Source organism: Nesoenas mayeri (genome assembly GCF_963082525.1).
Source record: "Nesoenas mayeri genome assembly, chromosome: 5".
NCBI classification, from domain to species: domain Eukaryota; kingdom Metazoa; phylum Chordata; class Aves; order Columbiformes; family Columbidae; genus Nesoenas; species Nesoenas mayeri.
In genome coordinates, this window is record NC_137548.1 from 40,274,007 (window position 1) to 40,381,287 (window position 107,281).

A 107,281-nucleotide genomic window follows, 5' to 3' on the forward strand; every position below is an offset into this window, starting at 1 on the left:
ATTTTCTAGAAAGGAATCCCTGGGCTGAGGGGGGCTTCAGTGTTCCCCCCAAACATCACAGCGGGTAAAAAATAAATTGCTCTTCATTCTGCTGACTCAGTTGAGGTGCTCTAATAGGCTGCAGGAAGCAGGGAGGAGACTGCCTAATGAGTGGAAATAATAAAGGGGTGGGGCAGGAGAGCCTCGTCATAAAATCCCTATTCCTCCACCCCTAATCTGCATGAGGAGTTCCTGTCAGCTGTACAACTTGGTGTCTTTTGACATTGGACTCATATGCAACTGGGGCTGCAATGGGATCAAATTTCAGTTCAAATGAGGTAAGAAAAAGAAGCCGAGAGCAAGAATAAAGTGGGTGAAATTGTCTCATATTTCAGTTCCATTGATTACAATGGAGACCAAGGTGTTTAAGGTGTATGGGGAATCCATGGAAAGCAAATTTGCTGTTTGTCAGATCTCATGGTTGCATGGATAGTTTTCCTAATCTAGCCTTTTATGGAACCTTGTGGTATGTCTGCATTTTCAAGCTATGTTTTAAGGCTAACAACATTACTTTTTGTGCTTGCTTAAAAAAACCAAAGCCAAACAAAAACTGTATGTCAAGGAAATAAGAAGCTGGCACAGGGTTGTGATTGTTTTGATGATTGGTAAAACACATAATAAGGGTAGTTAATGAGCATAGCTCTAAGTATGGTTTTGAATGTGAGATGTTTTTAAAAGTCAGCCTAAAATAAGAGTTTAACATGTAGCTTAGTTTTCTTAACTTTGCCTTGTGTTGTTTTTCCTAGACTATTACGGGCACCACAGCACCAGCGGTGAGCACGGTAGGTGGTAATTAGCTGGCCCTTCATTAAATGCTGTTTAGTGCTGAATGTAGGTAGATCACAAGAAAAAAATCTTAGGAATTCAATGGCTCGAGGGAAAACTGTACTGCAATATTTATTGAACACTGAAAAGTTGAGCTGTGACTTCAGCTCTGTAGATGAAATATTGCCTTGGCTTTCGGTAAACTGTAAATAGTCTGGTCTCTGTCGGTGTCTGATGTTTATGGTGTGAGTAGGTGTTGCACTGTATCTGGGCTGGTTTTTACTTCATGAGTATTAATTTTTTAATTCCTCCCTTTTTGTGTTTCGACATCTTTGGATGAAATACCCATTTGTCTTTTATGTTATTCCTTCACAAGAAGACTGTGTGTAAGCGAATCTTGCAGTTGTTCTTAGTGCTTTAGTAGTCCTTGCAGTCTTTCTTTGTGCTGTAACGACTGCCATAGAGCTTGCAATTCTCTGTGTAACACGGTGTTTAAAAACACAGTGTCAGAACAGGTAGCACTGTGGAATAAATGTGTTGCGTTCGGTCTCCTGACAAGCCCAATCTCATTAGCCCAGTAGGAGTGGGAGCAGTGCCCAAAGTTCTCTGAACAAGGTTTTGTAAAAGTTGAACTGAGGATGAATACTTTGCACAGGCACGTGAAAACTCCCTGGGCAATTAGCAGACCTTCACGTTAACAGGTATTAGCATAAAGGAAAACAGATAAGCTGTTGTGAGCCAGGGAATGGGAACAATGGCAGTGGCAACAGCATGGGGCTACGGGTTTGGAGTTGCCAGTATCTGTTGCAGCTCTCTGGGAATCCACAGTTGGTAGATGGGCTCTGGCTTCTGCTTCAGTTGTGTGGGGATTTCCCAGCCTGGTTTGTTTTGGGCTTTGGTTCCACATGGGGTATTGCAGTGATACACAGATCCTCTGAAAAGGTGGTATGTTTAGTCTGCCTCAGGAAGGTTTGCTGTTGTTGAAAGTATCTGATGCCTGACTGTGCCTGAGAGCCACTTGCCTTCTCTATTCAAAGTGAAATGCTATGGTAAAGCAAAGACTTTGCAGAGTTTATTAAAAAAGTTGCTTTAAAAATAATGTTTATGTTTCTGTGTATAGTCTCACAGCCCCAAGGAAGTATGCTAGGATCATAAAAATTGTTACTTTTAATCCTGTAAACTTAACCTGTGTTTAGAGGATTAAGGTGTTTTTATCCTTAGTGCTTTATACATTGTTAGTAGATCTCTAGGTATGAGACCTCTACAGTTCAGTGGCTTTAATTTTGCCTCTTGTTTTTAGGATATTTAGGGTAGCAGAACTGACATGAATATAGTACATATAATTTAGAGTAGGACCCAAAACTTACTCTTTCTGCCCTGACTCTTCGAGGCTCATAGAGGCAAAAATCAGGAAGGAACCTGAGGTTGGTTTGGTTTAGGTGTTGGTTTTTTTTTCCTTTTTTTTTAATTGAATATTATTATTTATGATAATAAATATAAAACTATAATATATCTTGAGTTATATTTTGTTACTCAATGGCTCAGTTAAGGAAACTAGTTTTCATTATCAGAGGCAGTTTGAGTAGAAACCATGGGATGTATGAGATTGAAACTTGAGTGTCCATATAAATTAAAGAGAACATGTAAGATACTTGCTGAGAAAATGTTGGTAGTGCCCTTAAGCTGGCAGACAAAAAAGTAATACTTTTTAGATTACTCAAATTACTATATCATATTAAAATAATATAGGCTAGCATGGTCTTGAGAAAAAGCCACACTGAACTGTGTGCTGCATTTTCAGAGGTGCTGAGGCTTTTGTTGGTGATGACAAGGGCCTGCTTCTCTTTTAAGATTTTAATTTATTATAACATGTGAGTCCAGCTGTGGAGCAGCAAACAGGAAGAGAAGAAACATCACCTGAAAATGGCAGTCTGAAGTCACACAAATTTTACGTAGCTCTTAGAAAGAAACAGACATTGAGTCACTGCTGCTCCGTTTGTTTTTATTCTGGAAAACCCTGGTGACTTCTGCTGACTTAGTAAGACCCAGCTATTGGGTGTTTTAAAATGGGTGAAATAAATACAAAACATGTAGTATAAGGAAAAGTGTTTCTTATGTATATGACCTTGCCTAGAGGTGGTAGACATAGTAATGTAATGAAATCCTGCCTGCCTTGAGGCTCCAAAACTCTTTGAAGTTAAAAGGTGCTACATACCTGACCCAGGTCAGAAACAAGGTAATGATCTGTGTTTTTAAATCCTGACACTCTTTCTGACAGGGCTGAGTGTTTTCCTTGTTGGTCTTCATAGTTTTTAAAGTAGTAGCGAGATTTCTATTCCTTTTTAAAGAGAAAGCTCAGAGAGGTGTGCTCTGCTTCAAATAGATCTGAGGCTGCTTTGCTTTGGTATTTGCTTTCTCTCTTGATATAAATTGGGAATGTTGTATGTGTTTCACTCCTCAAGAAAAAAAAAATCTATAAAAGACTTTTGTAGAAGTGTAAACTTGGAATTTACTGAAACAGAGCCGTTTTAGAGCCTAGTTATGTAACTTTTATTCATACGGATGAGGATTCACTTATGCGAACACTCCCATTGACTTCCCTGGGAACAGATATGTAAGGATTGCACAAGTGTGCCACAGCACTTAATTGAACTTTTATCTGACGTAAGACAGTGTGACCAAGTCTTGCATTTGCAATCTCACATATGTAAGTAGTTTCAACAGTGATTATTAAAATACCTGGCTTGTGTTTCCGGTTTATGAGTTAACAATCATGTCTCAGACGAAATAAATACAGAAGCTGAAAGTCGAAGTGTGTATAATAACTGACCTCAGTGTCTTCTGGCCTCAGAACTTACGCAGCCTGTGATACTGTCACATTAAAGGGAAATAAGTGGATGTCATTGCCCATTACTAGCATATCCAGCTTAAGATATGCCACTCATTAGTTTTCCTGTGTGACTTTGAGCAAGTTGCTGACAGCTAAAACTGACAGAGCGTTCAGGCATCTAGAAGTTAGGAACTATAAGGTCCGACTTCGAGATCACTAGTGTGGGAAAGGACTTTAGAACCCAGAGTGACACACTGAGGATTAATTCAATAAGTTTGGAGAGCTGGATACACCAAAATGGGAATTGTAACACCTGAGCAGGAAACTGCATAAGTAGGTACATCCAGCTACCAGGGACATCTGAGCACAGGAGCACCCTTCTTAGATCCTATCACTGTGTGCCACTTAAGACTGCAGTGAGATACACGAAGCAGAGGTCTAGATGCTTCTTTTCAAAGAGTTGAGCAAAGGTTATTCCTTTAAAATGATGTCTAGACTAGTGGTTATAGCACTTCCCTGGCATGGGGAGCTTCTGCTCAAGTCTGTTCTTCTGTATTCAAGGCATGCAAGCCTCATCCTTCCTCAGTAAAGATAATCCCCACTTCTTCTGCCAAAATAGCACTGCTGAGGACAAAACCATTTAGAATTTATTGCATGGGAAACAGGGAACAAGTATAAAGGTAGCAAACATGTCAGTAGATTTGGCAAGGACAGACAAGCATTGTCTGTTGATCCCTATGGCTAGGAGTGCTTCTGTGTTTTACTCAGTTCTACCTAATGCATACAGAAAAGCAGTTCTGGCAGTTGGATTATATAGTCTGCGTATGATGTCTTTTGGTTGTTTTTCACTGGAGACAGTAATATATGCATTCCCCTCATCCCCTAAAGAACTAGTTTTTTTTTTTCTTTCAAGATATGTCGGTATGTCTGTTTAAGTTCTCCTTTATGGCCATGCTTGGGATAATGGAGCAGGTAGAGATGTGAAATAGTCTTTGAGACAAGCTGTAATGTCCCATGACTGACAATTTAAGTGTTTGTGAACTGTGGACAATAAAACTGTTCCCTGTGCTAGACTCTGGACAGGTTATAATAATGGAGAAAAAATGTGCCCATATCAGTGACTATTCCAACCTTCCTGCTGCTGTCTCACTGACCTTCAACTCTGCATCTTCAGGCCCCTTGCTGATCCAAAGGGAAGTGCAAGATGATATATGCCAGGGATTACCCAGACTGTTTCTTAGAGGTTGTTCTTAATCTCTGCTGCATTTTCAGAGGTGCTGAGGTTTTTGTTGGTGATGACAAGGGCCTGCTTCATTACACTGTGTTAGCGCCCAGTGTCACATCATGGTTCCAGTTGCTTAATGTTTTGCTAAAACATGGAGAAACATTTCATGACAAGCCTTGTGCTACAGCTGGAAAGATAAATGGTCTGGCAAAATGTATAGTATGTATGAAGGAAATAGTAGCAAGGTACATTATATTAGTTAGCATCAGTACATTGTTTTTACTTTTGCTGCTTGTGGTTAATACAGGTACTTCAGATACAAAGTAAGAAAACCCATGTATTTGTGTTAGGACTCTGTGTTAACTCTACTAGGGTACAGTATTACTATGAATGCAGGAGTGAGAGGATTTATGAGTTAGTATCTGTTCTGGGAAGCTGGTACGGATAGAAAGATTTGACAAGTTTTTGAGCACAAACCACATGTTTCTGTTCTAAACCGGAACCGATAGTCTCAAAACTAAATACCAATTTTAAGCAAGTGTCGAGAGAGTTTTGGTTTTAAAAGGGAAGATGGTGCCTATGAAACAGAAGTTAGTGTGGAAGAGAAAAGAAATATGTTAAGTAGTTATTTCCAACGTGAAATAGGGGAAGAGTTAATTTCATAGAATCATAGAATACCAGCTTGGAAGGGACCTCAAAGATCATCTAGTTCAACCTTTCTTGCAAAAGCACAGTCTAGAGAAGATGGCCCAGCACCCTGTCCAGCTGAATGTTAAAAGTGTTGGCGAATCCACCATTTCCCTGGGGAGACTATTACAATGGATGATTGTTCTCATCATGAAAAATCAGAATCTCCCCAGGAGTAACTTATACCCATTACCCCTTGTCTTTTCCATGTGACTCTTCGTAAAAAGGGAGTCTCCATCTTCTTTGTAACCACCCTTTAAATACTGGAACATGGTGATGAGGTCTCCCCTCATCCCTCTTTTCTCAAGGCTGAACAAATGCAATTCTCTCAGCCTTTCCTCATTTGGTGGCTTCCCAGTCCTTTGAGTATCTTTGTGGCCCTTCTCTGGACCCTCTCCAGCCTGTCCACATCTTTCGTGAAGAAACCGAACACAATATATCCAGGTGTGGCCTGACAAGTGTTGAGCAGAGTGAGATAATGACTTCTTTGTCTCTGCTGGTGTTGCCCTTGTTGATGCAACCCAGTATCCTGTTGTCTGTCTTTGCTGCAGCAGCACACTATTCACTCATATGGAACTTGTTTGCCAGGACACCTGGAGTCCTTTTCCACAGAGCTGCTTCCCATAAAAGTAGATCCCAGCCTGGCTGGGTAGATTCTCACCCTGTGAAATACGAAGACATGAGCCATGGTAGCTATGAAGTATTACAGAATTAATATTTCTGAGCCCAAGGTGTCTGATATCTAGCAGAGTTTTGAGTTAATTCCTAAGATCATGTCTGAAAAGTGTTTTGTAGCTTAATGCTGGTGATCAGAGATGAAGATCAGTCTTTGCAAGATGTATTTTGTCACTGGCAGCTGCATTTTTTGCCTTTTAGGCTGTGCGTGGTAGCTTGTGCTGGTGCAGCAGCTTTGCTGGTGCATGGTGGTTGCTTAGCTCTGTTTGCACAGCTACTGTGGCAGTGTTTGATGTCCCAGAGGCAGCCTGCTCTGTTGCAGGCAGTGGTGATAAAAGGCGAGGACACCGATGCGTGTACTGTAGGGGTGTTTAATGTGATAATAATGGAGTGGTGTTAAAAAGAAGTGGTCTTTATCAAATCAAGCTCTCAGCACCTGTTCTCACCTCAAACGTGTTTTTGAAATCTGTTGTTTCTCTTTCAGACCTGAAAAGGGTTCTGTGCAAAAAATTTGCGTATTTTTTTCCAGCTGCTGCATTTGGTTTGATAAATGTTATTGGCTCAACCTTAAAAACCTTGTTTTATCTACATCCTTAAAACTTCAAGCTTGCAGCAGTCTGTAATTCTGTAACTATAGACTATAATATTAATTTAAATTTTATTTTATTTTATTTTTTTAATTGTCATGCAGAGACCAGTATCTCCTTTCAACTTGCTCACTGTAAAAATACTAAGAGTGAGGAATGCCCGGAAAGCAGACTTGCGTGAGTATTTCTGCTATTGTTGGAAGTTTCTTGTAATTCTTTAAAGTAAAGAAAATATTTGATCAATGTTATTCTTGAATTGTATTGGAATAAAAATACATGTTGCTGTGAGTTTACAATAATTATTTTTATTGTGATGGTGAAGTGTTGCTTTCTGCTCTTAAATATAAGGAGAATAACTCAAGCAAGGTGATGCATTTGATCTTTTGCTTTCATACCTCACTGTATGAGATGTATTTCCTACGCTTGTGACATCAGACTTAGCTGCTGATCAGAGGGCTGCTGTTTAAATGATGAAAATTCTTGTACTTTTGAGTAAGAAACCTATTTGCTACAGAATTTCTGTACAGAAGAGAGGAGAGGACTGGTGATGCAGTAGTAGGGAAAACTATGAATATAACAGAAGTACAAGCAAAAACATTCTTCTGCAAAATTTATAAATATGCAAGAAAAGATGATAAAATCCGGTGTGTCTGGAAATGTGTTTAACCTAGACAATGGAGCAATTTAAAAGTCAGAAAAACTTAGAGTACTACTGTGAGAGATTTAAAGGGGTTTAAGTGGGGGATAGTAAGGGGAAGCAAGAAAAGGATATCTAGAACAGAGGCTGGAAGATAAAAATGTCATAGTCAGATCGCAGGAGTTCATAATGAGAAGAGACCAAGACAGAATAAATCTCTGCAGTAGGGGAGTGTACAGAGTCTGGTAATACTCAGCTGTGCAAGCCCTGTAATGATTCACCTTCTCTGCCTCTGCAGACTGGTGGGCATCAGCTTGTTGAACCAGTGTGGCAGCAAATGTGAAAAAGAAAATCTTTGGTGGAAGAAAGAATCTTGAACAGATGGAAAGAATAGTTTGTTCACTGTCCAGATGTGACACTGGCTCACCCAGGGGAGGGACTGGTTTAACGCTGAATTTTAGAATTTCCAATTAATTGAGGAGCTTCCTCACAGCTTCTGTTCCACAGATGTGGGTCCTCTTTAGTCCAGTCTCATGGGTGCAGTGGGGCTTGTCCAGGTGCCTTTCAAAACACAGTTCTGTCACTGGGGATGTTTGAATGGTGAAATGTCTATGTAAAGAAGTTGGAAAGGCAAGAAAGAAAAAGGCAAAGTAAAGACGAAGAGAATAAGAAAATTCAAATTGAAAGACTACAAGAATAAATTGGAATAAAGCTACAAGAAAGACTACAAGAATAAAGCTTTTCCTCTTTGTTGTAAAACAAAGAGGAAAAGCTCACAATATTTTCACCAAAATCTTGCTGAACTTGGCTCAAAATTAAATTTCTTTTGGCACACTCAGAATTTTGTGCAGCATATCATAGTTTCTAAGGAAACAAGATGTAAATTTCAGTTAATCTATTATATATTTTGATTTTTCAACTAATGTAATGGGTCAAGAGTAGAGGGAGAACCTCTATCTTCTTATCTGAGGTTGAATTTAGTGGTTTCTGGCAGGAAGAATGTGGTTGGAACACATGGAAGTGGTGCTTAACAACAGTAATTTTGAATGAATGATGATTATCAGGTAACAAATGCCTACTGCACTTGAGGTATCCTGGGTTACTCTTGCATCTTCCACAATGTCATACTACTGCGCTTATTTATGTTTTCCTTTTATTTTTTCAGCTTTAAGAAATCTGCTGTGTTTTACTGTGTGCTTTGTTTACTGTTTATGTCTTAATATTTCTTAGTCTAGAAATGACAGTTGATCAAACTACTTTGTTTACTGTGTCATTTTGGAAAAGGAATTTGATTCATTAGACAAAGTGAGGGCACTGTAAAAGATGTAAAGTTCTATGTTTTTCAGAGGTTAAGTATCTATTTTAATGTGCAGAAACACACACTTTGTGGGTTTAGAGTAGACTTTTTATTTAACGAAACCCAGATGTTCAAATGCCTACGTAGTGACTTGCATCAACCAAATAACGCGATCTGACCAGGCAGTCACTGCAATTGCGTCTGCAAACCCACATGCACAATTCTGTGTGCATTTGTGTGCTCCAGCAGATTGCCTGCTTATGCTTCAATTCACTGTGGTTGTCCTTCTCAGGAATTATTTGCTCACAGTTGCTCCTTGCCACAGTGAATCGTACAGTCTTTCTTCATGAAGTCTGTTAGCATGTCTGCCTTATCGTATTGCCTTACTTCCTGGAGTTCTGGTCTCAAGAACAGATGAATACCATATCTTTACGCCCTTGAGACGCCCTGAATTCAGAACTTGGGCTTCCCAAGGCTTTGTTTAAAGTGTATCTGGAAGAGAGATTTAAAAACTTTTCAGCAAGAATATTTACTCAGCAGAAAATTAATTTTCTGAGGAAACTCAAATTACTGTGGAAAAAAAATCGGTTTTTGTTAGTAATGGGAAGGATATGTCAGGCAGGCTTTACCTTTACAGAGGCATTAAAAAGGCATTTAAAAATCCAAACATTTCAGTTAGTTTTCCTCAAAACATCAGTATTTTCAACTATGAGAAAGTACCTCTTTTCTACCTATTTGTAATGGTAACAGTATGCTTCTTGTTACAATTCTGAGTTATTATTTATTTCCTCCTTTATCTTCCCTGTTTTTCTCATTAAACCTTGGTGTTTCCTACTCCAATGGTATCCTTTCATATTTTCTTGCTGGTGAAGAGTTTGTGCTTAATTTATTTAAGTGGATCTTTCTTCTTGGCCTTTGTCTCTCACATTCCTATTTAACAGTGGAAAATAAATATACTTTAAAAGTCTTTCTCCCTACTGTTGTTCCAGAGAAAAATAATTTTAATAGATTCGAGTACAGGCTTGAAAATCTAGACTGTGTTTTGGACCCTGCCACTGACTGCATTATGGGATCTTGGGGAAGTAATTCAAGTTTTCTCAATTTACTTATTTGCTTAACCCTTATGTCATCACTGTGAAGTAAATCATCAGTGTCTCTCAAGCCCTTCCAAAATGGAAGCTCTAACATTAATCAATATTGAACATTTACATTTTCATCTGCCTACACTTGTGCCTCTGCCAAATGCCAAATGTGGAAACACTTTCCTTCCTGCAGTCATTAGTGAGGTTTTGCTGATAGTGATAGCATGGTTTGCTACATTATAAAAGCACAACTTAGGAAAAATACACTTAGTAGAAAAACCTAAATCTGTAGTTGCTACTGAAAGATAAAAAGGAAATACACAAAGATGATTGTACTATTATGAGATAATAGCACTGTTACGGGTTTTAAGCATGATGCAGGGATTGACTAGGGGTTGAATTATTTGACTTTTTCTGACTCACAAGGTTGCATTAAGAACCAGATGACTTGTTGAACATTGCTTATGTGAAATAGGGAGGATATATGTTGCATTATATGTGTGAGAGAAAGGCTGTCGGTGCCTGTATCAAGCGCCTGCAAGTTTCACTCCCAGGCAGTTCTCCCTTTAAACATGGTGGGGATCAGAATATGGAAGGATATGATGGTACTTATGGTTTCCTTCCCCAGATTTGAGCGTTGGCAAGATTTTTCTAGTCTGCAGAGAGAGTGGTAGGAAGGGATAGGGTGAATTGTAACTTAATCCTGGTGCTGAGACGAATTTTTCTTTCCAAAAGACTTGCTGAGAAAGGCAGAGCTCCTAAAAATTTAATCAGCGAATGAACATTAAATTGGCACATTTTGATTTGTGATAAGGAAATAAAACTTTTCAGCTTTGGTGGGGGAGCACTTTACTTTTTGGCAAAAAAACCCTGTCATTCTTCATTGAAGCTAGCAGTTTGATAAAGGTTTTCAACTACTTAAGGTACCAAATCTGGGAAGGAAATGCTAGAAAACAAGTCTCTCTGTAGCCCAGATTGAAGGTTGTGAGGTGCGTTGCCTGAGTGACAGGGGAATCATCCTAGAGCTGATGTATGTTAGGCAGAGAGAATATACTGGTAGATATTATCATGTTTTGGCAACATTACCTTGCCTCAGTCATTTGGATAGTCATGAATATAAAGCTAAATGCAGCATGGATAGGTGTGCTTCCACTGCATGTGGAGTAGAGTGCTATTTCAAATGCAACTTTATGTTGGGAATGAGCATGGCAAATGTGTGGGGATGTTTCTGTTTTGCCTTGAGTGATTCATTGTAGGAAGAAATCCCCTACTGTGTTACCTATCCCTTATTACAGTTAAACATGCAAAGTGCAATGATTCTTTCTCTGTATATGTTATCACTCTGCTCATCTTCTTTTTATACAGTCACCCTTTCAGATTGTTACGTGACACTGTGGCTGCCTACTGCTTCAACTGAGAAGGTTCGGACCAGAACCATCAAGAACAGCAAAAACCCCGTGTGGAATGAAGCTTTCTGCTATAAGGTTGACCGCCGAATCAAGGTAGTGAAAATAAACGGTTTTCACCATTCACTGTGTGAAGATAGTCAATAGATTATGCAGAACTATGATAAACCAATAAATATATATCTCATTTCCAAATACTGGTGGTCTTAAAGATTCCTCAGAAAAACCTCTGTTGCGTACATCCTCCTTGGTATTGGTCGGTTCCAGCTTGTTTTTACTTAAACGTTTGCTATACTGATGAGTAGCAATTAAATGCCCTGCATAGTATGGCCTTTGCTATCCTATTCCCGATCTTGACACATACAAGTGAAAGCCAAGATAAAGATCACATTAAAATAACAGTAAGATCAGTTAGTTCTAGATATGACGGAAAAGAAATCCTTTAAACATTCTTTCTGTACTTGTGCCAGTTTTATACACATGGAGCCAAAGGCCATAAAATAAATGTAGAAATATTTAATACAGTTATTTATCACAAATTCATGAATGCTCTGTATTACCTGCCTGTTTTGTTTCGTTTCCCCAGGCAGACAGCCTGCCTCTTTGTGTATGTACTGTTATCAGTAATGTGAAGCCTAATATTCCCAAATCTCTTTTCCTATTGTGTTTCTCCTTTTTCCTTCTTCCCCTAAAACTGGAGGGAGGAGGCAGGAAAATCTCAAGACGAGAGCTTACAGAGCTCTTAAATGTAGAAGTAACTCCATTATATCCTTAACTTCTTTTTGCAGAATGTGCTGGAACTGAAGGTCTGTGATGAGGACACGATGTCTAGGGATGACGAACTCTGCACAGTTCTTTTTGACATAGATAAACTCACTGTAGGACGTACTGTTCGAGTGAAGTTTCAGCTGAATCCACAGGTGAGCAATGGAACTGGTGAGAACAAAAGTAAATTCTTTCCTTCCATCTAAATATATCTTTTTACAGTGTTTCCTTATAGGAAAAAAATCTACTTAAACTGTCATCTAGGATGAAATCAGTTAGAACTAACTACCCAGTGCCTTAATTCTGAATAGTTCTGGCATCTTTGTTGGTTCTCAACATGAGTTCTGAATTTTAGCCACTTTAAACTGTAATAATATTAAAGCAGCTGATTAGTTTTGTTTTGAGAATTAAAATCTGAAAAAAGGGCTGTTTCAGCAGAATAGCAGTTCCTACATCTTTATGCTCATATGGCTCTTAGATTTCAAAAAACTAGTTTCAGCAACTGTTTTTTGAATATCTTAAAATTCAATATCCTCCGTTGGCACCATAGTTTGGTTGTTGTTGTTGGTTTTTTTCCAAATTATTCATAAGTTTTGGTAATTTTCCTAAGTGTTATTCTAAAGAAATATTTTACAAATTATGTGTAACTGGTATGATGAAAGCTATGAAGAAAAATAAGTAATATACCTTTTTCTTTTCCCTCTCTCTTCAGACACGTGAGGAGCTGGAGGTGGAGTTCACATTGCAGAACACGTGAGTAGAGTTCTAAATTCTATATAAACTGTTGTATTCAGCATAAAAATAGTCTGGTTCATATGTGACAGTGCTTCTTAAAGCTAGTCTCTGAAAGAAATACCTAGAAGTTTTCATTCAAGTATAATAAATTGGAATTTCAGAAGAGATGTTTTTAGACTTTAAATATCTGAAAATGTAATTTTACCATTTGGCTGTTGCCTCCTGAGCGTCAACTTCCTCCTGTTCCTTTTGTCGTTGGATCAATACATGAGGAACTATGAGGACAACTGCAGCACTGAGGAAGTTTTGACCCTTAGAAGAAAGATCGCCAAGCCTAAATGTCTTATGTTGCCCCTTCTTGGAGAATCTGACTTTTCAAATCCACAGCACTATAAAATGCTCTCCTCTAAGCTGATCTGTTTAGCTAATCTGACTACACGTGTGAAGCTGTGATAGACTTGAGTATCGGTTCCAGCAGAGAAAGGAACTATATGTTCCATGTAAAGAAAGGAGCAAGGAGCACTGTGGAAAGCTGGGAACTGGGGAACCAGGAAAACTGGAGGAGCAGCGGTAGCTTCACTTGGTGAGCTTGGAAGATGTTGTTGGAATTTGACTGTTTAAGGGATATGTTTGCTTCAGGTAATTCATGCTGTGGAGAAATCTGGAAGCCTATCGCTCTAACAGGACCATGGGTATTCTAGTCTTTTTCCATAATATGCTTAATGACTGAGGAAGTTACTTGAAAATATTTCTGTTAACAATTTGATTAATATTATTGGACTGGAAGTGCTGTTAAAGCAACCTTGGAGAAGTGATGGTACTGCTGAGACCTTCCCAAGGTGCTTGGAGCACTTCAAGAGCCCTAGCAGTATAGTATGTTAGTATGTTGGTGGAGAGTTTGAATAACATGTTTATTCCTGACGGAAGGGGAAATTGGGACTTGCTGGAGAAAGGGCAGTAGCTCAGTATTATGAATGGAGAAGATCTCCCAGTGTTTACAAGTAAAAAAACAACAACAACAAAAAGAACACCTAAAAACCAAAAAAACAGAGACAAAGGAGTTCCAGAATGTCCTATTGCAAACCATGGAAACTCACCAAGGAGGTTTGTTTGTGGTATACTGTGCACCAAAACTGGGAGAATGCCTGGTAATAAAGACAAATGGTTTTTGTTACAGCTTAGGAGTGTCACAAAATCAGTAACAATAATGGGGAAGGGAGCCCCAGTAGACCTCCCACATTCCCTGTCTACAGTCTTCCTTTCTCTGCAAGTTAGAAGCTGGCTTGTGGTGTTGGTACGTAGAATCATACTCTAGATAATCCTGTCTTCTGATGAGGGGGATTCAGGCAGGTTGTCTGGCATTGATGTTGTGCATGAGTGGGTTTGCTTGTGGGTATGGAGGCTGGAATTCATCTTTGAGCACTGACTCTGTGTCAAACTTTTCTCTTGGACCTTTCAACTAGTTGGATTTTTGTGGAGACACATGCAATAGATGAAAGTCAGGAATTTTGTCATTTCTGCAGGTGCTGTCTGAGTAGGAATTGTACTGGTTGGAAAGAGATGGTTGGGACTGGACAAATAAAAAGGAACCTGGGAAGTGCCAAAGAAGAGGTTTTAAAAAGAATCACAGTTGTGGCTTACTTGCTACAGCAAGAACATATCTGATCCACTTTTGCATTCTTAGTGTGGTACCTGGGTGACCAATGTAATAGTTGTGGCCTGAAGAGCTCCATACGCAAAGGGTAGAAATTGCTGCATCATAAGTGAGTCAGGGAGTCAATGTCCCTGTGAGGTCCCAGACGGCCTGAGAAAAGGGAAGACACCACTCTGGGAAAATGGATTTCTTGTCAGAAGATGGATTTACATTTCCCCAACTATTCCTCATTTGCATTTCTTGCATATGTGTGGTGGTCAATGCTGTTCTTCCCATCAGTTGAGCCTGGAATAAAGGTGTAAACACATCTGAATTGATTAAATATTGCTAGCATACTGAAAGGTTGGGTTTTTTTTTACCCCTCAACATAAAAAAGTATGATATCGGGAGTAATTGATGAAAGGGTTTGTGCACTAGAACTTGAGACAGTGGGTTGCATTACCTGTGATAAACTGAAGAGCCCTGAAAGATCTGGAAGACTGAACTGAAGCAGCTGAGATGGGTCACCAGAAAACTATGAACAAAACCAACCTCTCCTGTATTGAACAATCTCACCAGGTTTTGACAAGGGTTTTTGGTATTGCTGGATGGGAGAAATATTGGCAGGATTAGAGATAATTTTCAGAGGAAGGGCCAACCATAGTGCTAACAAGAGGTACAATTAACCATGCAGGACAATTCCTACAAATCTGGTATTGTGATGGGAACAATGAGAACATACTTTTTTGGGGGAGAAATATGGCAGTTTATCTCTGGAATTAATAACTATTCCCACCAGCACATTTTGTCTGACGCTAACTGAAATAGTTTTTCATTCCTTCCTCATCTTCATTCCAGACTTCACCAATTGCAAGATTTACTGTATTAGCCTGTTCTTCTTTCCAGCATTTCACATGAATAATATAACACATGAACTGTAACCCCAGGCCAAGAAAGTTTCCTGGGTCACACCTATGATAGTGGCTTTGTTACTTCTATTTTTGCTTGCCTATTGACCTCACTGCAAAACGTGTTTTGTGTTACTTTTACCAAAGAACATTGTAAAAATTTCCTCATGATACACTGGTGGGCTGTATGAAATTGGTTCCCACATTCACTCCCACTATCTTTTATTTAAAATGGAAGAATATCTTCATTTTGGTGGCTTGATTTCCAAAACTGCAAGACAAATACCCTCTCTAGTTTTGCCTCATTCTTACGTCTCTCCCGAAGTACCTGAAAATGCTCACCTCTCTGCTGCCATGACCTATGGCAGACACTGAGAGCCAAGCATTTGATCATAAGGACACAGAGAGGAAGGCATGCTCCTTCCTTCTTTTCACCAATAACTGAGCCAAGGGATTGCAAATGCCTGCCCAATGGTTTATGGGCCCATAACACGAGCCCAGCTGGCGTGAGAGCTGCTGCCCTAGAGCAGCAGTGACTGAAAAGGTAAGGTCGTTGTACACAGGTTGCTGATTTGCATACTTTAGTGCTTTTATGTTATTTTCTGGTGATCACAAAAAGTAACATTGGCTTTCTCCCTTGTATTTCCCCTGGTAGGGTCCAGCGAGACCACGAGCCCCTACGAGTTGATACAGGGACGGAGTCCCGCTGGACTAGGTGGCTTCGCTCACTCAACATCCCCCTCCCCTCTGACTTCTACTGAAGCCCAATCCTGATATTGAGCGGCCACAAAGAGACTTCTGATGAACTAGGAGGTACTTCAAGTTTCCAAGGAGAGGTCTAAGGGCCCCAGCATATTTTTGGGTCTGCTGATCTTCTTTTTGGCCTCTTTCTGTCTTTCAGATGTCCCAAGTTGAGGAAGTACATCACAAAAACTCTTAGAAGAACGAAGGACCACTCTTACACAACCTTTCATCTCATCTCCCTCTCCCTTTTCTTTTTTCTCAAATGTGAAAGACAATTCTTAAAACAAAGCCCACTTAAAACAAATAAATGTAAATAGGTGTACAAAAATGTGTATAAAAGTTAATATTTAATTATTGAAATATGGCAAAAGCATGATTTTTAGAAAAATAAAAGTCTTTTTTTTCTTTCTGTAGTTCTGCTGTGTTATTTTGAGAAATTTCCCCCATGTGTGGGAGGACCAGCAGATCAGGCTAGCAGTTTGACTTGGGCACTGCTGAGGAAACTGTGAGCAGGCTGAATCTCCATCCATTGGGCGCCAAATGTACTGTTTGTATTTGTGTCTGTGGCAGGAAGTGACAGGGCCTCAAAGGGCACCGAAGGCAAAAGTTTTAAATCAAGAAATATGACAAACAAACAATCTTTGGGACTATTACAGTTTTCTTTATTTAAATAGTACTGTCCTCCATGCTTCTCTTGGGTTGTTAGAATGGTCAGAAGAGTAGCCTGAGCTATGTGGAAGCTACTAAAAGAAGGGGAAACTGGATCTGACCTGACAGAATTAAAATATTGTACATAGGTGTCAAAAAAACCAGATTTTTCTGGTGAAATGGAACACAGTAGTCGACTCCAAATGCGAACTGCAGTGGGAGAATCTGTGTGACTGTAACTTCCCATACAATATTGTCCATTTCATTATAAGCCAGGCATGATCTAAAATGGAGAAGACAGCAGTTTGATGCATACCAGGTGTTGAGAAGTGAGCCCCAGGCTCACAGAGTCCAGTGTAGTCTTAGGTACCTTCAAAAGACTTTTAGTGGAGAATGATGCCCAGGGTCTCTGTTCCTGGCTTCCCCAGCCACAGGCCATGATATGCTTCCAATTCTCATAGTAAAACTGAGGTCTATATTGAAAAAGGCCACCAATCACAAACTGTGATGGAGAGGACAAGAGTGTTAATAAGTGTAACAAGGGGTCTCTAATAGCAGTTCGGTTGTTAGGGAAATTACCAGCTAGTCCTGAGATGTGGATGTTACTCAGTGCTTCAAAGATAGGCAAAATATTCAAAGGTCTCTGCAAACCTGAATAATAAGAGCTCTTCTGCACCCAGCACAGCTGTGTCTCTAGCCATAGCTGATCTCCAAAGCTTCAGAGTAAGGGGAGTGCCTTTGCTCTTTGTGGATCACCAGGTTAAAAACTCCCAAAAGTAAAAACATCTGTCTTACGCTGTGGCAAGCAGAAACCTTGAAATTCAGGATGTGAAAGCTGGAAATGCAGTGTGGAGAGTAACCAAGTGACAGCAGCTGGACTTCCTTACAGTAGTGACTGCAGAGGTGACACCTCAAGAGGGACTTCTTGGTTGTCAGAGCTCAATGCCTGTGTTGTCCTGGTTCTTCCCCAGGAGCCTTCCAAGCTGTTCCATCCAACAGTGCAGGTTCTTCCACCCTGTTTGAAGGTCATGCCTTGGACCTCCTAACTATCAGTCTACCTTTATACTTTGCTGACACCAATGCCTCAAATAATACTACACTGTACTGGATATTTGCCTCCAAGAAGAGACATTGTTTCCTGCCTTTCCATCTTAATTTCACCAAGCTATGTAGGCTGAGATCTTTAGCTATCCACCATGCTGTTTCTCTGCTTCTCTTACTTTATTTAATGAAGTATTTGAGAGTAGTGACACCATATGTTGTGTAATGTTACAACTATTTGAGTACAAAATAGTAATTAAGTGCAAAAAGTTTTGTCTGAAGCAACACCTGAGTGGTACTTCAACACTTTTCCCTGCATGCAGATCGAAACACTGAGTATTTTTGCCCATTCCTGAGCAATGTTCTTTGAACTCTTTAAAATATGCTTAAAAAAAAAAAAAATCCCACAAAATTCCTAAGTAAAATACTTTTTTTCCAATGTATATACTGTGTTGTTGATGTGGTTTTTTTGTTGTTTGTTGTTGTTGTTGTTGTTTGTTTGTTTGTTGTTTGTTTTTGTTTTTTGCGGGGGTGAGGGGACGGGTCAGATAATTAGAAACATGTCTACCCATGTTGTGATATGTTAAAATCTCATGTGCATTTTGGAAATCACTTTGTTGAAGTAAGTACAATTTCTTCCGCTGTTATGGTAATCTTTGGAAAATCATGGAAATCTGGGCAAGTGTATTAGTTTTTCAAATACAAAACCTTGGGTCAAACTGCATAATGATCAAGATAATAAAGATAAATGTAACAGCCTCCAGGTCTCCTCAAACTCAGTATGCCATGTATCAGAATTCATTACAGGGTTTACTAAAGTAAGTATGAAAAACCACAGGACTAAAAGGTCAGCTTCATATTCTGTTGTGGGTGGACTGGAGAACTTGTAACTCAGCTCACCATGTATAACTATGCCTGATAAAAGCTTTGAAGTATTTTTAAGTGAGAATGTTAAAGTCAGAAATTTCAAAGTTGATAGGGGCCAAATAAGTAATGTGTTAACTCAGAGGCTTAAATATTTACCTGAGTTGTCCCACTCATGGCATTATATTTTCTGTTTTATTTTTCAGACTGGACTATCCTGATAGCATCATTACTAATGGAGTACTAGTGGTAATGTATATTCTTACAATCTTTCCTGTGCCTGCATAACAAGTGTTCGTCTTTTTAACTCTGGAAACTTTGAGCTGTGTTCCAAAGCCAGTGCTATCAGCCACACTGTCCCACTGAGAAGAGGGATCTGTTGTTGGCACTAAGGATCCCTGTTCTTCCATCATTCCAGTGTGATGCCCCATTCTGCAAAGGCATGATGTGGGGCTACTGCCAGGATACCTGTGCCACCACTTTCTTCTATGAACTTGAATTTCCTACCCATTATTTCCACAGTACATCCAGAACTATCAGAGGTTAATGAAAAAAACAATGAAACGCTTACAAGAAGAGTCTCATATTTCAATGCACCTATTATTTTGAATGTCTCATCTTCTTTACTTAACTGTCTCTCCAAGTTCAAGCAGCTCATGAGTTGTTCCTCTTTACTTCAAAACTTAGAAAAACCACCATCACTATTTAATAGATAATGATTGTGTTGCTCGTTGATCAATCAGAGTGCTTGGTTGAGAACAGTATAAATCACTCGCAATGTCATTTACACTTTCCTCAATCGTCATTTGTCCTCTCTTGCTACAGGCACGTGACGTTTACTGTTTGGAGGTTAGAGTGGACACAGGGAAGCTGAAGCAGCAATCCACAAGTGAGGTTATTGCTTCATTAACCTATTGTTTTTGTGTCATGATTCAGCGGTTATAACAAATGTTGAAAAATTAATAATCTGTTGTGCTTGTTAGTCTAGCTGTGTCACATAATGCTTAGTTTCACCATGTCCCACATTACAGAAAGATTGTATCTATTGAAATTCGAGTTAGTCAAGTATTTAGTTCTGAGGCAAATCTTAAATTGATGAAAAAATAGAGCCATATATACTAGAATTAAAAAATTGGAAAAATTATAATAGCTCTCTCTGTTTATTTCTTGTTCAAAATGAAAATTTATCTTATTTTAAAATTATAAATCTTATAATTAAATTAATATGCAGAAATCTTATCCTGTACATTTAATTTGGGTTTGAGTGTGTACAAAGTTTCTGCACATTCAGTGTTCTGAAGGAGATTTTTTTGTTTGTTTGCATAAGCAAAAATAATAAACTTATGCTCTTAAGTTTAAATGTAAAATTGTATTGAAGTGGTCTGCACAAAATGCAAACCACCACCAAATTAGGACTTTGCCTGTAAAATGTAGGTCTAGTAAATATATCAGGACTCTTCACTAGTTTTTAAATTAATTCAAATAAATAGTAGCTTCTGCAAAGCTGCTCATGGGGCTAGTCTCAAAAAAATCAAGGCTGTTTTAAGACAATACATGAATGGAATATTGACCTTTATGAATAAAATTTGTAGCAATGGCTGTGTTGCATTATAGGAAGTTTCGAACTGAAATGTAACATGGGATGGAAAGGTTAGTGACCTAAAATGATACGCCTCTTGGCCCTGATCTTGCAGAAGAACGGCATGCTTAGTAAATGTAAAGGCTTTTCCTTGCAAGGAGCACAGCCCAGGGCTTGACAGGTTTGGTTTTTCAATTTTGGTGACATGAGGGCACATGTCAAGTAGTCTGCTTGACTTTTGGATTTTTATCATTTTAGTATAATAGCAGACACAGGATACAGTAAAATGTACACAATGAACCAAAACATACTCTCTTATTCAGTGTGAATAATCCAAAATGCCTTTAAACTCATGCTCCTGTAAATCTAAATCTTGGTTTTATTTATTCATGGATAGCACCTACCAAGTAGCACTCTACAGTATTTTAAAAACATGTGATTTCTGTATATTAATGATTTATATAGACACACCCAGATGGTTTATATCAGTTTTCGATCTGTTTCTGCCACCCAAAATCTACTTAATCATCGTGGTGTAAGGAAAATCAGAGGAGAACAGGATTTTATTTACTAATTATGTATGTTTACTTGAAATATTTAAAATCCTCTTTGTTCCCTGCCTCTATGTTCAGGTCACAAGCTTACGTTTACAGTGAAAGGATCCCATGAAGGAAGCCAGACAATTTCGCTGGACTCTGAGCCCAGCCTTAGGATCATCGTATTTCACTGTGTCATAAATGACCACACAAGACTGGATATCACTTTATCAGAAGAGGTATGTTCCCCTTCTGAACGTTGTCATTAACCTCAATGAAATTAGAAGAAGAAATTAATGTAACCAGTGAACTGAACTAGCCCTCTTAGTAAGAGAAGTTCTAGACATGACTAACCTTTCATGTGTGCATCCCTCCCATTTTTTGTATTGTTTCAGCTGGTAGATGAAATAGAGAATTCCAGGGTCCTTTCTTTTCCTCTGAATTCACTCCCTTTGCAGAAGGAGATAATAGTAGAAGAGGTGAGTGCTCTCAGCCTTTCAGAACAAATATTTTCAAAATGTGCTTAATATTGTCCTGCCAGAAATAAAGTTACTAATTGAACAAAAATCACTCCATAAAATTGTACAGCTATTTATTGAAAATGTTAAAAAAAATTAAGACCATCATATTCACTTTTATGGAAACAGGTGTTAATAATTATGATAATATGAAAATAACTGCAAACCTGCATCCAAAAATTAGAATTAAGGAGTTTCAAAGAGCAAAAATTACTGTCATATGCACATACATTTCAAAATTTCTTTTTGGGTATTGAGGTAATTCTGGAACAACTAGCAGTTTAAAACAAACAAACCAAAACCAAACAAAAACACAAAAGCCACACACACACACACACAAAAGATTAAAAGCCCCCCCGCAACAAAGCCACCACCATTACCAAAATAAGCCCACAACCCAGAATAGGAGCTTAATTCAGATCTTAACTTGTCTAAATATTGATATTGAGAAGAATTTTGTATGTAATTTTTTTTTTAAAGGTGACTTGTCTCATTCCTGTTATTCCTTCTAAGCGTGCACACTGTGAGCTGGTGTGGTGTAACATGCAAGCTCATGGCACACGAACTGCCCCAAACAGACGGGTTTATTAGATATGAGAGAATTGGATTCCAAGCAGGGAGTGAGACTTTGGTTAATTGTACCAAAATAATGTTCTTAGCCATATAAATTACTATTTGAGAACCTCTTCTCTTACTGAATGAGCCTTGCCTGAGCTTGAAGGAAAGAAATGTTTTAAAATTTGTTTGTAATTAGCTTTATTTTCTGGATTTCTAGGATCAGTCCTTTCACTTGTGCTTGACAGCAAGAAAATGGTAAGATAGCCTCTTTTTCTCCTGTCATCCAGGATTACTGTGAACTAGTTATCTAGGTTTTTTTCTATGGTAGGTGGAGAGATGAACACATACCACGTGAGTGCTTTGTCCTATACTCACGTGGTGCCTGAGGTAAGTGCAAGTCTGTGGCCCTTACAGGATCTTGCAGTTCCATATGAGTTTATGAGCCTTGGTAGGTTTCTTCAGAGTAAATAAACCTATTTTATTACTGTTGTTCTTAGACACGACTAAAACTGCACTACTCAGATATTAATTTATTGCCCATTTATGCCAGTAGTCAGATCTGTGTAATGACTGAAAAAAACTCTGTTCCTCTTTAAATTTGAAAAGTCACCAAGACAAACATAATGTGTAATGTGTAAAATTGAAGACAAAAAGGTTTTATGGTACAGCTAAAAACTTCATATGGTTCACAGCATCCTTACTCTTGGGTGATATGCAGAAGGAAAGCAAGGTAGATTTATAGAGCATGGGAGCAGTTTGTGTAAAAGGAATACAGAGCTTAGGAAGAAGAGCTACCTGCTCAGTCTCAACCTGTAACAAAATGTATTGAAATATAAATCCAGCAGATACAGATTTACAGAGCAAGTGAGCAAGAGAAAATTTAGTCTACCACTAAAAAACATTGCTTTTATAAGTAAGTTCAACCAATTGACCTTATTCTGTTTTCAAAAATTAAACTGTGATATACCAAATTTGCTGGAGAACAGAGGTTACTAATATTGACCATTGAAACATTTGTGTTTGTGAAATACTGGTGAAAGTAACGTTCAGGATAGTTTGCAGCCACCAGAGGGTGATGTGACCCAGAAGATTTAGTGAATATTGAGTGCTTTTCTCAATAACAAGTGTATTTGTGTTTTTGGAGGCACAAAACATCAGTTGCCATTTGATTGGCCTTGTACCTTTTTTTTTTTTTCCTGCATTTTTTTTTTTGCTTGTGTCACATTTCTCAAGGGGGAAAATTCAGTGTGTTTGCCCATGTGGAAAAAATGATGGATATTCTTACATATTTGTAGGATGAAGCTTGCAAATGCTTATCTAGAAATCTGTTCAGCATGCAGGTGAAAGGCTGGATTTCACAGGACAGAAGCTGAACAGGGGGTGATGCTGCAGGACTTGATCTGCAGTTGAAGGTCCACCACAGAGCTGATTAGGACCTCCATTTTAAACACTGTTAGTGAGCTGTCAAAGCCTGAGAACAGGTGACGGTGGTATCACTTGAGTTTTCGCGGATATCATGGTCACAAAAAGGGATGGATACAGAAAAGATCACTTCTGGAAGTACCCCTTTTGGTGATCTTTCCCTGTCTTGTGTGTCTTGTCTTTGTGCTCGTGTTCACAAGGAATCTAAAGCACCTTGGAAACTCCTCTTCCTCCTCATTACTACGCCTTGCTGACAATACAAATGCTCTTTTTTTATTCTGTTCCTTGATCAATATGCATACTTGGAAATGGCTTGTTTTACAGATGATTTGTGGAGTTTACTGATGACCTGCCCTCCGGGTCTTGAGATCAGCTATAAATGACCTGTGCATTGATTTTTTCCATTATCTATTCCAGCTCAGGAGACCTGGATGTGCGCTTGGGGTTTAGCCTGTGCAAGGAAGAGCAGGACTTCCTGCGGAAAAGGAAGAAATATGTTGCTGCTGCTCTGAAAAAGATTCTTCATTTGGAGGAGGATCTGAAAGAGCATGAGGCAAGCCAGTACAGTCCCTGGTAGCAAGGCCTCTCTGGGGATTGGGGTCTGGCTCGCAAATTGTAACCACAAATGAAAAAACAGCTTAATTAACCTTGCTGTTCTTGGGCAGGCCTGACCACCTAAGGCATGAGAAGAAGTAGCTGATTCATACAGCAGAGCAGGAAAGGCAGGATAATGACTTTATAGCCCGAAAACCTTCTCAACAGCTCCTCAGTTCAACCCATTCCTGTGGGTCTCAGGAGGAAAATTTATAGTGGGTGATACGGAACAGCTGGGAGATGGTGCCTGAGAAATAGTGTACCTTAACTCAGTAACAGAGGCAAGGTGGTGGTCATGGCATTCGTAAAGGATTTTGAGGGCAGGGAGCACAAATTTTCACACAGATATCTGAATAAAAATACTTCAGGTGGCTTCTGTAGCAGCAAAAGTGTATTGTTGGTAAAACTGGCTACTAGAATAAAACTGTCAAGCTGGAAGAGTGAATATTACAACATTGTTGAGTTGTATAGATGAAATAGCTGATTAAAACTGTTGTTTTATCACTGTAGCCCCTGCTTCTGCCTCCATAATTCAGTCACAAGTTTTGTAACTGCTTATGCCTAGCTGGGTTGTTGAAAGTCAGAAAAGTATAAACATACAAACAGCAAGAATCCTCTTTAGCTGACAACTAAAAGAAATAGTGCCGTGGGTAGGGTACAGATTAAAAAAAAAAATGGATTTCAGAGAAGAAAATAATGTAGGAAATAAAGTTTTCAAGAAAGCTGGAAAGAACATTTTTACATAGCTGTCTAAGAGTTTCCTGACCCGTAGAGAAGCGGTTGAAGTGGTAAGACCAAAGCTGTTTATTGAAAAGGTCTAAGTACTCTGGCTCTCCTATTCATGTATTTAACTTCAAAATTGTGAAAATAATCCCCTGTACCTTGTTAGCTGACTTACATTTAAGCTAAAAATAGATACAAATAAACATTTTTGATAGAGCCTGTAAGGATCGACAGAACCGAAGATGCTAACAGAAGCAGAGGGTGTACTAGATCAGGAAAAGACTAAGAGAAGAATAGTCTGCCTTATATTTGGACCTTGGAGAACGGGGAGCCCTATCGATGATTGTGCTTCAGGACATAAAGTAATTAGTGGCCTGAGGCCAGGAGGGCTTCAGCTATTGTGTGGTCTGGCTGATCACAGGGTGCTGTGCATTCTTCTGAGGCACTGGTCATTGTTAAAAGCAGGATCACAGATCCCTAATCTGCTCTGGCATGGTAAATGCTGTATTTTCTATGACAGTTTCTAATAATACACTTTGAGAAGAATTCCAAGGTGATGAGGTTTATTTCCAATTATATAACAAGTAGACAGCTTCCTGCCCACCCAATCAGAGCAGGTAAGACAGAAGCCTTCCCTCTCCCATTAGTCAGGTGGTGGCAACAGAAGCCTTTTAATACATCCTTTTTCCACAAAGTAACCTCACTGCTTGTATCAGCACCTGTAACCTGTTATCTGATTTCTGCAGTAAGAAGGATTGCTTGTCTCTAACACATGCGTGGCTTTCACTCCTGCCTTGCCGTGTTGGACAGGTGCCAGTGGTGGCCATCACGACAACTGGAGGAGGGACGAGATCACTGACAGCGATGTATGGCAGCCTGCTGGGTCTCCAGAAACTCAACCTGTTAGACTGCATTTCCTACATCGGTGGTTTATCGGGTACCACATGGTGAGAATGACCCAAACAAGGCTCATGTTTCCACTCTCTTTGCTTAATACTGTTGACTATTTGTATAGCACCATCAGCTTACATGGCACTTAGTAGATCAAAAGCATTTCCATTTTCCCCACAATGTCCTCTATGTCCACCAAGAGCAAAGAAACAAAACATACTGAATAAGAGTTCAATTGTGACTTACGTCAGCTGCTTTTGTCACCACATTGAGAGTCCATGCCTGATATTTTCATGTAAATGCTCTATTACCTTTTCATATTTTATCAATTATACCTCAGACTGAATGCAACGAATCTGTCATTAGACTGGAAATTGAAGAAAGATGGGAAGAAGAATTTATGCCTGCCATTTGCTGGTTATTCTGACTTCCATTTTGGATTTAGAGTGCATCTCCCTCTGGTAAAAGGTGTATTTGGGGCTAGTGGAATTAATACTATTGCAGACAGTCCAACAAATGATGCCAAGTTACTGACCTTGGAGAAACTATGGCTATGTTTGCTCATTATAAAGTGCTCTCTCCCAGTGGGCACATGACAGATAATGTCATATTTAATATATCTTAGATACTTAATAATGTGGATTCCAGGTATCTCCACTCCTCTACACCTGATTGGATGTAGAGATAGGTTTTGTTTTTTTTTCCACTGAATTGTGTTTCAACCCTTTAGATAAGTCCAAACCTTAGTGGCAGGTTTGTCTAAGTATTTGCCGAAATCCTCTTAAGTTCTCTGTATGTATGCAGAGATCTGAGTGTATCTGTCTGTGTTATGATTTTAAGGAGACCAGTAAGAGTGTTTGTACTGGGACATGCCCATGACCCAAGTACTGCCCAGTTCTCTTGCTGGTAGGACCCAGTAGCAGATACCAGCAACAAATATGAGACTAGAGGAAACTAGTAGTGACTACTCCCTAGAATACTTCCCACCTTCCAAGCAGTGGATTTTCTGAGAACTTGTGGAGTCTTTGTATTCGATAGCTTTGGGTGTTGTGTTTGTGTTTATTTGTTGTTGTTGTTGTTGTTTTTTTTTTTTCCTTGCTTGCGTTTCTCAGATAATTTTTGAGCACACGTAAATGTTTGGAGGTTTTGTTTGCTCTAGAGAGTATTTCAAGTGTGTTCAATTTTCAGTTGTGAACCCCATAAGAACTGAGAAACAGGCAAACAGGTTGCACAAAAGTTTTCTGAGGCCAAACCACAGCATTACTTCTCTTGCATTATTTTCTTCTGATGTTTCTTCAGGACAATGGCAAACCTATATGAAGATGCTAATTGGTCACAAAAATATCTGGAGGATGCAATCAATGAAGCTCGCAAACAAGTAACCAAATCCAAGATCTGCTGTTTTTCTTTGGATTGTCTTAAGTACTATTATAATGACCTGATGGAGAGGACTAAAGAAGGACATAACACTTCTTTCATAGACCTTTGGGGGCTTGTCATTGAATCCATGCTACATGATAAGGTATTACTCCTTTTTACTCTTTTTTTTCTTTGTTTGTTTTGTGTTTTTTGTTTGTTTGTTTGTTTTTGTTTTGTTTTGTTTTGTTTTTCCAGAAACCTGATGAACTTGTATAGCTAAAAAGAGAAAAAAAATCCTGGGATGTCGTTCAATACTACTAATGCAAATAATCAATTTAATTGTTGATTAAATTCTGTATATTCAGATCCTTTATTAAAACACTGCTCTTACCTTAAAGTGAGGTGAATCTTGAACTGAAGAAACCACAGCATTGCAGTCAAAGGTGTTCTTTCATCTTATAGAAAGACAAATTCTGAGACAAAAATAATTTGAAATGTAAACTAATCACTTTGGACATGAAATATTCTGACTAGAAGAGGGACTTAAAAATTTGGAATAATTTACTTCACTAACATAAATTAATATATGCATTTATAAAGTGACTTAGTTACAGACTGCATGTGGAGATGATTAAAATAGCGGGAAAGACCATTCTGTAAATATGCTAGCAAGTTTTAAGAAAGAGTGATAGAAATTTTGGTACTTTAAAAATAGCATAACTTCAGTAGTTTCCTTCTGGTTTATGTTTATACAAGAAAGCTCTAAATTGTCATGTGCAATAGAGTATATTCTTGCATATTAATATACTTGCAAAACACACCAAAATATGACGAATTCTGTTCCCTGAGATCCAGCCAAGGGAAGTACCTTACCTTTCACTTAGCTACATATTTCTTCCTGGGAATGTTTTTTTTTTTCTTTGCTGAATCTACAATCAGCCTCTCTGCATATCTCAAAATCTCAGAACCCATATAGAGCATAGCTGCTCCTTATGGGATACTCGCCAAGTTTGGGATATCCCATGGCAGATGTTTCTGCACAATCCAGTGAGTTCAGAGCAGGAGGAGAACCTGGACAAAGCTCATAATTCACACTACATTATTTCAAGTGCAAGTTGTTTTTAACTTCATTCCATTCACCTTTTTTAATCAAAACCAGAAAGATGAGCACAGACTCTCGGACCAACGGCAGGCTGTGGATAATGGTCAGAACCCATTGCCCATCTATGTGGCCATCAACCTCAAGTCCAACTATAGTGCTCAGGCATTCAGAGGTAATTGCTAGGATCCAGATTTCTTAACAACTTTATAATTTCAGTAATCCAAACAAGACTAAATGCATGTAATCAGCTTTAATATTTCAACAGTTCTTTCATTCTAATATAAAAAAAAACCTTCTAAAATTTCACAGAATAGTGACTAACACCTAAAAATAAAAAATCCAAACTTGTTTACTCTTTAGAATTTGATGTCACCAGAAGCAAAAAATATATTTGTAACACTGAAGACCCTAAACTCACAGCTTATCCTGGTTGCAAAAACCCTGTAACTAAACTAATTATTATGGTGGTTCCACAATGTTTTATATTGAATAATAAAAGGGAATACTTGGAATGTGGGGGTCTAGTGGCAGGAAAATCACTATTTTCTCTAGTGCTTATATTCTCAGTATTTATTTAAAACGAGCACCTGAGTACATGACACCGGGTAAATACTAAGCTCTCTGTCACTGGTGCCCTAAAGGGAACAAGTTTAACATGGCCAATACATATTTGGGTAAGATTAAATACAGACAACACTTACAGTTTAATTCACACCAGGGCATTTCTGCCGGAGATTGCTGTATCAAAAGATGCATGTTCTCTCAGAGCGTTAGTGCTTCAGGCAATATGGATACAGCTATAGCAGGTGAGCAGCATAGTATGAACTAGCCAATGTCTTTCTCATGACTTTTTCCTGTTCTCTAGTCCTTCTACTCTTCTCTTTAGCAGTAGTTAACATGTTTTTTGCCTTTTTCTGGTCTGGCTGCTGTTGCTGTAGAGTGGCTGGAGTTCACTCCTTATGAAGTTGGTCACCTGAAATACGGAGCATCTATTCGTGCAGAAGATTTTGGAAGTAAATTCTTTATGGGAAGGCTGGTGAAGAGGCTCTCAGAAACTCGGATCTGCTACATGCAAGGTGACTATTGCCTAGAGGGAAAGATGGCCTACTCAAGAGGCATCTGGTGCGAGTGAGCATGTGGTCTGTGGTGGACAGCTCTGGGAAGACACCAGCAAACAGGTTGAACAGGTGTGAGCTTGCATTAGTAAGGACATTCTTAGGAATATGCCCATGAAGACATCCATCAAGACGGAAAGGAAGTATCCAAGGGGAAAGACTGAAGATGTGTATCAATTAAAATTCTTCCAAGACTGCTCCATCAATCAATTTCTGTTCTCTCTTTTACATTACAGGCATGTGGAGTAGTATATTTTCCATAGATGTGATGTATGTCTGGAATTTGGCTACTGATTCAGAGGACTTCTGGTGTAGGTGGACCAGAGACAGAGTACAAGATATTGGTGAGATGTTTTTGTGGTGTTTCCTTTACAATCAGTATACACAGCTTATTTTCTGTGCAGAGGCCTAATGCCTAAAGGGATGCTGTCAAAGTCAAGGAGAGAGAGATGAGGAAAGCAAAGCAAAGATGTCAGCTAAGAATTTTTTCTGCTTGATTTAGAATAACTAAACTGTCCTTCTTTGATCAAGATTTAGTAAATCTGTGCCTTTTTCTAAAGGACATACAGACACAAAACCAGTCTCCAGCAGAGATGTAAAAATAATGTTGTAGTAAGAGTGCATCTTAAGATTATTAAGTCAGGATATGGTTCTCCTTGGCCACTAATACTGTCAGTAAATGTCTCTGACAGAGGGCTGTTTTCTCCACTGAACTTGCTTTGGAGAAAGCTTGCTCTTGCAAGGTTAATTGCACAGGGAACCTGGAGTGGTGGGCCTCCTAACTTAGCTAACATTTGCAGCTGGGTGATATTCACATACTTTCTGATGGTGTCTGTTCAAAGGCCAATGTTGTCCTCCTGTATGTTTTGGGAGCCAGCTCTCCCCGACACCATGCACTGCAATAGAGGTGGGCATCATTAGAGGAAGCCTGGAGTGGGAGGTGGTGCTTAGTGCTTGGCAGCTTGCTGCCTGCAGGTAGCTGTAACTTGTCTGATGCTGAATTTTATTTGGTAGCATATACCTTAAGGGCTTAAAACTATGTTTGATTTACCTTTGGGGTGGGAGATGGTGACAACTTGGGTAATTAGTTACTATTTTTTTTTTAATATTGATCATTTCAGAAAACTGTCTTAAACTCCAAACTTTGTCTTTCCTTCTTACAGAGGAAGAACCCCTTCTGTCCATGAATCCCTATGAGATAGACACATGTCTACTCACTCCCTCGAGCATCTTCTCCTCTGCACTGCGAGATGTCTTAACAGGGCGCCCAACCATTGCACAGTATCCCAATTTTATCAGAGGCTTTCAGATGCACAGCAAATACCTGGAGAGTGAAGGATTTTCTACCTGGAAAGGCACAGTAACACAGAATGTTCTTCAGTAACATTTTTAGGAAGTTTAGGTTTAGGAATCCATTCAGGATTTCCAATGAAGAGGAAAAGACAGGATCAACTTCTTCCAAAATTTCACTTCTTCCTTCCCCAAATGGAAAATGTGGGAGCCAGACTGGAGTGGCATTTCATTTTAAGGGGTGTTTGAGCAGTGAAATTGAATTTGGTTTTCTGGGTTTTGTGTTCTAGTGGGCAAGGCGAGCTCAGCCTGAGGGCGGAAAAGGGATTTCTCCTTTAGGGTCAAAGCTGCTTGAGGTGTCCAGAAAGAAAGGAAGGAAAGAAAAAGATATAGCACGTCACTTCTGTAAGTCAGTGCTGCTAATGAGTTAAAGGAAAGCAGGGAAAATGGGGACCAAAATTCTAAATTCATACCTCTTTAACTTTCTGAAGAGAAGCAGTCAATCATCTTTGTTATTTGTTGTAATGTGAAATATTTTTTTCAGACACAGTGATAGACTCCTTCCCAAATAAACTGATGGAAACAGCAAATGATGACCTCTCCCTAGTTGATACTGGGTTTTTCATCAATACCAGCTACCCACCACTTTTGAACTCGAAGAGGGAGGTGGATGTCATTCTACATTTAAATTACAGTGGAGGGTCACAAACATTGGTAAGAAAAGCCATGGTATCTGAGATTTTTTTTCCTTCATGATCTTTTGATCTCCAGCACTCATCAGTTAAACAAACTAAGTTTTCAGTACTGGAATGTGAATTAGTTGATTATTATATGACTTATTATTTAGATTATCAGATGATACAACTCTCAGTAACTAAGATGGATATTAGAAGACAGTGATGGATATAGGCATTTTAAAATCATCAAGGTCTTCACTGCAGTGGATCCAAGAGTTTTTGAAGAGCTAACTGAGGAATGTTCTGGAGCTCTGATACTGATTTTGGTTAACCTTGAACTGAGCAAATTACAGAAGCAATGGAAAATCCTGATAATATTTTAACAGATTAAGTGGTAACATCTATGTGTCTCTCTGTGTATTTATCTCATATCAGTCTTAGGGAAATGCACTGCCTGATATCAGATTTGATTAATAATGAAAAATTATATAATTAGTATTGCATACATAATAGCATAAAACTAAACATAGGCTTATAGTACATATAGCTGTTAAAAGTTTTTTTTCCATGAGGTCATAAGGTATGTTGATAAACATATTTGCTAATAAGGAGTCATCAAACAATCGCAAACTATGCATAGGACTGAAAGTTTGGGAAAGTGGTAAATAATGAAGAAGTCAAGACAACCACACAGAATAATCTGGACCGATCTCTTCCTTCTACATTCTTGTGGGTTTTTTTGCCTTCTCCTTCTGAACCAGTTTCACTGGAATTATAAAATCCATCTTATGGCTTTTGGCTCCATTTGCAAGCTCAAAGAAAGTGACTGTTTTCTTGTTTTACCTAAAGCAATGCAGAAAATAATATAAGCTGCAATGTCTGGGATGGTTATGATTGTTTCCATCTGAAACTTACCTTCTTCCCAGAGGAAGATTCAAAGCTTAGAATATCCATGTTAGCTGCTGGAGATTAAAAAATCCAGGTCTCTGGAACTTTTTTGAGTTTTGATTCTTTGTATCAATTTTATTTATTTTATTCGTTCATCCAGCCTCTGGATCAGATTGCAAAGTACTTCTCAGGGCAAGGAATCCCATTTCCCAAAATTGAGATAAGTGAGGAAGACAGGGCAAACTTGAAGGAGTGCTATGTGTTTGAAGATGCTGACAGTCCACAAGCTCCAACGGTGCTCTTTTTCCCACTAGTAAATGACACCTTCAAGAAATACAAAGCTCCTGGTGAGTCATCTGTGGCTATCAATTTTAATAAAAATTCACTTGCCCAGTGCATCCTCTCTATTGCATATCTAACTTCTCACTGTCATCTGTGACCTTCTTTCCAATGCTGGCATTATCAGTCTCATCACTGACTAAAATAGCTGATATATGTCAGTAAGTCTGAAATGTGGGAACTCCAGAAGCTTTCCTAATACATTTGAGATGAAAATAGACATTTACTCCACAGGACTTACAAGAGATAGTATGAAGTTAAAACTCTTCAAATACATATAGCAAGGCTGGTAGGTCCTCAACACAAGCTGTTACACCTACAAACACGCACTTGTTGTGCACTGCTGCTTGCAAACAAAGATGGAGACAAAACCATCTGAGGGTTTCTGTAATAGCCTGTTCATTTGGGTTTTGTTCACATATTTAAAAGTAATCTCCCAGACTGAGGACTCAGTAGACAGACATCTTTGTTCTTAATATGAACTATGTTCTCTGTCTGAGTACCATCATTTCTCCTGAACTTTCAGTGAGAGGGTTGTTATTTCATCCATCACAAGCGTAGAGTATCTTGTTTTCCTTTTTCTTGCACTTTTCTGGTTCAAGTAACAAAGACTTTATATTGTCCAATGAGTGGTCTACAAGCACTGCTGCTGATAATTGATGTTTTCATTATCAGCTGTTTGAGTTTACATTATTTCTGGGCAGAGGCTTGTTCCCAAGGCTGAAGAATATGGTGCTACTAGCCTACTTTTATAACCCTCTGATATATCGTTTCTTTCCCTCTGAATCTCCCTTTTCTGTCTATAATTACCTAAATGACTATTATGAGCCGCATACTGCAAGAAAATCTTACTCGTGCCTCTACTTGTGGTTTGTCCCTCAGGTGTGGAAAGGACTCCTGAAGAGATGGATGAAGGCAAAGTTGATGTCTGCAGTGTCCTCTCCCCATTTACGACAAGGGAGGTGTGTTTCAGTGAAAATAATTTCGACAAACTGGTGAAACTGACTGATTACAATGTCCTAAATAATGAAAAGTTGATAATTCGGGCCTTGAGCTTGGCAGTGGCACGGAGGAGGCAGCGAAATTATTAGCCACCACCTGCATCTTTAACCTTCATGTGCTATTTCTTGGGTTGTCTGTTACCTGATGAGATTAAGGTGTTTGATGCTTGGCAGTGTTACTTGCAGTAAAAATTGCATCATCCTGAGGACGTGCTGGACTCCAATTTACCCAGTTTATGTGACTGTACAGAAGAACAGATTGGAATTTACCAGTGGTTTAATCCAAAGCAGACTTCAAAGTGGCAAATCTGTGTCTAGTTTTTTTACCGTATTTTACCAACTGACATATATCTACACTGTATAAATTAATATAATGTTGTCTAAGATAACAATGAAATACGTAACCCATTAAAATGTGAATCAAACAAGTATTTATCTATGTCTTTTCTTTTTAGTGGGACAGCAATCCCTTGAACTGAAATTTTCCTGCTAAATAGCTAATCCATTGTGTTGGTCATGCTTATCTTAATTATTGACAGACTGAAGGCTGTCATCTCTGATTTGATTGTTTGTCCACTATGAGATTCTTATTGAACTGGCTTTCTTCACTAATCTTTGAAAATAAGTTTCTTACGTTACTATCAGTGTTGTAGAAATCTATACATTTTTTGTCGTTAATAAAATATACCTGTAAATTAGTTTATGTTTGTTTCATGTGGTCAAATGAATCCTCTGAGCCGCTATTCACAGAATTACCTATATTCAGCCAAAGTAGTAGTCATGTTGCCCAGCTTTCCTTTCATTTTCTCTTGGAGTTGTGGATGACTGTCCTGTCTCACTCATCTTCACCTGCCTTGATTGTTCCTGAAAGATTACCTTGCAATTTTTCCCAATGTTTCATGGGAAGTGGCTGCTAGCTGTTTGCATGGAGTATGGCAATGCAAGAGGGCCTTTTGAGCTCCCTTCCAGCCATATTTTTGCAACAGTTCAACACTTACCTGCAAATGGTCCTTTTGCAGGGTTTGTCCTGAGAGAATGGTTTCTCATCATCAGAAATCCAAGAGGTCTCCTGGGTGAAGGTAGTTGCCAAGACTCTCTTCTCGCAGCTTTGCAATAGGCAGATCACAAGCTCAGCCCTGCACTGTGAAACAGCGATACATGAAGAGGCTGCTCACAGCAACTCATAAAATTCTTGGGATTATTTTCCTTTTGATAAAAGGCTTCTACTGTTGTGATGAATTTCAGACTGAGTCACCAGTGCAGAACTGGTGTTGAGATCAGAGTCTAGGTTATGCTCAGAAATGACAAATCTGTTTGTATGGAAAAAAGGTTGTAGGAAATGGAGGGGAGAAAAAGATTTCTCTCCCATGGAAAAGCATGTGGTGATGCATCTTAGAGTGATTTAGGTGGTGGAAGAGGAAGAGTAGGCCATGTTCTTCACCTTATGAGCATATTTATTGTGTTTATGCACCTGAAACACGTGAAAGAGCATAGTATAACTCTGTTTCCAAGTATAGCATTGCATATTTAAATCTAGATTATTAGCCCTCCATGTGTGAGGCAGCTGCAATTGTAGTTCAGCTCCAGAACTGTAGAATATCAGCTCATGGGTTCCCTCTGGGTCTTTTCCACAGATATCTTTGGGTTTACTTCCATGTTTTCTTGACCTTTTTTGCTGGAAATGAAATGGAGCAGGATGGAAGATGTTTCAGTGTGTTTTACAAGGGAGACATACTCAACAAAAGGATGGAAAAAAGCCACATAGGAACATGACACACCCTGAGCCTGATTAACCCTGCTTTTCATTGGGGCTAATTAGCCCATCTTTTAACAATGACTAATTTTTGTACTGACATGGCTGTGCTGTATCCCAAGTCAGCATTGGATATCTCTGCATTGTGTCCTGCTGGCTGATATGAAACTTGCCTTTCCTTCTCCAAGGGAGTTCCTCCTACTCTCAGATCACTCTGTGGCTCTTCCCTTCAGCTTACCTAATACTCCAATATCCTCTGTTTGAAACAGGGTGCCGATAGTGATTTAAAAAAAAAAAATACAGATCATTAAAAAAAAACATGCAGCAGGCTTAAAATTGAGCTGTTTGCTATCTCTTTAGGAATATTTCTCTCTGGGGATACCTTCCTTTGGCTACCAGTTTTGTGATCTGTTAGTTATCCATCTTCATCTGTTTAACATCTGGATGACATTTGTTGCATCTAGTTCTTCAGTTAGAGTGTTTTCAAATGCCAAATATTTTACAAAATTCAAATCATATAATGTCTGTGAAGTTATCAATCAGTTCTCAGCTCATTGCAAAGTGAAATGAGATTATTTTGACTTTGATTTTTCTGTTGAATTTTTAATAGCAAGGCTGATTTTTTTTAAAAATTCCATTTTGTTACCTCTGTGTATTCCCCCATTGAGACTGGGACCACCTCACATGATGCTAGCAGTACCCCACACAGTGAAGCCTTATAAACATGAGGACCTAAAGAAGAGGTGAGAACATAAAGAGTAATTAACACCAATTTCACCCTCCCAAATACATCGTCTTTGAGGTTATTCATTTAAACACCTTAATTCAGACGCACAAAGTAAAAAAATAAATTGAAAAAGGGAGTTTTTAAAGCTTTGGCATTGCAGCAGAAACTCTGACAGTTTCAACAGGTGACTGTGAAATTTTTAATGCAGAATTTGTCCTGCAGTAGCTGCTTGGCTGAAAGACAACTTACTGCCGTAGTCAAGCAAAATGGAATGTGAGATGTGGATAAAAAATTATTTCCAATGTGTCTTTCAGCAAAGACCCACCTACTCCCTATATGCAATAAAACACTACAGAAGTCTTTTCTACGCACAACCATTTGTTTGGATGTCCTTGGCCAAAAAAGTCCTCGTTGCACACTCCTGGGCAGCCAGATGGACCCTGACTGGCTCCAGCCACCTCCACACAAGCGGCTGCAGTTCGGCAGCCCTCTCGTGTGCAAAAGCACGGTGGCCTCCTCAAGAAGTGATGGGGATGCTCTGCACCCATAACTGTGAAGGGAAAATCTTGTTCAGGTCTTGGTGTCCCTCTAACTACAGCTGCAAAGACCATCGTTCTGCAGTGCCAGAGCCTGGGTGTCTGCACCGCAGTGTAGGTGTGCAGCACACACTTATCTCCGGGCAGTAGGGAGGAGGAGAAAGAGGAGGAGGAGTTGGGGATTGCTCAAGTGGTGGTGGCAGGGTGAGGCGGTGCTGAGTCAGGTACTAACACACCTGCCTGCCTGCTCCCGGCAGCTTAAAGCACGAGAAGCTGCCTGGCCAAGACTCTTCTGTACCCATCTGCTGCCGCCTTTTGCACCTGGCTCCAACGCGGAATAGACCACGATGGGGCTGTTCTACAGTAAGATCCAGGTAACAAATGGAAAGAGGAGGGTCTGAGATGAACTGAGCTGGCATTCCCTTGGTGGCAGAGGGGACAGGCTGTGGAGGTGGTGTTCCACATCCTGTATGTTCAACTCTGAGGCTTCTTCTTCAGCACCAAGGCTGACAGGAAAAAGAGGCTTCTGCCTGGGTTTTGTGCCTGCTTTGTGTTTTGGCCTTCAGGAATGGAAGGACTTTAATGCTGCAGTATTTTGACTATTTTGAAAATCCCCCATTGAAAAACAAACAACAAACAAACACCCCCCAAACAAAACAAAAACCCAAACCAACACAACAAAATAAAAGAGAACTTTTTGTACACTGCTGATGTCCTTCATTTCCATCCAGCTGGGCTACACAAAACAATTCACTGAAGGAAAAATAAGGAGGTATCACTAATGTTAATGAGTACATGGGGAAAACCAGGAAACTAACATTATGCGAGGTGTTAAATATAGGTCTCTTAAAAATTATGGGAGGTTTTGGGCATATGAGAATGAACGGTGAGAAATTGTTACATACTGATTTATGTATTTGCTGCAGTGATATTCCCTGCTTCATAGGTAGTGTGCATGAACTGCCTCTTATCTTTGTTTGTTGCATCACTACATAGATTTGCTCTTTCTTTTTTTCCCCTCTGGATTTTTTTGTTTGTTTGTTGTTTTAAGTTTTGGTGTGGGCTTTTTTTCTTTTTTTGTGGGTTTGTTTGTTTGTTTGTGGTTTTCTTGTTGTTGTTGTGGTTTTGTGTTTGTTTGCCTTTTTTTTTTCTTTAGATTTTTAGTTGGCTTTGGTGTTTGCGGTTTTGTTCGTTTGTTTTTACATTCAGAGTATTAAATGTGCAGATTTCTCTTCTTTTATTACTTTAAAAAAGACAATTATATAGGGAGCAAAGTACTTCAACTCGCACGCTTTTGATTAAGTACCATGTTTGTCTGATCCTTGCTTAGGATGAGAGAGAATGACAAAATGAAACCAGTCTCCTGGCAGGTTTGTTAAATGTCTTTTGATAACCACTTGGGTTTATGTGGTTTCCCAAAATTTCCATTGATACTTTCCTTTGACTTTTGCTTAAAGGAATATTGGATGAGCTGATTTATTCAGAAATAAATAATTACAGAGTTGTTGCTTTTACTCCCCTCTTCTGAGAAGTTTGGGATAGGTCTTTGGAAGGCACTTTTCAGGTCCTCATTTTCTAAGAGCCAGCACTGCTCTATGTCAAACGTAACAACGGACTTAGATAGCTATAAACCAGCTGATGAGCAACATCATTACACCATGATGTTGCTACTAATTCCTGCCCTGCTAGATTGTCTGCAGTTCGTTGTGAAATATAGTGGATATATATGACATCCTTTGAATTTGCACAGCCCAAGATGTGTGTCAGCTGTATTAATAACACAGCAGGGCTCACTATCATACATTTTCCTGTGACTGGGTTGTAAGAGTGAGACACCTCAAGTTGAGGGTTACCACAGGTTTCCTCAGAATGGAAAAAGGAGGACATCAGAGGTTTGATCTGTGATTGAGTGTACATTTTGGGTGTCTGGCCACACCCAGCTGCAAACCTTCTGGGAAGAGAGAGAAGACAATGCATAAAGAAGAACCTCAGTTCAGAAATATTTTGAATGGTTGGAATTGAAACACTGAATTGAATGCTAACTCTTCTTCTGTACTTCTGTTCTTTCCCTCTGCATGCTCATCCCACGCATTTTGTATGCTGTACAACAGACAGAACCCTCTCCATGCAACTTGCTCACTGTAAAAGTCATACGGATGAAAAACGCCAGGAAAGCAGACTTGTGTGAGTATCTTTGCTATACCCCCGGAGCATCCATGTGCTTGTAAAACTACTTGGAACATAAACAAGTGTACAAACACTACAGAGTATTTACAAAAGGAAAGTGATAAAACATGTACGACTGTTGTAAGCTCAAGATGAGGTAGCATAGAAGATATTATTTATTCTTATATCTTTGCCAGTGTAATACTAAACTCCAGCCACCAGTTGTAGCTCAGAAGATGTTTGCACAGAATGCCTAAAATGCTTCACATCTGAATCTGCAAAGACAGGGTTTTTTTATTAATGGGGAAGACTGAATTAAGAAGTTTAGATGGGTCATTTCTTTCTGTGGTTCCTTCTTGCAGTAATGTCCACCCTGTGCATCCCTGGGCCTATTACAGAATATTTTATGTGAGCTCAGGTCTGCATACGTGACATCTCTCATGGCCTGCCAAATTTGATTCAGCCATGGGAAAAGCCATGTTTCAATATTTATTTGAGATCTCACACTGTGTCGAGGGTTTTGATTACAGAGTGACAATAAAACCCTGGCAGATGTATTGTTAACCCCCTATCCCCCCCCTTCATGCTTCAGCCCCTCTCTCTCCCCTTTCCCACTAAGGACAGGTGATGGGGAGGGAAAGAAGGACAGAGAGAAGAGTTGGGAAAATTAAAAATGTTTTACTAATGCTACTGATAAGAATCGAGAAAATAATACAAAATATACAAAACCAATCTTGAAAGTCCCAGCAACTGCAGAGCCAGCACCCGGAGTCCTGCATTGGACTCTGCAGCCAACCGGAGCTGGATTCAGTCTGTCAGTAGGCGTCAGTTTGCAGGGACGACTAGCAAGGTCCTCTCCTAATGTCGGCCATAAGGAAAAAGGGACGAGATCCTCGTGATCTCTGACTTTTATATGAAGTATTCACATTGCCCCTCTTGCAAGATGTGCATCAATTCATTATCAATAACCTCTCATTCCATTGCTTTGTTTGCCAAAACATGTATCTGTTTTTCCAAACAATGCAGCTAATATAAAAGCTTTAGCTGACAGGAAAACTCACTAAAAGAAAAACTTGTTTTTTAACAAAACCAGGACACATTGTTAGCTTTTTCTATTCTTGATCATTTTTTCAAAATCCCCAGAAATGACAGTTAAGTAAGTAGAAGTTTATTAATGCTTCATAAATATCTGAACTGCAAAGCCCTAGGAAAAAAAAGGTGTGAGTGAAAATCATCTCCAACCTGAGGAGGTCTCTTGCATTTATTTATTTATACAAATAAGAAGGTCTGAATACAGGAAGATTCTATAGGAACCAGACCAAGGTAAATTTGTTCAGTTAAAATTATGCAAGACAAAAACACTTCTTTGGGCCTTTCAAAAGTGTTTTGCTTTGAGTTCTGCTAGAACTTCTCCAGAGATGAAAGGTATCTGAGGGAGAGTTTCTCACTCCAATCTTTATTGAAGGAAAAGTAAGAGGCTTTGTTGTTGCTGAATGGAAGAAGTGTCTGAATGAACCTTCCCACTGAACTACTTCTAAAGTGCAGAAACAAGATCTGAAGCTTGGTTATAGGCTGGAGAAAAATCTCTTGCTACAGCTAAAACCTATTTGAAGATCCAAATGTGTGCTCTGAACTGAAAGGTGTGGAAAAGTACAGCCCTTTGTTATCTCCCCATATAATCATGTTCTATTAAAACATCTCTGTGATAATGAGCTTACCAAACTTCCTCTCCACCTTTTTCTCATCTAGATCAATGCTTTTCATTTTTTTCTGAAACTATTTTTATTCTGAAGGAAATTTCCTATGTTTTGATGCTGTCCTTTCCAATACTAGAAAATTTATAGGGCAACTGTCAGGAACTGGAATGCTCAGGCATTTCTGCTTTCCAGTCCAAGACATGTCCCACCAGCCCATAAAGCTGCTTAAAGGAGCAGTTTGAATGACAAGGGGGCTTTAGGAGTGTGGCACAGGGTTTGGAGCAGCAGGAAAGCCACAGCATGGACTTTCCAGGCTGAGGCTGTTCTGCCTGACACTGTGAAGCATGTACTGGATGTTGCCTGCAAAACAGAATGATAGACACTCACCACCAACTTTGCCAAGATATTGTCTATTTGAACTGGTATTTTAGTCAAAATATTGAGGGGAAAAAAATTGCACAAACAAAACAAAAGCATTACTTGCAAAATACTTCGCTTGTTGTGTACTTCCATCATATACTAAAAGAAAATCATACCGGCCGCAGCACTGCCTTGCTTATGTTTAGTTGTTGAATCTTGTTTTGATATACAGCTGCTTAATTCTAAGAACATTTGATTTTGCTGACCATAAATTTTGTCAGTTGAATTTATCAGAAATATATGCTTTTGAACCATTTCAGGATCTATTATAGATTTGCCTGCAGCCAGACTTGCAGAAATCACACATTACAATAACATGTTTGTTATAATATAAAATAAACCTATATTTCAAATGTTTTAATAAATTAATTTAACCTCTGGTTGAACTCACTGGCAATGTAAGAGCTAGTGAAAACTTCATGTTGTTAACTGTATGTGACTTTCACTGAGAAGCAGCAAAATGGGAGGCTTAGGGTATAAAATGTACCACTTGTAGAAAACTTTGTTTGTTTGTGTGTAAAACTGGGGGAGTTGTTTCAGTCATCTTTACAGTTCCCCAGACATCAGCTTGACATAGCCTTAGGAAACCCAAAGTATGTGGATCTCCATCACCAGCAATAAAGAATTCTTCACAGTACCATTTTCCTAACACTAATTTTTTTCCTCATTCTTCTTCTTCCAAACTCTGTTTTTATCCCTTTCATTTTCCTACAAACTTTTATAGAAAAAATTGGCAAGTGTCACTTACTTCTCAGGCATCTTATAGATTTTTATCATTTAAAATCAGCTCCTTCTACCTTATGCCAATTGTGCCCATCCTTTTGTTTCTGAAGTGAATCCCATTCTGTTATTTTCTTCTCTCAAATCCTTCTTGCACTAAGTTTCTGTAGAGTTTTTGGATCACTTTGTCTAATACTCATCTAGTGTTTAGATGGCACCACAAGTTAACTTCATTATTGGTCTATCTGCTCCATTTTCCAGGTAATGGAGATGGGAAAATGAATCCATAACAATAGACTCTCAAAACCTCACTAAAATCTCCCATGGAACAGAAACTACAAGACCTTTAACGAAAGTTCAGTGCATAAGATTGTGTTCTTACCTAAGACAATTTCAGTTGCTTCATTCTGCTTTTTAAACCCTGAATCTTTTTAATGCACCCTTGTGCTATTCTGTCTCCTCTTGCCACTGACCCATCCACTAATTTCTATTTGTGTATTGATGCATAGCTGATATCATTGACAACACCTTTGAATTTAGTGCCTTGTTTGTGTTCCACACATTCCCCCTTCCCACTGAGCACACCCACGTCCCCATCAGGCTCACTGGGGTTCTTTATATTCCAGGACCTGTGAACACTTGCCAGTTCCCAGGTTTGGGTGTGTGACCCATCTGCATCCTGACCCCTTAACAGGCTGAGATTTGGATGAGCACCAGTCCAACCCACCATTAAAAACAGGGCTTTCTCTGCAGAGAACTTCAAATTTCAAGTTCAGGCCCTCACAGTCCTTGGGCAACCACCATAGCTCCAGAACAAACAGAAGGACATGTCTTTTCACAGCATGTGGTTCAGCTTGGGAACTCCCCACGGCAGGAGATCACAGATGATAGAAGTTTATGTGGGTTCCAGGTGGAGACAGGAAAAGTTCATAGAAGAAAAATCCAGTTAAAGTTTTCTTAAGAAGTCTCTGAATCTTAAATTGTGAGGGCTGAGAGAGCATTTTATGGTGTTTGCCCTCTTATACTCTTCCTTAGACACTCAGCACAGAATGCAGGGCATATTCTCCTCTGGCACTGATGTACATTCCTAAGAAGGCCAAAGATGCTTTCTCTCCAACAACAACAACAAAAGACAAAGAGGATAAAGAAAAAGATACTTCAAGGAAACAAAATCATGAAATCACTAGCAAATGAAAAAGAAAACTAAACAGTGTTAAGTATTAAACAAAAAGGTAAAAATAGGCAATTGGGTGGGGACACTGAGCTGAGCAATTTTAAGCCATCATTCCCTGCTTCCCAAACACCACCCATGGGCCCCAGGCTAAATGGATCTTGACTAATGTAGAGTTAAAGATAATCTTCAGCATTTTCTTAGTAAGAAAATTATATTTTTTTAAACTTTTGTGGATTTTTTTTTTTAATTAGGCTTGTTAATTTTGGAAACTTCCAAATTTTATATAAGACATATTATTTTGGGTACAATATTTTATAAAATTATTTAATATGTTTTACATTTTTGTCAACAACCACATTTTATGACATTTCAGTAGCAGTTCTGCCATATATGAGGTCAACTCATAGAAAGGCCGTTGAGATCCTGTAAAGAAATATAACCAGTGAAACAAGTTTTTGTCTGAGGAACTAGGGTCCAATGGGATACTTATTGCAGGAACCCATGGACTTCCTCCAGTATTTTGTTCTTCCACTTTTATTGTTTCATTGTTATTTATTACTTACATAATCATTTAAGCAGTTGCAATTATGTACCAACAGCCTATTGTTCTAGGTGCTGCTTGAAATCTCATTATAAAACAAGAGGATGTAGGCTGATATAGCCTGACAAGGGAGAAAACAGGGGAAAAAAATGTAAGGTTATTTAGCAACAACTCAACAAAGGGATGTTTATAAGGAGGTATGTAATTAAGACTAGTGATAATGTTTTAGGAATACTTGTAGGGTGCTCCACCCTATGTCAAGGCCAAAGTGGGAGAAAGCGTGAAAGCTTTTTACTGAAGTTTAGCTATTACAAGATTTTGGTTGATAGGTCCCTGGAGGCAGGAACTGATCTCCCAGGACTAAATGAATTCTGATAGTTTGACTGTGAAGGTCCTTCAGAATGAAGATGTTTACTTTCATGGAATTAACCCACATTCTTATTTAAAAAGGAATATTAAAAGTTGATCTAAATTATCTAATGTTCTGCACCCCAGAAAAAAGCAATGCCTGCCTGTCCACCCAGCCTCAGCCAGATCTCTGCTCAGCTCCACAGTGTGGGAGGAAGAAGAAAAATGCTTTTCTCTTCTGCTGGTGATGGTTTATAAATTGTGACATGGATGGGTCTAAGTGAGGGGAGACATGATCAAGGAGATGATCTGGGCAAACAGTGTTTGAGACCACATTCTTGGCTCAGATTCCTTCAGCACAATGAGAAAAACCATATCCTAATAATCATGAAAATATCTAACCCCTAGAAATAGCCTCAATGTGAGCACTTACAGGCAGTTCAAGAGCAGGAGGATGCCTCTGCCCAAGTTACCTGCAGGATGGAGGCTGAGTCTGTTAGCGTCAAAAAAGGAGGTAGAATTAAAATTAAAAATTTTGGATTTAGCCCTGTTTGAATTCGAGCTGTTTATGAAACGAGTGAGATTTTAGCTTGATCCAGAACAGCTGGTGTCCTGCTCTTGTCTGGGATGCAGTGTGGTGCTGGAGCTATGGTATGTATTTCTGAGCATGCGTCATGTCGCTGCAATGCTTTCTTAAGGTAACGAACAATTAAGATCCAGTTCTGCTGCTATCCTGGAAGATAATTAGAAACTTAGTGTAATAACTGGCTGAAGAGACCATGCTGTCATAAACACCTGTTGCCACACCTGCTTTTGGCAGGATATTGCCCCACAGTGATACCACGGCTGCCACCCTAAGCACATTTGATGGCTGCTCACGTGTTGTGGTCCACGGGAGGGACACAACAGGTTGCTGCTGTGAAGCTCTGCTGCGTGTACTACGTGTGAGTGTAATTGCCATAGTTAGGTGGTGGTTAGGTTTACATGCCAGGGTAATGGTGATTTCCTTACATCTGGCTGGCAATGGGAGCCTTTTACGTACACATGACGAGGCACTTGGTACAAGGCAATGGAATATTGTGTCATGACTGACTGGTGTGGGCACAGGATGCGCTGTGGAATTCCAGTTCTCACATCTGCTTGCGCCTGGAGCTTGTTGGGCAGAACATGGGCCTGAGGCACCTGAGATGTGTAAAAAAGGTTCCTGCATGTTGTAAGTGCCTCTTTTATAATACCCGGAAAATACTTCATGAAGAAGAGGCAATTAGATTTCAGAGGACAGCTGTGAAGTACCAAAGTCATCACCAAACACGTTTTGCAGATGGGGAGAGGGAAGCATGCACATTTAGTGGCAGTGTCAGAAGTTCGTCAGAGAAAGTCAGAGATCTGAAAAGTCAGAGCTCTGCTGTCTGACAAGTACTTGTTTCTTAAAGATGTATGATACAGTGCAGTAGTAGACAGTGGTCACTTGCAGGAAACAAAAAAAAGGCTAACTTTCAAAGTAATATTCTGTTCTTTGCAACAGGCTTAGTCAGAGCATGTAATGCTATTTGGGAAATGACAACAAAATATACTTTGGATTTCTCAAAAATCTATGGACTTGAGGCCTGATCCTTCTTCTAGTGGAGATTAGTGCTGACAGGAGTCTGTGCTAACATCAGTCTGGAATTCCCGAGAGCCAAAAAGGATTTTCATTGTGGACATTTCCTGTGTGCACACAAAAGTTTGGGAGTGATTAGGACTGTTGGAAACTCAGGTGATTTCTATGTGTTTTGATTTTTTTTGTTTGTCTGTAAGAATTTTTATATCTTTGTGTACACCACAAGCACCTTCACCAGGCAAAGTTGCCTTTTTTTTTTTTTTTTTTCTTTTTTTTTTTTTTTTTTGTGGGTTGTTGTTGCTTTTTTGGTCAGAGTTACTCAATCAAAGATGACCTAAGCCTTAGGGGGGTCAGGAGAAGAATAGGCTAGCTTTGTTAATTCTTCAGTTACACATAGAATGTGATAAATGGCTGAGTCAATTATTCTGTGTTTCCCAAAGTCAAGTCTACCAGTAACACTAAGTAGGACGAGACTAAGTTTAGTCAGATGAAGGTGTGTCTGCTATGCAATGGCAAGAATGCTTGAGTAGGTGGCATTACAGATAGAGGAAATATAATGCTAATGACGGGATTGGCATCTATGGGCAATACTCCCCCATGCTATCTTTGGCAATTGTGTGGGTTGCTGTCCTTCACAGATCATGTTCTGTAAGGTGATCATCCCTGACTTTTGAGTGTGGGTGCACAGGATTGTTAATCTCATGATTCACATTTTCCTTTCATTTCTTAATAACTATGACAGAAATGTACTTGCATGCAAATTATTCTGACCTCAGAATGAAAGTGCTTGTTGATGATATAACCACTACAGCCTTCTGCTAACCACTATTTAATACTGAACCTTTGGTCCAGAACATCCCTCACCTGTGATGGAGCTCAGGTGGGAAGCCAAACTTTACAACTGGCATCTTCACCTGGGAAAGGAAGACAAAAATACTAAAGCTGCCCTCCCTACATCTGGAAATATTAAAATCCATAGTTGAACTTTATGACCTGAACACACCTCTAATTGGAACAGCAAAGACAAAGCAATGCAATTTTGTACCAAGCATCCTGTGCTGGGAAATGCAGACAAGCTTTCTCCTGCCCATAAAGTGTTTCAAATACCCTTATCTGCCTCTGGCTGAGGCTCAGAGTTGAAAATTCCTCTTTTTTTTTTTTTTTTTTTTTTTTTTAAAATCTCTGTTGTTGAACTCTATGATGCATGTGTTTTCCCTTCTTTACCTTTCTGAAAGGGAAGAAGGCGGGCTGAGATCAAGTGTCTTGGTGGAAGACCTGCCTTCTGTGACAGCAATGGGGCTTCAGGGGATACTTCAGTGAAATGAGCTCCTGTCACAACTGTGTTGGCAGCCACATGTGCTAGAGAACATAAAGGATGCTCCAAAAAGTAGGCAAGATGGAACTTACAGCCAGAACTACCACAGAAACACTAAGGCATGTCCATGCCTACCTGTGGAAGTCCAGTATGTAGAAAGTGGGCTCTGTCTGTCCAGCAGCCTCTGCTGGCTACAGCTGTTAATGTTATCTGCTCTGTGTTCCTGACAGGCAGCTGAACCATCAACAGTGCCCAGCCCTGTGAGGCTCTTGTGTATGTGCATGCCCCTGTGAATGCAGATGGCTCATCAATGTTAAACCTTTGAAGTCTGATATATATAGATAGTCCGACTATGTATCTCTTTGAGAAAGAATGCAATGTAACTGCATATTTTGAATGTTTATTGATTTTCCAGCAATTAAGGAGTTCTCAATAAGAGCAAACTGCCAGGCTTTCACAAAGAGTAAAGCAAGCTGGCTGTCTAGCACTGGCTTGGTGGCACATTAGCTAGCATCCTGGTCTGCGTTCTGCATATTGTCCTGTGTACATAGCACAAAAACTCATATAGTGCAATGCCTTACAGGGTACTAGATGTGTTTCCTTGATCCATTGCTTTCATGCTTTCCCTCTCCAACAGTAAGCCAGTCGGACTGCTATGTGAGCCTGAGCCTCCCAACAGCTTCAGTGCAGCATTTCCGAACCAAAACGGTCAAGAACAGCAAGAACCCGACATGGAACGAAACCTTCCACTTCACAATTCAGAGCCAGGTTAAGGTAGGAAGGGCGTCTGTGCCCAACAGGTATTCTTACCAGATATCAAACCTACTGTATAGCCCTTCCACAGTGCAGGTCTCTCTGAATCCCCTTATGAAGTGTTGACACTCTCTTGCTGTAGTTATTTACCTTGCAATGGTTGGATAAGAATGTATCCTCCTGAACAGTCAATTACCTGTAGAGTGCAACAGCAAAATTTCTATTTTACTGTTACCTTTACTTGTATTCTTGGAAGTCTTTCACAAACTCCTTTAGCTAAAATGAAATATATGTGGCATTTTACGTTTGTTAAACCTTACACAATTTTTTTCTCCTTTTTTTTTTTTTGTTATTTCAGAACATTCTGGAGCTGAAAGTTTGTGATGAGGACAACATAACTGAAGATGACCATCTCCTCACTGTATTCTTTGATGTCTCCAAAATCCAGCTTGGAGAAAACATTCGACTGTCTTTCCAGCTGAATCCACAGGTATGGAAAAAATATAAGGACAAAGCTAAGGGGATGTGGTCAGGTGAGAAGGTGGTTATCTCATCTTTCTTCTTGCATGTCCCATATACAAGCCTTTCTTACTGATCATTCGGCCACCTGAGTATGTCCATCTGTTTCAAGGGATGATATCCAGTGTTGCTTCTGTAATTAACACAAAATTCAGATGCTGCTTCTACAGACCAAACTGGCTAGCACTATTGGACTTGCTTGTCTGGTTGCTGTCCTTGATGTCAAAATATTAAGAGCTTAACCCAACAGTTCTGGGCATCCCTTTGCAGTTGGGACTGGTGGTACTGAGCTGTGCATTCTGTTCTGCTAATATAAAAGTATTGATCTGCGGCCATAAGCCGCAAACCCAATTTTCGTAAGTGAGTTTTTCTGCAGGTCTTTCATAAGGTTGAGACAACTTTATACTGAAGTTTTAAGGACAATGTTGAGGCCTAGAAATACTTTACTTCAGTGAGTGCTGAATTGATTTGATACCCGTTTTGGAAAGGGTGGCTCTCTGTGCTGTGTTTTCCCTAGTGCTCACACTGGAGGCTGACAAGATAACAGGAGCTACACCTAAACCTGGGAAGAAGGAAGGAAATCTCAGGGGGAGGGAATTCCAAAAGACAAAGATAAAGATTGTACATGCAATGGGATTATATGTACAGATTCCTCCAAACCAAAGCACACTCTTCAGAACACACTGGACTTTGTATGCCCAAGTGTGCCACCATATTGATGTGCTACCAGGCCCACCTGCACCGACTGTGGGTGAGGGCCGGGAGAGGGGCAGGGTGACCTTGGATGCACCAGAGAAAACCAGCTTCACTCATGCTGAGGATCACTGTGGAATGCTGAGAACTTGTGGTAGAGGAAGGGAAAGGGGAACTGCAGGCAGCCTGTGAAAAGGTGAGGGGTGAACCTATGGCTGCAGAAAGGGGGAGCAAATGCCAAGAGGCCCTGCAGTACGTATCAAGTTTGGCCTGCAAGGTCTGAAGTAGGAGTCTGCTAAAGTAATGGATATGATGTTAGAAGTATGTGACACTGGAAGCATAGCAGATAGGAGATTAAGAAAATCAAACCTGTTGCACGCTCAGAAACAAAAGGTGGACACTGGCTTATAGAGTCCCCTGAAAAGCATAGATTCCTGCAGGGTTCCTGTAGGATTCCTGTAGGATTCTCCTTTACAGGAGAATCAACCTGCAGTGACTGCATTCATTTGTTTCACAGGGAAAAGAGGAGCTGGAGGTTGAATTCACAATGGAGAGCAGGTGAGTAAGGCCAAAAAGGTGATCAGTAGAAATGTAACCCAGCGACAAAATGTTACTGATACAAAACATCAGTTTCCACTCACAGCCCTCTAACATTGACACCTTCTGAATAAAGTAGCGGAGAACTTCGGGTGTTCAGGAAATGCTTGTGTAGGGCATTTAATGGGGAAAGGGTACATGGCAGTGCCTGATGTACGTGCATCAACACCAGGCATCCAGACACATGGGGAAGCGAGCACAGATGCTGGTGGGAGCACAGAGATGTCCCTGATGGCTGCTGCTCACCAGGCTGCAAGGGCATTCTGCACAGGAGGAAGTTTTAAGTTTCAAACCCTTCTTGCTCCTTTCTATGAGATCCCAGATATTTGCTTTATCATCAGGATGTGGGAAGATGGTACTTGGAATTTGTCTTGTGGGAATAGATTTTTTTTTTTTTTAACTGTGTTTCTATGCTGACTGTATAGTTAATGGAGAGAATGGGCATGTAAATCAGCCCTAGTCCTGTTAGTTGATTTTTAAGGTAAATGGTAAAGTTTTTTCCTTTTTTATTATGGCATGTTGGATGAACTCACCAGCTTTTCTACTCTGATCGCCCAGGTTTGAACTGAGCAATACAGCATAATAGTCTAATTGTGTCATTCCTCTGTAAATTTGCTTCACTGTGTCAAAAAACAATCCTGTCTCATACAGTGAGAAACTCCTTAGTCCAGCAGGTCTCCACAGTTTGAAGTTCAGACCCAAGTCCGTGAGAGGCAAATTGGACTGAATGTTCAGCTAGAATTTCTTATGCTGTTTGCCCATGCTGCTTGTCCAAAGAAGGACTTCTAAAGATAAACATAATGAAATAATGATTAAAGAAGAGTTAAAACAAAACAAAACAACAAACAATTGAAAAACCCCAACAGCAATAACAAAACAAAACAAAGTGTGCTGGTTTTGAATTGATTGTTTTCCCTTTTTGTCTTTTAGTCCTGATCCTCCTGAAAACATTGTTACCAATGGAGTATTAGTGGTAATTTTTGTTTCATAATCCCTTCCCTGCCATGTAGCAATGCTTATTGTGAAATTAGTATTAAAGCTACTGGGAATTGCTCCAGATGGTGGTATGAAGGCATCGGCCGAGAGGCAGGCTGAAGCTGGTGCTGGCGTTGGCTTTCCCACATGGTCCCCAGTAGCGACTCACGCTGGGAGAGGCTGCAGCTGCAAAAGCTGTGAGGTGCTGCTATCGCTTGCCTCTGCCCAAACTGAGCTGGACTCAGGTGGACAAAATCCCTCTGTCTGCCCAGGCAGAGCTGGGCTGAGCATCCTGCCCTGCACCCCTTCCCTTGTGACTGGTCCTCCCCCATGTCCTTGCGGGACTGCTTCTCCAGGCAGGAGCGAGCAGATCCTTTCTCTTTCCTGGTCTCTACATGATCTGTTATTTCCCATGTGGAAGCCCAATGCCAACTCCCTGTGCCTGGTAAGGGGGTTATTGACTGAGACCATCTACCCCTGAGGTGCACGCCCTGAGCCCCTGTGCCCCGCATGTGCCTAAAGGACTGGCCAAGGTAGAGCTCTGCCGACAGCAAATGTCTTTTTCTCTTTCCCTGGTTGTCTCTTACAGTCCCGCGAGGTTGCGTGTTTGGATGTGCAGGTGAACGGTGGGAGGCTGAGGAAGGATTCTTCAGGTGAGACTTTATGGAGCCTGACTTATGGAGCAAATCTGGATGCCACTTTAAGGCAAAAGCACCGAGTGTTTTACGCTTGAATGCCTAGGTTTAAAGTTATTTAAGATGTAAGACAAAATCTCATGGATATCAATGGCCTCTAGAGGAGTCTGTAGTTGGTCAAAAATATACTAATTATTACTCAATGCAGCATGATGAGTGTTTGTTTTGGTTTCCCCACAAAATACTTTCCAGTTTTTCAGATGCTTATAACTTTCCAAAATATTTGCACGGGAATTGAAATTTTCTGACGCTTAAATTGGACTAAATGCCTGTTGTTTCTGGATTCAGAGGTATGGAAATGGACAGGATGAGAACTGGTCCTCTTTTATGCATTTTAGGAGTAACAATATGAAAGATGCCACTGGGTGAAAAAGACATTGTTTGCACATTTTAGGCAGTGCATCACTATGGTGTTGAGTCCATACTTGTGGACCTGTGCACATCCTATGCAATTTTTAAAACATCACAATCTGATACCTCCTTATGTCCTCAATGCAGCAAACTGCACATGGATGATCTAGTTGAACTCAGTTGTCACAGCGAAGAAGTTTATTAGTTGGGCCTGAAAATGCTTTCGTAGGATAATTCTTTCGAAGGTTGACTATATACCTTTGAGTGTTTGGATTTACAGCATGTATTTTTGCTTTGAATCTGTGATGATACAATTCCATATAAAAATCATTTTATAATTACTCAGAGAAACATATCTGGGATTTATTACATGAAGGTCAAAGACTACCAGGCATTATTTTTTTACATGTTAGAAATGCTTTCAAACGAAATATGACAGGTTGAAGTAAAGAGAAACATGATAGAGGGACTGTGATTTTACTGGTTCCAAAGAGAACTGTGCTCTGCTCAAAAAAGCAAACAAACAAAAAAGCCTTTTCCCCCAAAGTCTGAAATTTTCAAAATACCTTATTACTATACAAGGATAATATTTTAGTGCCACATACTGTCTTATTGCTGAAGTACTTTGAAAATTTCACATTTTCAGGAAAGAGTGCTTTTTTTCCCAAACAAAGTTATCAGCTGTGAATCATTATCTAATAGATAGAACAGTAATCTCAGGAATAAAAGTATATATGGAAGTGCAGTGGCACTATAGCAACAGCCCCAAAGGGCTCAGATGAGTCTGTTTATTTGTCCTATAATTTGGGTATCCATTGAAGTCATGACTTAAGAAAAACATGTTACATTACTGTTCAAAGAAACAAACCACATTTTTTGAAGAACTTACGTTTGAAACTCCTTTGCTTCAGAGAGAAAGTTTGCCTTAACTGTGGACGGGTCATATGAAGGAACCAGGACGCACACACTGAGCTCCTGCCTCTGCCCGACGTCCCCAGCCAGGTTCCACTACATCAAGTACAACCAGTCAGCATTGACTGTGGCTCTGCCGCGACGGAGGCGGCTCAGCAGGGTATGTGATCTCCACTAGGAGCAAGTGATAGGATGAAGTTGCGCCAGGGGAGGTTGACGTTTGATCTTGGGAACAATTTATTCCCAGAAAGGGTTGGGTTAATGGTTGGACTTGATGATCTTGAGAGTCTCTTCTCACCAAAATGATTCTGTGACACTGTAATGCATAACTGGCTTTTGGCTGTGTATTTCTTTGGTGACCTCTAAGACCTGAGTCCATGTGCAGGTGTGTGTATGCGGGGAATTGGTAAATGTATGTATGTGAGGCAGGGGAAACCTTTTGTTTTCCCCTTTTGTATAATAGCTAACTGTCATTATTGTTTTTTCCAGTCTATATCAAGTCAAAATGAAAGTGATATGAATGAGTCCGTGACTCTAGCTCTGAACTCGCTTCCTATACAAGAGAAAATAACAATAGCAGAGGTGAGAACAAGGCTTTCTTAATAAACATGCATTCAGTTTGGTGGGTGATGAGAGGCTTAGAATTCAGTTAATCAGTTCCTGTCAGACACAACGCATGCTACAGCGCAAGGTGTGAATTACAGTCATTCTGCAAATATGCAATATATAGTATATTTTTTTCTTGTTTCTTTTTTTTTTTTTTTCTTTTCCTGCATGTGGTTCAAAGCATGCTGTTCAACCCTGTTCTGAGTTTAATTTCCTCAGGACATTTCAGTTCATCAACACAGTATGTGAGCTAACAGTAAAGGATATGAAAATTAAGACTTAAATTTGCAAAGGGAAAGCCTGAAGCAGAAGATAAAACAGACAGCATCCATAGGCCTGTGGTTCAGATTTCCAGAAAATGAACGTTAAACGAGGTGTTCAGCTACGAAAAGCCGAGGGGCCTTTAAGCCCATCTGGCTTAGGTGAATGGCTCATTTCTACCCAGAGTGTACTGGAGCTCATTAGACCTCTCATAGCACAGATCATTGCAGGCCAGATCCTGCAGCTGTGCTGCTGACTGCAAAGACAGTGAAACTCAATCCATGGATGGAGTGGGGGAGGAAAGTTCAGGATTAATGACCTGAGCTTACACTGTTTGTATTGCTATTTTCAGGACAGGACAATTGACTTGTACACAAAGGCAAGTGAATGGTAAGTGAATTTCCAGCAAGACCTGATCCTGTAACTGGGAGACATTTGTACCTACACAAAATCCATTTGAAATCAGCAGGGGTCCATGCAGGCTCAGTTGTAAGCAGGGGTGTGTTCATCTTTTGGTTGCAGGCTTTTGTCAGGTTCTTCTTTTTTGGTGATGGAGAATTAAATCATGGGTTCCCTTTCCTCCAAGTTTTCAAGTTGTTAGTGCAGCTCAGTAAGCAGATCTCTATTTGTGTGCACTATTATGCCCACAGATGGAGAGAGCAAACTCCACGAAGAAATAGTATTTTATATTATATGAATAAAATAACACCAAGGCTTGGTAGCTACTTTCCTAGTCAACTGCAGTGCCTGTTGATAGTGATTATCTAGTTACAGGCACATGAGGCATTCAGCACTGAAACCTGAAATATTAACTATATGAGCAAATAAAACTAGAAGTGTAATGTAGAAACCTTGTTACCATACCAGGGCAGTATGTCAGGTTCTGTTCTGCCTTCCCATTTGCATTCTTGTTGGCAGCTACAGCAATTAGCAGAGGCCTGTCTATGGTGTTCCTCTTTCTAATTTAGTACAATATACTGTCTACAAATTGGTCTGTAAACACACACAAGCATAGCTGGATTTGACCATGGAGAACGATAATGTAGTAATATTTGTGCCCTGGTCACAGGACCCAGGGTCTGTTTTACAGGCCAAGAAATCTAGATGCCCGTCTGGGCTTCGAGCTGTGCCCTGACGAACAGAATTTCCTGCAAAACCGGAGGAAGGTGGTTGCTGCTGCACTGAAAGATGTTCTTCATCTGGAGGAAGATCTGCAAGAGCATGAGGTAACAAGGAAAGACACTGCTGGGGTATTTTTCTCCATCTTTTCTCTCAAGCCTGGAGATGGGGAGTGATGTCTCCCGTCTGTACAGATGAGGACTGAGAACCTCTGTCAGCAGGTCCTCCTCCAGGGTGCTGTTTGTAGCCAGGGTGGACTCAGCTGAAGAGCTCCATAGTCTGTCTGGATGAGCAAAGTCTATTTCCACTTGGCTTTCAAGTGACTCATTTGGAGGAACTTCAAACCAAGGAGTTTGGTCCATGTTTCTTAAAAGTCCTTCCTGAAGTGCTGAAGTCTTTTGGTATACCCCACTGGGATGTCCAGCAACTTGTATTATATACAAGTCCTACAGCAACATTGCTTTATCTCTAATCTACATGTTTATTTTACTATTGTCTGAATATTGCTTTTGCATGTTTGTCTTCTTTTGACACAATGTGCCTTAACACCACTTTTTCACCTATGCTTTCTGACGTTTTTTGTGTTGAACAGGTGCCTATAGTGGCTGTGACCACAGCAGGATGTGGGATAAGAGCACTCACTGCCATGTATGGCAGTATTTTGGGTCTTCAAAAGTTGCGTGTTCTGGATTGCATTACATACATCAGTGGCTCATCTGGCACAACATGGTGAGGAGTCATATTGGTACTGTTGTTTGGATACTCTTGTGTTAAACAAAATCCATGCATTATCAAGGGTTTTACATCTCAGCGAGGGTGAAATGGGTCTATTGAGTTACTGCTTCCATCTTTGGTCTGTGAATCTCAGGGTCATCCATGGAAGGCCTGTTGTGCATCATACATTTGGTGTCACTGAAGTAACTTATCCCTAACCAAAAGAGGAGACTTTATAGGAAGCACAAACATCATTAATCCTATGCAAAATTATCCTTTATGGTTATTTACTGTTGAACAGAAACAGCATAGACAGCTGGTATAGCTGCTTGTATTGAATCCAGATAAAGTGATTTTTGACTGATTGCCTTTAGACTAGCATTTCTGCTCAAAGTAAGTTCAAAGAGGAGAGTAACCTCAAGATAAAGCCATAGGTGACCAAAGCACCACAAAGTATATCCTCTGAGTTTCAGAATCACAGAATGCTTGGGGTTGGAAGGGACCTCTGGATATCATCTAGTCCAACCCAGCATCTTCATTTCTTTCTGCTCTCCATCACATTTCCTGCCTGCAGGACCATGACAAAACTGTATGAAGATGCTGATTGGTCACGTAAGGATATTGGAGAAATAATTATCGAAGCTCGGAAGCAAGCAGCCAAGTGCAAGATGGGGTCTTTTTGCTTGAGAAGTCTGAGGAATTATTACAGAGAGCTGAGCCAAAGGACCCAAGCAGGACATAAGACATCTTTTATTGATCTGTGGGGGCTCATGATTGAATCCATGTTAAATGATGGGGTAATGTCTATACATCTTTCTTCTCATAAAGTTGGCAACTTGATCTTCATGACAATTATGAGAAATTAAAATCCTAGGAAGAGAAACCTGGCCAATAACAAGGTACTTGGTATGTGGACAGAACACCACTTATTTGCATTAATGACTTGGAGATATAGTGTATATCTACACTGGAGACTAAAGTGTAGTTGAATGTAACATAAAAATGCTCAGACTAGCTTTAAAGTAATCAGCATACTAATTTACATTGTAGCTGTCCAAGAATTTTTTGAGATTCTTAGGTATTTTTATGGCACCATGCTTTTATGTCTCCACTGCTGCAATATTTACACAAGCTGCAGCCATAACTTGAATGTAATACTATTGTACCCCATATGGAGTTACTGTATTTTGATATGAGAAAGGCTATAGACCCAGAGCTCCTGAGACATCCTTACTTTGGATTTTATCTCTCAGGACCTCTCATTCCTCATTTTGTTGTAATGACAGAAGCAAAACTTCCCATGTAAACTAGCAGACTGGTGCTAGCTGGAGAAAAAGCTATTTTATTTTCAAATCCTGTAAACCTAGTTTATATTTTTTCTGGGTGAAACAGGTAAAACTAAATACTCTTATTTCATACATTTCACGTTGTATTTCTGGCCTCAGTGCTATGTAGCAAAATTTGCTAGAATTTAGTTTGGCTGAAGAACACTCAAAATCCCCATTTCACTCGTAAGATAAGTTGATAGTATTAGACAGCACATTCTTCTGTGGATGTTAAATTTCAATATGGTTTTCAAAAATAATCATGACTAGAAAGGCCATTAACACACTGCCTTGACAAACTCATATGTTTAACAGATGAAGTGTGTGATAACAGCTGAATTACCAAGATCGTCCCAATTTTTTCACTTACATTTAGCAATGCGAAGTTAGAATAGCATGTGAAGCAACTCATTACTGTCATTCTACACTAAATGTAGAACATGGCTTGTTATCTTCACAACAATTATTCTCATTCCCACAATTTTCTTGCTCTCTGTTATTCAAGCACAGGGAAGTAAATTTAGGAGGAAATTCAGAAAAATTATACCCTGTATTCAGACATTATAAGCTGATGTCTTTAAGGAACTCATTATCAGCTGGTATTTTTTTCTTTTTTTTTTTTTCTTTTCTTTTTCTTCTTCCAAATCCAGAAATGCTACCACAGACTTTCTGATCAACGTCGGGCAGTGAACCAGGGTCAGAACCCACTGCCCATCTACCTTGCTCTCAATGTCAAGGATAAATTTGCCACCAAAGATTTTAGAGGTAATGTTTCCATTCTGGAAAAAGACCTATGTTTTTATCCCAGGAGATACACCATGGGGATACTGTAAATAATGATGAATTGTTTTAAATTCTCACTCCAAGCCAGGAGAAGTCCTATGCAGAGATAGAAAGAGTAACTGGGCTGCCACAGGACAGAGAGCAACAATTCAGTATTTTGTAAGATCTCCTGGCATGTCAGTGTGCATGTTCAGACATAAACTTCAGACTCATAACACAACATAGATCTGTGACAATTGTCTCAGAAATGCTATGAAATCTCAAAGAAAGTGATTCAAAGGAGCTTTATGTTCACTTAGTGTATGTCTTTCATGGTTGGCTAAAGGCAATAAAACCAACAGAAGTAAATCTGTGTTCTAATCTACCTTCCATGAGAAATCTTCCCACTTGCTAGATAAAAAGAAAGAGGAAATTCAACTTTTCTCTTCAAACTGCCATTGTTCTTTCACAAATCTGCAGACAGTGTGATTGACAGCTGATTCAGCTATCAGCAGGTTTGCCTCGGGGCGCTTGCTAAGCCAGCTCACACATGAGGGCTGACGTCCGAAAGGTTTATTCCATGTCTGATGACTTTACTGTTTTTAGCAGTGGAGCTGATATTGTTGGTGTGTATTTTGGCAGAGTGGGTGGAATTCACGCCGTATGAGGTGGGCTTCCTGAAGTACGGCGCCTTCATTCGCGCAGAGGATTTTGGCAGTGAGTTCTTCATGGGTCGCCTGATGAAGAAGCTCCCTGAATCCCGGATCTGCTTCATGCAAGGTGACTCATCCATCTGGGGGAGCAACAAGAATTTAATACAAACACTAATGAGTCTGGAAAACAGTCCCCAGCGACCTGTTGTTCAGCAGGTGGCAGCAGAGGGACCGGGTCATCTTACAAATGGTTCCCTTTCTCACCCAGCTAAAATTCAGCATTTCTCCTGAGATTCACTCAACTGTCCAGCTAGCAGAGGTCATGTTATCATTTGGACTAGGATAAAATGTGACTGAAACAGCTTTGCAGGTGCTTTAGAAGCATCACCATTTTGAAAGCTGAAAATCTATGAGACTTTGTGGAAGCTGAAGAAAACGCTGAGAAGAAATAAATAGGGCAAGAAAGGGGGAATCAAGCAAGGACCTGGCTGAAAATAGTTCTCTATCAAAGGAAAGAAAAAAGGAAAATTGGAAAATGAAAATGACAATATGAAATTTCTCTTTAAGTAAAAAAAAAAAAAAAGGTTGTTCCAGGTAAAACTTGGCAGAAGGAAAAAGAATTTGAAATTTCTTGTGAAATAACTTTGTCTTCTAACTCATCTCTACCACTGAAATACATGTCTGGGCTTATGAAAAATTGTGTAGAAATGCAAAAAATTTAGAGAAGAGTGGTGAAAGGAAGAGAAGGCTGTTTTTAAATGAACTTCATTGTGTTTACCTCAGTACTACTTACTATACATTTCCTGCTTCCTAGGAATGTGGAGCAGTATCTTCTCCAAAAACCTCTTGGATGCTTGGCATGCAGCTGACAATTCAGAGGACTTCTGGAACAGGTGGACCCAGAACAAAGTGACTGAAATAGGTAAATCTTAAGCATCCTTTGAAGTGGGGCCTTCTTCTTCCAGGCTCCTCTGATATGGTAGGTGTGCTCACATTTCTTGTGTTTTGAGTTTTTCTGTCAGCCTGGTGCTCTCAGTCTCTGATTATGGGATGCACTGGGAAAATAAAGTTATTTGGTATAAGCAAACTATTGGTTCTTCGTTAAAATAGTGAGAATTTTTAGTAGAATGAAAGACACCATCAGACAGATCTTGATGGATAAGGAAATAAGGATGGATGCATAAGGTGGTCCCTAAAGTGTTGTGTTAAAACACTTGGAAAGAACTTCTGTCAAAGCCTCATGTCAACTATTTGTTATCCAGAGACAAGCCTGAGCACTTCTTTTTCCATTATCTATTTGTCCTGCAGAGTGCATTCGTTCTTCAAAATCTTACTGAATGGAAAGATTTCGTAGAGGTCAAAGGAAGTGAATGGAGTGGAGCTCTGTTACATCAGCTGAGAGGCAGCTCTGTACTAAAAGACCATTTCTTAGAAATGCTCATCAGCATTTTCATGTTAAAATTAAAGAAAATCTGGTGATTTCATGGTGAACAGATGTAGCTCAGGATGCTGTAGACTGTGTTTCTGGGAAAGCAGACAACAAACCCTTATGTTTGTGTTTATATAAATAATTTGGAAGTTTGTGTTGAATTCAGCTGGCCGAACTCAAACCAAATTGAGCAAAAGTAAAAATACTGAATTTAAAAATAAAACATTCACTTTTTTTTCATTTTATAAATAAACTTTGAATTTCAGATTTAACCTACACAGAATCTAAACCCAGTATTCCCTTCAAATATATAAATAAAATTATTTTCCCTGGTTTTGTTTGTTTGGAAAAGTGGATTTAATATGTACCAAACTCATGTTTTTTGATGAGAAAAATAGCCCTTTAGTGAGATAGGGCAAACCAGAGTTTAGAAAACAAAGCCAATTTTATGTTTTGTCAAGAGATTGACTGAAACTCACTGCAGACCACAGGGAAAAATAATGCAATGCTGAGAGCCGTGAACGCCTGGTTACTATTGGTACAGAGGAATCAGTGATCCTTTCTCCTCTTTGTGCCTAGCCTCCTCTCAATCATGGTTATAATTCAATTGTGTGTCATTTATACCATGTACCTCTAGAGGAACAACCAGACTTGCCTGAGAAGCCCCATGAGATGGCTACATGCATGTTCACTCCTACAAGCGGCCTCTCCACGGCTCTCCGGGACATCCTGACGGACCGCCCTGCCGTTTCCAAGTACCACAACTTCCTGAGGGGCTTCCAGATGCACAATGAGTACATCCAGCAGGAGCATTTTGCAAAATGGAAAGGTGTGGACAGCACTCCTGCCTACTCACCTCAGCGGTCATTGGGGCAGTCACAGGGGCTGGGATCTAGCAAAGGACATTTGTACATCCTGAAGAGAACTGAGTGGGTTTTGTGGCTGGTTGTTGGTGCTTGCTGAGAGGAGAAGAGGGAAAACAAAGTAACTCCTCACGTCTTTCACTTCCAGTAACACAACTGTTCATTTTTTGGGTCATTTGGTACTGGAAGTCCTCACTGGGATGAAAATCACTGGGGTGGAGCTTTGTACATATGGGGAACCTACTACAGGTTTGGTACAGTTCATGGGTTTGGAAAGACTAACAAAACATGAGTGGAAATGCTGAAGGGAGCTTAAGGATTGCTGCATGCTATCCTAAAGCAAAGGGAAAATCCTGGATGGGAGGGAAGCTCACTTACATTTTGTTTTCTAACTTGACAGATGCCTTTTTGCAGTTTGCTAATAGCTCTGAGTCTTCTCTCTAGACACTTTACTAGATACCTCTCCTAATGACCTGAGAGTCAACTCAGAGCACCTGGAGTTGGTGGATGCAGCTTTCTTCTTTGAAACCAGTTGCCCACCCCTTATGAGACCAGAGAGAAATGTGGATGTCATCATACACTTAAATTACACCGGTGGATCACAGACCTTGGTGAGAAGTCTCAAAACTGTTTTTGTTTAGTAATGGATTTTACTTTGCTTTCCACAACTTTCAGACAGGATTCTGTAAAACATGAAACTTAGTGGAATTTAGTAACATGGAGTTTCTGAACCTTAGAAGAAGAATGGAAATTCCCAGAGGGAAAATTTCTCTATTTTTCTCCAGCCACTATTGATATAGTCCTAAGTCCTTTACCAGTGAAGTACAGAGTGGCATAGTGAAATTAGGATGATTGAACTGCAACTGCCATTATAATTATGTGTAAGATTTTATAGTACAAATACAGGTGGAAAAACTTTGTGTGTGACTCAGATGCTGCATTTAATCTGTATTTTCCATAAACATATACAATTTTATTTGTCTTTTTATTTTAATATGTGCTTTTCTAACTGCCAAGTACAATCTAGTGGTAAAAAATTTCTTTATTTTTCTCTCTTCTAATAAATACAATTTTTCTGCTTATATAGTGGGCTTGAAGCAGGATATCAAATGCATTTGCTATGTTTTCAGAAATCTCATTTGGTTAAAACAGCTATATAGATTTTGAAAGTGGTATTCACCACATAAAAAGATGGGTTTAGGCTTCCAAATATATACTTGTAATTTTAAATTTGTCCCTGAAGGGCATCACAAAACACACAAGGTTCGCTAGTTAAGGTTCTGTCATTTTCTCAAGTGGAAGATAGTTTAGTGGTACTCTTACACTGTGATGCCATGTGAAAAAAGAAAAAAAAATTGCCTCCGTACTGTAGCTGACAAAGAGCATATGTAATAAGTTGCACTATATTTCTTTCTGTAATCTGAAGTCTTTTCCAACAAACTGAGGTGGTACTTTAGTGTTTTGTTAGATAAATTAACACAGTGGGTCAACACAAATGAATTTCTGATGAATGCTTTCACTGCTGTACTTTCAGACCTGAAATATGTTAGCTTGAAAACTCATATTATTTCTAAACTTAAAGGTATAGAAGTGGATAAGTTGGTCTCAAAATCCTGCTAAAGTCTATTGAGGTCAACTTACAAGTTATACTGCTATATAAAGTTGATACAGTTAGACTGCTATATAAACTGCTACAAATTGACTGTGAATCTTACTGCCTTGGGCTGCAAATTTAGTTTTGTTTAGATCTAAATTTTTATGATTTATTTCTCCTTTAATTAATGATGCTTCATAAAACTCTTTGAACTCCCCTGTTCTTATCCTAAATCATGTTCCCATTTTAGAGATGTGCCTTGATACATATTTAAAACATTTTTACCATCTTGATATTGGGTGTTTTCTTGCAAGACTGTTTTCAAATAGCTCCTTGGGTAACATAAGAAAAGTTCCTTGGGCTGCAGGTGCTCATGTTATTCTCAGATGTCCAGTGCTATGAGTCTACTTTGTGCAACTTGGCATGAATTACTGGGCTTTGGCAGCAGTCTGATCTTGGGTATCTTTTCCATTCCTTACACTGCTGCTGTTGGGCCATGACCAGCCCCTGGAGCAGGCTTGCAGATACTTCTCAGAGCAGGGAATTCCGTTCCCTAGTGTTGGGCTGAAGGATGACGAGCAGAACCTGAAAGAATGCTACATGTTTGGTGGTACAGACACCCCGGGAGCTCCTCTGCTGCTTTATTTCCCGCTAGTGAATGACACCTTCCAAAGATATGCAGCACCTGGTAAGTTAATCGTACCCAGTTAATTTTATTGACCCAATGAATTTTTTTACTCCCTAGGTGTTTTTCCCTTATCCCAAAACAAAAATCCTTTGTTTGCTTGTTTCTACTAGCAAATAAATTGTAAAATGGGCTGATGCAAACTATTTTCAAAATCAAGTGAAATCTTTTGCATAATTTTAGTTTGAGTCTTGGTGCAATTCAGTGAAAGAGGAAACGTGTTGGTGAGGTAGAGGAATGGGAACTAATTTCTTCTTGTGATCTCCAGACATTTACTTCATGGTGTAGAACAAAGCATATTTTTCAGATTATGTATGTTTATGATGTTCAGATGTAGGAGAGAATTACCTGTCCAGTATAGAATGGAGGGCCACTGTGCTTTCTATTTGAGCTGTTTAATGTGTTGGTTGTGTATGCTAGAAAATCGAAGCAACAGTACATAAACTAATACAGTCACAGTGTCCTTTTGGACCAGTATTTGAGATGCAGTCTTTGTTTTCATGATGATTCCCTAGGCTATTAATATCCTGCTTCCTCCTGTCCCATGCTTCTCTTTATTCCTTTTACCATTACTTTACATTCTGCTCAAGAACCTGTAGGGTAAGATGAACACCGGTGACCACATAAAAGGATGTGCCATGAGCTGGCCAGTAGAAGGTGCTGGTTGCAATGGAATGGTGTTTAGTGACACTAATTTTTTTTAATTCCAGTAGGCTTTGTTCAGAAGTAGATTTTTGAGACATCATAGCACTACACTTGTCTTCACAGCAATCACATGTGACCTCTCTACATTATTTTTGACATAGTCTGTTGGAATAATGTAGTTCCCTGGGACTATACAAGCACATTCCTCTTTTCCCTTGACAGGTATTGCACGTAGTGCAGCCGAAATTGAACAGGGCAAGGTTGATATCTCCGGTTTCTGCTCTCCATACTCAACAAGGGAGGTCTCACTGAAAGCAGAAGATTTCAACAAGCTTCTTAAGCTCACTAATTACAATATCATGAACAACGAGAACATGATCCTTCAGGCCTTGCGCATGGCTGTGGCACGGAAGAAACAAGCTCTGAGCCAGCCAGTAGCACAAGCACAGTGCTCTACCTGAACAGAATTTTCCTCTCTTTAAGTATTTATCACGACAACACGGAATTATATGTCAAATGCAATAGCTACTTCACTGTTCTCGGCAGGTGCCATCTCTTTCTAAATAAGTAACTTTCTTAAAAAATGAAAACTTGAAGTATTTGTTTCAAAGCCGCATGGTTTGGTTTACCAAGCAGTAGTAGCTGCTTTTTGATCAGGAGTTTTCATATCAAACATAGCAGTCTATGTTGTTAACACCATCTCACTGTGATGCTCAAGAGGTAAAGACTCAACTGTGTGTGACAGGGAAATAGTTTTATCTCTTTCTCTGCAACCTATGATTGTCTTGGTGACTAGTTGCTAGTATTTTTTCACCTGCAAAATAATCTGGCATTTCATTGGACCTCTTCACACACAGAAGGTGGTAACCATGCAGTATCAATTTTAATCATTTTATTTGATTTTGATAACTTTAATTAAATGGTGTTCTGCCTTTTCAGCATTTGGTTTTCCAGGTGCTTTTTTTTTTGTGAACTGTCATGAAATATATATATCTTATGAAGAATGTTTAATTTTTCAAATTTGTGTTGGATGACAGATGCATGGATGGTGGTGTTTTAGGTCTTTGATGACATCTGTTCTTATATATTAAATCAAACTTAAGAATTTGTTTTGAAGCACCATGGCCATTTCCTCTCACAATCAACTGTGTTCTGTCCCTGATTACATGCATGTGCTGCAGTTGCCTCCCTAAAACGCAATTTTGCTTCAGCTTCATCTGGAGCTTGTTCAATGTAGTGAACTGAAATATTATTGAAACAGCATGTGGGGGGGTGGACTGCATGTTGGATGGTAATTGCATACACAGAATCACACTGGAGAAATGGAGTAAGATACCAATCTTCTGCATCACAGTTGTTAAGCAACCATAAAGTGTAAAATGCAGCTGCTAGGTATGCCAGTACAAATAAAAATTATATGATTGCCACAGTCTATCTGGTTATTTGACAAGTACATTGAAGTGAAGTGGGTGAGGGTGGAAAGCTTGTTTATACACACATAGCACAAAAATACAACAGCTCTCAAACACCAGTGCGGTTGCCAAAGAACAGAAGAAGAAATGCCCATCCTGGGAATGCTTTAAATGGTGTGTACACAGATCTGATAAAGGACCTGATGAGCAACCCATTAACAAAAAGCAGCACTTCTCTTCAAACTGTACAGGAGACTAGTTTGTAAAACAGGAAAAAATCACATATCATTCCCAAGAAGCAAGAGTCTGGTCTGCCAAAGCATGGATGTTGAACAACCATCATTGCATACCTGAACATGGATATATAGCAGAATAAATATCTTACATTTCTTCATCTTCAGCTAATGAGACATTTCATAAGTAAATCCTTTGGATAGTTTCTCAGATGTTATGAAAAAATATTTACTGTTTGGATTAAAACAAACCCCAAACCAAAACCCCAGGTGTTTCAAGAAGAGAATCTACTCAAATACACTGAAGGGTGAGAAAGGTCCAGCAGATAGAGACATGTAGCTTCTGTTTCTAGTGTGAATTCTTCCTCAGAGGTGAGTTGCTGGAGAAATACAGATGGTCTTTTCCAGAACTAGAGCTGGTTAAGAAGTTGCTTTTTAATGTCTTCGGTCATGGTCCCACAGAAGCATTATGAAAGAAAGGCCAGTGCTGGCAGCTGAGAGGTTGTAAAGGCCCAGCCAGGATGAGACTAACAGGTGTCTCTCACCACTGTGTAGCCTGGCCTAAAAGGGGCAGGCAAGAGCTATAGAAGTCTCTTTTCTCTCCACAAATTTCCCAACAAGGTACACAGACAATTTCAACCTTATCTTCTAAAATTCTGTCCACTCTTTAATCTGAGAAGCCACTGATAACCTCAAAATAAGGCACCTGAACTGTCAAAATGGGCATCGTGACTGAATCCCTAGTGTCTGCCAAGGAGGATGTCATCATGTTTGTTAGAGTCCTCCTGTTATTGCAAAGATCTAGGTATTGCATCAGCTTTGGAAAGTCTGCAGGCTCCCTGAGGTATTCTGGTTCAGTCTCACTCTTCAGGTGTTGGCCCTATTTGGAGATTATTTTGGTCAGGATTAGATACTCAGCTTGATTTCAGCTGTGGACTTTTTGATAGCAAGTGGTGAGCATCTGCTCTTTTCTGTTTTTACCAGCCTCAGACCGGTCAGAAAACATGTATTCATGAAACAAGGGCAACAGTTCTCTGAGGAGCCGTCCTGCAGCCTGCTCCATGTTCTGCATGTCCCTTGTCAGAATTTGTGATGCATCCTAAGATCTCAGATAATCTGAACCAAACCAGAAGTTTGTCAGACACTGGCATGAAGTATTGTGGAGGAAATTCCAGTAAGAGTTCCCCTTGGGTACACAAGGTGATAAAGGCCTGGAGATCAGTCCACCCTTTTTCTTTCCTGGAGTCAATCAAGAAGCAGCTGTTTCTCAGCTGTTTTCAGGGAAGCCAGTCATTTTCTAGTCTTTCTCTACCTCAACTAGACACTCCTTAATGTTGTTTAGTTAGAGTTGTGTTTTGATGAGTATTTTTTTATTTTTTTTGTTTTTTCTTTCCTGGTAGGCAGACATCATCTTCAGTAGTCTCGGTGTTACCACAGCCCTTCAGCCCAAGTCAGACTTTCCCAGGAGAATGGATCAGGAAACATTAGTTAGGCCTCTCCAGAAGTTAACAAAACTGTCCAAATTTAGCCACTTTCAGAAAAGTTTTCTCAGTTTTGGGCCAAATAGCTAAGGTTGTTTGCCTGACTCAGGGTCTTTTTTTTTACCAGATACAATGTTAATGGGAAGGTTATCTTGTGTCACCTCACATCTTCAATCAGAAGAGTATTGAGGGTAGATTCCTAATCCTAAAATCGTTGATGACAAAAGTAATTTTCACTCAGTGAAAAGTTCCAAGTCCAGAACTGACCCTCTTTATTGTGTACTTTCCTCATGTGTGTGTGTGTAGAAGGGGAAATCAGGTCATGAGTAGAATCATAGAATGTCCTGAGTTGGAAGGGACCCAGAAGGATCATTGAGTTCAACTCCTGTCCTTGCATATGACAACTCCACAGTTTACACCATGTGTCTGAGGGCATTGTCCAGTCCTTTCTCAAATACTGTCAGGCTTGGGACTGACTGCCTCCCTGGGGAGCCTGTTCCACTGCTCCACCACCCTCTGGAGTACTGTGAATGTACAGTGTCACCTCCTGAAGTTATCAAGTGGTCATTTCATATTAGTCATTTGGGCATATTAGCAGCTAGACCTGTGTGAGAGGCATGCACCTGCATATCTGCTGCTGCAATTTTCTTCCAGAATATGGAAAAGGTGTGTGTCATTTTTATATCATAATTTGATAACATTGAATTGTGTTTAAAACATCTAGATGTTAGAATTTAAGATGAATCAACGTACATCCTAATTCGGAGGAGACTTTTTTATTTTTGTCTTGGTTTACTTAGATGTTTTGTGGTTTTGTGAGGGTTCTGAAAGCAGGAAAACGTATATCCACCAGACAAGTATACGAATGGAAGTGGGGAACCATCTACCAGCAAGCAACTCAACCTCTCCTACCACCAAGAAAAGGAAAATAAATAAAATTTTGTTGAAATATAAGGCCTTTTGAAGTTATTTTGTCCACAATAATTTTGGTTGTTGATTTGGGTGTTGTAGAGCTTTTTTTCCCTCCAGTCTATAGGTGGCTGCTATTATCTTCTCTGACTTGTGCATTGCTTAGTCTGCCAGGTCATAGGTATCCATGCAAAAGTGCTGTGTGTTATCACTCCCTTATCTTGTATAGCTAATAACGCTTGGCACCTTGGTGTGTACAGCCTTCTCTCAACACACACCTCTGGTGTTTTTCTATCAAATATCCCTACCCTTCTCTCCTCATACCTTCTCTTTCAGGCAGTGAGGAAGGTGGGGCATGGATAAGCCACTTGCTCCTCAGCAAGTGCCTCCTTAAAGTCTGCAGAGGTACTCTGTGAGTCACTGCCAGCTGTTGCCTCTAATGCTGAAGTGACAGGCGTATCAGACTTGTGTGCAGTGGGGAGCACGATGGGATCATACTGGAGTGCTCATGAGGTAAGACTGAATTCACCAGAAGCTGAAGATGACCTGAGGTGGGTTTGTGACTGGGATTCTGGTGCCTAGAAGAGGACTTGGGAATTGTTAGTCCAAATTCATGTACGTATTTACTTATTTATGTCATCCTGACTGATAGTGTTGCTGATATTGGCTGCCTTGTGGAAGCCCTTTTGGTGGTGGAGGGAAGTTCAGCTGCAGTGAGTGACCCACGTGGAGGCTGAGAAGCAGTTTGAGGTGCCTCAAAGGAGCTTGCTGTGGATTTGGGCTGAATGTGTGGTTTGATAAAAGTATTATGTAAATTGGGCTCTTCTACAGCCCAGCATCTGCCAGCAATGAATATTGTCACAAGCTGTGCCCACGTAGCTGTGCTATGAGCTGCCTGGCAGCGGTGTACGCAGGAAAGACACTGACTAAAAACAGTCATTAATCATGGACACAAAGATGGTCCTAGTTTTACATTTGTGTGACCTGCCTTTGACCATAATCTCTGAGACTAATTTTTTTTTTCTTCTGGAACATAACCAGACAGGGAAAGCCCTAAAACTGTCTGTTGGGCTTCAGAGAGTCACATCCTCTGCCCTCTCCTCAGGTCTGAATTTAATCTGTTGTCTGACTATAAGTAAGTTATTAAATCATCCTGTGCCCTGCTTCCCCTGCTGTAAAATGGAGATTGTAGAGTTTCTCTCTCTAATATGGGTGTGTGTTAGCCTAAGTGTGCATTGATGCTTGGAGACCTCAAATGTGGGATCCCCATGATTTAAGAAATAGAAAGTGTGAATGTCTAACCAAACTGGTTAAAGAAACACAGGATCTACAGGTTCATCTGTATGAAAAGAGGGAGAGTAAAGTACAGAGCCTGGCGCTGGTCTTTGTGCAGAAGCTTTGTGTACAAAGCAAGGAATGGGACTGTCCTCTCTCCTCATCCCCCTGCCCTTAACCACCGAAGCAGCCTCATGAATAAAAGCAGAGGTTTCTCGGTGTTGGGGAAGCACGACACTTTTTCCAATGAGAACTGGAATCCAGATGGAAGACATTAAAACATGCCCTTCTGTTTTGGAGTGAGACATAAAATACAAACTAAGGTCAGCTTATCGTAATTCAAGAGTGATAGGGGAGTTTGCATCCAACTTCTTAGCTGGCTCAGTTCCTAAGTGGAAAAAGAAAGGAAGTGACAAAATCCCTCTGAAGGATTTAATGGAGTCATTCTGCTAGCAGAGAGTGGAGAGGGGTTAGGTAATGACTTCCAGTGAAGCAATAGCAAAACTTTCAGGTAACAAAATCTGCAATAATTAATAATTTGTTTGAGTTGTCTAGTTATTTGTCTTTTCTTCTGTGCTTGACTTTTCAGCTGATGGTCCTTTTTGCAGATATCCATCATCTGCTTTGGGTGGAGAAATTTTGTTAACATCTTCTCCTAAGTTGTTTTCTTTTGTGGAGATTCTGCTGCATTTGTGCGGTGGCGTTGACCCAAACAGTTTCATTTTCCTTCGGGGTCGTGATTCTCTTGAACATAACTAAGACATTGAAAACTACAGCATCATGAAGATGTGTTTTACCATGAATTGTTTCTGTTTCCTAATGTTTTTTTTTTGTATCCCCCATTCTTTTCTTCCTGATCACAATAGCTGAACAACTCACAGTCTTTCATGTATTTATTATCCACCATTTCTGGAAGCAGTTCCTGATAAAGGTTTTAAAAGGGAAGCTGGAAATTTTACTAAATAAAATTATCTGTTTTCCATGTGAAAGTTCAGTTGTTCAAGAGAACTGATTTTTTTTCCCTACAGATGTTTAACAGAGGGGTTTCTCATGCCCACTCATTTCTGCTAGCTTATTTTTCCAGCTTAATTATTGATGAAGATTTATTTTAAATTAAAATATTCTGTCACAAAATGTAAGCACTAGTTTTATTTAAAACCATTTTATCGTGCTATGTACTCTACTGCTATTTCTCCCGTCAATAGCCTACATAGACAGAGGACTATTTTATCTTTTTCTACCTCTTTTTTTTTGTTTAAACTATTTATAGACATGGTTTTAATTTCCAAAGCAGTGTAAGTAGTTAATCTTCAAATTTTGCTACATGGCTTTGAAAATTGCAACATGCATTTACGGGAGGGCATGTTTTATGAAGCATAAACAAGTTAAGATTTATGCAGGTAATAACTTTGTCATTTTCCTGCAGAGTGAAGAATGCCCATGCTACTCACTCTCTGTAAAAATCTTAAGAATGAGAAACCTGAGAAAGGCAGATCTGCGTGAGTATCCATATCTTTCCTTGAGGTTCTGTAGTTCAGTTCTGAAAACAGAGTATGAACAAACATTGTAACTTGTATCTGTGAACAACGCATCACCGTGGTTTCAAATATTTATGCATATTTGAATTTGGACTGTTCTTAGAATGCACTTTAGTATAAACAATGTCTTCCAGTTTACAGAATGTTACTATTAGTAGAAATATCAAAGGTCTACTGTGGTATCCTGTAAAATATCTTAACAGCTGACAAGCTTCAGAGCCAGTTTTGATGAACAACCTTAGTTGTTAATTCTCATTTGCAGTTTTTGCTGTGCTATGATGCAGGCAGCACCTCTGCTTCTTTACAAAAACACCAGCACTGATGTCAAGTGGCTGCCAGAGCCTGTGGGGTAACGTGGAGCTTTAGTATCATCTTCTGTACCTGTTTGGTTTTTGCAGACAGTAGAAATACAGGCACCTCTGAATTTTTATTTGTTCAACAACTTCTTCTTATTTTTTTTTTTTTTCTGTCAAGTGTTTACGGAAATGTATTTGAAATATCAGCATTACAAGGCGAAACCAGGACTATTGAAATGTTTCTGGGGATTTGGTAGAATGGGTGGAACTGGAAAGAAAGAAAGGAAAGAGAGAGAATCTCAGTGGTTACTTAGGTATGAGAAAGAGAGCTGACGGTCAGCTCCAATATCTGCTTCAGAGAGAAAGAATGAGGCAGGAATGCAATGGAAAGGAACTGAATATGTATGTGCCTTTTAATATTAAGTGAGACCAAGTGAACTCAGCAAGAGTATTTGCCTCTGTAGAGATTACTATTAAATTTTTGCTTTTCTACTGTTGAGCCTCACACAGGAATATTGCCTTTTCTTGAAAACAACACATTTCCAGAGAAGAACAAAAGGATGGTTCGGTTCCCTCTCTGTCTTTTTAACCTTGCCTGAACTATTCTCTTGCATAAATAATACCAGCCAAAGGGAATTCCTACATTGCCCTGAAAGCCAATTGCATCAAGATAACCACCTACAGAATTGATTACCTGATAATCTGTCTTCGGCATTAAAATCAAGGATGTTAATTTCTTTCTCAGCATTTTACAAGGATTGGAAAGTTCAGCCTTTATGTTCTTAAGGAGCAAAGAACTTCCAGAAATCCATAGTTATTTATCTTTGTTCTTTATCTTTTATTAATCTTTATCCTTTATCTTCATTTTGAGCAGAAGTTTGACTGCCTGATTGCAGGTATGAAGCTATATCACTGGGGATTTGTTTGCAAAGCCAGATGTGGAGGAAGGTCTTTGCTGACAACAGCCAAAAGAAACAGTGCGAGGTGCCAGGATCTGAGAGGAGCAGTCTCTTCAATTCTCTATTCCAGTTGCCTTTCCTCATTGTGCAACAGAGCACCATGATTTATTTCCCCCTGAGAAACAGTAGCAAGTTGCCTGTGGCACAGCAGAGAGCCAGTCTTTGCCTGCACTCTACCTCTATGCTCTCTCAGAGCAATTAATTTTGTTAGTGGATCCATGCCAGGTGGTGTGATACACATCATGAGACATGAGACTCTGTTAAAAAAGCATTAATTGGATTAGAAAAACAGCATGAGAGTGTAGTAGGAAGATTTACATGGTGGCCCTTCTATTCTTGACAAAAATGTTGTGCACAAAGCTTTTAGCAGCTAAACAATGAGAGAAGTCCTCAGAGAAAGAGATCCAAAAGCACCCATTAAAAGGCTCTGCCATGGAAGAGAGAGGTATTGGCATGTACAGCAATGTTCATTTTGTAGTCTATACCAAATTCAGAGTGGTTCAGGCTGAAGTGTATTTATGGGCAGTGACACAAGTGGAGACTTTGAAAGCAAACTGAGGAATCCTAATCTATGCATTTAATTGCACACGAATAGAGTTGCTTGAATGTACCAACCATGATTTAAGAGGAAAACAAAGATAACTAATTAGACCCACATATCTGTATTTCTGTAGATATTTACTTGCCTAAAATGAGTCTTTGCTCAAAAATTATTTTTTTTAAAGAATATTTTTGTGGGAATGTATTTGTCATGTAATTTGTGTATTTATTCAAGTATTTGTAAATATTTGGAATATATTTAGCTCGAGATATATTTTAGGAGAAGGATCAGTTATGTTTCCAATTCACAGTTATTTGTTTTAATCACTACTTCCATACAACTTAAAGTTAAGAGAGACAGAGATGAGGGACCGAGAGCTGAAAGATGGCACAGAAATAATTCAAACTGCAAAGACTCACAAAGAGTCATCAGTGCTTTGCTGGAGTCGGAGTCTGATTCTCAGAGGCTGCCACTGCAGTCACAGCTGGACACAAGCCACCTCACACATCTGGCAAATCTGGTTTAGAGCAGCCCTTTTCTAGGTGGCAGAGTTCACCAGTCTTCCAGGAGGGAAAAGAAATATCTTCCATGCCGCAAACTGGCACTTATAGGAGAGAAATCTGTTTGTTTCATGGACTATGAGTAAAATATAAAGTAAGATTTTTTACATATGTGTATCTCACAGAAGTATTCCCTTAGGTAACAAACAAAAAAAAGTCTTTAAAAATAGCGGCTCACCCTACTTTGTATTTAGCAAATTCCAAGGCTCCAGAAACCTTTTCCTGGAATGGCCTGCAGCTACTTTTTTTTTTTTTTTTTTTTAATTTGACAAGCTAATCTCAAGCAGCATTCTCATCAGATAAAGACCTTAGACTCATCTTCAAGTTTGACTAGACTGTTAAATGTGGGCCTTGCTGCTTTGTAATTTTAATAGCAAACTCTCAACACTACACTTGCCATTGATTTTAAGAGTTGGAAAATGGCATTGATAATTTTTTTCCTTATATCACCTCAATCCTGTGTAACATCTTTGTAATAATGAATTCCCTTTCATTGCCGTGTTCTCCAAGGGAAAATATGGTGTGCAGAAAGGACTGGCTGAAGATATGCACACAACGAACTGTGTATACTTCTCTTCCACCGCCTGCAGCAGTGATGTGAGGGGGCAGCAGCAAAGGGGAGCAGGCAGGCAGCAGGGGCAGTGCCAGCAGGCAGCTGCCTGCACTGGCCAGTGCCAATGGCATGTTTGCTTTTAGGGTGGAATCACTTCCCTGTCAAGATGGATGTGGTTACTGACTTTTGAGAAACCCTAAAAGCAGCCCAGGACAAATGCTTGGCCATAGGAATCTATGTAAGGACAGAGAAGCAGCTATGTGGATACCTGCCGAGTTACAACAAGGCCTGTAAACAAGGGTTTCCTCACTGGTTGAGAAAATGAAACAAACAGATATAAAAGTGGTTGTTAATCAACAGAAGCTCCTCCCTGTGATGTCATATCCTGAAGCAGGGCTTTCTTACTGTAATTGTAAGCTGGTTAGATCAAGATCAAAAGCTAATTGCATAATTACTAAGATATCTGTCAAAATGGAGCCCTGGTCCTGAATGATGTTTATAATAACAGAGTCATAACCACAGTTAATAATGTGAGTAACAAATTAATGGCCAAACTCAATGAATATGATGTGAATCAGCTTCACAGGTGCAGCTGCTAACAATCTCTGCTCCTTTCCATTTTATCATCTGTTTGGTTTTATTTGCTTATGTTACCCAGCTCTTCTCCCACTCTTCCTCAGTTCATTGCTACCATCTAAATACATGTAAAGATGTAGTTTTACTCAGATCACCCATTCTTTTTCTCTAGTCTAAGAGATCATTTTGAGCTTTTTCTCAAGTCTTTAATGTCTTGTTGGCAGAAAATTTGTGATGGAGTGTATTGTACAGACCATAGTGTATATTGTATGCTATTGTATTGTATACATAGTAAGAAGTGTGGAGATGAAAAGCCTGTGCTGTGCCTTCATAGTGTCATAAGTTGCCACTAACAAGGACAATGCTATGTATAATGCAGGAGTTCATTAATGCGTTAATTCTTTAGGGATCTTGGTCAGGGCACCTCCTTACAGCTGTGGAAATTATTACAACTCTACTGCTTAGGTGTCAATGGTTTATATGTAGGTACACATGCATCTCCTTGCAACTGCGCTGGCTTCTGTATACTGTGTGCAAGAAGAGAAAGCTGTTCTGGTGGTTAAAGGTATTAGATGTAATGTTGCCCCATGACTTCCTCCAAACTCTTGGTATAACCTTGGAGAAGATGAGTTTCCTTAAAACCCTAGTTCCTCATGTCTAAAGAAAGGAAGCCAGCAAGGGCATTAGATGCCCCACAGAGGCATTAAGAGGAAGAAATGATTACTGGCTGAAGGACTGGTAAAAGCAGTGAACAATCTTAGGTAAATGTTAGGCTCATCTCTGTCTCAAAGGCAAAGGTGAGAGCAGCTACCATGCTCTAATACTGTACCACACAGGTGGTATTGCAGCTGTAGTCCTTCACTGAACAGGGATGATCTTGAAAGCCTTTTGTGATGGTACTTCGTGTTCCTAGTAGACTTCATTATTTTCTTGTGTAGAGGAGGCTTCTACTTAACAAGTGGTTGAACCAGGTTATAAAGTGTTTTATAACTCTTTTTTTAAAATGTCAAAACCTGTTTTAAAACAGGTTTGAAAAGGCTGGAGGCAATGGCAATGAACAAGGGAGAAGCTTGGGTGGAGAAGAGAGGCTGGAATGAGTAGATGACATTGGCAGCAATGTACAACCACATGATGCTTTCAGAGGACAGAGATCCATGCAGCAATTCATGAACCTTCACTCCTCTGCCATTTGGCTTGCAGAGTTAAAAGGTAGTGGCAGACTCTGCTGAGGACATCACTTTCTAGTTCGTACTTGGAAAGTTCCAGCAGACCTGGATGGATGTTTCTGCAAGAGCTGAGACATTTCATGAGGTGCTGTGCTGGAAAATATCACAGCACAAGACTAGCCTGCAATTTCTTTCAAACATAATTAAGCAACTACAGCAGTTGTCAACAGATAATGATGATGAAGTATATGGTTTGATTTCCGAATAGGCTTTCTTTATTTACAGATTTCTTTGGGCTGACCTATATAACACCTTCTCACCACTTACAAAACTATGCTGAGTATTGCCTTTTTCCATGCATACAATCTCCCACATCTTCTTAAAAGTTATTGTACCTTGGCGTTTTTGATCATCCTTGATAAGCACCATATTTTACTCTATATCCTTCTAACAAAGATTTATTGAGTTAAAGACCAAAATCTACTTTGCTTGACACTGACCATTAACCACAAATTGAATACCAGCAGATCTGTGTTTATAGGACTATTAATGGTTTTGTGGGATGTTCAAAGAAGTTTATAAACAATATGAATATTGATACAGACATTTACTTATTGCGGGACTTGCTTCAGGATTTTCAAGGTATTCCTTTGATGAGGAGAAGTTACAACTTCTCATCTTTGGTATTTTATTGTGAAAAATACATTTAAGTGCATTTTTGTTCATTGATTCCAGTAGATTTTCTTATGTGCTGTTAATGACCCTGCAGGATCTGTTCTAATTCTATCCTGGCTGTTCTGGTTTCATCAAAACAGCTGTATCTGCTTTGCATCCAGTTATGCATTAAGCAGTGTGACTGATACCTGTAATCAGTGATTCATTCTTTCCCGTACTCTCTGAGCAGAAACCTGTTTTGTTTTATGCATCTGTGCTTTCTTTCACATGCATCTAGATGGGATGAAGTGTGCTGCTGATATGAGCTGTACACTAAAGGCACAATGTGATAAGGCCTGTGCTATGTCTTGGACCTCATGGAAGTTTATTCTGAAAACTCAGAGCAGTGCCAGGGAAAGCCTTACCCACAGGCAAGATCCACGGAGCTTGAGGACCTTTATCACTGATGGTCTTCAGAGAAGAGCTTCAGGCAACTTTTTTGCTGAACAAAGGACATTGATTACCTTGTAGATAAGGACCAAGAACCCAGATGTGATTTGTTATTATGTGGGAGGCCAATATAAAGTAGAAGAGGCTAGATGTAACATGGCTGTGAGTGTCCATGTGAGACCATGGCTTCTGTCCTAGGCACTTTGTATGACTGTACTCTCAGCAGGAGCCAGTAAAGTAGTGCTGCAGTAGTGGCCAGTGAAGGTTAAAACTTAGATTCACTCACAAATGGTGGTGCTGGTGCTTGCTTACATTGTATTCTGCTATTCACCTGGCAGTCTTCTTGGATGTGTGCCTGGAAAAGGTATTAACCTTTTCGTGTTTGTTCAGGACCAATCTTGACTACTCCTTTTAAAAGGGTTCTGTTTCAGTTCCAGAATGAAAACAAGATAAAAGGGGTCTTGGATATCAGTGTTCCTTGTAAATCATATACATAACTATTCTTATTGCTTTCATCATTCTTACTTGCAGGAAAGTTGCTGTAGACTGCTAGATCAGTTGGGAGACCTGTAGGACTCCAGCCAGCATAAGAGCTTGTTTAATTTCACTGTGAAAACAGGATTAGCTGTAGTCTTGTGATAAAAGAGAGTCTGGAGGCTGTGTGTTTATCTGTGGCTTACTTTTATGTGAAAGAAGCTGATGATGATGTCTTTGTAGAAAAGACATATAAAATGTGAAGACTTGGCTCTCAGAAGCCAAGTGCATGTTGGCAACTCATTTGTCACAGTATTCATGTCAGGATGAACCATTGCTGCAATGTAAGCTTTTAATCCAAGCTGAATGAGCTCCTTCCTTAGCAGATAAACCAAAACAATCAAACCATAATCTTCACCTGTATGCTATGCCCTGTAGGTCTAAAATTCAGTTCACAAAATGGTGACTGACATTTAGAGATTTTGGGCTGAATTTGCAGGCACATGAACACCCATTTAGTGTAAACACTCTTGCTTCCACTGAGTTATTCCTATATGTTATGGAATTTTTCTTACCAAATTAACTCATCAACATAGATGTCCTTACCTTCATATTGGCTGCTGCAGGCCATCATGTGAGGAAATGAGATGACCCTACCCTATTTTTGTCACTTAGTTATAATAATGTGTCTTACTATTTCCATGCTGTTTCCTTTACATAACTCTTCCATCCCCACAACAGAAAAAGCAAAGAACCTCTACAGCTATCTAATTTCTGTGTACATAATCTACAGAAATCTCCTATGGATTATCAATGCTAGGTGTTTCCTGTAAGTGAGACTTTGGGATATTTTTAACTTCACTCATACTGGCAAATGCTTTCTGGTTTTCAGGCACTCCAAATCCAGGAAAGGAAGAACATCTCATGCTAGTCAGCTGACCTTGTCCTCGCTATCATACTGAGCTACAGCCTTTTGGTAGCTTCCCATTCAGTACTAAATTTTACTTGAAAGAAAAGACATCTGGAGGAAGAGTCCCTGCCATTAAGTTTGTTTATTTAGTAGAAAAGTTTTGATTTCAAAACTCTGAATCTCAATCAAAAAAATTCAAATTGGAATTACTACTGCAGTGCACTGTCAGTGCTGCAGTTTAGCCTCAGTTCCTGCACAAGATTACATGTCCCATGTTATATTGCTCCTGCTTGTTGAGAAAAATCGCACTGGAGGAGAGAGCAACAAAAAGTACCATAAATAGACATTTTTATAAAGCATTTCAGAGGCATTTCTGAGTCAAAATAATGATGTTTAAGCCAAAAACTATATTAGTTCTAGCAACATGTTTAAAACATTTTTGTTTCTATTCACTTACTGGGTGAATAACATTCTTGAGAATACTTGCCAAAGAAAGAAAATTTGTGAGTGTTAATCTGTTGGTTCAGCTGCTTCTAGTACTGATTTTGTTCCCACTCCTGCTTTCTTCGAAATCCAAGGCACTCCTGTGTACTGCTTGCAGCCTGTTTCCTAGTCTGTTTCCATGATGTTTCCCTCTGATAATGGTTTCTTCACATGCTCAGAAGTTCTAACTACCCACGGTGTCTGCATCAACAGTGTCAAGGTCTGGCCAACACCTGTTTTTTGACTAATTTATTTTCAAGTGGAAATGAAAGAAAAGCCTAAAAAATATTTTCCAGTGATACATGTGGGGTTGCACCATGTATCCTCACAGGAGGGTCTGAGGTGGAACAAAGGAAGTCTGACTTCTTAATAATACCTCTTGGCCAAAAATATGTCTTTTTGGTTTCCACTGACTGACACTCTGAGAGTGGGAACAGTGAAAGAGGGGCAGTGTTTATGAAAAGTTGAAAAACAGGTGTACCTGTGGATACACGATTTCTAGTTCCACTTCATCTAAAGAGAGCATATATAGGGTGATCTAATGACATAGGTGCCTCTGTTAGCGTGTACAAATCTTCCAAGAACAGCTGCATGTACCCAAAATGTCATTTAGGTAAGATAATTTATCCCCTGTTGCTTCAGAGAAGAATTGGGGTAGATAGGAGAAGTTGTAGCACAGCTGTCTGTGAGCATCTCTGCACTATATTGTGTTGCTTTTTGTATTGTTTTCTTTTGATGATTATGCTGGGATGGTACACAGAGGCTCTAGATATCAATTTGGGCCTTGTGACTTGGAGCCTGTATGTATTTGGAAAGGAAAGGTGGCAACTTTTGCAATGAACTTACAGCCTTACTACATACATGTCAAAGAAGGAGGTTTGCAATTGTTTTGGAGGCAGCGCCCAGATATCTGGGAATTGATCTCTTGGGCTGGTGTACAGTGTCAGGATGTCCCACCACTTCCTTCCCTGACAGTCAAGACTGGCAGGGAGACCGGTTAGTTGGTTTCCATGCAATGTAATTGATGTGACATGATTATTCTGTTTATTGCTTTCCAGCAGGAACATGGGCATCACGTGGCAGCAATTCCATATGACACCTTGTAGGTTCACCTGGACTGGTCCTCTTCTCCAGAAGCAGGATCAAGTTTACCTTGTCTGTCACTCTTTGATACATATCTGGGTACCGGTACCCTCTGAAATGAGTTACCTAGAGAATATATAAAATCCCTCTCGCTGGAGCTCACTCTCTTAGAGCTGTAACAGTTTTCCTACTATTCATCTTTGTTTATTTCTCTCTGGCCACACAGAACCATTGATCATTGCTTTCTTTATATCGATCATTTGGACATTACAGAACTGTCTATTACCATACTATTTGATAGTCTTTGTTGTTGAATTAGCAAACACAATTCTTTCAGCTCCTTCTTCTATGCTAGGCTAAGTCAATCACTTTCAATCTGGACATGTTAAATTTTAATAGCTAGTAAAAGTTAAAGCCTCTTATGGTGGAGGGAGGAATAGAGCGGAAGAGAACTAGAATGTGGAGGGCACTGACCACCCACATGCTCCTGTCCAGGGCTAGGAGTGTATGCAAAGAGGTGTCAGCGATAAATCTCACCACCTGCACCTGTGTTTACAACTGTGTATTTGGGATCTGGTTCAAGATTTATCTAAATTTGTATTGTATATATAAGTTTCCAGATAAGTTCTGCAACATTGTAATTCTGGGGCATAATTTGTTGTGCTTCATGCAGTGGCCTGGCTGTGATTGCTCGTTTTCAGACTGAAATATCTTTGTCTCTATCTGCATCTATTGGCCTCAAGTTGTGCCAACGGAGGTTTAGATTGGATATTAGAAAATAATTCTTCACTTACCAAGCATTGGAACAGGCTGCCCAGGGAAGTGGTTGAGTCACCATCCCTGGAAGTGTCTAGAAGATGCGTAGATGTGGTGCTTAGGGACATGTTTTAGTGTGGTGGACTTGGCAGTACTAGGTTTATGGTTGGACTACATGATCTTAAAAGTCCTTTCTATTATACTCTGTTCTATTTGCATTCCTGTTCTGGGCTATGTTGAGACTTACACCTTGCTGGTTGCTAACTGAACTGGTGTTACATGTGGCTCATCAGGTTGTTGAACTTTGGTTTTGTGCTTATTATGGGTGAACAGCCTTGCTAAAGACTGGACTGACTTCTCAAGTTGGCTATAGTCTATTGTGTTCAGAGAGGATGAAAGACTGAACAGAGATCCCACCAGAGCTCTATCTAGATACAAGATTATAAACCACAAGTACAGAGCTTCTTCAATACTCTGAAAATATCAAATACCTGTTTTCTAAATCCAGAACCATAGCTAGTATGTACAACAAAGAGATATCCCACACCATAAATGAACAAATTCTCTAAAACACACATATCAGTAGTCTGTATCTGGCAGATACAGTTGCTGAAGAAACAGATACCCTGACTCTTGCTTGCTTCTCTGGCAGCATCTGAGGAAGTAACTATGAAGTTAATATCATCTTTGTCGAATATTAAAAATCAATGGAAGAATTGTAGAAAATATTGTGGGGGAGAGAGTGAAAGAAAATATTTTATAACTCCTGTTACCAAGAAATTGTTATCTACAGGTACATCTCACATATTCTGTATTTAAAAAATGCAGTAATAAGTCTAAAAATATCCTAATATGACTTACAAGAATTATAGACATTTGCATTTGTGATGTTTAAGACATTTCTTGTCTGCTGTGGACAATAAGGGAGAAACTATCAAATCTATGCTGAAAAACTGGAGGATGTTTAATGTTCAGTCAGTTTCAGAAGACTTAAAAGATAAATCATACATAACCTGATTGCATAAATTGCTTTGAGCAATGCCTCTTCATTGCCACATGGGTTACTCCACAAGTTTAAAGAAAGTGTGGAATAAGAACCAAGAGACTGCTAGAGAAAGAGTCACATAATTACTGGTAAGGCACTCTTCTCGTGGATCATGTGGAAGTATTAATAACAGTAGTTATTTTTTGTATAATGTTTGTAATCATGGGATGTCAAAACAGATTACAAAAGAGGAAAGGATCATTATCATTGTTTTATTGATGGGGAAATGCAGATAGAGAACCAAGATACATTCAAATGGAAGCAATTGCCCAGAGTGACTTAGCAGCCTGGAGCAGAGCTGGGACTGGAGCCAACATGTCATGAGCCTTTTTCCAGCAGGTTACCCACCTGGTCATCCTGCCTCTCAGCATGTATTCCACAGTACCAAACTGCCTGTTATTACACCCAAATCCGACCTGTTACTGTGATTACAAAACAAGTTCTTAGAGCTTGTAAGACAGCTGTAGTTGCCCACCCTAAAGCAGCCCACATATATTATGAAGATTTTATGCCATATTTGAAGCTAACTGAGCAACCCTATGTTACATTAACACTTTTCTCATAAATGAGAAGTTTCTTCACTATCAGGGCTCATAGTTTAAATCAGTAAGATAAAAGTGCATTGCTATTTTTGCATATTTGTTGATGGTGGAGGAATGTGACCACATGTTGAGTGAGGCAGTCAGCTCACTACACAGACTGGGCTGCAGCAATGTGAAGGCAGCAGACCAGAGGGGGAAGATCCTTCATACCCAGATACTCTTTGGCTCTTCTGTTCCTGTCTCAAGAGCAAAGGACGAGGTTAGCCACTTGTCTAAATGGTCAAAGTATTAAACAAGTATTTTGCTCTTTAAAAAGGTTATCTTCAAATGTAAAACCTTTTCTTCTCCATCACAGAAATCTGCTGATTTGCAACAAACGGGCAACATACCAGTAACAGTTTTTGTTAAATAAAACTGGCTCTGCACATTTTTTTCTTAGCAGTTGTCTTTATTGCAGTAGCTTTTTGAATCTCCATCAATGATCAGAGCTCCCACCTACAAGAGGGAACACATAGTAGCGAGTGCTATTGAATAAGAACCTGTAAGAAAAGTAATAGAAACAATAACTCTTTTTTGCAGTCTGCTGTCTACATGGTGCTTTAAGGATATGCTCTAAGATAATTTGTTTTTTACATATCAGTAACTTGTTATTTACAACACATATTTTCAAATACAGTTAGTCAAGCTGATTGCTACGTAAGCCTGTCCTTGCCTACTGCTTCCCCTGAGACTGTGCGGACCAAAACCGTCAAGAACTGCAAAGATCCAATATGGAATGAAACATTTTGCTTCAGGATCCAGAGCCAAGTAAAAGTAAGATGAAGAGTACATGTGTTTTTCTTTTGGGCCAGAGATCTCATTGTGGAACTGGTATGTAAGGTACCATAAAAACAAATCTGTGTAAGGGACTACAAGGATGTGGGTAACGGGACGTGGAGTATCATAAAAGATAGTCAAGATATTTCACAACTCTTCATGTAATGTTCTTTTGCTTTTCACTTTTTTCATCTTTCTTTTTTTTTTTTAAATCGCTGCTTTTTTTTTTTTTTTCTTTCCTTAATCCCTGCTTTTCAAGAGTAAAGGTGAGAATTTCAGAATAAATTGAAGAGCATAAAAGACATGTATGAACTAAGTAGTGGAAGCATCACAGTGCTGTATGTTTTTACTATTTCTTTGAAACTACTTGAAAACAAAACAAACCAAACAAAAAAAACCCCTTATAACTCAACAACAACAACAAAAAAGTTAAAGTTTGCAAAAGATCAGCAGAGCTTGTATCACGATGACAAACGCTAGAGCTTAAGAAGATTTGCTACTCTCTCCAAAAGACAACATCAACATCAGAGTCCAGGAATCCACAAAGGGAAGTTTACTTCATACCTGGGGCAATCAAACCCCGCTTTACAACTTGCACCTTTCGTTTCCTAGGGCTGGCAGCAGAGTAGGACAAAAGCACTTCTGCTAGCTGCCAAACTGGCAAGCTAGTCCAGCAGCTCTCTTGAGCATCAATAAACTCCTCCATCAATAAACTCCTCCAACAACACACTCTGTCAGAATAGTGCAAAGTGTTGCTACAGCAGAGGATCTCCAGTGAATGATCCTTCTTGTCTTTGTCTGCAGAAGTTTCCCATGATACAGGCTCTCGGGCTTCCTTCCACAGAGTTAGGTGGTGCTAGGTCCTGTTTGGTACAGCTTTCAGCTTTAATGTGTCTGCTGTTCTGCGGCCTACATCCTGTACTTTGACTGCAGATGTAAAAAAAATCTGACTTCTTTCAAAATACCAGTGAGGCACAATTTCACTGAGCCCTGCAGGTGTAACAGGGAGGCAAATGGCAAGCCTGGGAATAACAGCCTGGGAACAAGCACCCACTGATCTGCAGCTCTTGCACCAGAACACCTGCTCCTTGCAATCATTCATGGCTGATAGGTCTTTCAAAACTTCAATACCACATGTAAGAGCTGAAAAAAAATACTTTGGCCAGAGGAAGCTGCTTGAACTTGTCCTTCATGGAGTAGTATTTGGAAATACCTTATGTTTACTTTACAGTAAGTTTGCAGCAGGAGACAAGACACGTGGCATTAGCCCAAATAATTTTCATTGTGCAGCATCAGCAGCATGACACTGGTCACGGTGGCTTCAATGTAGGCTGAATAAAATGTATCCAGGAGATCTGGGACAACCAAAGTGCTCTGGCATGTCTGTCACTGCTGCCTCGCTGCTGTCTGGGTTCAACAGACCAAGCTAAGGCTCTCACAGGTTTCTCTGCATACACCTCAACTGTTCTGCTCATTATCCTCTAAGCAGAGCCAGTCTGCTGGTCTGGTTATCTTCTCCTCTATCTTGTGTGTAGTTAAGGTATTCATCTTGCTAAATCATGGGAGGCAGAGCTCAGTAAAATTATACAATTCACTGCCATTGTGGTAGAGAAAAACTTGTTGGGCTCGTTCACATTGGGAGCAGGAGTGTTTACTGAAAGACATCTTTTTGATTAATGACTGACAAAGCACAGTTGGCGAAGAAGGGCTTCCAGGGCTGGTGCTCTGGGCCCCGCTGCCCGGCTGCAGGAGGGCAACGCCACCTGACCTGGAGCTGGCAGCACACAGCCCTGCCAAGGGCTGGGGCTGGTTCTGCTTGACACCTGGATCCTGGTGCTGCTGCCCTCATGTCCTCTGTCAGGAGAAGATACCAGTGGTGAACTGCCCACAGAGCTCAGGCTGCTTCCCACACAGCATCCCAGCAGTGCAGCCAGCCAGCACCCCCTGCTTTCCACTCTTGGCTAGCTGGGAGAAACTGGGGGATTTCAAACGAGTCATTCACTGAGAAAATAAGCCATTTTAGCCAAAAAAGGACAATCTTTTGCAGTATCACAGCTAGGAAATCTGATTTGCTCTTTGGTGCAAGCCCTCCTGCAAACTGCAAACCACTGCCTTTCACCATATCCCCTTCATCACTTTCTGTAATCCTTTACAGGATATTTATGGCTGACCTGTAAAATGAGTTGCTGTAGCTGCTTCTCTCTGCCTCTTGTCGGTATGTTTCTCTCAGCAAGTCTGGTAGCCAGGAACCCACTGCTGATCCTGTCAGCCTCAAACAGAAATGTATTTCTGTATGAACATAGTGTGATGCATTTATTTATATGTTCTTAAAGAGCAACAGCCTTTCTGTCTTCTGACAGAGAACTGCAGACTCAAGTTACTACAGCTTACCATCTCTCATTTACCAGTTTCTCACAAAAATTATAGATTTCAAAATCTCCCTGAATACTTGGACTCTGGATCATCTTCCTTTCAGTATATTTGTATATTCCATCACCTATCAAATTTAGTTATGGATGTTTCTGTGATTTATTCTGAACTTTTACGGCAGCAAAGCTCACATGCTCACTCATTCTATGCATGTGTTGTGTGAGACCATGTGCCTATTAGTGTGCTTTCAATAAGCATTGAACCTCTTAGGAAGTTTCAGTTAAATATGACGGACAAGTAGAAATCTTCCAGATAAGAAGAACCTGTAATTTACCTGAAAATGAGATGGTAAATATATGGAGAGAACGTGAATTATTTCTCCACTGAGAAAGCATCCATCAACTCTAGGAGGCACCTCTGAGCCAGCCTGGGTGTGGCTACAAACCAGGCACAGGGGGGTGTTTCCCTTCCTGTCCATCCAAACAAGCATGTAATAGAGGAGGGAGTGCAGCAGCTTTGTGCAGTGGGAATAAGGAAGTCTGAGAGCTGTAAAATGTAATCCAATGCAAACAAGCCTTTGTTCTGATGCTTTCTGTGCATTTTGTCCCCAGTTTAACAAAAACACAGCAACTTCTGTAGATTCCATGGTAATTACCTCCATGTGATCTGTTTAATGATTTACAGGATATAATTATGCAATCATGCAGTAGTTATATGGCTCTTTCTTAATGTATTTTCATTACTGTTTATATCCAAGGACTTTTTTTTTCCTTGAATAGCAATGAAGTCCTGACCACTAGATGGTTTCCTGCAGTTCAGGGAAAAGTGGTGACCTCAAACCAATTTAAAGATCAAACTCGCTTTTCTATATGGGAGCTCTGGATTCAAGGATTCTACTAGCCTTTGTTATTTAAATTACTCTGCAGGGGAAAATCAGCAGCAAACCCAAATACATGTTAGGTTCAGAATACATTTCCTGAGCTCTGTGTGGATGAAAAGTTTGTGCATGCGCTCTCACTTCTCCCCATCTTTTCTCTGTCTTCCTTAACATGCTGAGCACGTCATCTCGTGCCTCCTAAAGGTCTCAGAATAGAGACATTCCTAATCTTGTACCTCTGTTCACAGAACATTCTTGAGCTGAAAGTCTATGATGAAAATGTAGTCACTAAAGATGACCTCCTCTTCACTGTCCTCTTTGATGTTGCTAAAATCCAGCTCGGAGAAACAGTTCACTTGACTTTTCAGCTAAATCCAAAGGTGAGGAATAAAACTTCCTTGATCATAGGAAGGAAACACCTTTTCAGTATTACCTCCTAAATAGCTTATTGTAAAGCAATTGTAGGTGGGAGGGTTTGTTTCCTATTGGTTCGCACTTCATATATCCTGCAAAATACCTCCTAGACCTTGTTCAGCAAAGTGGTCAAGGTTTGCCTCCCTACCTTGGACATAATCCTGAAGGTTTTTACTAGCTCCTCAAACCTCTTAGCAGGGTTTTTCTGACACCAGAGTTGTCCTTTTTCCTCTTTATTGACTCTGTTGCTCAAACAGGTTTTGTTGGAGATAAAAGACCCTAATTGCCATTGCACAGAGTTTCTCTGTTAGAATTTATTTTCCTGGGGCCAGTGCTTGTGGCATACTCTGGTGCTGATGTTGGAGTACTCACTTAAAAACTAATGCCCTGCCTTATAATTCCTCTGTGTATATGTGAATATAATACAGTGATCCATGCCGAGGCACTAAACCCCATTGATGGCCAGTTGCTGTAATTATCTCATTACTTCAATGTGTCTAAACACATGCAGGTTGACATGAGGTTAGATGTCTGATTTAGATACTTCTGTAGATACGCTGTTTCATTGAATGTACTGATATTCAGCTCTATAGTGGTATTGGCAAAGAGCCTGTTAACTTGTCTGAGGACTGGTCAATGTATTGTCTGTGTTATAGGACTCCTTCCAGCCAGAAGAAATGAGAATGCCTTCTGCTATCCAATAGTATCAATCTTATGATGATGTTGCTCAGAGAAACACACAACTTTAAAGAGTTTTAAGCCAACAGTTATTGTAGGATTAGGACCGGGAATTGTCTATATTGCTATTTTATTCTGCTTCACCACTAAATGGGCAAGTGCAGTCAGCCTGAGGACTAATGGTTAACAAAGGAGGGAGAATAGTTTCCAAAATCACTCTAACACTGATCTGAGCCTACCCTGGAGCAGGAGGGAAATTGAATTCTAAGATCTGTTTCAGGAGGCAGAATAATAATTTACAACCATAGCTAAAGAGAAATAAAATGAGTTTAAATGCTTAGAATGAATTAATCTTTTACAGACACAAGAGGTGCTGGAGGTTGAGTTTGCATCAGAGAGCATGTGAGTAAAACTCATACAGGACTGAAGAAATACCCTTTGCAAAAGCAAGCAGTCAAACACATGCTAGCAGTTAATATAATGCAGTTTAAAATGCTCAGCATCACTGCAACAATGTTTATCAAATTAGTTCCATATTGGCTGAAACACTGTGTTCCTTATCTACCAAGAAGCATCCTGGATACTAATTTATCCCATTATTTGCTGGAAAAGGGAGAAGGATAACAAGAACTGCAGCAATTGTGCTCATTACTACTGTTTACTATTATCATAAAAAAAATAAAGAAGACACATTTCAGATGTCTCCCAAAATTAAAAGTTGGTGACATATTTGAGACTATGTTGGATGAGGCAACCTTTAAGGAAGTGTTATTCCTTGGTATTCATTTAAAGACATATTTAGGTCATATTAGTTCTGACTGCATTTTTTTTCCCTCTCTTTCAGTCCAGTCCCTCCTGAAAAGCTTGTCACTAATGGTGTATTGGTGGTAATTTTAAACTATTTATCTTCTATGTTTGTTTTCATGCTAGTGATGGGAGAGATGAATCTGGCAGGTGCCCCAGCACCTCGCTGCAGGCAGGGCTGAAGGGGAGGGACATGGGGTGGTTGGACACTGGCAGCCATCCTGTTGTGCTGCTCCCTGTGGGAGAATGTATTAGGAAAGAGTGAACATAGTCACGGAGGATACCCAGAGACCTGTCCACCATCAGCAGCTGATACCAAGCTTCTTGACACAGCCTGAAGTGCTCTTTCATTGACTTACTGCCTCTGCATCATTCCCTCTGGGGACTTCTCCTGGGACACCCTCATAGCCATTCTGTTTTCCCAACCTCCATAGGATGATATGGAAGTTGCTTTCTCAACTGCCCCTAACTCACTATTTAGAGGACATAGCACTTGGCTGTCCAACTTTATCAAAACAAGGCTGTGAGCACAGCCCTGTGATTCAACTGACCTGTTAGTCTACCTCGGAGAGACCTCAGCACACTCCTGTTCCCTCCTGGGTTATTTCCCCTCCCAGCCCAGCCCCTGAGGATGGACCACAGGTCCACAACCATTTTTTTTTCAGCTGAAACTTGGCACATCTTCAGTGTCAAGGTCTTTCTCTTATCAGCCTAACATAGGGTACACAGTTTTCCAGAGCCCAGGGACCCAGGTGACCAGAGATCGGTAGCAGTGAAGTGCCTCAGATATGGTGTGTTTTGTATACTTAATTCTCTCATCGTTCATCGCTATTACAGTCTCGTGAAATTTCCTCCTTGGAAGTCCTGGTGGACAATAGACGGACAAAGACAGAACCTTCAGGTTAGACTTCAACTAGAAACAAAAAATCTTATTTTATGGTAAACTGAAAAATTCTCATTTCTTTAGCCAGTAATTTCTCAGCTTTGTTCTTACAGTTAGAGCACAATTAAAGACTTGGATGGTTAGGAATAGTGTGTGCCTATGCTAACTATCTATAAAAACTGGGCTTGGAAATGAGAGGGAATGATCAGAGTGATAATGAGTGTTATTAGTGCTATAAAATAGAAATACGTATTTCTGGCTCAGTAATTTACAGTTTACCCTATTTGCCTGTATGTCTGAGTTTTTAAAACAGCTACTGCTGTTTCCTAAGTGCTCTCTTTTTTTCTTGCTGTAATGTTCCTTGTTCGGATAAATATTGTTGAATGTTTTGTAAATTAAAATGACAACTTCTGAATGACCATTTAATGTTCTGTTTCTGAGATAATGATCACTAACTTCTCTGTAAGATTTTATTTTATTTTATTTTATTTTGTTTTGTTTTATTTTATTTTATTTTATTTATTTTATTTTATTTTTCAGAAAAAGATTTCTTCTTTTCAGTGAAGGGATCCTATGAAGTGAGCCAGACCCTGTCACTGGGTTCTCCGCTGCAACGTGCGGAGCCCCTGGACTTCCATTACATCAAGTACAACCTGTCAGAACTGTGTGTGGCTCTAGCAGAGAAGAAGCCTCACTCCTTCTTGGTATGTGATCATTAGCTTGAGTAAGCACAGTAAACTCATGGTTTTCCGTACTTGTTTGAAGCAAATGGGAAGAATTTATATTAGTAATTTAAAGCCATCTTTCATGATCTTCTGCTCTGGAAGAGCACTGCACTCCCTAAGACACCTAAATATTAGATGCCAACTTGGAAACTGCTCAACAATGACACCATTTGAAAAAATAAGTTAGTAACAGTGCTTTTTTGTGGTATATACTTTAAATATTTTTCTACATTATAATTTATTTTTCAGTGTACCTCAGGTGAAGAGAAAAAAGACTACCATGCATCCCTCACCATTCCTCTTGATTCACTTCCCTTCAAGGAGAAAGTAGCAGTAGCAAAGGTGATTGAAATCAGCTTTTTAGGATGAATGTGAAGCTATGGACCACAGATCAATAGGCATGAGCTAACTAGATCAGTATGAAATAAGAGTTTAGGTATCTAACTGCTAATGCCCTTACATTTCTAAAGGAGAGAGTTATGGACATGTACATTTTCATATAAACTTAGCAGAACCAAAAACCACAGCCACACATTTGAGAGAGGGATTTCTGTGACCAGCTGAGGAGACTAATACAAGTTAGAGCAAGTATGAATGATGAGGTAAGACAGGGCTCACTGGCAGAGCTGGTGCTGATTTTTACTGTGTGCTGGTCTGTGTATCTTTAGTATGAAACAATTTAAAGAAAGTGGACTTGGAGAAGTTTTAAAAATTGGATGGATTTTCTGACTGTTGTGGCTTTGTGGCTCCAACATGGCTCATAGAAAAAGGGCTTCAAAGCTGACTGGAAGGACATAAAATCATCTCCAATGCTTATATTTTTTTTCCTAGGATGAAAATATCAATTTACATGTGAAGTCAAATGACTGGTAAGAAACTCTGTCTTTGGGTTTTTTTGTTCTAAAAAAAAGATGCTGCCCAGCTTTTTTGCCTTCTTACTTTTTTTCTCTAACTAAGGGAGAAGGTATTTAGTCCATGATTATATTTACCACTCTTTACCCTGTATTAATTAGCCATGTCCAGAAGGTGAACATTCTTAACTGTACTGACTGAAATTTCCTGTTATGCTACTATGCAGGAGTTCAGTTTGGAAGGGGAGAATAATATATTCTGGCTGCAAAATCCATGGAGCTATGAGTTTAGAAAAATAGGTGTTTATACTCCACTTTACTTACTTGTAAAGAATCTGGAGTATTTGTATTTATACAGCTTTGAGGTCTTCAGGCAACAAATCCTAAATATTCCACTGTTTATAGTATCTGTATATGGATTGCAGTATTTCTGTTAGACACTTCTTGAAAATCAGTGTAGCAATAAACATTTTGTTTGTTTGTTTCTGTTAAGGTTTTATAACTTTTTAACTTTCTCAGCCCTGTCTTTACCATCGATGATGTGCTTTTGTAGGGTCGCAATAACAGTTTTTCTAAGCCTAATAGTAGAGTTTGCAACTTGTAAGCATGGGTCCAGACATTAATTGTGATTATACACATCCTATTTAACCCTGGACTCTGTTTGAGGTCAAGAAACTTAGATGTTCGCTTGGAGTTTGATCTATGTATGGAGGAGAAAAATTTCCTGCAGAAATGGAGGAAGTTTGTGGCTTCTGCTCTGAAAAAAGCACTTCATTTAGAGCAAGACCTACAAGACCACGAGGTATGGAGAGCACCATAGGGATGGGACTGTGCTGTTGACACGAAAGTCATACTTGTAGCCATTTGGATATTGTTCCTTATCCAACCCTGATGTTTTCAGCACCCAGTGTAAAGCTTCGAGAAATGTTTAGATGAAACAATGTGAGAATGTGGTTAGTATCAAACCCACTTACTACACGTTTGCTCAGAAAACAGAATGCCATAAACCAGCATTTTTTCCCTGCCTTATTTATTTTTTATCTGTGAATTATAGACCTGGATAGTCCTACTCTCTTAGCTGAGCATTCAGTCACTGAGGCTCCATGAGGTATTTTATATTAGATTTATATCAGATTTTTGAGGGGGAAAACCTAACACTTAAGGTGATACATAACACTGATTGATGAGGATGTTTCTTATCACAAACTCTCTCCTCCAGTGCTCTTCATCTCAGCTATACTGTCGCTCTAACAGCACAAAGACATGCGATATTTTTCTCTCATCTCTCTGAGTTAGGGTTTGTATTTGTTCGTGAACATCCTGGCATAGGGATGGTTGGTGTTTTAGGGAAGGAGCATGGTCACGTGCAACATGGCACACCAGAAATGAAGAAGTTTTCATTTTGAGAGTTTGTTTTTTTCTTTATATTGATGTGTCCAGCATAGGTGAAAAAAGCTCCCGCAAATATATTGATCACATCAGTATATTGTTTCTCATTAGCACAGTAGTTTCAGTGGAAAAAAGCAGTATAAGAATTTTTTAGGGGAAGTACTTCCAACTACTAATTTCAGATTTTCCAACAAAATAATGTTTTTTTCTTGGGCAGGCAAACCCAAATCAGAATACTCTGCTTTGACCTAAAATGTTTGATTTAAATCGAGAGACTGCTAAATATTTCCTTGATGCAATTGCCTGTAAATGTGTATGGGAAATGTAATTTGGCTTCTCTTCTCTCAGTGGGTTTCTTGGGGGAATTTGTCTTCCTGTAGCACAATTTAGATTTCCATGACATTAGGCTTTGTGGCTCATCACTGCAATTATTTACTCTAGTTACTTTACAGGAAATGTAATCTAATCATTATACTTGACTTGCAAGAGAGGATGAACTCTGCTTGTTCTCAAAATAGAGCTCTCATGAGATGATGTACCACTAAAGAAAATGCATTCTAATATTGAAATGCCTTGAAACAACAAGTTTTGAGCTGTTTTGGTAAGCCAGCATGTAACAATTTAGAATCAAAATTGAGTGATTTTGATTGAAAGAGGCAAAAGTAGCTAATTAATAAATTTTTAAAATTATTATTATTATTATTTTTCTGCGCAAAATACCAGGTTTTTGTCTTCTTTTCCCCTGCTTGGGGAAATGGTGAAATGTTGGAATTTCTTGTGTGACAGAAATGCTGCAATTCACTCAACTCTGACCACATGTGCTGCTAAAATAAGTTGTGGCTTACTACTGCTGTGGTGATGTTTGGACAGGTACCAGTTGTAGCAGTCATGACAACAGGAGGTGGCACCCGTGCACTGACATCTCTGTTAGGCAACCTGTTGGGTCTTCAGAAGCTGGACCTCTTAGATGCTGTTTCATACATCACTGGGTCATCTGGTTCAACATGGTAAGGAGATCCTGAACAAAGACGTAATTCCTCAACCTCTATAGTCTGCTGGGTGAGGAGATTTATTCTCTTTGTTTTGCTAAAGGAACGTGTACTACTTCAGTTGAGCATTTTCATTGCTGTGTTAGGAACACATTGCCTGAGCCAGTGTATGGCCCAGGCACTGCTTGGGGAGAACAACATTTTCCTTGACCTTTTGTTTTGCCTCTAGGATCTTTCCTGGTGAATCACCCTGGGGCAAATCACAGCCTTGTGCAGAAATGTATGTAGCATGGAGGGGCTTTTTTCAAATCCTCAGGTTTCACTATGGATTTGAGGGATCCTCTAAATAAAAAAATCTTTCATCTTCCATAATAAACTGAACCAAAAATATGGGTTTTTATGGACCTCAGCTAGTTCATTGGATATGGTCCTTAAGTCCAAGTCAAAAAAGTGAAAATCTTTCAAGCATAAGACAATGTATTTCCTTTCTTTTCCCCAGGACCTTGTCACATTTATATCAGAGTGCTGACTGGTCACACAAGGATCTGTCTGGACAGATTGGTGAACTCCGCAGACACATGACCAAGAGCAAACTAAGCTGCTTTTCCCTGGAGAGCTTGAAGTACTATGACAAGGAGCTAAAATTACGGAAGCAAGAGGGATACCAGATCTCTAGCATTGATTTTTGGGGTCTTCTGCTGGAAAAAGCATTAAGTGATGGGGTAGTGTGTCTATGTTTTTCCTAACAGCTGCTGAATACTGTTGTATGGAAAATGAAGCTCCAGGGACAGGTGCTGAGAGCATGTCAGCATTATCCAATAGATGATTTCTGCTGACTAAAGGACAGAATTTTTCTCCATATATCTCTCAACACCTAATTAGCAGCCCAAGGTGTATTCTGTAGAGCAGGAAACCTATGTCTCCTTCTACAAGTATGAGCATCTGAGCACCTAACAGCACAGTCTTGCTCTTGGTTTCTTTTGCTATGTTCTCCTCTGTGAGAACTTAAATAATCCATGTGAAGTGTGTGCATTTACTGAGAAGAACAAAAGACCGCTGAACCACAAAATTTCCTACACTCACTGGTAATTAAATAAGCTTACATCGATGTGTAAATGTTTGGGTCCCTCCTTGGTTAAAAAAAGTCTGGACACAAAATGAGTGGAGGCAATAAGAAAATGAGGATGGAAATGGGTATTTATTTTTCTGTAATCTTGCAAGCCCATACATGATGCCAAGATGGTCTCTTGGCTTTGCTCTTTCTGGTCAATTCACAGAAAAATAACCACAAACTCTCAGATGAACGACAGGCATTGAATCACGGTCAGAATCCCCTACCTATCTACATGATCCTCAACATGAAGGAAGACTACAGCCTTTCAGAGTTCAAAGGTGATGGCAAAACTGAGATGTATCTGGACTTGTTGTTCAAATGATCTGCATTATCAGTTACTGCATGTCCTCCAACCCCTTGCACTGCTGAACAATAGCATTCATAAACAGTTCCTCTTCCTGTTTAACTTCTGCTTCTTCTTCCATTTCTAGACTTTGTCCCCAGGATCTGAGAGGAACCCATCTTCTATGGGGCAGGAATAATTTGGGGGAGGTGCTTAAGGACAGCCAAGGTACTCCCAAGTCAAAGCCTTAGCTCCACATTTGCAGTAACTTAGGCTGACCCCTTTTGGTAGAAAGTTCATTTATGTCCTGTCTGGAGAGGCTTGTTTGAAAGTTCTGTACAAACAAGTTTGGGAAATGTTATGAGTGAGGGGCTGAAACCAGCTGAATGGTGACTGCTTACTGTGGCCACCCTGCTGACAGGGTTTGTCCTGCAGCTGCTTCATTGTCATTTCAGAGCCCTTCCTGCAGGGAGGTGGGGAACAGGGTTGAGATTTAAAAGGCCATTTTGTGTCCCTGCAGAATGGGTGGAGTTCACCCCTTATGAAGTTGGGTTCTTAAAGTATGGTGCCTTCATTCGCGCAGAGGATTTTGGCAGCGAGTTCTTCATGGGCCGCCTGATGAAGAAGCTCCCTGAATCCCGCATCTGCTTCATGAAAGGTAATGTGTGTTTCCACTAGGAAAATTTGTATTGCATAAAAATATACTTTATTTTTAATATAATGTAGACCCTGCATACTGCAGCCAATGCCCCTGCAACATGCAGGACTGAAGCAGAGTGTCCAACATGTTCTCACCTCTAAGTGAATTCCTCAGACACCGGAGAAGGGCTAAAAAATACTTAGCGAAATTTCAAATAATACTATTCACTGTTTCTTTTATCTTGAATGGTGACTCTAATGCCTAAAGTTTCAGGGCTGCTTAAAAAGGTTAGGTTTATTTTGAACAGCTCAACAGCAGAAGTCTACATGGGAAAAAAAATTGTATTTCAAAACTGAAGTCTTAAAACCAAATTTGTCAATAAATGGGATGATTTTCTAACAAAAAAAGCAATGTTGTTACTGAGTTTGCTATAAGATATGGCAAATTTGAATATTTTTCTGAACTATTACTGATATTTGTGCAAGTTTAATAATATTGTAAATAATTTTGAATTTTGCTAGTATGATTAAACCAGTGATCTTAGTCATCCTTATTTCAGTAAAGTGAGTGGCTCCCAGTAATACATGAAAGACAGATTTGCAGATTTTATACAATTCTTATTTTAGTTTTGCATAATGCTAGAATTGTCTGATGCGCTTCTTGGTGTGCCAGTTCTCTAGAGTGAAGCTGTCTGTGGAAGAGTCCATCTGCTCTTAGACTGTGAACAATAGATGTATTCCATGTAAATAAAATAAGCACAACACACAACAGGACATCAAGGACACTAGTAAGAACATCCATACAACCAGCAATGCTGTGTGTTGTTCCTTATTTGGTGTGCAGAGAATTTGTGCACCTCAATGTATGACGCAAAAGGAGTCCAGAGTCATAGTGGTACAGACACTTAACCTCAGAGCTTTAATGGCTACGTTTAGAACTTTTAGTGGTGTCATGAGTTAAGGAAAGAGGTGACTGAGGGAGAAGACTCAGAAGATACCACAGGATCCAAGAGTAAAAATAGGTCTAAAAGGGGGAGGACACATTCATGAAAGGTAGACCCACTGATGGCTCTGAAACACAACAGTTTGGATGCAGCCACCAGCACTGGACAAACCAAATCAAGTACATTGCAGAAGAAACCCTTTCATACTTTCAATTTTCTTATATTTTGTGCTGATTGCCAGAGGTGGGAGGCAAATCACAGAGCTAGGTGGAACTATGGAGCCTTCTGAGAACGCTGTGCCCCTGTTGCAGCTTTGCAACACCAGCAGTGTGACATGGTCAAGTAGCAAGCACACCCAACATATCCAGTCTGGGCTGAGCTTTGGGTTATCACTCCCAGCACCTGAATCAGGCTGGTGACCCCACAGCCACAGGTCTATCTGTAGGAAGGATGGAGAGTTAAAGCAATGTTGCCATCTAGTGATACATGAAATGCCCTCTTGGGTTGCAATTAAAATGTACTGTTTGTTGCAGCGTGATGGTTTAAGGATAAAAGCAAAGTGTCAATTGTTGCAAGAGGTGAGGACTTTTATAAGAGCAGCTGGAAAGATTGGATGGGTTTATAGTGATACAAGACCCTCAGACTTCCAGAAGAAAGGCTAGAGTGCATGAAAGCTGGTCTGCTATTTTCAGCTGTTGGTCTGGTAAAAGATACTGTCTCTCCTCATGGTTCTTAGTTCAGCAAATATAGGTACCATGAAAATTCAGTGCAAGAAGTTAGGGAAACACTGTTATGGAATTATGACCAGGTCCTCAAGGGACACCAGTGTTTGGAAGATACTAAAATGCATGAGCAGCATGTAAGTCCTGGTGCTCAGGGAGCTGGAAGAGTTATGGAGTGAGGAGGCACCAAGTGAAGACAGGAGAAATGAAACGAACTGCCTTCTCACAGGCAGGCCTCCACAGAAGCTTCTCAAGCTGCAGGGAAATGAGGGTCTGTTGATGGAAACTGGCCAGTAATTATCTGTAAATGAACTCTGGTTGCCAGCTAAGTGTAGAGCCAGAGAACCCCCATCTGATTTCTTAGTTACGTATTTATAATGCTTCTCAAGCAAGTCCTGTTCTTGTCAGTGTGAAGCAGAAGACCCTTGGCTTCTTGTCCCACTCCACAAATAAGGCAGGTTTAAAAGGGAATTGCATTTCTCTTACTGATGCATAATTATTGTATTGTGAAATTCAAAAATATTGCATACGTTGTGATGTATGACTTTTGCAAAGCTTTCACTGGTGGCGATTTTCAAGGCAAAGCTCAGCACTACCTTCTCTGGCAAAGTTATTCTCAGGGCCTGCAGCACAGATGTGGCAGAGGAAATAATTTTCAAGATCCAAGAGGGTTTTGGAGATTTTTGTACTGGGGAGACATTTTTAGATGTTCTTTTAAGTGGGAGGGCAAAATTAGAAGGACTGTGGGGATTATCCAGTTGTGACAAGGGAGGTCTTACAAGGAACATGATGTTTTGTTTTAGAGGACTACTCTGGAGACTATCTCAAGTTGTGCTTTAACCACTTGGATCTTGGCTGTTCAGGAACAGCCCCCAAACCTTTAACTAAATATGGAGTTGTATACAGCACACTTTGTAAACCAAACCACTACTTCATAAGAAATGGAATGGGTTTGCTCTCTGATGACAGTTGCTTATAGGACAGGAATATGCAGCCTGGAAAATGTTGGTTTGCAATTTATCGGCAGTAGCTGTATGAAACAATGAATTACAGTGTCTGAAGGCCTGTCACATTGTTTAAAGCTATTACAGCCCTCTTTGAGGACAGAATGGGAGTTGCTACAATAAAACTTAGTACAGTTTTTGGAAATCTGGAGGGATTCCAATACTTCTTGCAAAACTGAAAGGTTGTTTTTTTAAAAGGACACTTTGCCTTAAAATGTTTCCAAAGCAGTTTCCCTGTTCTCTGCCATTGCACAGGCCTGTGGAGCAATGTGTTTTCCTACAACCTGTTGGATGCATGGCATTTGTCGGATCCTACAGAAAGGCCCTCATTGAGGTGTACCCAAAACAGGACTGTTGATGTTGGTTGGTTACATTTCTGTTTCTACTCTACCTGCTGTTTTATTAATTTTTAAATGAATGTTACATTCAGATGCACACAATGTGAAATCTTTATCAAGGCTTTTAAAATCTTAAAACTGAGGCAAATTCAGCACTGGGGTTTTTTGTTATTTGTTTGGGTTTGCATTTTTTGTTTGTTTGTTTTCGCCAAGGTCTCCTGTTGCCAGTGATATCTAATTAGGTTTCCTCTCTGAATTTATTCATAGCAACATTATTTCCATTAGTCTCCCTTGGACTGAATTCATGCAAGTGATGATTTGCCACCAAATATAAAACTACTGAAGTTTTTTAACAGGTCATCTTTGCTAGGGGCCTTTCAGCAAACCTACACATTATAACAAACATCTCAGTGCTGTGTTCTCTGTCTGCCTTGGCAGATCATACTTTTTGTAAGTTGTTATTGAAGACTTGGATATACCAGTTATGTGGAACTCCATTTCAATTATCTTTGATCTTGTTGTATCCCTGTGCAGGATATTGGCTGTCCTGTGTTCAAAACTGGTTAATGAGTGTGGTTTACGGGCTTTTCATCACTCTCTCCAGGGAAGTGTCACAAAACCATGAGCTCAACACAAAGTCATTTGCCCTCTTTCCCAACATCATGAGGTGCCATTTAGCACAATCCTTTTTCTCTGCTCTTTTCTGGGTGCTTAAGTTGCCTGACAGCACGTTTTTTTCAAAGCTGGTTGGGACTAATTTTGAAAGAAGCTGGTCCCAGTTCTCAGCCTCCACTGCCCTTCACATAGGGAATCCATCTGTGACTTCTGTTAAGCAGTCGATCACTTTTTCCAGCTTCAAGAAGTTTTTTGCCACCCTGTTTTTTTTTGTTGAATACGCTTCACTGAACATTGATTTTCTTCTTGTTCCTAACTTTCATATTGATTTGATTATATGTTGCCATATCTTATTAGGATCTTCTTTCCTCTAGCTAATACTAGATACCTTTTGGTAATTCAAGCATTGCAAAGAACTGTATTAGAACAACAACCTGTTGATCTGCTCTACCCTCCAGAAGCAGATCAGCCTTCCCTACCAGCTAGGAGCCATGATTTGGACACTTACATGATCACCCCTGAATGTGGCATCATGGGCATCATTCGGCAAGTCCTGACTGAGCGGGTGATGGTTTCCAAGTTCTACAACTTCCTTAAGGGGTTCCAGCTACACAATGAATACCTCCAGAGCAAAAGCTTCTGTAGATGGAAGGGTAAACATCCCTGAATATTAATTTTCATCTGCTTAGATGATTGGTGTTTTCATTAGTGAAGAGAAAACAGAGGATGAACAGGCTTTATTTTTCACTTTGGAAACAAAAAAATTAAGATAACTACTTAAATATCATCCAATCAAATCAGCTGCACAGAGCTGAGTATCTTTAACAGATGTGAATTGTTAGAAATCAGCACTTTTTTACTGAGATAGAAGTGAAACAGATAAAATTTTGACACATCTCTGTTTTTACTGAAATTGAAGTGTTAACAAATACTCTAAGAAGTCCCTTGATTCCAGGGAAAGGCCACTGCTGCTCACCAAGGACAAAAGAGGAGCATGAAAAGTGAAGAAGTTCTGTGGTTTTACCTTGGACAGATCTTTCTTCTCTGTGTCAAAGCTGAGCTTCCATAGCGTGGCTGAGTCTTGGAAAGCAAAAGTAGTAGGGAGAGAAGAGGCCTTTTCCCCTCTCATATTAGCCAAACAACAGACATCAGACATATTAATTCTTCAGTGAATCACTCATGGTAAGAAATATTTCCTTTTAGATACTGTACTAGACAAATTCCCCAACCAGCTGACAGAAGCAGCAGAGTTCCTGTGCCTGGCAGACACGGCGGGATACATCGATATCAGTTACCCACCACTTATGAGGCTGGAGAGGAAAGTGGATGTTGTCCTACACTTAAACTACTCTTCTGGATCACAGACATTGGTATGATGACCACATTGTTTTCTCCAATAATGACCACTGTCTTTTAGCCCTTTTAACACTTTAACTCCTAAGGAGTCAGAATAATTTAGGTAGAAGAAACTGATTCTGGGAGAAAAGGATTCCTGGTGTGTAGCTCCCATTTTGTACATATGCAGGTCTCTTAGTGTTGCTGGTATACCATGGCAAATCACCTAAGGAGAACAGAAGTAGTATCAGCTTTCTGAATATTTTATTTTAATTAACCTTCTGATAGGTAAATGCTGTCTCCTAGACCTATGTGCTCCTGGGATCTCAATATGCCTGTTGGGACTACACTCTTCAAGGAGTGTTTCTTTGGAACTAGTAGCACCACTGATGAACAAATTTCATTTGTCTTGTTATATTCATCTAAAGATATCCATATATCCACATGAAGTCGAATTAGAAGTAGTTTCTTCGTTTGCCTTTAGAACAGAAACTGGATTTTGTTGTTGTTTGTGATTTTGTTGTTTTTTTGTTGTTTTGTTTTGTTCTGGCCTATAATTCCTGTTACCAAATATGCATAAGATGGAAGTTCTTGAAGATGAAAGTTTTCATACACATCAACGAGATCCAGGAACAAAAATCCTGTTTTCAAAAATGACTTACACACCCGCAAGATTAAATTAACATTTCAGTCAAGATGGTGCTTACTCTCAGATACCTGCACCATTTTTCAAAACCATGTTAAGGTGTCTAACAGTTAGGGGGCTTTTAAATACTTCATGCCAAGTCAACAAAAAGTTTGTACTTTTATGAATCTGTGTTTAAAAAACATACCATTTTGGATTCCTGTACATGCTACTAATTTCAGGGTTTTCTCCAGTAAATGGCATGGTTCTGTGTTCTAAGCAGCTGGGCTGCCCCTGCCTGAAGCCATGAACATCTTGTTGACCTTGCAGTTAAAGGCTGCGGAGGTAGGACAAAAATCAGGAGTGCAAGCTGGAGGCTGGGTCTTGAAATGTTGTTATCATAATAACTAGTACTTAATCTCTCATGCAAGAGACAAACGCCAGAAGAAACACTGACAGTGAAGGCTGCTCCCTGATCTTTGCAAAGTCTTTGGTGGATGCATTGTGCATTTGGAAAAGCCTTGGGGATGAGATAATTTCTGACCCTTTTCTCTGTCTGAATGCAGCCTTTGGAAGAAGCCTCCAAGTACTTCCTAAAGCAAGGAATCCCATTTCCCAAAATCCACCTGAGTGAAGAAGAAAAGAAAAATCTAAAGGAGTGTTACATCTTCGAAGATGCAGACATCCCAGAGGCACCAACAGTGGTGTTTTTCCCGCTGGTGAATGACACCTTCAAAAGATACAAAGAGCCTGGTAAGCCGTGGACACAGACAGTCCTCCCACCACCTGGCCACCCTTTGGCTGTGTCAGGATGGGAGGCATGGTCTAGCATGGTCCTCTCCCTCCCCTACCACTGCTCCCATGGGAGAGAAATGCTGATGTGTGAGTAGTGAGGAGCAATGTTGTGCCCCATATGGAAAGTGGGAGGTGGGACCACATCGAGAACCCATCAATGACCTTTCTTTATTTGTGTAGGTGTGGAACGCAGCCCTGCTGAGATGGCGCAAGGCAATGTGGACGTTTCCACCATTTTTTCCCCATACTGCTTAAACAGCTTTACCTACACAGAGGAGGAGTTTGACAAGCTGGTAGAACTGACCAGCTACAATATTCAGAACAACAAACATTTGATCCTTCAGGCTTTGAATTCAGCTATAGAGCAGAAAAGACAGCACAAAAAATAAAACGCCATCCGGAGTTTCAGAAATATATCCAAATAATATTATTTTCCTGCAGAAGAATCAAGACCTGTTTGTGAATGAACATGACAGACTTGGGAAAGCACAAAGGCTTGTCTCAGCTTGTGGATCCTCTCCACCATGTGGTGATCCTACATAAACCAATCAAACAAAATAATCACTTGTCTCATGCTTTATTTATCTTGGATTTTACTGCTGGTGAACATTTTTTTCCATATACATATATGTATATGCAGTAAAACAAACCTTAGGGAGTATGTGGCTTATTGATGAGTTTTGTAAATAATGAATGTGAGACAGCAATAACAATTGTTTTAAAAATTACTATGCTAGTAGAAGTTATATGTGAAGACAAATGAGCTACAAATATTTAATCTATTCAAAATCTAGTGCAACAGTAATATACATAATAAACATGGACCATGTCAAAGAAAAAACCTATATTTTCCTGTTGTGTCAGCAAGAAATATTGTTGGAAATAACATGCAAATCTAAACATAAAAAAATATATAGCAAATATGAGATTTCACATGAAAAATACAAATTTTCTGTGCTTCTGAATTTACAAGTTTTATTATACCAGCAATATCTAGGTTTGGAAAATCCCTTGGAAGTCACCATTGCAAACCCCATTGTGAGTCAGGATAGGCTCTTCTGGTGCATGTGTAAGTACTTGACCTGCGCTTGTGCTGTTCTCTGAAGACTCACAGTATTTACAGGATTCAGCTCAGCACATGCATCCTGTTAATTTCAACAGGTTCAATAGTACTTCTTGTTATTATAGGATGAGATGCTGGCTATGAGAATAAAAACATCGAAAACAGAGAGACATTCAGATTTTGTGGTAAGAAGGCAAGCTAAGTGCTTTACACTGATATCCATGGGTAATTGCATACCTTTGTCAGTCTCTGGCTGTATACAATCAACACACCATCTATGCAACTACTATAAATAGCACAAGGCAATTTGTTAAAACTGCTTATTTTTGAGATGAAGATCAAAATAATTCTTTGCTTTATGAAGGATTTTAATAACACGGATGCTCTGTAAGCCTGTTTCATCACGATAGAGATGCTAATCTAAAGCAAGACATAATGCTTCAATCATTATCAGCTACCCTTAATTACTTCAAATTTAAATGAAAAGCAGTAACTTGTCTGCACTGAAGTAACGTATTGGCACACACAGAGCTATGCACAATGCAATCATATTCAAAATAGAAAATAAATCCTTACTTCAAAATGAAGTGTGAACCTCTAAAAGGTTGAAAAATTCTCCTCCCTCTTGCTATCATTTGTCTCTCTTCCTTCAGGCATACCTTAATGGCTTTAAGCCTTCATCATCTTTATTCTCCCACACTCACCTCTGATGACCTCACTCCCCTCAGGGATGGTGTGTCCTTGCCCCAGCTGCTTTTCCAGGCCCTCACACCTCCATCCAATTTGCAGCCCTGGTTCAAACCTCCAGTGTGCTGAAATGGCTGTTTACTTGGCAGTGCTCATCAAGGGCTCTTCTTTGTGATCTCTGCTGTTGAGTCATGCCATCCCTTTCGGCATTGCCTCTCCTCTGCCCCAGCCATAACTCCCTCTCAGCTCTCCATGTTTATCATTATGGAAAACCCATTTGGGGTGACACATGTGTTTGCTACTTCTCCCACCTGCCCACTTACCAGCTAGCATTTCAGGCATCTTCAAGAGCTGCTATCCAAGGCTGTCAATGACACCAAGTTTCAAGAACCCTGCCTCTCTCTTCCTATCCTTACCCTCAACTGTACCCCTTTGCCTCCCACACTGTCTTTTTGTTTGTTGGTTTCTTTTTAACAGAGAGAGGCCTCGTTGATTCCAGGTGTGCCACTAAGGCATCCCTTGCTCTGCTGTACCCTCTAGGGACTGAGCCTATCCCAGATGTTGGCAGTTTGGCCAGGCCCACATGATTGCTCCTAGTCGTGCTTTCAGTGTGGGTAAAGCTCTTGAATAAGAACTGGATCTTTTTATCAGTTCTCCCCTTGCAATCCTTGGACATCCGTGGCTTTCTTCTTTCAGATACATCCATAACCATCTTAAACCCACAGCAAGGCCCTTGCTGTGACCCTGAAAATACCTGTATGTCCTGTGTTACTGTAGACCCTGGAAAAGGTCTGGCTTAATCCTCCATCCATCTGTCCTTCTCCTGGGGCATGGGGGCCTTCACCCATAGGTAATGTTCTTGAGTTGAGGGGACGGACACCAGCTCCATCATGCCATCTGTAGTTGTTTTCTTCCTCTCTGAGATATTGTAGTGTTGTCTCCAGGTGACCACTCCTAAGCAATTGCCTGTTCTCCTGACTTCCATCTAGTCAGCATGCCTGTCTGTGCTTAGTAGAGGTGCTTAGTTTGTGACTTAGGGGGTTGGCTAATTCATTTGGCTCAGCTTGCTTTTAATCATTAAATGTATTAATTAATTGCACAGAACACTTGCAGAAGATCCTGGCTGTCAGTTTTTGCAGCCTTTGTGTGGCTTTGTCTTCTGGCATTTTTTGTTCTGGTTCAGCTGCTAATGGGTATGTTTCGTGCGCTCAGCCTCTGGGCTGTACTGAGGCATTGAAAGAATGCAGCTGTGGATGTGGGTATTTAAATGCCATTTTGGTTTTGCAGGTTAGGAGAGCCCCTTTTTACAGAAAATAGGAGTAATTTCATGGAATTATCCATTCAAGGGAGGAAACAAACTAGAGGGATAGAAGCACTGCAAAAATCCATGCCTACACTTGTATCACAGTGTCAGCACTGACTTAAAAGCCAGAACTCTTCGTAGCCCTAACAGGAACTACAAACACTAACATGGTGACCTGCTTAATTGTAATGAATATGTTCTGCATCTTTTCGGTGTCTTGCTTTTCCTTCTTACCCATTCATTATCTGTAGGTAAGCGAAGGGATTAGCATGCAATTGCACCTTTGCCCCAGCCCTTCCGATTATCAGAAAGGTGCACTGAGAACTGGGCAGCTCAATGAGGTGAGTCAGCCTGCAGGAACCCAAGCAAAGCAGCAGTGGGGTTCTTGAACCCCTTGTGAGGCACATGGGTACTTGGACAGTACCGTTGAGCAAGGGTCCTGAGGAGGCAGAAGCTAATGGGGTGGTTTGCAGTACTATTTTATACCGTTCTGTAGCCCAAAGAGTGGTCAAACAAAAGATCACTGCAAACAGTCTGAGTGAAGTGAGCTATTTGACTACAGGTTGCATCACACAAATGACAGGAAATATGTCTGCCACAGCGGATACAGGAGAATGTGGGTGGTAAAGCAGGACTCCCTTCTGAGAAGCCCTATGCCAAACCCCATTCACTTGTAAAACTCTGCTGTGTATGTCGAGGGTTTAGATTGCGGGGTGACAATAAAACCCTGGCAGATGTGGTGTTAACCTCCTCCCCTGCCCCGCTTCCCCCTTTTGCCCCTCCTTCTCCCCACTTCCCACTAAGAGCAGGTGATCAGGAGGAAAAGAAGGACAGAGAGAAGAGAGTTGAAAAAAATAAAAATGTTTTACTAATGCTACTAATAAGAAAATAATACAAAATATACAAAACCAATCTTGAAAGTCTCAACAACTGCAGAGCTGGCATCCGGAGTCCTGGATTGGACTCTGCAGCCAACCGGAGCTGGATTCAGTCTGTCAGTAGGCGTCAGTTTGCAGGGACGACTAGCAAGGTCCTCTCCTAATGTCAGCCATAAGCAAAAGGGAAAAAAGGAAAGGGAAAGGTCCTGGTGATCTTCCACTTTTATATGAAGTGTTCACGTGAATGGAATCTTATACACAGTTGGTCAGTTTCTTGGTCACCTGTTTCTTGTTGTCCCTCTCACAAGATGTCCAGCCATGCTTATCAATAACTTTGCATTCCATTCCATTGCTATGTTTACCAAAACATGTATCTGGTTCTCCAGGAAAATGCAGCTAATATGAAGGCTTTAGCTGACAGGCAAAATTCACTAAGAGAGAAGCTTGTTTTTTAACAAAACCAGGACAGTGTAGTATCCCACCATCTTCCTAGAGTGATAATACTGCAAAGGGGGCCATCAGGGCCTCATTTCCAGCAGGGTTGGTTTCCTCATGCCATGCTCATGGTATGCTGATCAACAGGTAGCAGTGAGTGAGAGCAGTGTGTCTTTCATGCCATTGAACTTTCATACCTTCAAGCTCCTCCTGAAAGTCTGTCCCTTGCAGGGTTCCCACTGGAGCCCAGCACACCTGCAGCATTTATAAAGCACTTCCCCAGCACTCCTGCTACCCCTCCAGCTCTTCATATAAAAACTCTGAGATGTCTTGTCATGTTGTCAGTTTCTTCCTCCTTGGGTCTTGAAGTCTCCTTTGTACTCCCTTCAACCCACTATTGCTTATCCCCTTTTCTCCATGAAGTTGGGTGTCTCATAGAGATGTCATGGCCTTATGCTTGTAGCATTCATGCTTGTTCCAAATATGACCAAACCTCCATGATTCAGACTTGAAGCTTCTGGAGGCACCATTACAGTATGGAGGAGACACATGAGACAAAGGGGAAAGATTAAGAAAACAGATGGTATAAAAAGCAAGGGAAAGAGGAAGGGGAGAATGAAAAAAAAAAGTATAATACTGGAATAAAAGTGAAAAAGGGAATTATAGCTATGTAGTAGTGAGATGGGCAAAGGAAAGAAATGGATATTTTGGAAAGCCAGGAAGTCAATGGGAAATAAAAGAAAGCAGGGAATGGAAAGAAGAAATGAAAGAGAAAATCAAGAACAAAAAGGTAGTGAAGACAAACCTTTAAAAATGAGATAAAGATATCCTTCTAGTTTCTTCAAAGCAGTCATGTTAGGCTTTTTTCATTAAAAAGAAGAGCAACTAAAAAACCATAATCCAGAAAACATGATGGCATTAAATCCTACTGTTGAGATTCTGACTACTCTGGGCTTACAGAGATCTGATATGAATACTGTGAGTGCTTTCTAGCCCCTAGCTCTCTCTCCTTTTCTCTGCCCTTAAGCATTGGGAAAAGATGGTCCCTTGGCCTATAGCAGTATGACTTTTTATGCCAGCTGCTGCTTATTGCACCTTTCTCTCTCTCAGCTAATAATGTGTAAATTAGTTCTAAATATATGAAATATTTGCTCCTATCCTATTTCTTTTCTTATGCTGAAGTAATAGAGCATCCTTAGAGGCTGATAAGTATCAGGTAAGCAGCTGTAAGTTTCTACATATGTATTCACATGCACTTTTAAATCTTGAGCAATTGATAGTTGTTTCTTTAATTTTGCAATTTCTGCTACTCAGCTGGCTGACATCCAAAATAATTCTCACCGCTCTTGAAAGCAAGCCATGTTCCACATCTCCTTCCTTCGCTAACTGCACAAGGAGTGGTCTAAGATGCTGCTCGTCCTACAGGAAGAAGACATAACTGAACCAGAATGCCCATCTGACTTTGCTCTCCAATGCTGTTTTTTTTTTTTTGTATAGAAGTATCTATATATCTGAGGTGAGGTGGTCACAGATAGTCCTTGTTGTGTTTCCAGCTTGCCAGAATAACCCCAGGCTCATTTTGTCAGGCCTGCTTGAAGGCTAAGCAAATGCATACTGTTGCAAGGCATTTGGGAGGACACTGGCTATCAGAAGTTTCGGTCCAGTCCAAGACTGTGATGAAAGAAATTACAAAGGTATATTTGAACGTGTTGAAAAGTGCGAAGTGTGCCGTGGAGCCTCATTTCTCCACAGCCTGCCCCTGAGGTCAGACATAATACAGGTACCTTCACCAAGTGATTGATGTTTCTACAAATGGGGTTGTAGTGTCAATAAGAAACCTAAGTAGTAGAGGGAGTACGAAGTCTAGCAAGCACTAAAGGTTGAGAGTAGTATGCTGTTTGTTGCCAGGGCATATGGTTAGGTGTTTGAAGCACATACATTCTTTTGCATCATTTATCCTTAAATTATGGAAATATGAAATTTAAAGAAATAAAACCAGTCCTCTTGGAACTCTGATTTTCATTCTACAAATGGAGACCATCCAGCTTTGTACATTCAGATTTTAAATTAGATAATACTAGTTCAGTTGTGAATGAGAGTCTTGGAGTTTTCTTCCTTTATGGCATTCCCTGTGGAGTCACTCTGGTGGAAACTGAATACCTCGATGTAGCTGAAGGTCATACAGATCAGTGCAGATGGGTGAGTGCGCATATAATGGGGATTTAACTCTGAAAATGTGGAAGTCTGTACACAGAATCTGCCTGTTCTTCTCCACAGATTTCCTTGAAGACAGGGAATCTCAACTTTATTAAGATCTGCCACCTTTAGGGGGGGTTTCTAGGTGAATATCATCACTTATTCTAATTGTCCTTTGAACTAATTAGCCTTGGTAAAGCTGGCCTGTCCTAATAACAAGTGTACCAGCATTTTTAGTGTCCAATGGCAGGTCTTCCGAGGTCAGGCAGTTCTTCTCTTCTGGTGAGGCTAAAAAAAATGGCAAATGATTGTTCTCTGAATTAAGCTGCAAGAGGAGTTCTCCAGGATGCTGCTCCGAGTGTCTGTCACCTGAGGCCAAAAGATGCTCTTGTGGGCAGACCTACTTTTCATTCTGGAAATGCAGATGCTATGACACAGCCTACTGTTACTGAAACTGTAGATTATTATTCATTTGTTTTTCTGTGTTTGAAGATGGTAATTTCCAGTGGGTATGACTGGAGATGATCATGTACTCTTTTGTTCATTCTCTTTCGTTGAACAAAAACTCTGTAAAATAAAACTTAAAAACCAATAAAACTAAACCACTGGATACTATAATCTGTTCATCTTGACATGAGTTTCCATCAGTTGCTCTGTAAAGTTAAATTGCCTTTCTCTGGAAAATGTACAAAAGCATAACTCTTATATGTTTTTCACATCTATTCTTTATTTTCTTGTTTTGTTTTGTTTTGATTCAAGGTCCTGCCAGGTGCAGCGGTAGTCCTGGGTAGTGCTTGTAGCCATTGTCATTGACCTCAAGATCTCTGTTAACCCCTCCCAATGTCCATCTCCTTCTCCCTCCCATCCCATTGCACACAATCTCATACTGCTACTCTGTGCCCCTCACTCACCTCCCCTATCTACTGCTCACCTCTGCAAACCAAAGACCCAGCCCCATGCCCACGTCTTGGCCTTGCTCCCCCAGCAAGAAGAAATGGGAACAGCCCAGGAAGAGCTGGAAGCTGCTGGTCCACGCAGTAACCCGTCGGGTGATGGGGTGATGCAGGTCAGTGCCTCTTTGCAGGCAATGAGTTTGGGTCTTCCCACCCATACAGAGACTTTGACCGAAGTGGACAGCTATGTGACTTCACACAGGCAGGTCACTGGCAGTTATTTACACACAGAGGCTTTTTCCGGTACACAGTTTCCTCCACACAGGAGCTGCCATTGCTTTCTGCTCAGGGCAGTCCCTGTGCCACAGGTGGAGTAGAGCTGGGTTTGAAGGAGCAGGCTCCAGCGGTGCTG

General features: G+C 39.9%; 3 protein-coding genes across 3 annotated transcripts; all 3 read left to right on the forward strand.

The window, feature by feature from the left end:
• Positions 1 to 290: 290 nt before the first annotated feature.
• LOC308040739 (cytosolic phospholipase A2 epsilon-like) lies at positions 291 to 33,250 on the forward strand (the record flags this gene model as incomplete). Its single annotated transcript, XM_080345029.1, has 21 exons — positions 291 to 317; positions 786 to 821; positions 6,913 to 6,985; positions 11,190 to 11,326; positions 12,019 to 12,150; positions 12,708 to 12,748; positions 18,775 to 18,817; positions 19,394 to 19,457; positions 20,780 to 20,922; positions 21,079 to 21,162; positions 21,977 to 22,014; positions 23,599 to 23,734; positions 25,309 to 25,445; positions 26,689 to 26,911; positions 27,908 to 28,022; positions 28,789 to 28,926; positions 29,202 to 29,309; positions 30,129 to 30,320; positions 30,800 to 30,969; positions 31,981 to 32,167; positions 33,042 to 33,250. 21 exons carry the CDS (start codon positions 291 to 293, stop codon positions 33,248 to 33,250), a joined length of 2,433 nt encoding a protein of 810 aa, XP_080201155.1.
• Positions 33,251 to 36,523: 3,273 nt separating this feature from the next.
• On the forward strand, positions 36,524 to 62,769 carry LOC308040876 (cytosolic phospholipase A2 epsilon-like; the record flags this gene model as incomplete). Its single annotated transcript, XM_080345256.1, has 20 exons — positions 36,524 to 36,550; positions 38,288 to 38,360; positions 46,795 to 46,931; positions 47,269 to 47,400; positions 48,640 to 48,680; positions 49,650 to 49,692; positions 50,284 to 50,347; positions 51,652 to 51,812; positions 52,142 to 52,234; positions 52,872 to 52,909; positions 53,589 to 53,745; positions 54,231 to 54,367; positions 54,927 to 55,149; positions 56,328 to 56,442; positions 57,082 to 57,219; positions 57,907 to 58,014; positions 59,159 to 59,350; positions 59,829 to 59,995; positions 61,483 to 61,666; positions 62,531 to 62,769. 20 exons carry the CDS (start codon positions 36,524 to 36,526, stop codon positions 62,767 to 62,769), a joined length of 2,469 nt encoding a protein of 822 aa, XP_080201382.1.
• A 4,060-nt stretch (positions 62,770 to 66,829) lies between these two features.
• Positions 66,830 to 99,803, forward strand: LOC308040738 (cytosolic phospholipase A2 epsilon-like; the record flags this gene model as incomplete). The annotated part of the gene is made up of 20 exons (XM_080345028.1): positions 66,830 to 66,856; positions 69,045 to 69,117; positions 80,881 to 81,017; positions 84,516 to 84,647; positions 85,721 to 85,761; positions 86,204 to 86,246; positions 87,001 to 87,064; positions 87,587 to 87,750; positions 88,021 to 88,113; positions 88,603 to 88,640; positions 89,289 to 89,424; positions 90,882 to 91,018; positions 91,500 to 91,722; positions 92,278 to 92,392; positions 92,918 to 93,055; positions 95,962 to 96,069; positions 97,118 to 97,312; positions 97,863 to 98,029; positions 99,186 to 99,372; positions 99,595 to 99,803. The coding sequence occupies 20 exons, from the start codon at positions 66,830 to 66,832 to the stop codon at positions 99,801 to 99,803; spliced, it is 2,427 nt and encodes an 808-aa protein (XP_080201154.1).
• Between the last annotated feature and the right edge of the window lie 7,478 nt (positions 99,804 to 107,281).